The sequence below is a fragment of the Coturnix japonica genome, chromosome 2, assembly GCF_054131305.1.
Source record: "Coturnix japonica strain WE chromosome 2, WE-NBRP24, whole genome shotgun sequence".
Classification (NCBI taxonomy): domain Eukaryota; kingdom Metazoa; phylum Chordata; class Aves; order Galliformes; family Phasianidae; genus Coturnix; species Coturnix japonica.
The window spans coordinates 34,662,660-34,794,827 of NC_140664.1; the positions used below are offsets into that span (position 1 = coordinate 34,662,660).

Here is a 132,168-nt window from a genome sequence, read left to right on the forward strand (position 1 = left end):
CTCTTGTAATCTCTCAAGGGCTAAAGCAAAATGAAAAATCAAAGCCAATTTCTTGTTTCTAATATTATCTATATGCATAATTGAGTTCAAAAATGTTAAATTGTTAAAGGGATCAGAAAACAAATGACCAGAAACAAAAGCTGCTTTTGTTGCAGGGAAGAAAAACAGGATTGCTATCAGAGCAGATTTGTGAAGCAGGGATCTCCCTTGGCAAAGGACACAGCAAACCATCCAGGAAGCTGAGACGGGATGATGGCTTCTGTACTCGTATTTATTGAAGCTGCTTTATCAGAATGGAGCATCGAGTTTAAAACTGATCCTTTAGTAAGTGAGAGGCTATGAAGTGCAAGTGCAGGGGCTGTGACTGCACAGCAAGCCCACAACTGAGCATTGCAATGCAACATCAGCACACAAAAGCTGTCTAAGTCGCATGAAGCGTAAGGATCACGTGAAGACCCATGAAATGTTTGATAAGGGAAAACACAAATACATAAGGGCAGGGTGCCAGGTGAAACTAAGCTTAGATCAAGGTGCTAAGCTGTCTCTCTTCAATAACCACAATGATTACAGAAAAGACTGAGCAGCCGTGTGGGAAGCAGCAGCAAAACGCTTGCTTTGTGGCTGGCCGCTATCTGAGAGAGCAACAAGTGCTCTCAAGAGGAGATGCCAATAAACAGAACGAATTCACAGAATCACAGAATGACCTCAAGGGACCCCCCTGCCTAGCAGGGCCACCAAACATACACATTTACTAGATCAGGTTGCCCAGGGCCCCATCCAACCTGGTCTTGAACACCTCCAAGGACGGGGCATCCACAACCTCTCTGGGCAGCTTGTTCCAGAGCCTAACCACTCTCCTAGTGAAGAACTTCCCCCTAACATCCAACCTAAATCTTCCCTCTTTTAACTTAAAACCATTTCCCCATGTCCTGCTATTGTCAGCCCTTTTGAAGAGTTTACTCCCCTCCTGGGAGTAAGTTCCCTTCAGGTATTGAAAGGCTGCAATGAGGTCACCCCGCAACCTTCTTTTCTCCAGGCTGAACAAGCCCAACTCCCTCAGCCTGTCCTCATAGGGGAGGTGCTCCAGCCCCCTGATCATCTTTATGGCCCTCCTCTGGACCCTTTCCAAAATCTCTATGTCTTTTTTGTACTGAGGGCTCCACACCTGGACACAGTACTCCAGATGGGGCCTCACAAGAGCAGAGTAGAGAGGGACAATCACCTCCCTATCCCTGCTGACCACCCCTCTCCTGATGGAGCCCAGGATCCCATTTGCTTTCCGGGCTGCCAGAGCGCACTGCTGGCTCATGTTGAGTCTTTCGTCCATCAGGACCCCCAGGTCTTTCTCTGCCGAGCTGCTCTCAAGGGCCACTCCTCCCAGCCTGTACAGGTGCCTGGGGTTCTTCCAGCCCAAGCGCAAAACCTTGCACTTTGCCGTGTTGAGCCTCATTAGGTTCACCCGAGCCCAGCTTTCCAGCCTGTCAAGGTCCCTCTGAATGGCATAAATTCAAGTCCCTAAGCCCGGCCATGAACGAAAGAAACACTCCCGCATCGCCACTCATCCAGCAGCACCAACGAGCCTCCAGGCCGTGCTGCTACATCTCCCTCAACAACCCCACATAACACAGCAGACCAGCACATCCACCTCCGCCTCTTCCGGGCGTCGGCCCCGATGTGAAAGGTCCCGCAGCGCCCGGATGGAGGCGGTGCCTATACAACCTATATAACTCGCCCGCCGCCGCAGCTCCCTCCTCTCGCCGCCTCCTCCTGGCTCACCGCTGTTCGCTGGGCCTCGCGTCGCGCCCCGCCCGGGAATAAGTCGGCCAGGAAGGCCCCGCTGCCGCCATGGTGAGGCGGGGGGCGACGGAGAAGGGGGGGAACGGGTGGGGGGCAGCGCCGCGTGGATCCGCCGGGCCCTGCCGGCCGTGTGCCGCCCGCTGGGCCTGGGCCCGGGCCCGAAGCGCGGCGCTGGGGCGGGGCAAGGCCGCGTGTGGCCGCGGAGCGCTGCGGGGCGGCCGTGTGCGATCGGCCCCGTGGGCCGCCTTGGGGAGAGCTCGGGCTCTAGCGCCTGGCTTTAGTGTGGGCTCTTACCCGAGGGTCGGACGGAGAAACGCCGTGCTTCTTGTTGTTTCTTCCTTTTTTAATGCTTCTTTACTGTGTGTTTTCCCATCCTTTTATAGGTTCGCTTTAATACAGTCCCTCACAAACGTTTAATTACACTGATCTCTTCAGATCAGTGCCAGAAGTAGCACGGTCAGGCTTTCTGGTCAGATGTATCTCTGTGCTCAAAGTTGTGCCCGTTTAGCTGATATCCTCGTTAGGATTTATAGTGGGGCTGTTAGGGTGGTAGAATTTTACAGGCGTTTGGATACGAGTCACACAGGGGTTGGAAGGCACCTCTGGAGGCCATCTGGCCCTGCTCTCTTTAAAGCAGGTTCCCAAGAGTAGGTCACACAGGTGAGTTTTGAGTATCTGCAGAGATGGAGGCTCTGCAGCCCCACTGGGCAGCCTGTTCTGCTGCTCCATTGCTCTGACAGTAACAAACTTCTTCCTTAAGTTTGTATGAAACTTCCTGTGTTCTGGTTTTGGACCATAGCACTTTTTTCTGTTGCTGCATGCCACCATAGAGTCATCTTGCCCCATAAATTTATTTCCTGCACTTCAGATATTCATAAATAGCGATGAGATCCCCTCTCAGTCTTCCCAGGGATGAACAGTCCCAGGTCTCTCTGCATTTCCTCTTAAGGGAGGCACTTCAGGCCTCTAATCACCTTTGTATCCTCCCACTGGTCTCTCTTCAATAGTTCCCCGCATTTCTTCGAACTGAAGAGCCCACAGCTGGACACAGTATTCCAGATGCGGCCTCACCAGGGTAGACTAGTAGGGAAGGACAAGAATCAGTCATGATCCGTGCCTGGACAGGTTGCTTTATATGTAGGCAAATCAGGCAGAGGTGTTACCGAAGCTTTCCACCCTGCAAAGCAGTTACTCTTCACACTGCTTCTCACAGCAATGACTGCTCTCATCATCTTTTATTACCACTGTTTGGACCGTGCCGTTGTACCTGCCTGATCACGTCAAGCATATAACATAGTCCCAAAGCCAAATTGTACTTCACATTCCACAAACCCGTTTTCGGTTGTGTTAGTTGGTGCTGATTGTAGCGTTTGATCTCTTTCACGTTTCAGGCGTTTAAAGATACTGGCAAGGCACCTGTGGAACAAGAGGTAGCAATTCATCGCATCAGAATTACTTTGACCAGTCGCAATGTCAAATCACTTGAGAAGGGTGAGTGATACTTCATTTTCTTTTAAACTAAAGTAGCGCTAAGAGAGAGCTTCTGTCCCTCTGTTTTTCTGGGGATGTTACTGTTGGAGTGTTGAGAACCCAAAGGCATTGGTTTCTTCATTGATACTTTGTCATGCTTGTCATTAAGTAGTCAGTCAGCAGCTCAACGTTCAGTAAGGCATTAATAAATTCCATTTAGGAACTGTGTTGGCAGCATTTTAATTGAATATTATAAATGTAAAAGCAATATTTGTTGCCTGATTTTTGGGTTGCTGGCGGCTTAAATATGGGTTAAGTGGTACTAACAACTTTCTATTGCTGTTGTGATTTATTTTTTTCGGCTGTAAGTCTTTTTATGTTGATTCTGTTGGCTGTGAGGATAAACCTAAACCTGAACTGCAGTGATCGTTTAATACGCTATTCTGAGCCAACGTATCTTGTAAAAATCTCTGTTTAAAACAACAAACGAAAGATCCACAAGCCTAAAACCATTCTGTGTTTTCAGTCTGCGCTGACTTGATCAGAGGCGCTAAGGAGAAAAACCTGAAAGTGAAAGGACCTGTGCGCATGCCCACCAAGGTATTTAAACCTGATAAAAACCATGTTGTGTTTCTAAAATGTCTATAAAACAAAAAAAAAAAAAAAGCTGAGATAAAAAGCAATACTACTAAATGGAGGGTTGTTTTATAAAGACGTAATGGCATATCTGCGTTCTTTGATGCTTTGAGAACCATTGCGTGATAAAAGTAGAAAGGGCTTCATGTGTACATCAGCTTGATACCCTGTGTTTATGGTTTTGCTTCAGACTCTGCGCATCACTACCAGGAAGACACCTTGTGGTGAAGGCTCCAAGACCTGGGATCGTTTCCAAATGCGGATCCATAAGCGACTCATTGACTTGCACAGCCCTTCTGAGATCGTGAAGCAGATCACTTCCATCAGCATTGAGCCAGGCGTAGAAGTTGAAGTTACTATTGCTGATGCCTAAATCGTAGTCATCTACTTTGAATAAAGCTGGCTTACAAATTTTATTTGCTGTCTTTTTTTGTATTTATGCCAAGAGTCTGTTGTGGTTCTCTGATTTTCCTCAATAAGGACATAACCAAAATGCTAGATGGGAAGATCGCATTTTCCTGACATTATTTTTCAGGAAGGACACATGAATTGTAAGTGAGATGATGAAATTTGGGCATCGTAATTTGATTAGAGACTGGTGACTATATGGATGTGCAGCACTTAAACCCTTTATGGAAGCATTGTAACTTGGGGTTATCTGAGTTATCACAGAATCACAGAATTGTAGGGGTTGGAAGGGACCTCTAGAGATCGAGTCCAACCCCTCTGCCAAAGCAGGCTCCCTACACCACATCACACAGGTAGGTGTTCAGGCAGGTCTTGAATATCTCCAGAGATTATTACTATTAGTTCTCACACATTTAAGTTGATGTTGCCATTCTGGCTTCTCCAAGCACTGAGTTAACTGCAGTTAAAAAAGCAGGAACAAGGGCATATGCTTGTGTGGAGCTTGATGTTGTCTTCACCAAGATACAAACCAGTGTGATATCTTGATCCACCTTTGACGAGGGATTTGGGAATCCGTTGTCTGCATGCTTGTCCCAATGACATTAATTGTCAAGGTTTAGAAGGATCTATCTATGGGATGTTCTGTACTAACATGAGAGAAAACTTCCCTGTGAGAATGACAGCACTGAAACAAGCTGCACATGGAGGTGGTGGAGTCTCCTCTGGGGGTGTCCAAGACAGGTGCTTTCTGTGTGAGCTATTTTAGCTGGGGTTGGACTCGATGACCTATAGAGGTCTGTCCCAACTGCTCTGATTCTGTGATGAGCTGCCCTAGAACAGTCTGAAGAGCTGTAGGAGAGGTGAGAAACCTCGTCATATTAAACCTTGTTGCATTTGTGGACGGCCAATGCCTGCTTCTGCTGAGGAGCTGGTATGTCATCGCTCTCATCCATCTCATCCCTGCTTAGCCCAGCGAGCCTAAGGCTCTCACAGGGAATTAAGCGAGCTGTGACTCTCCCCTGCCTTCCTGATTGCTTTGATAATGCCTCACCAACATACCGCGTGGTGTCACAGAATCACAGAATTGTAGGGGTTGGAAGGGACCTCTAGAGATCATTTGAGTCCACCCCCTGCCAAAGCAGGCTCCCTACACCACATCACACAGGTAGGCGTCCAGGCGGGTCTTGAATATCTCCAGAGAAGGAGACTCCACCACCTCCCTGGGCAGCCTGTTCCAGTGCTCTGTCACCCTCACTGTAAAGAAGTTCTTGCACACATTTGTGCAGAACTTCCGATGCTGTACTTTCATCCCATTACCCCTAGTCCTGTCCCCATGCACTACTAAAAAGAGACCAGCCTCACCACTATGGCTCCCACACCTCAGGTATTTATAAACCTGGATCAAATCCCTTCTCAGCCTTCTTTTCTCAAGGCTAAACAGACCCAGTTCCCTAAGTCTCTCCTCATAGGGGGGATGCTCCAGGCCCTTCACCATCTTACTGGCCCTCTGCTGGACTCTTTCCAAGAGATCCCTGTCTTTTTTGTACTGGGGAGCCCAGAACTGGACACAATATTCCAGATGAGGCCTCACCAGTGCAGAGTAGAGGGGGAGGATCACCTCCCTTGACCTGCTGGACACGCTCTTTTTAATACACCCCAGTACGCCGCTGGCTTTTTTGGCTACAAGAGGACACTTGTGTGTCAAACACACAACAGCCGCACTAACTCCATATAACTTCTGATGGGGATATTTACATGCCCGTACCTCTACCCTCCCTCCAGCATCGCACTTTTCAGTCTCTCAGCCCCGCTCTCCGCCCATCCCGCCACATCCCTCTGAGGAGCGGCCCCTCAGCCGACGGCTCCATGCATTGAAGCCTTACGCTGTGTGACACCGCCCCCATCCGGACGGAGGGAGCAACGCAGGGCTGAGCCCGCCCAGCCTCCTGCCCGCCGGCCAATTAACGCCCGTTCTACCCCCGCCCAAAACGCTTTTAGTGCTGGGTGGAGGCTGGTGTCTGCTGGGGTGGGGGAGTACGGAGCTACTATTCTGTTGTGCTCCTTGTTCTTTTCTGTGTGCTTTCATTTGCTCTGTGAGAAAACCCTGTGCTTTCTTTTTTTCTCTCCTTACGAGTGCCTTCTCGCAGAGCAATGGATAGCGAGGGGAAAAGCTGCGTCTCTGTGGAGCTGTCCGACGTGTCGGAGTCAGATTCCTTCTCGGACCCGGTGGGTAAATCTTGACCCCAAGAGTCAGCAATTGACTGGCCGAAAGGAGCAGGAGATGCGGATCCGTTTTGTAATGCATCTCCTGTGTGAAGGGACAGTGGAAGGGCTCACTGTGGAACAGCAATTAGAAACTAAAGCTTGAATTCAATACTGAGGGAGACCAGAAGGTGGAAGCAGTGCAGTTTACACCTCCCATAGCTCTTGTAGTGGTAGACATCAGAGGTGACTTAGGATATCATGATATTACGATGTTCACTGGAACAGGCTGCCCAGGGAGGTGGTGGAGTCTCCTTCTCTGGAGATATTCAAGACCCGCCTGTATGCCTACCTGTGTGACGTGGTGTAGGGAGCCTGCTTTGGCAGGGGGGTTGGACTTGATGATCTCTAGAGGTCCCTTCCAACCCCTACAATTCTGTGATTCTGTGATCACCTGGGGGGTGCAATATGGAAAAAGCATCCATTATAACCACACATCTTTTCTTTGTTAATAGGCCTACCAGCCTTTGAGAGTTTTCTTGAGAGTGAGGCCCTTTTCTGTAGCAGAACTGGAAAGCCATGAAACTCAGGTTGGTTGTAGAGTTAAGAAATGTGTTTTTATTCCTTTCAGTAGGAAAAGTGGTTCTTTTTGGCTAGTATGCATTGCTACAGTATTTTATTCATCAGTCTGAGCTGACTGTAACAATACACTGATTTATGAAATCAAGCCATTTTATAAGATGTCTCTCATTCTCCTTTGGAATGGATTTGACTGTAAATGAAACTACTTGTGTGCTCTTACAAGCGGTGAGGAAAGAAAAAAGTAAATGCTGAGAATGTTTTAAATGCTGTGGGGCTGACTGGGGGAAATGATGGGGCAGATCTAACTACTTTGGGGCTTCTACTCACAAGCTTCTATGAGGCTGGAGGCAGCTGATGGATGTGCTGCTGATGTAGAATTCCCCTGTAGTTCATGAAGGGATTTTAGTATGTCTGGCCTGCATTCCTGATCCTGGCAATGTGAAGAGGATGCATAGGAGAGTATAGGTCAGAGCCTGGTGCAGTAACTGGTCTGAATTCTGTACCAAGCTTCTTAGTATGGTTAAGCCAGCTGACAAATGGAGATGTTAATTGAGACTCCTGGGAAAAGCAGCATGACCTAGGGGGTGTGTGTTACTTGTATGACCTATTTGTATGCCTAACCTCTGAACACAGATTCCAGGTTTAGCTACAACTGATCATCCTTACTGCTGATACTTGAAAACACTGGCAAGCTATATTGATGGTTGGGTATAAAATCAATTTTCCTGTGATGCTGCATTTTATATTTATCTCATTAAGTGAGTGCTGGCTAATTGTATCTTGCCTCTACTCAGCTGAATAAATGCAATCAAATCAGTTGTGATGCTAATTCACTTTGCTTCACTACTGATAACATCATCTATCAATCAAAGGATGTGATTCAAATTTAGTTTGTGTATGATATTTGTAGCTTGTTTCAAACTAAAAATGATTGGAGAGGGAAAAATGGTGCATTTCTTTATATCTTTGTTTCCATAGTTTTACAATGTACTGCAGGCTTTAATCACAAAATACCAGGGTTTGGAAAATGTAAGTTGGGGGGTGGAAGGGAAAAGGTGTGGTAGGGAGGAGAGGGAAGAGAGAAAGGGAAAGGAAAAGAGGCAAAGGAGAGGAGGAGGGAGGGAGATGGAGGAAAAGAAAGGAACAAGAGACTGAGAAAAGGGAAGCAAAAAGACTGTGGAGAGGAAAGAAGGAGAAAGGAAGAAAAAATGAAGAGTGGGAAAAGAAAGCAGAAAAGGAAAAGAGAAGAGAGAATATGAATGGATGAGGGGAGGTGGGAGAAAGGCAGGAAAGGTAGAAAGAAAAGGGAGGAGGGAGAGAGAAGGAGGAGGCAGGGAAGTAGAAAGAAATTGCTAGAAGGAACCCAAGTTAAAATGTAAACCTCTTAGAAGACTCCAAACAATTGCCTCAATTTTATCTATGTTCTGGCTTTCACGTGAAGCGAGTGTCTCCATAGTTGTTATGTATCTCAAGAGAGACTATCTGTAAACTTTGCAAGTGTTCATAGATTTTTTTTCTCTCTCTGGATGTTTGTTTTGTTTTTTTTTTTACCTGAACAACTTTGTGGGATGTTTTGGTTCATCTTTTCTTGTTTTTAAGGGTTGTGTAACTATTGAAGATCCCCAGTCAGTAATTCTTCATGCACCCAAAGAATCTCCTGCAATGAAAAACTGTGAAAGAGGAATCAGTCACTCTGTACATAAATTCACCTTTTCTCAGGTAAGCAGGTTTTCTCTTATTTTTAATTATATAGTTAGTTGTATTTCTTAATTGAAGATTCTCTGTGATATCGTATGATTTGATTTTTCTTCTTTGAAAAGCAAACTGCTTACATTTAGACCATTGTAACTGCTGATTTTCCAGTCAATTGCAGTTGGTACAGAGTAGGAGGGGTTCATTGTTGTGCATTGCTAGCAGAGCTGTTGAAAATATCCACTGAATGGTATGCTTAATGAGTAGTATTCAGAGCAGTTAATTTCAGAAGTAAGAACACATTAAAAGATAACAAAGTGCAGGTTTGAGTAACTCTTAGAATTAAGCAAGCATCCTGTAAGATCCAAACAGAAGATGCTGAATTCATTTCTAGGCAAGGCAGAAAACTAATTTGTTATCTCCTAGTTGCTACCATTCAGTGCTGTGATATCTGTGATATGTTGAACTTCTTTGTGTTTATTGTTAATGTTTTCCCCTCCATTCCTTTCTCCAAGGTCTTTGGGCCAGAAACTACTCAAAGCGAATTTTTTGAAGGCTCAACAAAAGAGATTGTGAGAGCATATGTTAATGGAGTAAATGGACTGGTATTTACTTATGGCGTTACAAATGCAGGCAAGACGTACACTATCCAAGGTATTACTTACATACCAAAAAGCAACTGTAATAACCAAGTCAGGACTCCGTGAGAAGCTTGTACAAATACCTACATTGTCTTTACTTATTTTAAGGAACTACAAAAGACTTTGGTATTTTACCTCGCTCGCTCGACATGATTTTTAACTACATAAGAGGCAGACAGTATCTGAAGATGAATTTTAAACCATATTTGAGTAACGATGTTAAGAAATTAGAAGAGGCACAAGTTAAACAAGAAGAATCCATAAAAGCCACTCTTCTGGCATCGCTGAAAGAGGTCAGTGACTATATACTTCCTAATTACTGAATGGAGTTTAAAAAATCCATAATAGAATAGTCTTGTGTTTTACTGTTGGGTCTTTTAGATTTATCTTAATTTACTGTATGGATTCCTTGTCAGCTCTGGAGCAGTAAAGCAGCTGACTGTGCTCAGAACTGAGGGTAAACTTTAAGAGCTTTCCACAGAGGGCAGCACCACACAGTTCAACACAAAAACTGTTGCAAAGCCTGGATTTCTGTAGAGGAGTGGCTGTAGCTGTTGGAAAATCTGTGAGGGGCCTGAGGCCACGCCAGGCTCATGTGGCCCTGATCAGCCTGGTCTGGTGGTTGGCAAACCTGCACATAGCAGGGGGGTTGAAACCAGATGATTATTGTGGTCCTTTTCAACCCAGACCATTCTATGATTCTACGATCTGACCTGCCAAAAAACTTCTTGTTGCAGAGCGGATCTTTTGGGTCATGTCTGCAGACTACAGAGCAATTCAAATTCCAATCCTAGTTCAGAAGTGATGATGGTAATTTCTTTGCAGGCACAGCAAAGAGGAGGAATCCTTTTTGGTGGGAGACTGTCTTAAGACAGATTAAAAGTTTGTAAACCTGTGATTTATGTAGCTTCATATAAAAGTAATTTTCTGATAACAGCAAGCAAAATGAGATGCCACAAAATCATTTTCCTAGAAGGATTACAGCCTACTTTAGGGGATTTTACCTGTCTTGCTTTATAACTGCGTTCCTCAAGTTGATTGTAGAATGCTATGGGATGGAGAAGACCCCCTAAAGATATTCAGTCTGGCACAGGTTTCTGCTATGGCAGCTATAGCGCGTGTATTCTATTATTTGCAGAGCAAGAAGCAGCTCTCAACTGAAAAATGGGCATCCTGGTATATTTGGTTGTTCTATACTCCTTATTCCAATCACCAGTTTTCACAGGATGACTGTTCTATTTTTTTTCTAATGCCCGATTGCTTCTGGTAAATCAGAAGTATAATTCCATGTATTTAATGCCAGAATTCAGTCATTTCAGCTGATTATGATTCAAAGCAAGTCTGAATGATTTTTGAGAGGTATAGAAGTAACAATTGCCTGGCTTTTCTTTTTTCAGTGGTTGTTAATACCAACATCCTTGTAACTCCAGTTATCTCTGAAAGAATATCCTTCTGTGACTTGCATTTGTATGTAAAATTCCACTTTAAAGTCTACGGTTTAGATTAAATTCTGCAAACTGAACTTGAGGCAGATTAGTTAACTTTTGAGATAAGACGTCAGATGACAAACCTAGAAGATGCTAGAGATTACGTATTCATTTCAAGAGTCTTAAAAGCTCACTCATATTCTATGTGTGTATGTACATATTTGGAGGGGGTGAGAGAAACTGACATTGTCAGGAGGATAGTGAGTAAATATTTTGAACATCTTTATGGAATCTACAAGCCTGCAAGAAGGAACAAGCAGGAACTTGAGGTTTAGAACAGGAAGTCAAATACTGCGTTATGGAAGAGAACGTGATACTTCACAGACATTCCTTTCTGTGAAATCACCTTGTGACTTTGCTAATAGTTGAGCTGCAGTAGATGATCTAGATGCTGATGCACTACAGGGAAAAACAAACTCCACCATCAAGAAAGAAAGGTAAAAACACATCTAGAAAATAATGCATGACGAGGACTTGTGTATGTGTTGTGATAGGTCAGTATTGATAGCTCAGCTGTGCTCCTGCTGAAGGCATGCTGCTTGTTAGCTTGTGAATAGCATAGCTGTTTGAATGCTCACTCAAGCTTGTAATCCGAGAGCAGATATGGTTTGGTGAGCTTGGTTTTGGTTTACATGGATTTCAATAGGCTTTTTTCCCAGGCTCAGTTTACGTGTCATGCAGAAAGAATCTGCTGGTGCTTTCATACTCTGTTGAAACTGCTCTGAATTACTGTAATACACTTGTATTTAATGTTCTCCTGTTTATGTTCATTACACGGTATTGGTGCAAAAACACACTTAGCATACTTCTCACTCTTTTTGCTTCCCCTTCCCTTTACTTGTTTTTCTTTTCCGCTGGATTAAATATTGCTTTTTTTATTGGATTAGAAGCTGCTTTACTTTCACTCCCATTCCCACCTGTCCTCTTACATGCTACTAAATGTTAGCTTCTGTCATAGGCAAGCAATATCAGTCCATGTTCCTGCTTGTTTTCAGATAGACTTCGTCTTCTTTTCAGTAGTCTTATGATCTGAAGAATAATATATAATACAGCGTGTAATTCACTTAAACTTGTTGAAATCTCATTACAAAAATTTATTCAACATTAAATGCATGTATACCCCTGTATTCTGATAGCTAGAATATTGTATTGCTTTTTTGTATTTGTACTTTTTTGTATTTGTACTCTTCTACTGTAAGGTGAACCTCTAGCAAGACTGGATTTTGGGAAGTCAATGTGAATGGTCTACGGAAAGCTTATACTGGTGTATAAGATATGGAGGAAGGAGGGTGAGGGGAGGGAAGGAGGAAGGGGAAATAGTACCCAAAGCTTTAGGAATCTGTAAGTAGTAGGGGCTGCTACATTGTTTTTAAGTGACCTCAGCTGTGTTAGTGTGTCCTCTGCCCCTTGAAGAGACTTGCTTCTCCAGTCTGGTTGGTTGACCGAAATATTGGTCAGACTTAAACAGCAGCTTGTAAAGGCATTCTGGGTTGTCAGCCCAGTATTTTTAGAGACATTTCATTTACAGCTTGGGTAAAGTTAGCTTAACAGTTTGTTACTTCAATATTTAAACCCTAAATACTAGAATTACTGTTGTGTTTCACTTCTGTTAGTCTCATGGTCTGTTCGTTTGGATGTAACCGTCTCTTATTTCCTCAAGGAGACTGAAAGCATCTCAAATACTGTTGCAAATACGTGTCACGTGGAACCGACTTCTTCCAAATGTATTTCAAGAAATCTGCCTTCAGATTCACCAGGTAAAATGGAAAATTGATTCAGGAAAAAAAAATAGTTAAAACATCTGGAACTTAAGAATATAAGCGAATAATTATAGGTAGATTTAAAAATCTTAATATTAGTTATATCTTTACCAAATTTAAATAGCTGAACTTGGGAGGAGGAATAACAGTGTAGCTTTGTACTTTCTATGGAAAGATAGCTTAAATCCTGTCCATGTTCTGGGTACAGGTGGCTGCTGTGAATGTCCTTAGAGTACAGTCAGTTATCCTGTACTGCATACCTTATTGTAAAACACATAAGTAAGAGCCACCTTGTTTTAGAGATTTATATGTGATACTTTGGCATAAGAGACCACTAAAATTATTAGAGGTTTATCAGTGTTGTTGTTTGACCACTAAGCTACTTTCCCTTTTTGGTTAGCAGAGAAGAATTTTGTTCCAACTGACACCTATTGGACCAATATACAGCAAAGAACGCAAGCATCTGTGTGGGTTTCTTTTTGTGAGATTTATAATGAATATGTGTATGACCTCTTAAGTGTGTTATCTACATTAAAAAATCAGAAGCGCAGAGTCTTAAGAATATGTGAAGATCAAAGAGGAAACTCTTATATTAAAGGTAACAATACTATTTTATCACCTTGGAAGTTGCATAGGATGTCTTTGATCAGAAATACATGTAAAAGGTCTCTCTTTGCAGACTTGAAGTGGATTAACATTCAGAGCACTGAAGAAGGCTGCAAAATACTAAAAATAGGAAACAAGAACCGAAGCTTTGCTTGTACTAGAATGAATGAGCAGTCAAGCAGGAGGTTTGTTCCTCTCATTTATGAGCGTGCTCTGTCTCTTTTCTGTTAAGGAGATGAGGAGGGAGGTGAAAACTTCAGAGTGCCTATTACTAAATGAGTCAATTTTCAACATTATCTTAAGACTTTCCTTGATTACTCTGGTTCTGTTGTAACATTCTGAAAGACAGCTCGGACAAGTATGGAGAGGATCCAGAACTGCAACAGTAGTAGTGGTTCAGTTGCTATTCAATGCCTTTAGAAAATCACATCATGTTTGTTTTGTGTCAACGTAACCATTCACTTTGGGAAGTGTTAACCACTCTGAGCGGGGATGGCTGTGTAAGGACTTCAAAGGGAAAAGATGGGTAACTCTTCTTACTGACAGTATAATTCCTGGAAACCTGGAGCCTGACAGTAGGGAATGTAAGAAGGAATGAGTCTTTCAGTGCCTTTTGGTGCTTCTAGATTATTTAGGTGCTGTCACGTTGCATTTTTGTGGCTGAGTTTACTTGATCTCTTAAGAATTAAGACATCAGCTGTTAGTCTCTGTGGGGCAGGGAGAATCTGGTTTAACTGAGTAGGAGGGAATACATGGAAAGAGTGGTTTACTTGCTGTTGAAACTGTCTTCCTACTTGTTTTTGAAGTCCTCTAAATAATTTGTTCTTTAACTGTGGAAGGGTATGCTGTATATTTAGTTTCTATGGTCATAGTGTTACTGAGACTGCTTCTTCTCTAAAAAGCCAATTATGCTGCTTTGTATTAAAGACTGCTTCCTTCAAATTTCAAGTGGTACTTCCAATATGACTTTCACTCAAGATAAAAGTAGTGCAGAAATGTGTGCTTGTCTGGCAGAGTTTTGTGCTTAGAATATTATTATTATTATTGCTCAAAGGAGCACCCCAACTTCCACTTGGCTTGTTCTCAAATTGATCTGTATGTTCTTCTGGTTTGTGTTGCTTTTTAAGAAACTTCTCTTGAGCTGTGGGTTGGTGATGTGGCGTAAAGCACAGCTTTAAATCTGTCCTGAAGAAGTTTGTCTTCTACAGTATGTGTTTCTTGATTTACTGGATAATCTGGGAGGCTTATAAGGTTCTGAAGCTTTCTCTTTGGTTTCACATAACAGGTCTATTATTTTGTCTCTGTATTTGATGTCTAAAACAGAATAACAACAGCTTTTCAATTATTAGAAATCCAGCCTTTCTGGAAAACAGGGAATAGTTTTGAAACTACATGAGTAACTATGGATGTTAAGAACTAGGCAGAATTACGGGACTGTTGAACCTTCACTTACTTTTCAACCTATTCATTTCTAAGAAGTTAATGCTTCAAATTTAATGAGTTCACATACTGTCTACATTTTGTATACTAAATGGCTATGTGAGTATTCTTTTTCTGATCGGTAAACTTCAGGGAATTAGCTGGTTCTTTTTCCAGGACAGCTTATAGGTTTGTTGTGATGTTTTTCCCCTCTCCTTTTATTGAAAGAAATGAAAAATCATAAAATACAACTTGTATTGCTGCTTTTTGCTGCTGGATGAATGCATTGCAAGGGTAACTAATATAAATTAGAGGGGTTGTTTTTGGCACAGAATTTTCTGTAGCATACAAACATTACTTCAGTGTCTGCCTTATTCTTGTAACTCTAGTTTATTAAAATGTCTTCTTTTACATTCCAGTCACAGTATATTTTCAATCCGGCTGCTGATTCTAACTGATGAGCACCAACCACATGTTCTTAGAGTTTCAGAGTAAGTAAGTGCTTCAGCTGACTGCCAGAACACAAGTGTTTTTTGAAAAGCTGATAAGGTGTAAGCATGCAAAACTGCAGAATATCCTTGGTTTTTATTTTTTTCATTTAAAAAGTGAAAAAATCATCTGAGAGCTGAGACAGAAATCCAGACTGCCTTGGTTTCATAAAACTGGCTTGAAACCTGATAGATACAAGAGTAGAAATATTTCTCTGCATCCTATTCTAAAGTTTAGCCGAAGGAACCTTTATTGGAAGAATGCCTATGCAGTTTTAAATGAAGCCTACAAGCAGACATCTTTGGATGTGCTGAATGGAGCAGCAGTCTTATTCAAGAATCTTTATATTCATTGGTAAGATAGTTTAGTGCTGTTGCGTTTAATAGTTTGCATAGTGCCTTCCAGAGGAGATATGTAAACATAACTCACTCTGTAATCTAGATAGGCTGAAATGTGTTACGCTTTCTCCTTCAGGTATCTGAGGTGTAAAAGAGACAATTCTATTTTTATACTGTTTAGAAACATGCTTGCTTACGTGTTCTGAATAATTCTTCCCTTCAGGTTGACTTTCTGTGACCTGGCTGGGTCAGAGAGGTGTAATAAGACACAAGCCTTTGGAGACAGACTAAAAGAAGCAGGAAACATTAATAATTCTCTTCATATCCTTGGAAAATGCATTGCAGCACTGAAACAGAATCAAAATGCAAAGTAGGTAACAAGCTGTAAGCAACGTGCTGTGTGTTAGGTTGAAAACCTCAGTATCTCTTTATGCTTCTATGAAGGATTCATGTGATAAGAAGAAAATGTGAATTTTCAAAGTCTTGAAAGCCTGCTTTATTCCAGAGATCACTGGAGTACCTGAAATTACCTCTTTCATTAAACTGCATGGAGGAAGAAGTAAAAAAAAAAAAGGCAATTAAGTGGAGGAAAAAAGCCAATTAGGAGCAAAACTACAGTGCTTTTTCCTTAGCATTTGCATATAAGCCATACGCTTAGTGTACAGAGCTTCTGTTTTGTTCTCAACCCTTCAACCTCCAAGTTATACAGATGGACTCATTAGATGATTGACAGATCTCTTGTAAAAAGAGACCGAAACAAGAAAAAAGCTGTTTTCTAACACTAAGTAACAGTGATGCTGACACTTTACATTTCTTACTTTTAAATAATCTAGCTTGCTGGAGAGCTTATTATATCTAGGAAAGACCTTGTTCTTTGAGGTGAACTAGTTTAGCTTCAAATCCAAGCATCGTACCTTTGCTACTTCCTTAAAGAGAAACTGAACTAAACCAAGCTACAGTATGGTACAGGCCTTTTCACGTATTCTATTTCACAACTTCACTGTTCTTTTTTTCCCTGAGGATGAAGCCAAGCTATGTTCCATTCAGAGAGAGCAAATTGACTCGCCTGTTTCAGCCATTCTTTTGTGGAAAAGGCAAAGTTTGTATGATTGTAAATATCAATCAACATGCTAATACATATGATGAAACACTGCATGTAATGAAATTTTCAGCTATAGCCAAGCAGGTAAGAGCACACCTAATTTCCCTGCTCTACAATTATAGAATATTCTGAGTTGGAAGGAATCCACAAGGATCATTGAGTCCAACTCTCAGTTCCACACAGGAACACCCAAAACATCAAACTCTGTGTGAGAGCATTGCCCAGACACTCCTGGAACTGTGGCAGCTTGGTGCCACAACCACTATCCTGGGTGTCCTGTTCCAGTGCCTGAATGACTTCTGGTAAAGAAGCTTTTCTAACACTGAGTGTTTTCTAGTAGATCTTTCCATGTCCATTTGCAGCATTACTGAAATTTTAACTTTAGTATTGATGTTTTTGTGTGCTTAAAGCCATGAGCAATTCTGTTAATGTTCTTGTAATCATTAAATATTGTAAACACAGCAATGCGTTTCTGCTACTTCTTCCTTCTATTCTGACATCTGCGGTATTGATGACATTGATAAGTCAATGTGTCCAACTCTGGGTTTTTCAGATTATCCAGACTGTCCTACCAAAAAGTTTAGGTGACTTACCACCGAAGTTAGTTGGAGGTGATGGCAAACCTATTGTACGCTTTGATGTGAACACATCTGTGGATGACTTTCCTGACAGTAATGAAACCTCTGCAGAAGAGGAAGTGGACATCACCATTCTGAGTCATGAGGTAGATACGCATGCACTAAAAATTGTACCTAAGGCCATTGGTATTAGCTCTCATATTAGAAATGTGCTCTAAGAAGTGTACTGGAAGCTGTATCAAATGAAAACTGTAGACTTTTGTGTTTAAAACACAGAGTTATTTACCTGCTCATGCTCTTCTGAGAACCACATCAACAAGATGAGATGTGGCATTTTAGAAACAAAGCTATGCATTTTAATGGCAGTAGACTACCAGCTGATATTTGAATGCCAAAATATGCCAACAATAATTTTATTTTGACAGCATAAACAGATAAGATGGATGGAGGTTGGCTTTGCAGTAGAAGAAATTCAAATTTGATAATGTTTAGTCCTTGATACAGTCTACCTGAGAAGAGGCACGTAGAAAGGCCCTTTGTAAATATCCTATCTGTATTAATATATGCATATGGGAATGCTAATCTGTCTTATTTTCTCAACTAAATTATGTTAAATTTAGGATCTCTTGAAAACTGCAGAGAACCTGAAAGAGAAGCTAGTTGCAGAAAGGCAAAGTAAACTCCTTCTGGAGGTGAACATACGTAGAGAGATGGCAGAAGCAATGTTCCGACAGCTGCTGGAAACAGAGGAAGCCTGGAGGCAAGTCATATTATAGTCCTATTCAAGACAAACAATTCCCCATTTATAAATACAGACACTTATGTATACATATGAGTGTGTGTGTGTGTATATGTAAGATATGCATGCTCGTGCTATTTTGAGAAACTAGGGCTGGCTGCTTTCAAAACTTCAGTTAAAAAGGAAAGAAGTAATGTTAAACTGTTTTACAGATCAACCTTTTCCTATGCACAATGAAGAGGTAATGTTGCTTTCTGTTTAAGTTCATTTAATTTGTAATTATGAAAGGTTGTCCTGTTATCCATACTTAGCAGGGTGCAGAAGACTCTTATTTGAACTCAAGGCATGTGATCCCTCTCAAACAGGCACTTGGTCACTGTATGCTAACATACATGAATGTGCTTCAGGTGGTTTGAATTGCATCTCCTTGTACTTTCCTTCTGGTTTCTTGCTCCTGGATGATTTATGAAGTTTTCTTACTTTAGCATCTTAGTAATGGAGGCAGCCACAGTAATTTGTCACTAACTTGGGGATTTTTTTTCAAGTGTATCCAGATTGCTCAAGCTGAATTCACTTCCTCTTAGCTCTTCTTGAAATCAGCTTCCTGCTGTTTAAGTAACTAACAGACACTTACTCAAAGTTAAGTTGCCAAACTGCATGCTCTATGGTTTAACACCTGCACTGTCTTCAAAATTACTGGGGTCTTTTGGCTAAACACACAAAACTATTAGTGACACTTTTTATCTGTTAAACTGATGTTCCGTCTCTGCTGGGCTGGCTTTTTAAACTGTGGCAAGACTAATGTGTGCCTTCTGTAACTTGAAATAGTAAAGCCCAGTGAATTTGTCATTTATCTTTAATGAAAGAACAAACCGTGAAATATATCTATCCCTCCTGCCCAGCTTCCCTGGAAAAATGCTTCAAATATCAGCCCTAATTGGGTGTAATGATATCTACCATTACATGCTGCTGGGTTTTTTAATTATAATTTGTTTCCCAGATCTTCCAAGACATGACCCAAAGCATCTAGTTTAAAATATTACGCAGACATCTGACTTTCTAGCAGTCATGGAAGCAGCAGGGACTTCCAGGAGTAACGTAGCTATGAGCATTTGTGCATCTCTCATATATCAACAGACTTTAACTGTTTGATTTCAGATTAAGGGTTTTTTTTAACCTTTTAAGGGATAGAATCACTTGAGCATTTTGTGATTGTAACTAATTGTAGTTTAGAAGAGGGGGGGAAAGGGGCATGGAGAAAGGGAGCTGTTGTCTATGTATATGAGATAAGGTGCTTGTGGCTTTTGTGTGGGCAAGTTAGTTGACAAAGGTGTCTTGTGACGATGAAACATCTTAATTCCTGTGTAGTCACAATTTCCACCTGAGTGCTTGCTTCCCACTGAAATGGGATATTAATACTTAATATGAGGTTACCAGTTTTTCAGCTGTGAAATTTAAAGTTCAGTGTTATTGGAGATTCATGCACCTGATTTTAGTGCTTAGGTACAACAGCATGGCAAACCATTTAAGAATCACAGATGCTTTTACTTTTAATCTGCTGCTATTATGACTTTCAGCTTCCAACAAGAGTGATGTAGTTTGTGTTGAGATCTGTGGCTGTGTTTAACAGGCATACTTCTGTTGACGCACTAAAGAGATCGGAGTAACCACATCAGGTCTGAGTTCTGGCATGCTTTTTTGTATACTCAAGCATTATGCTTTGATGCAAATCTGTAGTAACTTTGAGAATTAAAATGACAAAAGGCCAATAATAATAATACTTAGCCTCTTGTGTTCACTATTGATGTTTAGATGAATAACTGGTACTGCAATTTGGTCATGTGAAGTCAAGTTGTAGTAGCTGGGATGCTAGTATTTTAAATGACTGATGTTTCCTTCTCAGCAACCGCTTGGAAGATATGAAAGACAGTTATGAAGAAAAACTGGAGAGCAAGTTTGAAATGTACAAAGAAGCCATCAAGAAGCACGCGTACATGTGTGCAATGGAACAAATTGAAGATCATTATGTTCCTATAGAAGAATTTATAGCTGAACAAGAGAAAGTTGAGGTATGACTTGACTACTGCTAAAAACTCTGTGCTAATAAGCTAACTTCCTCACTATAGCTTTCCAGAATTGTTCAAGAGTTGTACATTAACACAGAATATTCAAGGTAGCTCTAGTGATTGAGCCTTGCTAATTCTTACCGTAGGGACAGAGATTTTGTCTAACATTACCTATAGTGGATATCTAAAGTTCCCAATCTTTGAGGGCAAAGTTTAAATAAATCCAAGTGGTATTTATCTCTGTAATGGAATGATTACAACACCTTGAGGGCTAGTGTGCACAATGGTTTGGCTATGTGAATATTCTTGGAAATGGAGGGTGTAGAGTAAAAAGCTGGCCTGAGAGGGCTGGTGGGCAATTTAGTACAGGGTAGCTATTTTATTTATAATGGTCTCTGGTCCAAAGTTCTAAAGGGAGTTTACGTGATAAGAAACAGTGGTGAGAAACAAATTTGGTGCAGGAGAGCACTTAACCTGAATATACTCACACCTAGGACTCTCCAGTAGCTGGTGTCAGTAAGTTGCTATTCCTTTGCACAGCATGAAGAGTGAGCAGATCCTCAGACCTAAGCGAGTATCCTGTGTAAATAATTTCCTCCTAGAAGTTCTTGTGATCAGAGCTATGTTCCTTAATGGTGATTTCTCAGCCACAGTCATCACAACTTCCAACCAAAATGATCTGTAAACTGCATATACGTATGTAGTATCATTAGAGGACTGGGTGCAGTGCTTAGGGTTGAGTGGAGATTAAGACCAATTTTGCCTTTTTTTCAGGAAAGAGAGAGAAAAATATTGCAATTGGAAAGGCAACTTCACGAGCAGTCAGGAAGGCTGTTGACTAAGGGAAGTCCACATTCAGATGTACTGACTACTGAAAATGGCATGGAAGCAGGTGGGAATCTAACCTGGCTATTTGTAATTCAAATTATTTTTTTCTTTTCTGCATGAAAATCAAACTACTTTTGCCTGTAAATCTTACAGACAAGGTGATGAAGAGAGACAATGAAGGACTGCAGAAACAGTGCATGGAGAAAGATGAGGTAGCTCTTGCTTACTGTTTAGCAGATCTGGGAGTAGGAGTCCTAAACTCTGGTGTGTTTTCAATACTTTAAGAACTGTGCCATAATGGGGGAAAAGGGGGGAAAAGAATGAAAATTCCTGTAAGTGGGTGTCAAGTTTACAGAAGAACCCTTATTTGATTGTGGATGATTCATGCCAGAGACTACCTGTGTTCAGACTATCGTTTGTTAAAGGTATCTACTACTATGCTAAGTCACGTGGCAATCATAATACAAGGTGGGAGGAGGGGAAGTTGGGGACTTATGCTGAAATGCATTGTTCTTGTTTTGGAAATGCTGCCTTCTCACACACAGGGGAACACTTGAAGAATCTGGTGGCAGTTTAGATCTAGAGCCAAAATACTGCCTTAAACGGGTATAGAATTCCACCAGCCACTTAAGTTTTGGTCATGAGCGAGGTTTCTCTTTAAACAAATAAGATCCCTCCAGTTCTGAAACAGCATGTAAATACTGAAGTTGTGGGCTTCAGTGTGTGTTATGGAAAACAATACTGTTTTCAGAAAGATACTTGTAGTCTACGTATCACACAAACGTCCTGCAAGGCTGTAGCTAGTTTCCCATGTTTAAAGAAGATGGACGGGAGGGATATGATAAGGCTTGCTTCTTTCACTAATAACAAATAGGAGTAGGGTTTGGAGAAACAGTTCCAGCTGGTTCTAATATACCACGTGAATGGCAAGTGAACTTAAATCCATTTCTATTGAAAAAGTATAGTCCAAAAATAAATCTCCTTACCAAATTTAATGTCTCATACAGCCCTGGCATTTATGTTCCACTCCTGGTCTTGATAGCTCTACAACATTTTCCATTTCCTGCGTCAATTTCAAATTTTGATGCCAGAATGCAAATCTGGCTTCAATGCTTGATAAGTGCACTCAATATTGATTCTTATTGGTTGCCTTGCCTGGCAATAACTGGAATGAGCACAGTTCAAAGCAGCTACTTTGATTAGTGCCCTTCCACTGCTTTGCCTCACAGTATCTGTATATGCGTGAATGATTGACTACTTTTCTTCCCTCCCACTCACTTTGGGCTGTGAAAACAGATTTTATTTAGCAATTTAGAAGTTCTTCCTACAACTGTGTTGATGTAAATCCTTATAATATTTCTGGTTTGGAAGGTTTTTTTCCCCCCTCTAAAGAGTTCTCTCTCTTAATTTGTCAATATTAAAATCCATCTTCCTATCAGAAAGTGAGGTCTTCTGTTGTAACTGTACTCCAGAATATGAGATGAGAGATAATTCTTCTAACTACCCTTACAGAAAAGGAGCAGATCGTTCTAGAAGTCTGTAGTGCTGTTTTGGTTGCCAGGTCTGTGCAATCCATTAGCTTTAGCACAATGGCCCTCGAATACTCTGGTTATGTGTCTTGCTAGAAATAATGTGTTTGGAAATTAGGATTTGGAAGAAGCAGTTTTCATCTTGGTTGCTTTGATCTTAGTTTGCAATATTTGGTATTAATCAGAAAGGCTTTCAGTGTATGTACCAGTTCTAGTCATGGACTAAGCTTGTTGTATCGAATATGGTGTCTTGAAATTTGAATGTGTATGGGTTCTATTTTCAGCTTATAAAATCTCTGAAGCTTAAAATACAGAAATTAAATGAAACACTGCTGGAAGCTAATGAAGGCTACAGAAAAATGGCAGACGAGAACAGCAGGCTGAAGCATACAATCATGCTTAAGGTTTGTCAGTCTTTTCCAAACAACCTTAATATGGCTTGTTTCTGTAGTTAGATTGAGCGGTTCTATGTTTGCACATATAATAACACTGTTCAGTCTTAGTAATTGTTTTTGAGCTTACAACCCTCAGGTTGCACACCTTGGCTTTGTGTCTTGTATTATAAGACTCCTTTCCTCTCCTTTGTTGTAAGACTCCTTTATTATTAAGTAATGGACTTAGTCAATAGGGAAACTCACTGTACTGACAATTCTTGCTGACCTAAAGATGCCCTAACCTGTTGTCAAGCGCACAACATACAACTCAGAACTCTTGCAGAATCCTCTCTAATAGTGAAGTGTTTTGCTGAAGGCAGGCAAATGGTTGGTACGCTAGTATTAATGCAACAAAACCTTTGGGTTTTGTCTTGAAACCTGTGTTACCCCTCCTGAAGAGGTGGCTGAGCTGGCTGAGCTTTAGACAGGTAAACTTCAAAAGCTTCATGAAGGTGACAGCACCTGACCTCTGGCAACTAATGGCTGCCAAAGTAAAAAATGAAAAATTGACCTCTTGATGTTTTGCATCTATGCCTCATTTAGAAACTGCGAATGAAACCATGTATAAGGTTTCTGTGTTTTTTTCCCTCTGTGAATAGTAAACTACATTCTGTATTAAGTCCCAAGTCTGAGATTGAAGATTAGTTATATTCAGCTTCCTACATCTTCAATCCTGTTTAAAAAAAAAATAAATGGTGTTGTCTTGTTAGCCATAAGGTCTAGAGAGTGTCTCTAAGTCTCTGTTCTACTCACTCGAAGAAAGTTATTCCATTCTAGTTAGCAGACTTGGTAACTATAATATGAATTTGGATTTGACTAGTTTTGTTTCAGTAGTAAGCTTGCAGCTGAACACTGGAAAGACTTCTTTATTTGGTTCCTAGAACAAATGAAATTGTTTGTGTGATGTGGCTGAGCGTTTTAGTGTCACTTTCTTCAGTCGGACCATAAGTAGATTTGTTGGCCTGATAGTTTGCCATTATCTTAATTATGTAAAAGTAATCTAGAAGAAATGGCTACTGAATAGCCGTTTGATATAGTAATCATAGGGTTGTTTGCTGAAAACAATAAAATTGTCTGAAATAGGAAGTCACTTGTATGAAAAAGACTTCAGAGTGTTCATGCAGCTAATGCAGCCTTATGCTCACAGGATCAAGAAATGAATAGTCTCCAGAACTGGGCTAAACGTGTCCTTGAGCTTGAAGAAACAGTGTCTTCCCTGCAAAAAGAACTTGATGAACACAAAAAGCATTTCTCTGTTGAGGACTCAAAACAGCAGAAACCCAGGAGAGGTTTGTTGGCTAACCTGAAATCCACAGTAGCAGGTACTGCTAGCACACCTCTTGGCAGAGGCTGGGGGAAGCATGAAGAGGCTTCAACCTCAAGAAAACACGTACTGTTTGCTCATAAAGCAAAGGAATAATAGTTAATTAACAAAATCAGCAATTACTGGACTGCTTTATCAATCTCATACTGTTGGTAGGTGCTTTTTCTGCTCTTAGATGCCCTCTTTGTTATTATGTTAAATCTTTTATTAAACATTTGTCAGTTATGTCATATTAGGTATAGAGCTATGTAAGTATGGGCCCAAACTTCTGCTTTTATGGTTGATATGGGGATATTATTTAAGATGGATCAATATTAAAAATCAGTGGATTTTACACATCTTAAACTCTTAAGTAACTGCTATCAGGGTCTCTTGTACTTATATGCAATTCACAGAGTGGAATATTCTTCATCTGTTGCTTGATACCTTTAGAAATCAAGAATTTTATTTTGTTATTGGCTCTAGAAATGTCCTGTAACAAGCAGCTAGAATAGCTTGCTTCTTCAAAACATTGTAACTTTGACCTGAGAACTACCCTCTTGGGACTAAGCTGATCAAATAAGACCTCATATAAGATCTCATTTTGTTTCTTATTTATCTTCTTGCTGGCTAACTTGCTTTATAGAAGAATTTGTTTTAATCTTTTAAATTTCCATTAAGCGTATATGTTAAACTTTGAAAAATTTATTTATAAATAAAACTTTCAATTATTTTATTAAGCTTTGTTCATTTTATAAAGGATGCATTCAGTAAAGCCACAGACTAGGAGAGATCATAAACCGAAGCTGAACTGCCACAGTGACTGACATGATGGCCTTGAGTTTAAAGAATCATCGCTCTGGTTGTAATTTACCTGTATCTACCAACTCAATGTAACAGCAAGACTGGAGCATAGTAAATCTGAAAATAGTTTTCTTACAGCTATTTCAGTCTGCGAGAGTGAAATTTTTTGTTTACTTTCCCAGTAGTTTAAGATAAAACAAACCCTGTACCTGTAAGAGTTGAAGAATTGCTCTGAAACAAAGCAGAGCTTTTAAATAAATTGGAATGCTCAGTTTGTGCTGTTTCTCATGATGAAAGGGAACCCAGATTGGAGTGAGAACCTTCCCTTCATGCTGGAGTCACTAGGTGGTGCAGTTTTCCTGCATGATGCTGCAACAGCTCTTTGCTGATGTGAAAGCTCCTCCAAGTGACTTAAGCTGGTGCTGGTATTGTGTGTTGAATGTGGGTTATGTGGCTCCAGTAGTTCTAAAATATGCTTCTTCCACACAAACTATTCCAACTACTGAACAACGTTTTGGTGTTGCACTATGATACATTGAGTGCTAATCCCTTGAATGAAAAGGTTAAGTACAAATTGCTCTAGGATCAGCAGTAGTCAAACAGTAAGCTGAAGCTATAATATTACAGATGATTTCACGTTGTGCTTTGACACAGTTGTCACTGGTCTGAGATTTTATGTGAGCAGATTTACATAAGGCTTGCAATAATCTTTTCTTCTCTGAGCAAAGGCTGTTTCTGTGCGTGCTCCGACTTCCCAGAGTACCTTTGACTTTAGGAAATGGTTTGAAAAACAAGGTTATGTCTATCTTTTTCTCTCTTAAATTAAAACAAGAATTGGTAAGAACTTCACTGTAGGTTTTATCTGTAATTTTTTTCGCAGTGTCGCAAAATGACTGTTAAATTAAAGGATGTTACCTTAAAGGATGTGGAGGAGGTGTTTTAAAGGACAGCTGAAGACTAAATCTCTTCCTCCCCTCCAAAAAGAAACACAGAGATGCAGAAATGACTGGCTGTTTCAATGGCTTCAGGAAGAACTGATGTAAGGCAAGCAGAATCCATTAATGTTTACCATTGTAAAATAAACTCATTAATGATAATGAACAGATGCTCCATGTGAAGCTACTGCCACAGATGGGTTATCAGGCTTTTCTTATTGTCCCAAATTACAGCTGTGCAACTTGTTTCAGACTAAGTGTTTATTAAAATTAAAAATCACCATATAATAGAAACAATATTTACATATTTAACTGATAGTCTGCTTAAACAGCACAGTTTGACTGAAGGAAGCCAATGGAGGAAAAAGCAGTGATTGTTGATGCTGCTGAGCTTTAGCTGCAGGCACACCAAAGCTTAATGAAAAGAGTCTGAAGCTGCTGCAAAGTACCGTTTGCCTGAATAACTGGGTAAGGTGAGAGGTGGCAAAGATGTCCTTGATTTTGGTGATGAGAGCCAGTGTCACCAAAAGAAACACAAATCTCTACCATAGGTGCGTTGTAATAGCACTAGCTCATCTGTTTGGTCATTTTGATAACAACAATTTAATATAAAGAGCATAGCAAACTGCATTTCCTTTCTAAGAACTACAGGTTTATATATGAGCAAACTTATAGTGTCTCTGCCATTTAACTTGCTTAATATCCCATTTCATCTTTCCACAAATTGGTTTGGGCTGTGCTTGAGCTAGTCGTAGTTTTAAAACAGCTTTAGGGTTAGTTGATTGAAGCAGCAAAAATTAAGAAATATTCTTGAATAATCACAGATGATTAAAAATTAATCTTAAAATATTTTCATGGGTAACAGTGACTGCAATGAATGTATGAACTTCCTTCACCATCCTGTGCTTTCCCATTGACTTCAGGTGATGACTTGGGCCTTGTGGGAAACTGGAGGTCAAATACAGAGCTGGGCATGCTACTGAGCCTGCCTTCGTGGGTCCTCTTCTGCATCTGAGATGGCTGTTGCATTGCTTTGCAAAGGATTTTAAAGTTCATGAATAACAGCAGTAAAACAATCATTTTCAGTATAAAGAATTAATTACATCCATAGCCCTTCCTTTAAAGAAATCATTGTGCCCTTTACAAAGTCTGACGAGATGATGGTATTGCAGCTACTAGTGTGAAACAACAAGGATACAGAAACGATTTTAATAATATGCTGCATTTGTCATGACTTTGTCATGAAGAACAACTTAAATGCATAAGACATGGGGTTGTTCCTTTTTCCTTTGAAAAAGCTGTTTGTGTGTGCCTTTCAGAAAGGGATCCTGGTAATATATTCCATGACCTTGGGCTTAAGAAGCCTGTGAAAAACTGCACAGGTGAATGATTGCTTTCCTTCTGTTTCTCCAAAGGGTCTGCACAGTTTGGGATGTTTCTGCAGTTGCAAAACACGAAGCATTTAAAGAGAACTTCTTTAACCACAAAAAAGCATGATTACTTGGCTGTAGAATTACTCTTTCCTTCAGCACTCCAGCTTCCACACTTGGTTAAGATGTCCAAACTCAAAGTAATTGGTTACAGCAGTCTGTCCAAGTAATAGTCTGTGCCAATGATCCATGTCAATAGGAAAAAAAGTGTTCTTTTTTGCTATGGCTGCTGTTGGTATTGCCCTTCTGTTGCTGTGTAGAAATCATCCAGTACACTCTGTAGGTAATCAAATGTTGGCCTTTCTTCCGCTTTGTCTTTCCAGCATGTTTTCATGATATCATAAAGCTCAGCTGGACAGGTTTCCATACGAGGCATTCGGTACCCACGCTGAAGAGCAACCATCACATCTGAATTGCTCATACCTATAAGAATTAAAAAACAAAGCTTTGAACTGCTCTCTTAGGTTCTTTAGGAGCTATTTCACTTCTCTTTTATTCACAACACTCTAAAGAAACATCTTAACCCATTTAACCCAATGAGCTAAGACTGCTCTATTCAACCAGGTAGGTACCTTTTAATAAGAAGTAGTACTGTATTTAGAGCTGTGTCTGACATGACTGCTGCTTTTTTCCTAGCACCAACTCCACCAACTCCATTTTGTTCCTCTGCTCCATGCTGCCACTGTTTTCACTGCTTTCAGAGGTGGTGAGATCCTCAGCCAGATGCCCTGGCCACCTATGTAATTATTCCCTTTGTGTCCTTAGGTGCAGAGGTTCTAACCTGCTTGCTCCATGCCAACAGCAAGCAGCATAACTGTCTCACCACAGAACCAGGCCCTCATGTAATGGCAGCTTTCTGTATTAAGTAGTTTCTAACTTTTTTTCCTATGCTCTCTTTTGTGTAACTTGCTGATTGCAAGATAATGGGCACAACTGATACTGTTACATGTAACAGGCAATTTCCTCTCCTCTCTTCCTCATACTATTTGTGCTGTGCAAAAACATCAGCTGTGATGAGTTTTGTTTAGTTTCCCAATTATTGTTCTCTTTCTGAGAAAAGGAATAAAGAACTACCAGCAGTGCAGCTTATGTCTCGTTTGCCTCTCAAGGACCAGTCCTGTGGGAGCAGCCTGCCCTCAACTATATCCTCCTCCTCTTGTTTCCTCCTTCTTTTCCTCACTTACTCTCAGAAGGCAGTTCTTCACATGCCTGGGCAAGCACAAGAACTGTTTCCTGCCTTTCAGCTGTCCCTTCTTCTGTACAGCTTGTGCAACTCAATGGAGTAACTATGCCAGGACCACCTTTTCCAAGACACATGCTTACACGCTTCTATGCTAGCAGAGGACCGACTCTAGATTTAGTATAGGTCTGTTTTAATTTACACTGTGGTACCTGCTAAACTTCATAGATAGAAACATACTTCCATATGATAGAGCTCAGAAAATGATGTGAACACACCAGCATGAAGGAAGAATCCCAGTGCATAGAAACTAGTGCATCTTGTGAAGAACAGCTGACATAACTGGAATGCAAACTTGCCTGCTTCCAACATTTGACATACTGTATAATGACCTGGAAGTTAATTTTTAACAGCCACTTCAACTTCCATGTCTACAGATCTGTGCCGTGTTTCAGAACCTATCGTCCCACTGTATCGTCCCACTAACTGCGTGAGTTTCCTTTGGAAGAGAAACAGCTGTTGGAATTTAGGAACAAGGATCACAAAAGCTCCACCTTTTTTGTCTGGTAAGGCTTCCTTCCCATTTGCCTGACTAGGGGTGTTCTTTGCTAGCATTAACTCATTAATTTGCTGGCTACAAATCACACCTGTTCAGATGCAGCTTTATGCTGAAAGCTTGCTAGTTGCTGGAAGTACTTCGAAATACTATTTTCAATTATTAAGTGTTCCCATTAGAACTGAAGAATTTTCAAGACATTCGGTAATAACCTTACGAAGCCACCTCAGCATAGGTCAGTGTCTGGGTACATAGGCATGTGCTAATAGAAAATAAAATATTCCAGCTGTAGGAAGAACCACACCTTACCCTGGTGAATGCAGCATCCACCTGATCTTTCCTTGGGGACTTGAGCATTTTTCTAGAGTAGGTTTAGGAGGACCTGCCACTTAGGCACATAATTTATAGCCCTTGCCTACAAAAATTACCTTGAGAATATGTTTAAACATTTAGTTGTGCCAGCAGCCCTATCACCTCCTGTAGCTGAAGGGGCTGCTCTTGAATTTAAGTGCTTCTCTGGACTGGAGCCTTGCAGAGCAATCAGATTATCTGTTTTGGCTCTACCTCTTGCACAGAAAGCTGATATGTTCTTCCCTCATGTAATGTAAAGTTTGCTGCCATCACCCTTCCCCATACTGCTTCAGTAGATACCTAGTTTAGCAGAAAGAAAAATGAATCAAAGCACTAAACTATTTCACAGCTACATAACGTAGCTGTTATCAATGTCCTCACTGTGGCCATGTATCTGAGCCATAGGGAACAAGTGTAACTACTCCTAGTGGTCAATCAACACATTGCTTTAGGCTCACTTCCCTTATGTGTTTTGATCAGCTAACACTGACAAAATATTTGAGCCTATCTGCTTGTGAAAACACACTTTCTTAGTACTTTCCAATATTACATTAAAAAAAAAAAAAAAGGAGACCAGCTTATGTAGCAGCTCAGTGGTAACTACTGAACGTATGAAAATGGTTCTTCATTCATGGTGCCATTAGTCCATTCACTAAATAGATGCATGTAGCCTACACATATGATGATTAATAGCTTTCAAAACATGAACTTTACCCGCTTGATGTTTTCCACATCACTGCTGCTTTTGCTGCTGTCAAATGTCAGCTCTTTCCCTGGGTATTTTGTCTTTTAACACTGAAGTGTAAATAGAGGGATACAGTATAAACATATGTCCATACCTGGATAAGGAATCTTTCCATATGTAACAATTTCGTACAGGAGAATCCCAAATGACCATACATCAGACTTAATAGTAAAAGATCCATAGTTAATCGCCTCTGGTGCTGTCCATTTAATTGGGAACTTTGCACCTAAAAACCAACACAATTTCAATCAATCAAAGGAAATTTATTTTCTTCCACATGGAGGAATTCAGTGACACTCAGTTGTTTTATCCACATTTCCCCATCATGTGCCATTTTGTCAGACCACCCTGCTGCTGCCATCTGTTTCACAACAAAATGTAATGCAACACTGGCTGGAAGGTTCAGCCTCTATTGCCATGCCACCAACATTCACCCCTGACATGGTAGGTGTATAGCTGGAATTACAGACCAAATAGCCAGAGGATATCTAAGAAAAGACTCACCAGTGCTGAGGCTTTCAGTTGAGATGGATGTTCTGCAATGCTGAGGCTCACCACAAAATCTCCAGAAAAAGATGCTACCTTTGTGGTGGTCAGCCCTTAAATGGGATCTAGGAGAGGCAGAGCCAAGCTCCACCCCTTCCGGGAGCACAGCTGAATTACCTTCACCTGTGCTCCCACAGCTGACTCTTTGCTTGCCTCAGATGGTTAATCAAAGGTTCAGGCTGTGATGAACAGTTTCCCTTATAGTAGGCCAACATAACGAAACAGGAAGCATTATTTTTGGATCAACCCTCATATATGGCACTGTGAATTTTTGCTGCAGTGGCAGTAAGCATGCTCCTTTCTGCCCAGTAAATTAAGCTTTCCACTAGCCTGGGAAGCACAGAAAGATTATTTGTTTCCTTATTCTTCTTAAAAGTTTAAAACGCTGCCTCTAGGAAGTTGTTATGGCATTTTCTGCCCTTGATGACTGTATTATTTTTAGATACGGTCCCACTGCCTCCCAGAGGCTGAAGTTTTAAGAGCAAACATAAAGCGACGTACCTTCTCTTGCTGTATATTCATTGTCTTCAATGACTCTAGCTAGTCCAAAATCAGCAATTTTGCACATCAGTAGGTCTGAAACCAGAACATTAGCCGCTCTCAAGTCTCGATGGATGTAATTTTTTCTTTCTATGTATGCCATCCCTTCTGCAATCTGTAACAAAAGGAACAAATATTCTAGTATTACAGCACCACATAATACCATTAGCATCCTGGCCCGTCTGTTCTTTCAATTACTCAGTGAAGTCTCACTCATTTATTCATTACCAGTAGAGAGACTGATGTCCTTTTAAAGTTTGACTAAGCAACAATGGAAATAGTTAAAACAATGAAAACAAACTTCCTAATCACCTGCTATCAGCCTGGGTAATTACAAAATAGTTACTAAGACAAGTCCAATAACTTAAGTTTATCTTCACCTGCAGCATCACCTACTTGCTCATACACGATCAGCATTTGGCATCAGCAAGCATTCAGATACTATCATAGGTAAATTTCATTGCGTTTCATCAACCCAAGTTATTTTCCAAATTAAATTAAAGGTGATTGATGACCTTGTAATATACATTGAGATGATTATTTCAGTGCTTGTCCAGACTGCTCTTTTTGAATCCACTGAAGAAAAATGCATTGCTTTTCAGAAAGAAAAGAAACTGAAACAAACAGTTTCTCAGTTCATAGGAGCGGATCTTACATGTGGTTAGTATGCTGCCCAAAAGATTAATAGGAAAAAAAAATAGTGTTTGGGAGCTGTTAATATTCCTCTTCCTTGTGAGATTGCTATTCCAGTGTCTCACCACCCTCACAGTGAAGCATTTCTCCCTAATATCTATTCTAAATTGACCCTCTTCTAGTTTAAAACCACTTTCCCTCATCCTAGATGATCTTGTAGGTCCTTTCCTGTTGCTATCTGCCCCAATAAAAAGTGTCTCTCCAGCTTTCCTGCAGGCCCCCTTCAAGTACTTCATTTGTTATTGAAGCAGTAGCAAAGCTAGAATCCTTGTACTGTCCTGGTCCCTACTGTACTCAAACATGAGCTCCTTCCTCTCCATCTCAGCAGTGTTCAGGTATGTGGGTGTCTCTCATTGCCAGAGCAGCAAGTTTCAGCTGTGCAGTAAAGCAGACACGAGCTCCTGACCAAATTTTAAGCAAACATGAAAACCACTTCTGCTTATGCATTTTTCAGAAGTCCCTGAGGGTACAACACACACACACACACACACACTACTATCACTTACAACACTGAATCCACACAGTCTTCATTCCTCTTTTTCCTTTGAAGCAGTGTAAAATACAGCCACTTTCCTTCCCACCTTCTACTGCAGTGGTTTTCTTACATGCCAACATACAGCCACTTCTGCAGGGCAGTCTTTAATTTCACTTACAGAACACAAAGGGGTGCTCACAGTAAACCAGGAAGAAACTGATGATGGAGAGAATGAAGTACATCTGTATTTCATATTTTCTAAATATAAGTAAAGGTATTATATAATGAAGGACGAAGCTACTTCTGAATAACTGCTGTAGTGTGTCCTTCTAGAGACTCAAAGACAGCTCACAAAATGGAAGAGTTCTGGTTCTCTCCCCCAGATACAATTACTTTGGTCTAGGGAGGAAGGAGATGTGAAAGTGAAGGCTTTGCTTTAAGATCTATGCTGCAATTGGACTGGCCAGCTTGGCAGGTAGAACTGCAAGGCAGACAGGTGCACCAATGTCAGTGTGAGAATACAGCAACCATCAAGAAGGAATTGACTTTCCTCATATTTCCATGCACGGATGCAACACTTGGACTGGCTGCTGACTGGGGAATAAAGAACCACTTTGTGAAAGAGACTGTGGTAGTGGTTTCCACACCCAGAATCATAGAATTACCCAGGTTGGAAAAGACCTCAAAGATCATCAAGTCCAACCTCAGCCTAACCATAGTACCCCAACTCTAACAACCCTCTGCTAAGTCATATCCCTGAGCACCACATACAAATGGCTCTTAAACACATCCACAAACAAACAACACAAAGGGCATGACCTACAGTTAGCAAACTACTACGAAATGCTAGCACAAAAACACTGTGACACTCTCCAGCTCTATTTCATCCATGCTTTTAGAGCAGAACTCATCTAGATTGCTCGGAGATGCCTTGGGTACACTTTTAAAAGGCTTCGCTTTGTATTGACAGATACTGCTTTTTATTCTTCTGAGGACCTGTACACATGACAGCCCAGGTGGAAGCACACCCAGTGGAAGCCAGGGAGCTGTGAATAAATGCTGCTTCAAAATACCTTCCATGTTGCTGCTGCCTGCCAGCAGAAATGAAATGTCCTTGAATTGAGAGACTGGGCTATTAAGGAATCCAGAAGTTCACCAGTTCGGTAGCAAAAAACAAACAAACAAACAAAACAACCAACAACAAAACAAAACGAAAAGGAGCAGAACATAACTAAGTTCAAAAGGTTCACTGAATTTACATCACTTTGTCTTATCTGACCTCATAAAGCAGAGGCCAGTGTGATTTCAATAACTGTGAAACAAAGAACTGGAAGTTCTGTGGGCAAGTTAGCTTTGGGACAAGACAGAAAATAGCTAGTAAAATCCAGTGTGGCAGTCCCTCTGGTGATGCAATAGCCTGGCTACTGCCTGTAAATGAGAGGAATAAGAGCAGTCTGCATGCTCTGGCTGCTGCATTAGCAAGATTTGGCCACGTAGCTTGTGGACGAAGTGATGAAATCCACTTCCACTCAAGCTCAGAACTGGGAAGTGGCAGCTAAAAGCCGCCCCATATTTCCTCAGGCCAGTTGCTGTGCTGAGAAGCAGAGGCAGCAGGAAGTAGAAGTGCCTGTGAGTTGTGTCAGCTCACGGCCATCCGGCAGAGTAAGTAGTGAGGGCAGCCCAGGAAGCCGCTGTGCTGCTCAGCTGCCCATAAGGGAGAGAGTCTCACATGTTGGTTCTTGGCTTTGGTTCTGGCATATACTGCAGATTTACAGTTCTGCTGAATTGTGCAGGTGATGCCACAGCCCTGTTCTGCATTAATGCAGGCAGTATGTGCTGAAGGTTTGCCAAACTCAGCTCCTTTTAAAACACTCATTACAGAGACTGCTAGCATTCATCTCTAGGGGCCAATTTTTGCCAGCGCACGGCCAACACTAGATTTCCCCAGCCCCTACTCACACACACTAATTAAAACACAAAAGAGAAATATCAGCTCTTTTAGGGGACAAACTTAGAAACCAAGCTGGATCACCTTCCTAGCAAGGACTTTGTTGCCATGTTTTCCACAGACCTGATTTCATAAGGTGTCTGCTTGCACAACAAAGAATAGAAATTAAAAAAATAATAATATTAAAAGAAAAATCCAATTCCACAGCCATACTCAAAGATAAGAACCAGATTTAAGTCTACCTCAGTACTCATCTGGTACCATTAAAAATGGCATCAATGCCCGTATATGGTCAGCAAACAAAACAGCAAAATCAGGGTAGTGGTGTAGCAGTATATTCATGGACTTGCTTGAAAAAGATGCTTACTATTCCCTGTGGGAGAATTCTTTGCTTTTTTGCAAAATCAGAATATTCTATCCCTTGCAAATGCAGATTTCTTTCAAGACTGCTCCAGGTAAAGGCTCTGCTCATTCAGGGAGTGGGGCACTGACCAGCTGCTTGGCAATGGAACACCAGCCCACTGCAGTTTTCAGCACAGTGACAAATCAGCTCCAGAACTGGGTTCACATTTAAGGGCACTACACTGTTCAGCTGTCTGTTAGTCACACAGCCACATCCTCCTCTTATCCTCAATCCTTCCTTTTCCAACAAGGCCACTGTAAGGTCACAAAGGCCATTCCTCTAGATAAAAAGGCAATGTATTAAGTGGAAACATATCCTGTCCCTTTTCATTCTGCTGACTCACAAGTCCAGTGCTAATCACAGAATCACAGAATGACCCGGGTTGGAAGGGACCTCAAGGATCATGTAGTTCCAACCCCCCTGCCTGGCAGGGCCACCAAACATACACATTTACTAGATCAGGTTGCCCAGGGCCCCGTCCAACCTGGCCTTGAACACCTCCAAGGACGGGGCATCCACAACCTCCCTGGGCAGCCTGTTCCAGCACCTCATCACTCTCCTAGTAAATAACTTCCCCCTAACATGCAACCTAAATCTATCCTCTTTCAACTTAAATCCATTTCCCCTTGTCCTGGTATTGTCAGCCCTTTCGAAGAGTTTACTCCCCTCCTGGATATAGGTTCCCTTCAGGTACTGGAAGGCTGCAATGAGGTCACCCCGCAACCTTCTTTTCTCCAGGCTGAACAAGCCCAACTCCCTCAGCCTGTCCTCATAGGGGAGGTGCTCCAGCCCCCTGATCATCTTCGTCACCCTCCTCTGGACCCACTCCAACAGCTCCATGTCTTTCTTGTACTGAGGGCTCCATACCTGGACACAGTACTCCAGATGGGGCCTCACAAGAGCAGAGTAAAGAGGGATAATCATTTCCCTGTCCCTGCTGGAACTGCCTCTCAATGAGTAACATTCTTTCAGAATTGTTTCTTGCAACAAGTCTCATGCACACATACGCGGATGCAAGCAAGCCAGCTGTGTGAGCAAGTCAGTCTTGTTCAACACCACAGACTCACAAGGGGAGTAAAGACAATCCTCTGCTACCTCTTGTTATGTTTTCAGTCTCTCCAAGAATTTGGGATAGGCTGGTAAACTTCCCTACTGGAAATGTGTGGTCAGAGAGGCATGCATGGCTCACGTGTGTGCCACCAAGGAAAAACATATTCCCAATCTCAGTTTAGTTAACAGTGGTTTCCTTCCATGCCTCTTCTGAAACACAGCTCACATTTTCTTTCCCCTTAGGCTGTTCAGAGAGGTTAACATCATTACTGTAAGAACATACTTGCAATCCTTTTAGACAAGCCAAAGCTCTACCAAAAGTAACCAAACACAGATTATGTTCTCATTTGTGTAATACAGCCTGCATTCTTGTAGTGCATGATCTATGAGTAGCCTGTAGTAAAATCACCATTATCTTAGCCAACAAAGGCCAACATAGTTTGCAAGTATGTTAGTCTGATTTTTGTCCTAAGGAACATCTGATTGAACAGCCAGAACTAGACAAGACTAATGGAACATCTCTGTTGTTCAAAGTGAAATCCCTGGTCTGAGAACCAAATGCAGCCTGAAAATCGATTCCATGCAGTCCTGTCTTAAGTTGGTGATGTTCAAAGCCTCTAACAAACATACTCAAAACACCCACAAATTCTTTCCATAGGAAAAATCTCTGTTCCAGTTGGATTTTGTTCCCTGTTCCAAAGTTTTGTTTGGGCTGCTGTTGGAAATCCTCAGAAACTGTTTCCTGAACATCCCTGTGAAAGAACTCTGCAACCCAGCATAGCTTGAACTCAAAAGTTCCTCTGAATAGTCTACATCTTATGTGAGGAGAGGGACTTTACATACCTGCTGTGCTGCCTAAGGTCCTGCCCTCTGAGGCCAAGTGCAAGAAGAGATTTTCAAACAGGTTATTGGCAGATCAGGATGACCAGACACCTCAATTTCAAATAACCCAACCTTCAAGTCTTTGTAAATTACAATCACTGATCCCTGTCACAGTGGAAATTATTTACCCAGGTTTTATGCAGTTGACCTTTCTTATTCTCCAATTCATTAAGCTTTTCTTTTTTTAATGTTATATTATGAAAATGCTAAATCCTTTTAAACAACACAGCATCTTGAGCTCTAATAAAAAGGTCTACTGCTCAACCACAAGTGCTGGCTGACCTTCAGTCTTTCTCCATATCACTCACTGACCACAGATGTTCTTCTCTCCCTTGAGTTTTGCCCACTATTTTCAAAGCTACCTAATATTTTTTCCCAATCTTTTACAGCCAGTGTTGCTCATCCCTTCAAACCATGACTTGGAATCAGATGGTTTTTTTCATATCCACAAAGCTTTTATCTCCGCTAAATCCTCAAGGATGAATTACCTATGTAGTTCAGAATACTTAACCTGTAGCTACATTGAACCAGTGATTTCAATGAAAACGGCTCCTGTTTTGAATCTGTTACATGAAATCTGTATTTGAGATATATAAAAATAATAAAAATGAGACATAATAGACATGTATTTAGCAGTTGTGCAGTGATCTCACATCAAATGTTTTTTTTATAAATCACTCATATTTTATTAAATCTTTTTAGGGCTTTCTCATCTTTCCCCATGACTCATAGTGTGTTAATATAACAGAGAATAACCGTCTGCACACTATAATGCATTAAAAAATGTTGGAGAAAGGAAAACCTACCAGAAATGCCTTCACTACATATTAATACCATACCACTAGCACTTGAAACACCATTTGATTAGATTTTATTAATTTCACAGTAATTTGCATAAGATTTGGAAACCAACAATACTTTGCAGAAGTTAACAGAGAGATCTGACTAATTGACCTGATTTAAGAAGACAACGTTCCTATTAACGAATCTCAAAAGTGCTGGCTCTGTAAAACTTGCACTTAAACATCCACCTCATAGCTGCTCTAAGTGAAAACAGCCTTTCCACAAAGGGAAGTGACTGTATCACTAAGCAGCTCACTGGCACTATTGAAGAAGGATTCCTACCTTCACATATTCCCTTTGGAACACTTTTTTCCTCTACTCACTTCCAAGGAACCCAATCTATTCAGACCAAGATATATTTGAAAACTACATTCTCTTTTCATGAAAAAAAGAAAAAATGGTTAAGTTTTCCATTGTGAATTTCAGTCTTGGAGAGAAATAGCGCCCCTCTATTTTTAGCATATCTCTTAAATCTTACCTGAGCAGAGAAGTCAATTAGCTTTGGAAGCATCAATTTACTTCCTTCATCACTCTTCAGAAAATCCAGCAAGCTTCCTGTTACAACAGAGAACGATTCAGTCAGTGTAGCTTCCTATCACAATATAGTTCCTAATGGGTACCCAATTTCTCAGGTCACAGGTTTTTTGTAGTGTATAGTTTTGATTTATTTTCAAGTTGACTGCGGTAAGATCATCTCCTTACATAATCTAATAACAGTAATGCTCAGGTCAGAACAAGTATCCAAGTTGTGCAGCTTTCCTGAGTGTTGAAAACTAATCAGAGTAAACCTTCGTTCAGTGGTGAATTTGATAATGATCCTCTTCTCCAGGCTATCAAGAAAGCTCTCTTGGAGAATCACACTTACTAATTCTTTCAAAGTCATAAATAATAAGTTCCCGAATCCTGAATTCTAGCTGGTTTTTCTGAAGTCAGCATCACTACTGCTTGAAAACAGAATGAAACAAATAAACTAAAAACTAAGACAATCTGAGAAGGAAATCTCACTAATCTTTTGTCATGATGATCTGCTACAGGTTGTCCTTTTCTAGTAGTGCAGCAATCCTCGCACACATCACTCACTTTATAATCTTATCAATTCAAGAGCTACAGAAGGCAAATTCTAACATTTTCATTATTGAGTGCCTCATTACAACACCAGACACAAAAATTACCTATTAGAACTCAGAGGAAGCAGACTTACTTGAGTGTTATATGCTTTGCATCTGAAACAATTCAAGAGTGATACATCTAGGAAATCTGTAGAAATAGCCATCTTAAAAGGGTAACAAGGAATCATACGTTTAAATATTTATCTCTCTTTGAACACAGATACCTTATACTGGAGCATACAAGAGAATATTGCTAAGATCCCAAGTTTTCCTTTTCTGTTCCTTGCTTCTTAAAGGAAGTGCACTGACTTATGGGAAACGTTTACTGAGACATCAATCTTACGTCATTCTCACCTTTTGCCATGAATTCTGTTATTATATAAATAGGTTCTTCTTTGGTCACTACAGCATAAAGCCTAACTAGCTTGTCATGCTGAAGCGTCTTCATGAGGTTGGCTTCCTCCAGAAAGGCTTGCGCAGACATCGTTCCAGGCTTCAGAGTCTTCACAGCCACTTTTGTACTATTATGATAATAACCTGAAAAGAGGAAACATGTTCAGTCACCCTTCTTAGCACAGCACCCTGACCTGTAGGAATACACAGTGTGGGTGAGGTTGGATTCCATTAACAGCTATGAGCCCAAGAGCTAGTGATTGGGTGTAGCACAAGTATTTGCATTAAAATTGCGTTTTGTTTTGCCATCACACTGCAGTAAAAACTAATTAATTTCCTACTTCTTTTTTGAATTACATGTCTCAAAAATACACCTAAAGAAAGTAACATAACTTGCTTTGTGCCAAACTTTCACTTATAAGTAGCCCACGAGAAATTACCAAAACAGTCAAGAGATGTTTCAATGAACGTTCACATAAATTGTCTCAAACTCTAACAGAGGCAATGGAGTGCTTACAGGAACACGGAACGTCTCTAAATACCATGGTTAGACCCATTTTATGCTTGCCTGCCTCATGCTTTTAATCTTTTCTTAAACCCTCAGTACTCAAAACAGAATGTTTCAGTAAACTGCAATAAAAAGGGTATCCTTGTGACCAACAAAGATATGCTGGCAGGACTGCAGCCCTGCACCGTCTGGAGCAAGATTTAAAACACGATAATTCCTTTCCAGCAAAGCACATGCCAAGAGCAGAAAGGATTGTGGCTGTTTCATTTCTCTGTTTAACATTCTGATGTAATGCCTTTTACTGTGCAAAATAAAAGAAGAAAAAAAAAAAAGAAACCAGAGAGACCAAGTAAGATATAAATACAACTCCTTCTTAATGTTCCAGATATACAGAACACTTCAGTAACAACACACCGCAGCCTTCTGTCCCCTACTATACACATTTCAACATTGCAGTAATGCATCCCAGAAGAGGCAAAGCTTCCATGACTTGACAATACACCATCACTTATTTATTCAGCAGCAATCTGGACAGTATTACTACAACGGATGTACATCTACATTTGAGCCCACCATTTCTTTACACTATATTTTGTTATATTCTTTATCGCCTAAGCAAAGCAAGGAATTAACTCCAAGACCCCAAGCCATTGCTCTAACCAATACATATTGTATCACCTTTGGAAAAGAGAGATCATTACCTGACAGAAGCAGCTGTATCTGTAACAAAACATTTACCTGCACGATTATTAAATGTATTTTTTCCAAGCATAGTAAGGTCAAGGCATAATACAGACATGCCTCCATATGATCTAATAACTAGAAATGACAGCAACAGGTCAAATTCTGCCATTGAAGCACAGATATCTAAGTATTGTGCACCAAAAAAGGAGTTACATCTCTTTCTGTTTACAAAGTATAAAGCATCTTTATATAGCTTGTAAGGGCATTAGAGACATTTGATCCTGATCTGTCTCTCATTCATTTATTTTGTCAGGTATCGGGACACACATATACACAAATTCCACAATGATAGGTAAGCAATTACATTCTTACCCACAGCTAAGAAAGCTGGCATGAAATTTAGGTCCTTTGCCAAGTAATATTCAGAGTCTGTGTGTACTGTAAAACACACTTGTGATGCTGATATGTACCTGCCAGTTTTCCCAGTTCATTTGATATGCCTTTGTGTTAATAACACTATTTCTGCAGTATGGTTTACTCTGATTACTGATATCTCAAAATTTTCATTACTTTTATTCTAATTTGGGTTTTAAAAAATGAAGGTTGTGCAACTGAGATGCAAGCAAAATGTGCCTCATTAATAAAATACAATATAATGGCTAGGTTTGTGTTGTTAACTTCTCTCTTACCCCTACTTGAGAATTCTATGCATGGATTATTAATGCCACAGAGCTTTATGGTTCACATCATATCAGTGTGCACTAGGAATAAAAATGCATAAAACATAGACTCTACTTTTACAGTGCTACTCTGGTTTGTCACTGCACTAAGGGAGCTGCCCAAATGCACTAACATCCACAGCTGAAAAGCCTTTCATTCTGTGGTAAGAAGCAAGTCTCTCAGTAGCTTAGGCTTTTTAAAAACACTGTATGTGATGCAAGCAATAACACACAAGTCCTAGACAACCAGGTTGTCTCTAGATTCTTGCATGAGTGTAATCAGACCAAGCTGTGATATGAATTCATATCAGACATTCATAAAGCATTTCTGACCACATCTCCAGGACTGAAGATGAACAGATCATCTAGTGAACAAGATGCAGCACTCTCCTCCTGCTTTCACAGTAATTCCTCATAAGGTTACACTGAGAACAACCTGAGCTACAGAAATATGACACTGTTAGAAGCCAGATAATGTCTCAGGATATCACAGCTACAAGAGGTACAGATTATCCAGGATGCTGGCTGAGAAACTGCAGTGTCTTCACATCCTATTGCAGTTTGGCTCATCACTCCTTCCCTACCTACAGGCACAGAATCAAAGTATCCTTTGTGTTGAAAAGGACTTGAAAGACCACCTAGTCCCAACCTGGTGCCATGGGCAGGGACACCTCCCACTATCTAAAGATGCTCAAAAGTTGCTCCCCATCCAACCTGGCCTTGAACACTTCCAGGGACATTCCAGTTCCATTCACAACTTCTCTGGGCAATCTCTTCCATTGTCTCATCATCCTTTGAGTAAAGAATTTCTTATCTCTAACCTCAGACTACTCTCTTTTACTTTAAAGCTTGACCTATCAATACAGGCCCTGGTAGAAAGCCTTTCTCCATCTTTCATATAAGGACCTATTAAATATTTTAAGGCCACAATAAGGTCCCCCTGAAGCCTCCTCCCAGGCTAAACAACCTCAGCTCTCACAATCTGTCTTCATAGGACAGTCATTTTGTAGTCCTACTCTAACAGTTCCACATCTCTCTTGTGCTGGAGAACCCAGAGCTATACTTAGGATGGGGTCTCAAAAGAGCAGAGTAGAGGGGGAGAAATTACATCCCTCAATCTGCTGATCACGTTTCTTTTGACACAGCCCTGGACATGATTGGCTTTCTGAGCTATAAGTGCTTGCTGCTGGCCTGCATCCAGTTTTTCATCTACTAAGATCTCCAAGTCCTCTGCAGGTCTGCTTTCAATCCATTCATCCCCAAGTCTGTACCGATACTGGTAATTACTCTGACTTGGCTGCAGGACCTTGCATTTGACCTTGCTGAACTTCATGAGATTTATATAGGCCCACCTCTCAAGCCTGTGAAAGTCACACTGAACTTGTAGAATATCAACTGCACCACTCAGTTTGGTGCAGATTTGCTGAGAGTGCATCCAATCCTGCTGTATTTTTAATAACAATATTAAACTGTTGAAGTTGGAAGGGCCATTACCAAATGTCTTTGGTAATTAAGCTATGGAGTAGCATTTGTCATTCATACTGTGGGCTAAAAATCATTTTGCTTCAGATGAAGTATATAACTGGGAGGGAGTAACAAGACTTATCTGTACCTCTACATAATGCCAAATGCCTCTATGTTGGTCATCATTGCAATAAGCCATTTGATGGCATCCTGCACAGATCACCCAGGCTTTTTTCATCTCAAACTTTACTCTTACTCCTGATTTGAAAGGGTCTGCACCAAGCAAACCAGCCTCTCTTGCTTCAGAAAGGAAGCAGAGAAGAGGAAACACAACGAATCGTTTCACAGTACATTAATTTTTCTCACAGCGCAGCAATTCAGATACAAGGGTTAGACCCAACTGAGATGTCAAAATAAGGACACAAACAAGGGGAAGCATCTTGAAACAGAAACACCCTTTTAAAGTTTAATGCCTTTGTGTGTGTATGCAGAAGTAGTCACTTCCCAGAATGATTTACATTTTCAAGGGGGTGTTAATGTTCGGCCATGAAGTTTTCCACAGCACTTCAGTGTCAGTTCATTATTTCTTGCCTTGATTTATTAAGCAAAGAAAAATGGCACAATGGCAAACATTTGTCTCAACTAGCACAAAAATTGTCATTCGAACTGGAGGCTTTCTTAAGCCTTTTCATATGAAGGCAGATAAAAGGCTGAATCTGGTTGTGTCACATCATAAAGATGTGTTGCAGGCATTTTTACATGATTTATATGAGAAGATTACACCTGCAATTGAATTAGACATTTCTGATTGACTGTAAACACGTGTGGAATTTACCACTCAAATAGCACCACTCTGTGTTTTACTTTTCCCAATGAAAGCATCTTCTCAAAACAATGAAATTTCGAGCGTGTTCCAGTTAGATAGCTGCAATCCTGTGGGTCAGCAAGGCACCCTGTGTATCTTCTAATAAGCTTTGGGATACGCTTCTAAGTTTCTTAGAAATTCCCCCTGATAGACTCTAGATAGCACTGATGTTGTATGAGTATTGAAACAGTTTTATTACTGTTTAAATATAACCTCCAAATAAAAAACCAAACCAAAAGGAAAACAAGTTTCATGGAAGTGTCAGGACAATGATTTGACCTGAAAAAGCATCTTAATTAAGATTTTGGAAGGTAGGTATAATTTATCTTGATTAAGTCAGGTAAGATAGTAACCTCTTAGCAGTGAGTAAGTACAGAACAGCACACAGAACATGTAATAAGAGACCAAAAGAATACTCAGATGCCAGAATAAGCAACATTTCAGAAGAAGAGAATTGAATCATGGTCAGACTGTGATTAGACAATGGTTGTACCTTTTTGCTGCAGGAAGTCAGCGAAGCTGAGAAAATGTTTTTAAACAACCAAAGCTAATTATGGTTATAACAGCAAACACTATCATGTTGTTAACATTGACTACTTGAAAATCTTGTGATGCTTTCATTATTGGAAATTTCATGATAGCCTCCATATAGATCTCTAATCTTCTACCTATGTAAGTCACCTACCTTCCTGAGCAACAAGCTCAGACAATAATCTTGGATTAAACAACCCACTTCTTCATGCAGTATGATAGCCCCATATACTATACTCGAGTCTTTTCCAATGGATGATAAAATCTAAACATACTTTACTAACAGACAATTTCTTTATATTTCAGATTTTCCACCACAATCTGATTGGACTTAAAGTTCTGAGATGCCAATAAATTTTGATAACTGGGAGTCAAACCTTAGTAAAACCCTTCTATTTTCTCCATAAAGCACAACAAAAAAACCCAAACCCAAAAGCAAAACCAAACAAAGCCGACTGCATTAGACACCCTAAATTACAGCGCTTGCCCCTAAGAATTTGTCTTTGTCTGATACCTTACCCTTCACAAATCCTCTCTCCTATTATTTTTCCTCATGGGAGGTGTATCCTGGGTCTGACAAGTATAATAAACCAAGTTTGTGTCTGCTGTTACTCAAATTAATTCTTAAACGCTACCTCTTTCAGCTGATGTACTCTTTTCAAAGCAATAAACTTACCCATCCAGACTTCTCCAAACTGACCAGCTCCGAGCTTCTTCACTAATTTAATTGATTCTCGTGGAATTTCCCATGCATCTTTATCCCATGGCTTTTGAGGCTTTGGGCTAATACAAGCTTTTTCCAATTTTCTGCATAAGCCGTCTGATTGTTCTGTTTTCCAAAAGAAACACAAACTATAAAATCCGCTACTCTTTTATGTCTTAACATTCTTTTAGACAAAGACCACTTAATTTAGGCATGCTTAAACCAGTTCAAAGCTGTTTCAAAGTAGTTCAGTTCCTTGATGAAAGCACAACCTTTTCACACTTAATAGAGAAGTGTCACATGCATCTGGTTACCATCATTGGTGTTTTCCTTTCTTTGTTTGCTTTCTATTAATTACAATTTGTAACAGATAAATTTAAGATTTTACTGGTAACAGTTCATAGATGAAGATGCACATTTGTGTAAGTCTTGAAACCTGTATTTGCAATTTGTCATCAGGTATTCCTACAGTACGTTTCAGATGTGCACACACATAGGAATGCAAGCATGTGTAGGTCACAACTATTTTTTTTCTCCTGCCACGTATCAGCTATAACTTTAGCACAAATGTAAAATAATTATCAGGTTTACAAGCTGTGCAGAAAAATTACCACACATATCTAACAGCTTAGAAAAATTGATATGATTTACATCTTTCTTCTTCTCAGTCTTCCCAATGGCACAACAAATATATATATATATATATATTTGAGCTACTCAGCAAAAGGTTGTGCAAAATAAAAAGTCACTTTTGTAGCTAAAATATAGGGGGAAACTTGATTGTACCCTCCTCTCTCTGTTTGTAAAGAAGTAAGTGAAATATATATTCAAAGACAGAATTTGTTGGCAATGCAGTCAGTCTTGACTATAGTCTCACACCATCATCACTACAGTGAGATGTTTTATAAAGCTGTCCTGTATTTTACAATTGTATGCAACTGAGCATGTATTAAGCCTGATCATAAAGCAGCCTCAGTAGGCTTCCAACCATTTTTTACTTTAATAACATGCATGCCCAAAAATTACATAGAAATAACAGATGAAAAGTTATGAAACAAAACAAGAAATTATTTATTTTCCTTCGCAGGAAATAATGACTGTATTCTATTCCGTAACGCACTAACACATTTAACTTACTTTGATAATGCTTGATCATATCACTGATGCTGGGAAAAGTTATTCTTGGAGAGATGTAAAATCCTCCATTGTCTAGACTTCTAATTTTGTAGTGCTTAATGACATCACCATGTTGGGGATCATAGTCTCTTATGGACAGAGAATAGCTGCCTGAGAATAAAAAAAGAATGATTATTAACAGATAGCAAGTCTAGGCTGCACACACAGTGGATCAACAAAGCCACCTACTTTATTTTTACTTCTCCCTCCAAAAAACCTATTGCAAGCAACATAAGGAATTCAGTCAGTAGCTAGCTCTGAACTGGTCACCTAAGTTCTTACAGTCAGACTTTCTCTTTCAATCTTATTCAGTAAATTTAAGAGTTACACAATCCAGTCATCCATAACTAATGTGCACTTCTGCATAAAGTCACACTGACTTGAGTAGAAACATCTGGGAAAGCAGCTCCAGGGTTGTCAGACCAGTGAGATAGAAACTAAAATTCGGAGATCAGCATATTAGAAAAGGAACAGGCCAGATGTCATGGCCAGATAGAAAAGGCATTGTTTGGAAATGGTCTGAGGCATGCAAGAGGGCAAGAAGATCTTTCAATATTTGGGATCCTGACCTCAGTTAGGAATTAAGATAAGGCAGCATATTATCAATCCTAAACTACAGAATTCTTTATTTCTTTCACTTACACAAATCTCATAATCCATTTTCAAAGGAGAAGAAACCACCTTGGTTCCTTCTCTTTCTCTCCACATGTACACCCAGAGGCAGGAGACAGAAAGAAAAACTTAGTGGATACTTTGCCTTACCTTCTACTAGCCTCTGTTGAATTTGGATCACTGTCTTCATTTGAGAACACAGAGACAGTGATGTGGGCTAGTTACAGAAAGTTTTCTAAGCAGCAAGCAGAATTAAGAATTTTAAGTTGGATCATCAGGTCCAACCATTAACCTAACCTACTGAGTCCCATCACATCCCTTAATGCCATGTCCACATGCCTCTTAAATACTTTCAGGAATGGTGGTTCCACCACTTCCCTAAGCAGCCAGTTCCAATATTTGGCCATCTGCAGTCAAAAAGCCCTACTCCTATGGAGAGGACAGAAATATGATCCACTGAAGGTATTAGCATGTTTTCCCTCTGTAGTATCCAATGCATCCAATTGGAGCATCCAATTAGGTCACTGTTAGAATTGAGATATTGGAGCAGAACCACCCAATGGTCTTCAGTTGAAACATCTGGAGAACTTACTAAACATTTTATTATAAAGAAAGTGTTTCATTGTTTCTCTTTTTAAGTGATGCTACAAGGCAGAAGAGTAGACTCTCTTTATGTATTAACTATACTTCAAAACTTGTAGTGATGGATACAGATACAAAAAATGGAAGACAATAAAATGCAGCTTCTACTATTTACAACTAAAATTGCCCCTTAACACATGAATCACGGACGCTATGAAGGAAAAAGATATTCTCATTCATTGCTGCTTCTTGTCAGTGTAATAAACCATATGTATACCCCCACTGTTTCAACTTAAGAATTTGTAGCTTTCACCTCTTTCCCTGATAATTTTCTTACCCTTCTTACTCCTAAGTAACTGCGTAACTTCAAAACACACATACTGGTATAATTCCATAGCACTCGATGCAAACATTTGTGAAGATGGATTGCATATTCTAACTGTAATATCAACTTCAAAATCACCCACCCCAAAGCCTACCTTTTAATGTTTCACTTTCTCTGATAAGGAATGCTCCAGGGCCATTTCCAGGAGCCAGGAGTTGCCTTTCAGCATCTTTTCGAGTTATGTCTTTGAAGAACCACCTGAAAAGTATTTCAGAGGGTTAAAACTTCTTTTCCCACCCACAAAAGATACAACACAAGGCTGAAAAAGAAGTCTGGCAGTAATTACAAGAACTTACTCTTCTGTTTCCAAGGTGTTTACTTTTGCTACGTAATTGCTGGGAATGAAGCCTTCTTTCTTTGTTGTGAGAGATTTAGCTTTCCACCATTCTCCCAGCCTGAAAAGAAGACACAACAGTAGTACGCACAGGAAAAGAAAGTCAGAAGTGGTTGTTCAGGTTCTGCTGTGCCAAGGAGAGAAAAAATGCCTTTTCTCTGCACTCGGGCTCCACTTAGAAGCCATTGGCTCCATGAGAGCCAAGTTTGGTTATCGTTACTCCTGTCAAGCTATACCCACATTCATATTTTTACATATAAGGGATCTTCCTTAACATTTGTACACTTGTGTTGCAAGTGGCACATAAAGAATTATAAAGGGATTTTAGAAGTTAAAAAAAAAATACCATACAATTTGAACTATCACTACTCACTCCTCAATAACTTTCAATTTCTCTCCCTTTTTGAAGGACAAGTCATCTTCATGAAGGCCATCATAAGGATACAGAGCTACTACAATGACTCCATGCTCTTCTGGTTCTACAGATACAGAAAGGCAAAGGAATATTCTCATTATTTCACAAGCTGATGAGGACATTAGCACATAGACAGCAAGATTGCTTAGGAAAACTTACCTTCATTGGCAAATATCTGTCCCGGTAGAAGGTGTGCATCTGTATTTGCCTACAATGAAATATGCCTTTAATTAAGCAGTTTCATATCTTTGAGACAACACTGCATTACAGTTACATATTATTCATTTACTTTGTTATTATCTTATGAAGCATTTTTCAGTCATCTTTGACCACTTATCAGAAGCAAATTACAACAAAGAAAATAGAGTGAAACTCAACTAGATTTTGAACTGAGCAGCTCAGACCCCAGGAAGCTGTTCAACATGGGAAAGTTCACAATTTGCAACTTCTGCTTTTACATTGGACCATTTAACTGGAGGGCTAGAATCACATTGCTGGTGTGAGGAACTGTCATGCTAAAGAACTACAAGCACAGCTATATTTCTAAGGATCTATGAGAGGAATAAAACTAATTAAAAACAATGCAAACAGTAATTGTGATTTGTGTACATTGACTCGGAGTACCATGTCAGCTGGTGACACACTACAGAAGGATGCAATTGCCATCCACAGAGAATATAGTTCCTTAGTATGGACAGTGAAGAAATACTCTTTCTTCAGTAAAAGGGGGAGTGGGGGAAAGAGGTATGAGTAAATCTGCAAAGTAGCAAACCTACTTAGTAACCAGTGGGATTTCCCTTCCCAGCACCCATTTCTTTCTTGCTAGATAGCACACAAGGAACTTCCCTTAGCTTGTTCCTCTTTCGCCACAGTACTGCCTGCTTCAGAACTGCACCCATTCTGCTCCCCTACATGCATACCTTGTGTAAGGTGAAATATTGGCCTTCAGAGAATAAAAGGAAGGTTGACTACAATTGGTAAAACTCTAACCTCAACCGTTTTAAACAGAAGTAATCACCACCTGGATCCCACAGCTATTAATATCCAGCACTGATGTCTTTAAAGTTACCTAGCGTTCTTCTACAGACATACCTACATTTAGGTATGTCAAGTCTCTCAAGGAGAGCCTTGGGAGTCTCCCAGTGTCTCATGCAGTAAACAATGTAAATTACAACACATAAAACAATGTAATTCATCAATCAAGGACTTTTTTCTTAACGTAAATATTCATAAGTGGGAACTGCACAACACTAACAGCCAAATTGCAGACTAATGATCGAATTGAATTTCTTCATGCATGTGTTTTGGATTGAAATTTAAGCTATGCCAGTCATGCTTTGATCTTGCTAGTGGAATTCTCCCCTGAGACTATCTACTTACTGGCCTTTGCTGTTTATTGGACGTTGGATCCCTCACATAAATAGTTCGTTCAGTTTTACGTACTGGTTGATTCTTCAAATCTAGCCCATCTCCATGCAGATTCTCTTTCCTTTTTGATTTTATACATCCCATATTTCCTGTTGGAATAAAAAAGGTATTAAACAAAACATTATGCCATAAACCAAGCAGTTTCCCATAGAGCCATCTGGTTTATGTAGCAAACATTTGCTTCCTTTTCATATACAATAGTTCACTGAAAGAACAACTTAATGTTAGGAACACACACTGTAAGATTTTTTCTGATGCAAAGGAAAAAAAAAAGAATGATTTATAGTCTCAATCCACAGATAAAGTATTTCAAAGCATTTATTTCCCATTCCAACACCTTTTCTCCTCAACCACCCCCTCTCCATCTTTCTGATTCTCTTGTGAGATTCAAAATAAATAGAAGAGCAAATATAATTACTGTAGGGAAAACCAGTTTCAGTGTTTTAGAGAAGGCTGCTCTGAAGCTGTAAGAAATATTGTAGAGGCTCTAGCAGATCTTCAGGAAACAAAGAAATAATCCACTCTGAATGATGAGAACTGCAGCTGGAGTTAGCCATGCCTGTATCTCCCCACTTTATTTTGCAGGGAGCTCAGCTGGATTCAAATCCCTGTCTCACACCAGGCTGATGATTTGTGCAGTCCCAGCTCCAGGGCAGATATGCTGCTATTGTGACCTTCAGCAATGAACCTCCTTGTTCACATAAACCTGTTACAGCAGTTTAAAACAGACAGTAGGTGTATCAGTGATGACAAACCACCACACAAGTATTTCTTCTCCAGCACAAATGAGAATGATAATCCTTCCTTCAGAATGTGCATCCATGTTCAGTCAGATGAGACACAGCTGCTAGCATCTGCATGGCTGGAACCTGACAGCTAATCCCATGATGTAATTACAGAGCACTTCAGCAAGCACATATACAATGTTATCTCTATATTCCTCCCTCAGAGGACTGCAGTTTTACTTACTCTTGAAAGAATCCACTAGAAATGCTTTTCAAACCTGTTCTTCCTTTCTCTCTCCCTCCTTTTAGGTCAGTGCTCTAATGCTAGGTTAATGGTCATATTTTCTCTTGCAGGCACATACTCTCACTCCCCCTGCCCTAATTAATCTTTAAAGCCAGTTCCTTGAAGAACAACCTGAAACAAAATTAGAGCTCAGAACACATGGAGGGCTCAAGTAAGCCAGCAGTTAACAAAACACAGCTGGAGAAGCTAGAGCAGATCATTGTGCCCTACACTACATCTTTCACCTCTGTCTCTTTGACGATGAGGTTCTCCATCTTCTGCACCAACATTTCCATGCCCCACTCCTGCCCAAAGGCACTGAGAGGCACCTTCAGCCAGGATCTTCCCTTAGAAGCTTACATCTATAATGCCTAATATTAGTTTTTGACAATGTTCAATGGAAGATCTTCCAAATGTTCACTTCTGCGTGGGTTATGTGCTAGTTGCTTTGGGGAAGGGGGAGGGAAGAAGAGGGGTTTTATTCCTTTTTAATAGTTGTGGATGTATGAATGATTCTTGTTCTATTGTAAAATGGTCTACAGGGAATTTTTGTACACCCGTAAGCAAGTTGCTGTTTGCAAGCTCACACTAGGCTACTGAAAGCCCAGTGTTTAATTACTTGCTGTATCTGCAAGATCAGGTATTTAGCCACCTAAGCGCTAACCTTTTTGCTCTTGAGTAATTCTGCTTCTACAGAACAAACTGCTGAAGTTGAGGACATAAGATAATTTGATCCAAACTGCCTTTGTCTACTGCTGTAAGAAACCTGAAGATACCTTTGGGGACCGCAGCTCACCCAGTGCCAACATAAAGTCACAGAAAAGTTTTATTACTAGGGTAGCTAATTTTGTTGTTTTCGGTTTTTTCTTGTGTGTGTGATGGCAGCTTAAAGCACATAAGCAGTGAGCCTGTCGTGAGGTCCTGCTGCAAGCTCAAGGTTAATATTTGTTTGTGACAATAACAACAATGGAACAGCAATACCAATGTGAAGGTGCTATGCAATCCCATAGAAGTATACTCAATGTCATGTAAAATTGCACAAATACGGTGAGTGTGATGGCACCAAAAAGATCCAGCACCTCATCACAAAAAACTGCTTTTTTCCCCCTGGCAGATGAAAACTCCTAGCCCTCAGTGAACTTAGCTACATCTACATTAGGAGGATGCTTTTTTTACTCAGAGGGTGGTGATGCACTGGAACAGGTTGCCCAAGGAGGCTGTGGATGCCCCATCCCTGGAGGCATTCAAGGCCAGGCTGGATGTGGCTCTGGGCAGCCTGGTCTGGTGGTTGGCAACCCTGCATATAGCAGGGGGATTGAAACTGGATGATCATTGTGGTCCTTTTCAACCCAGGCCATTCTATGATTCTATGAAAAGTGGAGTTGGGCTCCAATTACCAAATAGCCCCAAGCTGGTACTGATGACAATATGTACTTAAATGGGAAGTTACTATCCCCTTCACTCCAGTACTTTTGGTTTCAGAAGCCTCTGCTCAGTAACTGAGTGCAGTGTGTGCACTGAAGGGTATATACTCAGTACACTTCACCTGCATTGTCAGTATTACAGCCCATGGCATTATACATCTGTACTGAAATCTAAAGTTGTTTCCCAGGGTTTTGAGAGCATCAACACAAAGATTTGTAGAGCTAGTATAAATAGCAGGCAATGAAAGGAGAGCATCAATCAAAGCACATTAAATAATGAATTTCAAAATATAAAATGCTATATAATTACCAAGTTAATCATGAACTTTAAGTCCTTGCATATTACCCGTTCAACAAAACAGATCTAAAGGGTAAGAAGTGTATGCATCTTTTGTACTCTACAGAGTACTCATAAAGAAATTCTGAAGGGGGAAAGTTAATTCATGCATAAATAAAATATTTTACTTAGTATCAAGTGTTTATTTGCATAGCTCTCTCTTCCTGTATCACAATGAATATCAAGGAAGTGTTTTGAGAAGATAAAAAAAGGAAAGCAAAAAAAACAACGCAGGAGCACAGTATCATTACATACGACACTGCATTATTGTTCTTCAGAGATAAAAATAACATAGACACCAGAGGAAACACTGTCAGTCCCCACTCAGGCATTTCCCACCCCATAGTTTTTCAGTACAGAAAGTATCACTATTCATCCACACTTTTGACGCACTGTGCTGTCCACGCAGAGACTCTTCACTGTTGTTTTGATGTCTACAGAGACATTTGCCTTAAATTTTCCCACTGAATCCCTTGTTATCTTCTGTTTCATCTTGCTACGGCAGCACGTGGGTCTTAATTTCAAAGCAGATTTCCGGAGTATCAGAAAGCAGCACAATACTTGAAGGTCAAAAGCTGTTCTCTATCCTAGAAGTGCTGTTGTTCTATTTGCCTTTTGCTGCATCCAGCAGTTAGAGACTGTGTGACCACTGCCTGTCCATCTGCCACTGTTTGCATTTGAGGTTTCATTTCCCCCCATCGCATAAAAGCTGATCTTACTTTTCTCTTTGCTCAGGTCGCAACCTTCGGCATCCTTGTGATTCACACTGTATTCACAGTGCAATTTGGAAACCCTTTCCTGAAAAATCACCCTGATACATCTGGGCCTTTCTGGAGTTAAGTTAACGTGATTGTCAAATCCTCACCGATTTCTCAGTTCTTTAGAGCAGTTTTATTTTAATCTTTTCATACGATAATAATTTTCAGAAGCAACTCAAATAGATACTTTGTTGGGTTGGTTTTTCTTCTTCCAATAATTAAGTATTCTTTGAAGAACTTCAACTGTGATGGTGGGTGTATGCACTACTCAATTTTATTCAACAGATATTTATTTATCCAAAGAACAGCAATCAAGTATCTAAACACCAGTTTTGTGGGTAGCTTCAGCTCTTAACTCTTATATATATATGTGCTTAAATTGACACATAAATAAAGGTCTCCCTCTGTTTTTCCCTAGTTTAATTCCATTTTATCTTAGTGTAGCCTTTAATGCCTGCCTTTTTGACCCCTGCTATTTCACAAGTTTTAAAGTCAGAAAGTAAGACTGTGTTGCTCACATCACATCCGCTGAATAATAAAGCTTGTGAGACTGCTCTGCATTACATTCAAGGTCAAGGCCAAGGCAGAAGAGTCTTAAGAAACAAACTCACTCAGGGTCTAGAAAATAAACCTGGATCTAAAAGCACTCGGGAGGAAGAATTGTAAGCCAGCCCTGTCCAAGGACACCAACACCTGCTTTCTCAGTACCATCACCCAACTTTATTCTTCACTCCCTTCAACTGCTTCAGTTTCTCATTCTAGAAAATACAGAAATAAATGCAGTCTTCAAGTTTAAGGAATTAATTTATCTTAAACTTCATTGCTGACTTGTTGTTGTAAGCCTCGTCTGCCTGGTAACTTTCATTAAATTAGATTATTGAGAGCAGAGAAATCTTGGGTCAGCTTTTATCTTTGGGCCTGTTTCACTTCCTACATCTTGTTTTTGCAGCAGAGACTAGTGAGGGAACTTCAGCAGTTTGTTCTTCCCTCGCCTTTCTGCTGAAATGGCTCTGTACGTCTCAGTCGTGCCTCACCTCGTGGATTTTAATCTCTTTTTAATTCAGTACTTTTCTACTAGACCACATTACATCATCCGCATGTCTCTCAAACTGAATCAGTCACTTAGATGGCATGAATCATGACATGAGCCCTGAATGCTTATAAGAAGGAACAAGAACAGCCTCTGTCTACCCAGTGTTTACTATGAGAGATGTGCCCACGACTCTACCTGTAACTGTAGTGTAAGAAGCTGTACTCCAGTTGGTAGCATATCTAAAAATAACAGGGAAAAAAAATCAGGAAGTCCTTAAACTTCTTCCATGTCTGTCTGAGAAATGGTGAGACAAAGCTAAAATAATATTTTGCTATGCATGTATATAAAAAGGCAAGGACAACAAACAGTTTAACCAACAGGGTAACCTTCAAAGAACAAATATCACCATAGTGTATGGAGCAGGCTATGAGATATCCTCGAACGCATAAGTTGAGCCATAAAACCTTTCCAAGGGTTCACTTTTATAAGAGCTATCCATTTTATTACCACAATTAGAGTGTTGGGCTAACAACTACTTTCTGGAACAGGCAGTACAACTGCATTATATCATCTTTGAAGCAGGCTCTGTTTAATCAGAGGTTACTGCATGGTGGTGGGGAAGAACAAAATGCGAAAGGTTTCAGATCCTCACCACACTTGGCTTTGAAGCCATCTCATATCTCCCAGTCTTAAACACTCTCTGGGGCTGATAACGGCTTTGAGCCTAAATGGCTCTTCACCTTCTCAAGTAATCAGGGAGAAGTGGCATCCCTCACTCTCTTCTCTAGGTTTTAAGGATCATTTTCCATTTCTACCAGCCATCCCAGGAGCCCATCCCCACCTCTGCATCTGCTTGAACTCATCTCTCCTAAGGGCAGGAGGCCGGAGCTGGTCACGTGCTCCAAGATGACTTTCAGCAATGCCTTGCAACAAACAGCACTTCTGTTTCTTCCAAAGGTAGAAATACGTTCCCCAGTGAATTTATTGTTTTCAAACTTTCATCACACTGGCCTTTTGTAATCATCTTGTGATCAGTTAGAACAGCCAGGCTTGTCTCATTTATCATGACAAACTCTCATGAGAGCAGACTTTCATATCTCCAGTAGCATGTCCTCACACTCTGGTATTAAATTTCTCCATGTTATTTTGTCAGACTGTTCTTTCTGCACAGTATTTTTAGCTGCCTGTGTGTAATGCCTCCTAGCATCCCGATTGTTCTCCTACTTTTTCTATTGCTAACGAAAACATTAAAAAAGAAAGCCTCAGTGCAACAGGAACGTATAACTAGACAGGAGTTTGGGGAAGTGCAGCAGACAGGCATCACAATCCTGTTCAGAGTCTTTCACAATTCCTTCCTAAGCCACTATGAGAAAACTTGACTTTGTCCATGCTATCTCACTTTTATTTTCTATCATTTTCCTTTCTCATTATCAAGTATCACCCTCTCACCTTCATATTTCCCAACATTTGCATTCCTGTTACAGTTCCAGATCCATCACATTTACTTCTGCAACATTTGTTTTTTTTTCTGTCCCACACCAGTATTTCAGCTCCTCCCCTTCAGAACTCAATTCCCAACATGAGTTATCACGAATATCTCATTCTGACCACACCAGTCTGGTCCGACAAAACATTTTCTTGAACTCATTACATTTTTTGTATCCATTCTTCCACCCTTTGGCCTTGTTGTTTGGTTTTTGTTTTTCCTTTCCCATATCAGCCTGCATATTGATATCAGCTGAAGGACTATATAATGTTTCTAATTTAACTTCTTAAAGATGTTTTTAAATGAAAATTCAAGTTAGAATGGGGGAAAAAATAAACATGCTGCTATCTGACTACAGTGAAAGTGTACTGTGTATCAGACCATACAGAAAACTATCCCCCCGAGAGCTGATAAAAGAACAGGAAACCTCTGGTGTGATAAAATACCTGCAGTTGCTGTATTGATGTGTTTTGTTGCACACAGAGGAGAAATCTTTTCTTCTATTCCCCTCCCCCTTTCTTTATTTCATTTTTTAAATTTTACTTATTTTTAACTTCAAAAAATGGCATTCTAGCTATGTGGTGCCTAATATTAACTAAGGTACTAATTTAACAAACAGAAAGTAAGTGATGTGAAGTTACCACACCTCAAACTTCCAAGAATTAAATAGTCAAATATGGCTAAGTAGAAATTATGTGTGGTCAGACAAGGTTTGTGCTTCCCACCACAACTGCTGCTATAGCATTTATAGGGTGCTTTGGCAAAACTAACCATATCAGTTCATGTAAAGAGTTTCCTATATTCAGTTGTTACTAATCCAAAGTCCAGTCTTCTGTTGTTTAGCCTCTAAATTCCAGGGTTAAGATAAGTTTATTCAGTGCTCAACTCCTTGATCTTTGCGGGAACTCATGAATAACAGGGTAACAAATAAAATGGTTATCAGCATAACTGATGACATCAGAGCGGTAGCTCTAGCAGGGATAGCAGACGGGGAGTGGACTGAGCAATGACCAATAAAGAAGTGTTATCTCCTTTTTATGAATCAACCATAGATTTCTCCTAAATTTCTTTGCTTCATTTAAGAAATGTGCCCATTGCTAAAAATAAGCAAGAGAAATCAGGAAGAAACTGACAATATCTAGCGCCATCGTGGCAGCACAACAGTATTAAGACACTTGTAAAAAGGAGAAAAATGAAATGATGAACTCAAACGTCACTTTGAAATGATGTAGAATTCGATCATACAAACTACCAATTCTTTTCCTTGTTCACTCAATTGAATAAAAATGCCAACGCACAAGAAAGTTAATCCCCACTAGACTAGTTTTGTTAACACTACATAATAGACTTTGTGGATTATGAAAAAGTTCCAGGTTCATGTAGTCAGTATCTTTGGCACTGATTTTAACTTGAGTCTTATATTAAACTAACATCTGGTTTCTGACCTTATAACACTTGCTTCATTTTATTACGGTCATTTGCCTCAACTGCATCCTCGAGACTTTTGAATCAATATCAACAATGAATTAATTCATTTTGCCAGCCCTCAGGCAACCACATCTCCCATTTCCTCAACCTCTCATCCACTGTATTTACCTTTTGAAGACAGGGGAAAAGGTCATAATTTGTCACAGCAGAATAAATACTTTCATCACATTCTTCAGAAGGATCACATGAAATAGAACAGGGAAAGAAGCATGCCGACATGTTAAAGGGAAGGTTCCCAAGTACCTTACAAACTGAAGCGCTGAGCAAACTATACATAAAAATATCATTTTCTTCACTAGTAAATAGCCTCTACTAATGAGAAACAGCAACTTCATGTAAGCAAATCTCCATTTCCAAATGAAAATTTGGCCAAACCACTATACCAAAGAGAATAAACGATTTTCCTAAGTATTCTGAAGAATACAAAGCAAACTCAAAGGATCACATCCACATCGCAATCTGAGCATGTCTTTGGTTCACATATGTTTTGTGCATCTTTAAATTCACCGCTGTGGCCAATAATGTGAATGCGCCAAGGGTTCAGCAGTACAGTTTTTGCCCTGAGCTTTACAGATGTCGATGATTACACGTAGCAGTAGGATCCTTCTCCTCTCCATTGTAAATGACTGGTACAATCACCACCGCATGGGAAAACGGGACACCACCCACAAAAATGATAAGGTTCTGGGGCAAAGTCCAGGAGTAGCCTCTCTATAACAGCATAGAAATCTGAGGATACAGAGTTGAAAAACTGAAGGACAGAGGGACTTTTAATAATTTCTTTAAAGAACACTTTTTACTTCACACCTCTGCAGCTCTCTGTCACTGTTACCAGTCTCGCCAATGTACAAACCTACATTCTATCCCTCACACCAGCACTTCTTACCCACCTCCATGCTCTCTCCTCTCTCATATCTACACTTTGCCTCCCACACCAGGTGTAGTTTGAGGTGTACAACAAACATTTCTACATCAGTCCAGAATGCCTTGTTCATACACACAGTGGTTTTACTAAGATACTGCTGATTTGAACACACCTGTCAGCTTACTTGAAGACAAAGGTGTAGACACACAAATTGCAACGAGCAACCAGTTGCTCTGTATGAGCTATTTTGCAGTACCAAATGACTTCATTTACTATATAATACATGAAAGGGCAATTAATGAACTTTTCCCAGTTTCACCAAGTTTCAGAAGAACACACAGGACAAAGCAAGTAGCTTGTTTACATATGTAAAGTGCATCAAAATTTGGCTGTTTCTTAAATATCATCATCAGGCTGCGTCCCAGGCAGCAGCAATTCAGCTGAAATCTGTCAGTCTGCCTGCACTCCCCAGAAGCTGTATTGGAAGGTATACTTGCCTTCCTTCATCCCATCCAAATAAGGTAGTTCTTATTACTCAGCCTCAACATTCCTGACAAACATATAAACGAGGTATCGGTTAGGAAGTAACACCAATAGCTGCTATGACTAAGGGGAGATTGTGGTTACTAATAAACATGGCCTTCAACCAGTTAAAGATGTTGCTGGCAATAAAAAGCCCTTTGAAGAAACGATGCCTTGCTTTGAGATGTATTTGTAACACAAATCTGCTGCCATACCGTAAACAGAGGACTCAAGGACTATGAAATTATCACATTATGTCCTTGAAAACAGTAAAAAAAAAAAATCCATGGTGAAGCTTTTGAGGGTGGCCTCATAGAAAGAATACCACTTCTTTGAGATTATCTTCCGTTTTCAGTGTAATTTATTGAGGGAAAGGGAAGCAGATCATCAGCATGTATTTGCTTTTCTTCTCCCAAATTCAGGTAACTAACTCCATGGAATAAATCTTACAACTCATTTTCAGCACTAATTAAGTTAGTTGCAATTAAATTACTGATGAGGGATTTCTGTTTTAATGGACCTTAACTCTCTACTAGCCTGGTCATTTTCCATCCATGTTACTTTGCATCATGCTGCTTTTACCATCCTCCTCCATTGGTCAGAGGTCTTTATCTGCCACCACTTCCACATTTAAATGCTGACACATACTCACGAACACACTCGCCACTGAAACATGGCAATCTCATTACAATAGTATCACACTATGACTCGGGTGCCTCTCTGAAGCACAGATTTTCACAAAAAACTCACAAAACAGGTATTTTTTTCACCCCTTTTGTAAGCCAGCATATAATTCAGTTGCAAAAAAGATCTAGTTCTCCAGCAGACTATTTTGACTATCGTTAGCAGCACTGTCCTCAGCGTGTCATATACACAGAGGAACCCTTCCCAAACACAGACCACTGTACTCAGGTATGTAATTAAGTTTTAAGAGTGAACACTGAACTCAGAAGAAAACCTGTTGTTAAGTCATTTGTGCTGATGCATACTAACACTCTCACCCAGACTGCAGTTCCTCTTGGAACTTTGCAACTGGGCAAGTTCTCTTCAGTTGCAAAAGGAAGTTGCAATAGTTCTATAAAATTAGCATCTAATCCAGTATCAGTAAATTACAGTAGCAGAAACGCTGTCCTGAGCTATTCAACCTTTACAGTAATACCAGGAGAACATTTAGCGCTAACTGAGTAAGCACTCATGACAGGAACCACCCGATCTTCTCACTGGTGTAATTAGCAGAACAACCTTTAACTTCAAAGGTATAATCCACATTCTGTCAGTGGACCATTTATAATTCATCTGTTTAACTTAAACTCTATGTTAATTCTATTTCTCTGGGAGCACTGAATCTAAAAGGTGCACATTCTAGGTGACTTTTGTACCTTAGTGAACAGTTCCAAGCAAATGCTTTAATTTGGGGTGCACATGGATGTATCAGAAGATACTGGCTGAGCAACAGTTTGCTACAGATATTGATAATAAAACTGGGAGAGCTATTGAGTAAACAGTTCTTGGAGGTGTATTTTTTTTAGGTGACATCATTGAGATCAGGACTTTGTGAAGAGATACAGACAGACATAAATGTACCAAGCAGTCCTGAAGGAATGCAAAGTAGTCCAGGTCTGAAAGCCTGACACAGAAAGGCAGAAGAACACTTAACTAAAATCTTGTGAAACAACACACTCAAGCTCAAGTGACGGTAAAGAAGAATACATGTCACTGAACAAACATGGAGTGAGAACCAACATGCAAGTTTCAAAGCCTTCTTCTCACATTTGTTGCACGCATAAGTGCGAGTAAGTTGTTCCTCCAAAATTAACCAAAATTAAATACTGTACATTCTTCCAACTTTCAGAGAGGAATGAGAATGGAAATTTGGAAACTCTCAAGAAAGGATTGTGCAGCACCGGCACACCAGCTCAGTTGGCTGTCTCTAGTCAAACATTCTAAGGAATAACTATGCACCTTGGATTGTAAACATGTGTCTTTGCAAAGGACCTTTCTCAAGAGCAAGAATGAGAAAGGAGGAAAAAAAGAACTTCTCCAAATCTTGTAACAGCAGCTATACAAGAACGTTAACTTGATTTGAATCCTTTACTTCTGAGATCAGTTGTGCTACGCTAAGCAGAAGTTCTGAATGGAGGACAACATTTTCATTTTATTTAGACTTGAAGAATCACGCAGCTTAACGTTTCCATTTCTTTCATTTTCAGAAACTCTTTAATACTTTGACCACTGCTACTACTTTGGCTGTGCCTGGACGTTTTGTTTTCTCTCTGTAAAATCAACAGGTGTCCCCTCACAAAGTATCAAGACTTGGCTGCCTAGTATTTAATGTTTTCTGTTGTTTCTAGCCCTGCTTAATGCTCAGGAGCCCAGCAGTTGATCGCAGATGCCAACCTAGCAATTACGACCAGAGCCATTTCCACTGAATCATACTCTTATCCTATAATTGACACCTCAGAGAAGCTCAGGCCAGGACTTCTTAAACAAAGTGCAGGATGCAGATCTTAATGAGCACAAAAAAACCCACAACACCATAATTTTTGCAGATTTAGACTTGTGGTAAATGTGAGGTCCCTAAGAAGAATTATTTTCACATTTGTACTACAAAATGAAATAATTTTACAGCTCTCTTATTACAACTGTACTGGCTGCTCGTTAAAAATTATAACCTCGTAATTTCAAATATGAAATACAGAGCTCACAGGCAAGCTGCATGATTATACCTTAGTGAGCAAAACCCACAGGCAGTGCAAAAGCTCCGTTGTTTATATACAACTTTTGCAGCTGCAATGTCTTCCATATACATCTAACTTTCCAAGCAAGATCTAGGAATAAATCAGTATTTGTTCACAATTGTTATCTAAGACTTGCTCAGGAAAACTTTAATGACTCCACAATGAACTTACATTTGAATCTCATGGAATTAAGAACCATGCAATGAAGGCACTTTAATATTGTGGGGATGCACAGGAAGTTTTCAGGACTATACAAACCATATGAGAAAAGGTAAAGGTCAGAAATGGGGTTAATACTGGGAAATAAATGAGGAGGGAATTCTGGAGAAACAAAGAGATAAAAGGAGAAAAAAAAAAAATCAACAGCAAAGAATAATTAATAGAGTAGAGAACTTCAGGACCTAGAAAAGCACATTTTCTCCATGGATATGACAAGACACAGAGTGTATAATAAACAAAACAGTTGCATCACTGCTCAAAGGAGCAATGACTTTTCCGTGTCATACCATACAAAACATCTTGGTATTTTTAGTTTTGCCAATGAAGCAAGGAAATCATAGCAGGAAAAGACAAACTGCAAACAGTCAAATCCATTACAGAAAAGAGCAATATTCACATTTCCAATTCAAATAAGGTATTAATAAGCTGAATATTCCATTTTCTGACACGTGAATCCAGTACACTCAGACTTGTTTAAATGTTCCATCTAAAACAGAAATACTCCCCTTGAAGGACCTTTCTCCTCCACTTAACCACTCCTTCAGACAAACCACTTCCCTGCTGGTGCCTGCTCCACAAAAGTTGGTTTTTCAAAGCTTGCACTGCACTCTCAAGGCAAACTCCATTACATTTCACTATCCAAGGGGACAGGGTACCTGGGGCACATTGCCACCAGAGCACAGCCCAGAAGTCCCAGAGCTTGAGCTGTTGCTATAGCACCACACACTCAGTGTGAAGCCTTGGGTTCTTCCTCCAGGCCACCATGCATGTTGATAAATCCATGCTGCTGCTGTGAAACCAGGTAGGTTTATGAGGAAAGTGAACACTGGCTGCAAAACCTTTCATACACAGCACAGAAAATCTTCCTGCATACAGGAGAAACAAAACCTGATCCAAGAGAGCTAGAAACAGCATCACAAACAGATGACAGCAGACAAAAGGGCAGCAGTCAACTTACAGGTTACATTTAAGAAGGAAATTAGCCTCTTCCAAGTAAAGCTAAGAACGTTTTAAAATCAAACGTGACTAACAGCTGACTCTAAAGATAGACTGTATCTATACATAATACCAGTTCTAGATAGAGGACTCCTCTTGGCCATCTATAGAACAACAGAGCTGCCCTATAAGGAGGCATAGGTTTCGGAAAACATTGCAAAGACCATATCAGTACTGCTGAGCCAGGCACTCTGTGATTTCACAGCAAGAGGCTGGAGGTACGTATTTCTGGGTACTTATTCCCTAATAAGGCAGCACATGTAGATTACAAAAGACGACTAGATTATGCAAGGCACAGAGGCTTATAGTGTGACAGGGGAAAAAGAAAAAGTTACTGCACAAAGATCCAAATCAAGAGATGAAATAAATGACCTACACCACTGACAGTCTTGAAAACAAAGTAGGACAGAAACAGAATGACGCTGCTGAAATAAAACGATGTGGGAATTGAAAAGGAAACAGCAGTAGGAAGAGAGTATTGTTATAGCAGAATAAAAGATTGAAATATTGCTTTTTTTTCCAGGAAATAAGGGGAAAAGGTAAAAAAAAAAAAGCAGGAGGACAGCACATTTTTATTAACAGAATCATTCAAACCAGTGTAACTCTAATGCTTTTCTAACACTGCAGTAAGTGGTTGAGAGGTGGAAACTGCTACCAAGCAAATTAAGAGGGGGATTTTCAAAGGAAGTAAGCTCTCCTAGTCAGGCCCAGTTGCAGCACTACTGTCTGTTGCCTGCCCAGCAGAAGCAATCAACCAGGTCATCTACTTGCCAAGAGAAACAGGCTTACCATTCACCTTAATGTGGCACAGTGCTTCTTCGCTGACACCAGGGTAGCTGCTTCAGTATCTCACTCAGCCAGCGCAAGCACAGCTGGCAAGCAGTGACAGCACAGAGACCTTGCGGGACAGAGAAAGGAACACAAAGTGCCACGCTAGCAATAAAGCAAGAGAGTTGCTTAAAGGGCAAGTTCTTCTATACCCCTTCAGCCTTTGTACAGGTTAGCAGACCTTTGGCAATGCAAAAGTGCCCTTTAAGTCCCATTTGCATGCTTTGCTACCCCATAACTACATGTTCAAATGCCTCTTGCAAAGCCTTTTGAACAAACTGAACACAGAGCATCCAGCTTCGGATTTCCTCTTTCTCCTGCCCATCCCCTTCCTGTGTGTTTGCCAAAAACTTTCACTTCCTCAGTGACACTGACACCAGTACTGACCATCACTTCAATTGTGTTCTCCAGCTCCCATCTGTCCAGACCTAAAACATAGTCACGCTAGGGCAATCAGCACTGACTGAAGGGGTTCAGATATCACATCAAAACACATGGCATTGCCCCGGGGAAAAAGAGCTTCCGTCCACTGAATCTAATGAATAAAAGACTCATGATGCTGAAGCTGGCAATTTCAATAATCACAATAGCTATACTACTTAGAATATTTCCCATTCCAATGACAATACTTGGAAATATTTTCATTATCAAGATAGACAGAGTAAAACTTAGTCATAAGTCAGACCTACTAACTTACAAACACCTTAGCATAATGTAGGAATTGACTTCTAATATTAACACTGTTGCAAGAATATAGTATAGTCATAGATGGAAAGAACAAACCTTATCAGCCAAATATACTTAACACTGCACTAACTTCTGTAATAACATCTTGCTTTAGTTTATGCCCAAGAAGCAGCTTGAATATAACATGCCATCAAAAAGAAGACAAATAAACAAACTAACAAAGTCTCTATGTACTTATCTGTACAAACTAAAGAAGCAAGCATAAAGTAAGGCAGTATGTTATGGAAACCACATCAGTAAATCCACTTAACAGGCAATGATCTTGGTGACGAGCTTCCTGGAATGGCTTCCTGTTAAACCAACTAATGAACAGTTAGGAACCTACTTCAGACAGAGAAAACTGTGTAAGGAATGGACTCTGTTTCAGCAGCTGAGCTTGCTAAAACAAAGAAAACTCCAAAAACTATCATTCCAGAAGAAAAGATGTATATCCTGGACTTCCATCCAAATAGCAACCTGCCTAATTTTTTAGTTTAACATCTTGCAGTTTGCTATTATAGGATCTTTTATATGATTTTTATGTGGCTTGGCCAAATGAATGTGTAAAGTAAAAAACAAGCCTTTGCAAATCAAGTAAGAAATTCTTCAATGCATTAACCACAGTTTAGACAGGAAGAACTAGCCTCTCCTCATGCAGTGTGCAACAGAGACAAGAGAGGAAGAAGGTAACACTCTGCAGACTTTTCAGTACTTTGAACTGACCAAGTAAGATAGCGTTGTGCAAACATAGGATTCAACTGTAGATACTTAAGATGCCAACACTTTGAAACAGATAGGCAATGCTCTCCTAAGGTAAAAGAGATGTTGGCCTGTGTAGTGTTGGTTTTCCATTTTTCCCCAATAGAAATGAGATCTACTCATACTCTCTTCACCTCTCCTTCATGTCCTCTTGCTCTCTCCAGCAGTGCTTGTCAGGATATCTTCTCCCTTCTGAGGTTCAGCTGACAAAACAACTATTAAACTCACCTCAATGAGTAGCTCTTCAGGGTACAATATGAACACAAGTATTTCTTAAGCACTTGGAGCAAATACTTACAGCACAAGATGCAGTTCTGCCTTTACATTTTGTACCATGAGCCCACATCTACAGAAAAGACGCTGAACACCATGGTGGGTGATTCAGTCTCAGAAATTACACCATTCAATGACCACATCAACAGGAAACGTATTTGCATCACACAGAGATAAATAAGAAAGCACAGACCTTTACATCCTTCCCTGAAGGACAATTACCACTTAAATTTAAACTCGGAGCATACACAGCACGGCCAGTTACGTTGTATTTGCTTTCTGTTTGTAAAAGCTAAATTCTGTGGGAAGGCACTGTAGCTGTTTGTAGCAGGGCAGTCTCCTCCTACTTGTTTGCTTCACTACAGGCTGCTGGCCGTTTTCATTCCAATGTAATTTTATATTGCTTATCAACACAGTTTCCTGCGGCATGGCTTGGTAAGTCGGGAAGTCTTTCTCTCTTCAGCACTCCTACACTCATATGAAAAAGATAACACAAATAAATGAGAGAAATAAAGCAGCAGGTAACTAACAGAAGTGGGAATATGGCCTGCAAGAAAACCGGGGCAATGTTTATTCTACAGAATGAAGCTGTTTCTTATAGAGACAGAAATGCTCTAAGGATGAATTAACAGTCTGTCTAACAGATATTCATGATTTTATGCAATTATTTACAAACACAGCTCTACAGCTCCATGAGGAAGTATCAGCAGCTGCTCACCAAGCTCACACAGCCCCAAGGATTCGCAGTCAGTGGATTCTTCTCTCATCCCCAGCATTATCACATGACATCTTGCATTCTTTAGGGATCACTGGTGCTGTGGAAATGCAACTCTGTGCATAGAAGGGCTGCCACAAGCAGAGCTAAAGGAATCCTACACTACTGTCTGCTGTACCCTCACTTTTCTCTCTTTTTTTTTTTAAGCTTCATGCTGTTCCTCATCTGCTTGTTTTCTGTGTTCACCCAGTTTTGCAAAGAGCTGCTTTTACAAAGAAACTCTGTGAACCCCAAGAGTAAAAGTGGCTCTACACTTCCTTGAACACAAGAAATAAACTCACAGCTGCCCTTTGCTCAGAACATACATGTACAAAGAGGAAGAAAGACCTTGCTCCCACCTCAGATCTCCTGACCCATCAACAAAAACAAAATTGGCTCATGACCCCTAAGTGTCCTCTCAAAAAACTCAAATATGTTCATTAAGATTCCAAACAACATGCAAAATACAGATAGGAAAATGCCTCCTTTTCAAGACGGAAATCAAATCACATCTCAGTTGAAATGCTGTAGTTCTTAAACACTCCTGAATAGCTATAGAGAGGTCAAACAATTCACCCCAGTATGCAACACATGGAAGGCCCAGCATTGTATCTCTGGTCTTGTGAGTCATCACACAGCAGCTCCTAGGGCCTTGGACTATCTGCATTGCATGTTCTAGGAATCCCCTCCCACAACACCTGCTGCTTCCTGATGCTACCTTACAAAAACCAACCAAGTCAAAGGAAGGGAGCTCACTTCAATTAGATAGTTAAAATAGAGGAAAGCAGTGTATGAGAGAGCTGCTTATACATTCCCAAATACATACAAGAGAAAATATCATATTGATGGAAATACTCTTGGAAGGGTAACATTGAAAGCAAGGAATATTAAACATCTGAAAGGCAATAGGGTAAAATAGGGTTTTACTTCATACAAGTGCAAGTTTTGTAATTCATTGCACTGTCAGTAAAAGTCATTGCACAATTCTGCTGGTCAAAGGCACTTACAAGGCTTCAGCCTTTCCTTCATATAGAAACAAACAGGAAAACATATACGTAAGGACATATACATATATAAACAACCTTAACCTTATTTACTCAACAGACTACAGGAGAAAAGCAGAATAACTTCAAGTCAGCAAACTACTGTACTGACAAGAAAGTTAATTCCACACCATTATGGTTAAATATATATATGTCAACAGCACGCAATTAAAATAGAACTCCTTGTTATTAAATCAATTCATTTCTAGCTAGTCTATAGCTCACAAAGCTGAAAAGGAGAGAGAAAAACACCACAAATCTCTGAAGAGAGAAACAGAACGAGAAATCTGTTGATCACAGAATCCATTAATTTTTAATCCTTGCCTTTATAACATCCTATTAACAGCATCAAAGTGATTTTTGCCGCAGCCTGTTGCTGCTTTTTTGGAGAAAGCCAAGATTTTTCTCACTCACTTCCAGTGTTGGTGGCGGTACCTATCGTAAAGACATGAAGTCCTATAGCAAAACGTAAGCAACTTCTTCTCTGCATTCAGTACTGAGTTAGAAACAATTGCCACAATATGATTCTCATTGGTAAAACTGAGCTGCTTTACCAACATATCTCAGCCATTTCCCAGCAAAAACAAATACTTTTGAAAGAAGAAAAATAAGTCTTAAGTAGTACTACAATCAGCACACAATACCCATCCATTCATACCTGCAACTAACATTAAGCTATCTGGATTATAAAACTCTTTCAGGTTGTTTCCAGTTGGCATTAGGATGGACTAAGATGGGACTGGTCAGACTGGGCTTTTTTCAAAGGTGTGAATAAAGGGCAAGGGATGAGGTGCCGACTGGGGGTTAAGGTGAAACGACAGAATAAGAACCTTCGTGCTCCCTATACACAGGGTGGGAAGTCATATCCATATGTGGATAGACAGGATATCTCCTGTTTAGATGTGCATACATGTAGCTAAGCAAATTATAAGTGTTAATCTCTTCAGTTCCTCGTGCCAACAGAGGTCAGTGGAGCAGGAGGATGAGTTCTCGTGAACGCATTCACTGCCAACATGCAGAAGATGCAATTTCAACAGAAAGGCCAAACACAGAACTACACAGACCTAACCTGACACTCAGATCCAAAATCGAAACCAGGAGAAAGCCCCCAGCGACCACTCCTTGGGGACACAGTATCATCACGGTAACAGCCGGCAGGAAACACCACATAAGAAACACCACAGTGCCGTTTTCTTTTAAGCCAAAATATGTCTGAGCCCACAGCGAAGAAGCAGCAGCTTTAACCTGGGCGATGCTCCAGGAACTATTCCTCCTGGAAAAGGCAATTGAAGAGGGGGGCCACCTCCCCTCCTGAGGCTGCTGCTCTGCCTGCAGACACCCGGCTACTCCGAGCAGCCCGACACAAGCAGGGCACAGCGGCAAGATGCAAAGCGTTCAGAGGAGACCCCACCTTCCCCAAGACCCTCCGGGCTCCGCCGTCCTTTCGCTCTCCCCGCGTACACGGAGCACCCCGGGCAGGAGCTCCCTGGACCGGCCGTCTGCCCCCCTCCTTCTCCTCCTCCTCCAGCTCCGACCCCCGCCCTCAGAGTCACTTACTTTCCCTGGTGTGAAAGTTGGGAGGCAGCGAGGAAACTCCACGGTTCCCGGGTGCTGCCGGGGGAGAGCTGCGGAGCGCGGCGCTGCTGCCCCGCCGGCCGGGAGACGGGCGCAGCCGGCGGAGGAACTTCGCTCCGCTTCAGGCGGTTGGCTGGGAGGCTCTCAGCCTACTTCCTGGTGCGGGGCTGCTATTTGCATGAGGACGGGCTGGTAGAAAGCGCTTTCGGTAGGAAGGTGTTTGCCCCGGGTGCTTTGCGGTCGGACTCGCTGCCCCGTGTCAGCTTGGGGTGATGCCGAGCGGGAGACGTCGGGCGGGGGTACTAATATTGTGTCCAGGTCTGGGGCCCCCAACACAAGAAGGACATGGAGATGTTGGAGTGGGTCCGGAAGATAATCAGAGGGCTGGAGCCTGTGAAGAAATGCTGAGGGAGTTGGGCTTGTTTAGCTTGGAAAAGAGGGGACTATGGAGAGACCTCGTGGCAGACTTCCAGTTCTTGATTGATAGAAGCTTATAAGCAGGAGGGGGAGCCAACTTTTTACTTGGGCAGATAGTGGTAGGACAAGGGGAAATGGCTTTAAACTAAAAGAGGGGAGATTTAGGTTAGACATTAGGATAAAATTCTTTACTCAGAGGGTGGTGAGGCCCTGGTACAGGCTGCCCAGAGAAGCTCCATCACAGAGGCATTCAAAGCCAGGTTGGATGGGGCTCTGGGCAGCCCACTCTAGTGACTGGCCACCCTGCCCATGGCAAAGAGGTTGGAACTAGATGATCTTTAAGGTCCTTTCCAACCTAAGCCGTTCTGTGATTCCATGAAAACTGTAAAAGCTGGAAAGCTGGCTTGGAAGAAAACAAAGAACAAGTAAATAAAGTCATTTTCATTTGTATTTAAAGAATGGCTTACTAGACTGTTGAAAAGTGAAATAAAATCTCGTAGATCAACAAAGCTCCAAACAGGAAATAAGGGTGTGTAGACATACTGCCTAGAGGATGCAGCTGACCAGCACAACAAGAACTAGAATCAGAACATCATGTGCATGCTGCCAGGCCACCTGGGCAAGTTCAGTTCACGGGGATTTCAAAGGCAGAAATTCAAAAGAAAAGCGTTTAAGCTTTCCACATAAAGTGTTGAAGGCTGTGGAACGAGTTTGGAGAACAGTAAAAATGACAGTAGCCACAAGATGTTCTAAAGTATCTCTGCATCCTTTTTATTAAGGCCACCAATAAGGGCCAACTAGAAGTAGAGCTGGTGAGGCCTTCCATCAGAGCATCCCAGTGACTGAAAGTATCCCAATGCAGCTCATCCCCCATGAGTTTATGAGAAGAACCTAAATTGTACACAAGAAACCAAACTGATAGTGGAACATCAGTTCCAACCCCCCTGCCTGGCAGAGCCACCAAACTTCCACATTTACTAGATCAGGTTGCCCAGGGCCCCGTCCAACCTGGCCTTGAACACCTCCAAGGACGGGGCATCCACAACCTCCCTGGGCAGCCTGTTCCAGGACCTCACTACTCTCATAGTAAAGAACTTCCCCCTAACATCCAACCTAAATCTGCCCTCTTTCAACTTAAATCCATTTCCCCTTGTCCTGCTATTATCAGCCCTTTCAAAGAGTTTACTCCCCTCTTGGATATAGGTTCCCTTCAGGTACTGGAAGGCTGCAATGAGCCCAGCTCCCTCAGCCTGTCAAAAGCAGGAAAGGAATTCTCTCTAATTATATACTCATCAAGAGGGAAAAATAAGGACTTGGTTCAGCCTCCCTACATCTTTGTATCTACTGCTAGCCGCATATTTTAATATGTCTTTTGTGTTTAGATCAGGAAATTTGGTGGGAACGGGGAACGTAAAATGGAATGTGAAAGAAACTTCAAGCCTGTCACTGCAGTGAAAGTCCTCATAGAAAAGTCTTGAGTTGTGTTAGCCAGCTAGAGTTTATACTTAGCAATTTATTTTCTGCTTTGGGTAGGCTTGATTCCCAGACTGTGTTGTTACTACTGAATTAAATGTGGCTGCAAGACAATTCTGTGCCATGGCCAGCTGGCCCTGTAACAGCTTATGGTGTCCGCACTGTTAAACTCTCTTGGCATTTCAAATAAGGGGACTACATGCAAACTCCTGTTTGAATAGTCTCTGGCCCATGTTAACTTCCAGATCAGCTCTGGAAATTTTTGGAGAGTGATAATTGGCCTGGGCCAGGAATCAAGCTAGTCTGTATTCTTGAAGCTCTGGGGTCCAGGAATGTTTCCTCAGGCACTGTAAATTACTGTCATATACATAAGCCTATAGAGTCTGTAACAATCCCATTATTCACTCATGTAGGTGGCTACTGAGCCAGTCATTGTTTGGGTTGTGTCTGGGAGAGCGTGTTAGCACTAAATGTAGAGCACAATGTCTCTGACGGTAAATTAGACTTTATCAGAGGCAATGCAAACAGCAGGCTGCAAAAGAAACGTATCTCTCTGTGTTTTTGTATACTCCCTGCTTTCATAGCTTCTGATTACTTTCTATGCTGTGCTTGAACACAAAAGCAGAGTAGTGATGGAAGAATGCTAGTTAGTCATGAAACCATAATTGTAGCATCCAGAGCAGTCAGTTGAGAGAGATCTCAAGGAACGCTCAGGTTCAATCAATGCAAAAAAGCACAGAAAAGATCACTTTGTTCAAAAATAGGTTTACAGAGATTTAAATTCTTTGTAGAATGACAGGAAGAGAGATCAAAGATGCATGCAAAGCTAAAACAATAAATAATGTGGCTTTGTACACCAACGCAGCTTTGGAACGTTGCTTTCATTTCATTGACAGCATAATATATTTTCTCCAGAAATCCCAGCATTTACATGGTCACTGCTTGCATTGCTTTTCTATATTTCATTTCTTCCTCAAGTGATTATCAGTAAGAAGTTAGAGCCCAAATTGTTACCCCTCTTTCGAACAAAGCGGTGATTTTTAAAGAAGTAAATTATAAAAACAATGAGCTCCTAGTTGCACGCTTCTTTGCAAAGCTTCAGGGGATAAAACCCAAACAAAGTAAAAGCAATGTGTTTTGGTATTCATTTTGCAATGCCACCTTCCTTATTGTACGCTGCGTTTGGAGGGGAAGATACACCGAACACTGCAAGAAGAGTACTTTCAAAGTTTGTTCTAAGAAATGTGCTTCTCTTGATAAAGACTTTTCAAAGAAAGTTAATGCACTCATGTTTCTGGATATTATTCCACGAGTTCCTCTTCTTGTTTGTAGTTTGAAGCCTGGGGAAGGGTGGGAGGGGAAGAAAACAAACAAAAAACTTCCTAATTTCAATTTCAGTTCCACTGCGATTATTTGAAATGTGACCTGTCTTACTTGATGATCAGATTTGCATGCTGAATTTTCTGGATGGTTTAAAGGCACTTTAGGGGATAATGGGCAGATCCCTCTTTGGCTCGTCCTGCATTTGACCTGTCATTCAAGCTAACATGACACCTACTCAATGTCAAACTACTACACCTACCACCAAACTACACTTACTCAAAGAGATAAATCTTTCCTGTGTTTAACTCACAGCCAGCTATGTTTTATTGCACTGACATTTTCAGGTCATTAATCCTAAATTTGCCTTCTTAAATTTCATCTAGTTAATTCATATTCCCATGAATGATCCATACTAATACAGCATGTAGGAAAAGTTCTTACCTTGAGATACTCTAATTCTTGAAGTTAAGAAAAGGTTCCTACTTCTGTGCCTTTGCTGATCTTAGATATTTGATTCACCCGCCCTTACCTTTTTATTTAAACACACAGAAATCCTTCCCTTCCCCCCCCCCCCCCCCCCCCACTTGATTCATGGCTGTGAGCAGAAGCTCTGCTTGTTGGTGAATCAAAGCATATTCAGCAACTAGCAACTTTGAGAACTGGTTGCAATGAGCTAAGTTGTGTTTGTGGCACAGCACTCAAGAGTGTCTTGATAGAGACTGAAAATGGTCTGTGTGTATTTTGTGCACTGTCCAGATTGCCTTCCTCCAAGAAGTGACAGATCAAGTGAAAGGTCTTCACTCTCATGAATATCATCTTGTTCACAGAGCCAAGAAAAACAGCCAAACTTCACAGCTCATTCACCTGGGCAGCAATAAGGATGAGCTGGCAAAGAGGTGGTTCCATGAGACCTTCACTTTCAAAGATGTGCAGATTCCTTTATTGGTCTGAAGAGGCTGCCCACACTATTAAAGCATGAATTTTATTTAGCACACGGTTCTGTGTCACTAATATTTAATGACCCGAAGGAACATCTTTGAGCTAATTCAAGAGCAGGTGTGTGGTCATTTCAAATTAGAAAGGTTACACAGTACAGATATTTTTGTTAGAATGGATCCTTATTTGCAACCTTGAACAATGGGCCTTATGCCCGATCTCAGCAGCCTGATTAGGTGTACGGCCCGCATCTTCTTTGCCCTCTGTCACATGAGATGCTAGTGCAGAGGCAGTGTGGTTCTTCTGGAGGTGGCAATTCTGCTGTGCAAGAACAACACATTGTTTAAGCCACTCTTGAACAGCTGCAGTAGCAATAGCAGTCTTTTTTCCCAGCCACAGCCATGCAGTGATATGAGGCATCCCTTCACAGTGCAGCTTTTGTTTTTCTCTGGGGTAGCAGAGAGCATCAAGCAACATATGTGGACATGGAGTTAATGAAGTCAGTTGGTAGCACTGCTGAAAACATTTGGTACTGATCAAAATCATCGTCCCTGTCCCCTTGTTCCCCAGGGTCTGTGAGGGCAGCTCTTGTCTGGGAGAGAAGACAGAGTGCCACTGAGCATCAGGAAGATTGTTGTTTGAAACCTAAAAACACTAATATTTGCTGATTGCCAACTAGCCTTGGGCTTGGGAAGGTGACAGCTTCCTGTGTGAAAGGAAGGTCTCAGCCTGCACAGTCTGTGGCCAAAGAAGTCACGTGGGAAAGCTGTTCAGCCTGCAGTGGCAACACACTGTGGGGTGATTTCTTTATTCCTTGTCTCCTGATCTGGCAAATTTTTCATCAGGAGGGTGGATGAAATGAGTCATCATGACTTTACCGCCATCCATTTGAACTGGCTGATTTGGCAAATATGGCACTCACATCTTCCATATCTCCTGCTCATCTGATGGTGTGTAGCCATTTAGGGTACAAACCTGCTGCTAGGCCCGTTTAGAGCAATGGAGTTGCTCAATCACCCTAATACGGTATGAGTCCACTTCTTGCATTTAGCAGCAACCCAGCTGTTGCATTGCCACTTCAGGTCAGGGCTTCAGCAAGGCTGTGCAGTGTGACTAAGAGGAAGCTGGAGGGTTGCTAAGCTGCCCTTCCAAACCAGGCTCTGCTTTTCACGTTACTTCCTTCACAGAAGTGAGTCAAAAGAGCAGATGGTGACAGAGAAAGAGTGCAACAAGTGAAACTACAGCAAGTCCCCCCACCAGCTGCAGCTTGTTCCCATCCTGTGAAAACTGGGAGGGTCATGTTGTCAAGGACAACTTGACTAATTGTTTTCTGCTGAGTGGTTGACAGCTGTTTGCTATAACTTGAAATCATGAGTATGTTGGACATGAGCAGTAAATTATCTTTTCTCTGATTTTCCTGTTCCCAGTTGCAGTTTCCCCCCAAAGCCCTTTGTATCCCATTCTTGGAGCCAGGCCCTGCTGACTCTGAAATGACTCTGACAGCCATACTGTCACATCCACTGCATCTCTTTGCCACAGGGTTTCAAACTCTTGAGATGTTAACTCGTAATAACTCTGATGCCATCCATCCCTGCCGCAAAAGCCCCCAGATAAAGCTCTCAGCTGGAAACAAGAGTATGGGAAGCTACTGAAAAACAAATACAAAAATAAAACCAAATCTTGAGCAAAAGGGGACATGACAGCTATTTCCAGATGTACTTGAGTTGTAGATGTGGAAGATGGGCACTTCCCAAGTTCTTGGCCAGGATCAGCTGCCAGATCAGCACATGTTAAAGATGGCCAATGCATGTAAGACTGTAGGCTTGCAGATGACATATAAGGGTCTTTATCTTCAAATAGGATGAGCAGAGTGGAGGCAAGAGGGCAGTGGGGCTGACTCTTGGGATGGGTCTGATTGTGGGAGAGACACTGAACTTATGCTGTGTCAAAGCCAGCTTAAAATCTATTGATACAAAGTTAATCGATGAGAACTTTCTACTGTACATTTCAGGTCAGCACACTGTATTACAGGGCTAGTAGTATTTAAAATGAGATTTCCTTTGTGTTGAACTTTATGATAGTTTTAGAAGCCGCATCTACAACTCAGTTTCATACCTGCATGCACTCTGCTTTCACCAAGCCAGCTCTCCCCCACCTTTCTTGCTCACAAAGTGTTAAATTTATCAGCTTGTACACACAGGTAAGCCAAGTTTGTTTCCAGAAATAAACAGATGTACACTATGTGGTGCTCCAACAGACACAAATGCATACATTGCATTCGGTATGCAAATTGCATGATGGTAAGTGTGGCTAATTTGTTGCTTGCATCAGCATTTCTTCAGCTTGTGAAATGTGCCATCTCAGAAATAGAATAAATAAAACCATCTTTAACATTTTTAACCAAAATATGTAAAGTACATTCTATTATATTCTAATTCTAATCTGCTACCTAAATAACTGGACCAACATATTTTCCTGCCTTGCAGTTTGTGTTATATAATTCTGGTGAAAGCAGGTAGGAAAAAATGATATTGTTTTGTGCCTGAACATTCGTTGAATGCTGAGAAATTGAAAGGACAGTATCTCTTTTCCATGTCTTTTACCTCCTGCAAAGAACATTACTAAAAAGGCAGATACAAGGATAATGGAAGGTATCAGAACCATCCTGTACCTGGTGAGGAAGTACACGTACCTAGAATGTCCTTCACTGAAGTTACTCAACTGGATTCTGTTTCTTTCAGGCTCTTAAACAGTCTCAGGTGAGATACAGCTAACCAGATAAAGTGACTCTGTGTGTTCCCCATCTTCTCTTTTGACTTCTAATTTTCTCTTTTTTGGGGGGGATTTAGACTTAGGAGTACAGTGCTGTGAAGATTTTACCTCTTTCTGTAAATGTTTTGCTTTCTATTATTAACTCTGTTCTTTCAGTATAACTCTCAGGTTTTTTTTGTTAACAGGTAACGTTTGTTCATATGATTCAGGAGGCTGATATTTTAAAAGAAGACAACAAAAGTGAAAAAAGTCTACTTGTGGCAGAGAGGTATGTGCTTCATAATCTGCAGATGCAGATCAAAATGCAAAATATCTACTTGGCTGAGCAATATCTTGAATGGGAGAAGATCTGTAAGGCAATCCTTAAAACCATATAGCGGATTAGATTTATAGGTAAATGCACAAATGTTTTCCCTAAAAAGGCAAGTGTGTCTTTTCTAGAACGCACACTACTCAAGGTGGTAGCTGTTGTCCCATGGCTCAGTGACATTACTCAAAATGTCGCTCTGCTTTGCCATCACCTTTGCACGCATGCAGTGCCTTGTCAAGGACTGACATTACCAGGCCTCCAAAGTGGCTTCGTGCCCTGGTGTGTCAAGTCGATGTCTGCCAAGCATGGTGATGGGGTCATTGAGCAACAGCCAGTTGATCTGTCGAGCTCACAATCAGGACTATTCACAGCAGTCCCAATGCGGTAGAAGAATTCTCTTCCTACAAGTGACAGCTACCGCCCTGATAAACATTCCAAGCAAGAACTGCCAAATGACACCTATTCTGCTAAGCTGGAGAGTACCTTCCAGAAATTCAGAATGCTTCAGGACAAGCAGGGAAGTGGTGCACAGCAAGCTCACGGCCCTGCCTGCCACAATGAAGAAAATCAAGGAATCAGAGCAAAGATACCAGGAGCTGCCACCCCCACTTTGTGCCTCAGACTTACCTTAGATATCTGTGTTTGTAAGAGATCAAGTTGAATGCAAAACAAAAACAAAGAAACAAAATAACCACAACAGTATCACTGACTTTTTTTGAAACTATCTTATGTGTTTAACATCCCATTTAATACCCTCCTTAACTTATGCACACTACTGCAAAATTAATTAGTTTTGTAGTAAGCCAGTTTTGAAATAAATGCGTCTCGACATTCACCTTTAAAGTGAAGCAGTGGAACAAGAGATCTCTCAGATAAAAGCATTTTGAACCAGATTCTTGAGGTGCTGTAATAATACAGCTACTACAGGTCACAGCTGGAATGATATGTTCTGTTTCCTCATGCTGTTTTTCACCTTCCCATCTTTCTCTTTCTTTTGCATACACTGTTCTAGTTATTCTTGGCTTTACTTTTTTTGCAGGTTTTCTTCCGCATTTTCTTTTCTCCTATCTATTTTCCTATCTATTATCCTATCCTTTTCTCCTATCCAGTTATTTTTCACCTCTTCCTCACCAGGGATTGAGTTGCAAATTGGAGCAGGCACAGCAGAGTGCTACAAAGATGATTAAGAAACAGGACTGCATGATGTTTGAGGGGTAGCCGAGACCCACGTTCATAATGGAGAAGAGTTGGCTTGGTAGAGGTCTAATTATATTTTTCAACTACTTGAAAATGTGTTATTGAGGAGGAGGTGTCAGATTCTTGGAGGTGCAAAGTGAAATGACAAAAGGCAATGGACAAATGACAGCAGTAAAAACTCCAACTGGATCTAGGGAAAAGTATTCTTGCCATGAGAATGGCTAAACCTGGAACAGGTGCACAGAGAGCCTGCAAGATCTGCATCCTTTGAGATCTGCATCCTTTGAGAAACTACTTGATGAGGCCTTCAGCTACTTGCTCTGACTTAGTGAGCCATGATCTGAGTGAGCATTTGGAGTCTAACCTGCATTATTCTGTTTTTCTTCAGTTCTTTTAGGTGTGCTAGCCACAGTTTTCTTAAGACTTTCTTTCCAAATTAGCTTCCTTTTATCTTACTCCCGCTCAAACCATGTGCTATCTGGTCTTCAGCCAGCAACACCATCCTCTAAGTGAGATCATGCTTTTGGTTGATGCACACCCTTTTCTCTCTGCAGTTCTTCATCCCGCTCTCCCCAGTGCCTAGTTGTCAATGAATTGGAAGAAGTTACTTCAGCTTTTAGGTAGCATGACTTGCTGTGCAGCCAGCAGCAAGAAGATATCTACCAAACAGGAAAAAATCTGCTGAGAGTCAGAACCAGCTTCTTGTGTACAAGGTTCAGCCCCATCATCCAGCTTGTATCCAGATACTGTATCCAGTGTTCTCATAGGACACCACTATGTGCAGATATTTTACTGCTTAGTATTTGAAAGCTGGTTTTAGAAATAAGGTTCTTTACATTCAGTTTAGTAATATATCAAGAATAGCAAAATCGTGATTAAAACTAAACCATAAAAATATGACAAAGATGTTGAGATACATCTGTTATCATCATAATGGTCTTCCAATATTTAAAGGGAGTTTACAGACATGGGGGAATGATTTTAAACTAAAGGAAGGGAGTCTTAGATTACATGGAGGATTAGTGGGAAGTTCTTTTTATTGAGAGAGCGGTGAAGCCCTGGAACAGGTTGCTCAGAGAGGTTGTGAATGCCTGTCCTTAGAGGTGTCTAAGGGCAGGTTGGATGGGGCCCAATCTGCTACTTGATCCATTGGCTGGAAGCCCTGCCTGTGGCAGGGAGGTTGGAACTTGATGATCCTTTGGTGATCCTTGAGGTCCCTTCCAAGCCAAGCCATTCTATGGTTCTGTGGTCCTGTGGTTCATATAAGTATGCCACTAAGGCAAAGTGGATGAGAAAAACAAGGTTTCTATTAATGGCATAAAATGAAGCCTGCCACAAAATTTCTGCACTCCATTTAAAAGCTGAATGGCATCAAAGTAACAAACAGCAGAGAACAACATGGTAGCTATAGTCAGTATTAGACAGGCTCTCGAAAAGCAAGTTACAAATAGCTTTGGTGAGAGTCTGGTTTGGTCTGACAGCAATGGTATTAACTTGCTATTACAACACGTGGCAATGCTAAGGCTATTTGCTAACTGTAAACAGGCTGTGAAACCTAGCAATCTGATGCTTCCTTAAAGTGTTAGCTCTGAATGGGTAGTACTTACAGTGATAAAAATATTAAATCATTGCACTTAGAAACAATGTTGGCCAAGTTGAATACTCAGGCATGTCAGGTAAAATCTTAGTCAATGACTTCAAATCTTCAAAAGTACCCCACTTAGTTTTCTTGACTTTCCCCTCATCTACACAGTGGAGGATACGAATGAGGATGAACAGGAACCAGTGAGGGCTACTTTTTTAGGAAGAGATAGACTAAAAATCAATGAGAAGTAGTCCTATGGGACTTCCACTGCTCAAAGAAACCATCACGTTGAATGAGACAGCCAGAAGAAAGAGGGACTTGATGTAGAAGACTTCATGTAGTGACCTCTTCCAAACTCCTCATCAAGTGCACTTTGCTGGTGTGTGCCAGAATGTTGCTGACAGGAAGCTCCTGAGACTTTGAGGACCTTCAGATGGGGAGTGTGTGAATGAGATCTGAGGGCAAAGTATCAGTCCTGCTAGGACTGCATCTCCTGCTGCAGACAGCTTTGGCCAGCATCCCAGGCCTGGATCTCATACTTACTAGGGGAATGTGTCTACCACACTGTACTTGGCAGGACACAAGGGCAAAGAAATGCACAGGCAGATGTTCTTAAGGCACAAGGATATATACAGGACAGGCTACTGATTACTATTCATTTGGCTGGTCTGGTGAATGGGAGGCTGCACAGAGCTGGCTGTTTGTACAAAGAACTGTTACGCCCAGCTTCAGCTCTAAGGCCACCAGGAAACACCTGCACAAAACAGCCACAGTGCTCGCCTACTCTTGTCAACAGCTATCTAGAGATATCCAAGGCTGAAAGCATTGGCTGGGATCAAACTTCATTGCAATGAGGCATGTAGATCTGTCAGGGCTTTGTGCAACCAAAACCTGAGGCAGGAGTGGCACATGGCTGTTGGGAAGTGGCTCTATGTCAACTCCTGGGTATTGCAGCTCTGGGCTGTCCAATTGAGGCTGCCCAGCGCCAGGATGCAGGAATGAAGCCTAGCCATGAAGGGCCAGTTTCCTCAGCATAGCCTGTGAAGAGCAATGAGAACTGTGAGGATATGCTGTACTTCAAGAAGGGAATGGTGATGCCATCTCAACCAGTTTCAAACCTTTTCAACTGAAATACTTGGAGGAGGCACCTATTTTGTGAACTGGCTCAACTGTGTCAGTCATCAAATAGAAAAACAAGTAATATGCTGGTTTATTAGGTATGCTCTGAGGTCTAAAGAGATTACACCCAACTAGGTGACGAGAACATGACAGAAAAATGATATCACTGTCATCAACAGCAAACACTGAAAACAGCTTAGTAAGTAACGAGAGTTCCCAGCCATTGCACAAATAAAAATATCACCGGGAACAAAGCAACGCTTTCTTTCCTGTGACATTTTTCATTGCGTACTTTAGTGAGCCAACTAAGTCAAAAGGTTTAGAGAACAATTGCGTGAGAACAATCAGGAGAGGAAGGTGAGTTTCAAGTAACATTTGAAGAAAAGTGGGGAAAAACAAGTTGTTCTGGAAGGTTGTTTCAAATAAAAGGGAGGGAAAGAAAAGGCTTCACACTAATAGTATAGAACAACAGAGGCTGCAGAGCCCAAAGCTGGATTAAATTCATGGACTTCACCTTTTGGGCAAGGCTAGAAAATAGTGCTTTGAGCGGTTCCTGGAATTAAAAGGTTAAAGTTTTATCACCTACATCAGCATTACAGTAATAGGGCTTTGAGGTTTAGAGCTGGGGCTTTTTTGAGGATAAGTAAACATTCACACATAGATCCAAAGCCAGTGTCTGCCCCAGAGACTTCCCGGTCTACACTTAGGGCAAGAATCCAGAGGTGGAATGCAGACAGTGAGTGGCAGAAATTTTATTGACAAAATAAGTTGTGAAATAGATGGCACCAAGATAGGAGAACTGGTGATTGAAAAGTGGGGAAAAAATGTTTGCCAATATAAAGAACAAAATATTTTCTTCTCATGTACCTGTGACCAGATCAGGAACAGAGTAAAAAGAATAAGGGGGTGGAAGAAGTGCACATTAGATGTGTGTAAGAGAGCAATAGAGAGCTTCTGTTGGTGTAAATAGTGAGTGAAAGCAAAGAAAGAGACACATTGTTATTGTTCTGCCTACTGAGTTTGGGTATATATGGAAGAGGAATAACAGTGCCAGAATCAAACATATATAATAATAGTAGTTAGACTCTGGCTTGCCCTCATCTCACCATCGGTTCATAAAGTTGTGAGACAAATTTCTTGACAGATTTATTTTGAGGTCATTATTAGTGGGGTTTATTATGATTACAGCTGGCTACCACTGTGCTACACACTGTGTTAACAAAGGCATTTCCTGATACTAAGTAAAGAGATTATATAATGAGTGGAAAAAAATCCTCCGTGTGTCCGTGACACATCACCATTCCAGTTTCATCAGCTTCAGTTTCAGCAGAGATAAATCCTGGGAAGGGATTTCAAGGAGGAAGATGAATTTCAAGAGAGTGCAGTTATTTTAGGCATGGAGTCGTGCCTCCAAAGTTCTATCAGAAATATGGCAGAATGTCAGACTTTATTTATTTGTAATCTCCTCACTAATTCCCTTTCACTTAATCCATAGTTTAATGCTCAGTTTTTGGTGATTGTATATGTATATACAAACATGTACACACAAACCTCTCACTCCAAGATTACAGGCTATGTGTTTACCATCTACCTGATGGAAGATACCATTTTCCGAGGCCTTTGGGTAAGAACAGGCTGACATTTGGTGGATCTGAAGTTCAAAGCTCTGTTTGTACTTGCAGATAGAAAGGAATGAGGAAAACATCTTATTTATTTTCTTTTCTACCAGTGTATTTCTTCTCTCTGTTGATTTTAAATAAATCAAGTGTATGTCCAGAATTATGTTTCATTATGCTGGGAGAAGAATTTGACTTCAGTCCTAGCATTCTTACTGGTATCCTGATCTGCTGTATCCCTTTATCAGCTTCCAAAAGAAAGAATGGAAATCTCCTAGAAATTCTTCTAGTGCCATGTAAGAGCTGAACAAGTGTCTGGGGGGAGGTGAGAGAAAAGTCTTCTGGCACAAACACTTCAGCTCTTTTACAGGAAAGCTCCAGTGAAGGCTCAGAGCTGTTCTTTGCCTCTGATGCTGGTAATACCTGAAACTCCTCAGGAGACAAAAACCTCAGAAAAATAGCACCGGCTTCTCTAGCCTCTCTCAGGAGGCTTTACTCTTGAAGTCCCTGCTGCTTGTCCCATAAGAGACCATAGTCCATCTCTGTATTTTCACACCCAGGTGGGTAATTGCCCCAGGAATTCCCCTTCATGTCATGGGAGAGAATCCAAATGCAGGGGAGAGTACAGCTGCTTGGACAGGACTTCACTGCACTTTCTTCCCTACTTCACAATTTATGTCATAGGGAAAAAAATAGAAGTTGAAGTAACTGCACAACGGCTACAGGATGTCCTGTTGCATTTATCTAGCTATGCAGGCAAATGACTCACTCAAAATATTTGATGATCGGAAACTATTATGTTTTTCTTTCTTTTTCACATTTCTTCCTGAGGCAAGCATTTCAACCCTGCAACATGCCTAATGGTAGATGTTTTAAAGCTGTGTGAATACAAAGAAAGACTAAGGAAACTAAGTCTGTCTTTGAAAGCTTGATGGAGGCCAGAAAAAATATCATGAGACAAAAATGCATCTGCCCACATTTGAAAACTATGTGATGCAGCAGCAAACAGCATCTTCCAGATCGCTGGGAAAAATCTTGCCCAAACCATATCCTTTGGCATGGATTATATACTGCATTTATTATCCTGATATATATATATATATATATATATATATATATATATATATATGTATGTTTAAATAAGGAGCTGTCCATCAGTGGCAACTCATTCCAACCGCAGGTCACAGCATCCCTATCACTGCAGCATTAACAGCTGTGGGCTGCACCCCAGCCAGTGCTGTGCGGAAGCCATGCAAGGCTTCCATCTCGCAGCAGACAGGCTGCGGGTAGCCAGCATGTGGCCAACACATGGTTGTAGGGATGTCTGCAGCCTGATTCCTCCTTTACCATATTTCTTTCTAACCTGTCTGGGAGAGGGGGGAGCCTGAGCCCCATTCCCTGCTCTCACGGCCATATCCAATGAATAAAGATCAGCTATGAAGTCTGTGGTTGTGTTATGGCCTTGTATTTGCTGTGCTGAGAAACAATCTCTATCTAAAAGAGCGGAGACTGTTTCACTATAAACCATGTTTTGTGTGGTCATGCATAAGAAGCAGCAAAATAACCCAAAACAAACAAACAACAAACAACAACAACAAAACCATAAGGCATTTTAACCCACGAGGAGTGAACAAAGGGTCGGAATGACCGTGAGATGATTCTATTTACCTTAAGGATTTAAGATTTCTTCCATCATGTTTTCTCAGCAAACACAGATCTTGAAATTCACAAGTGGTTTTTTCTTTAAGTTTGTTAAGGAAATCAAGATTTTCATGTGGTTCCTTGATTGTTATCGGCCAGAGAGTGAAGAAAACATTGCATCCCATGACATTCATGAGATTGTGAGTTTTGATAGGGCTGACTCAAAGCACACAGAATTATCTTGACATGCTAATGCTTATTTTTGTCAGAGAGTGGCCAGCTGTTTCTGGGTAAACTCTCTCCCTCTCTTTTTGGTTGTAAGAAGTTTTTCAGTGTTATGCAATAGGGAAATAGATTGGAAATGGTAGTTCCTGCCCTAAGGACAAGGCTGAAAGAAGGTGGGAGGCAGAGGAGCTATTTAAACAGCTCAGTGGCTTGGCCAGACACCCAGCTCTGTTTTGTCTTTCATTCAGAACTTTGGGCCTCAACAGCATTTGCACAGAAGTCTGCTGGGTTCTGCAGAGCAAGGTATAACTAACGGCTGTGTGAGGATATCATATGTAAGATACATATAGCCCAAATTTTAGAAAGCCATTAATGGGCCCTTTCCAAAATAATAGCTCCCTCAGGCTCAAATGCCTCACATCCAAATAAAGATTTGGTTTAATTCATGGAGAGACTGATTTGTCTGCTAGATTGTTTCCCATGGATCAGTCCATTCGCGAGCACAATAAATACAGGCATCCAGCTGGATGTTACTGCTGCTTATTTCAAGGCAATAAACAGCTTAGTACACTAAAAAATTCACAACTTTTATTCCATAGACCAATGAAAGCAGGAGATTTTGCCTACTGGTTCACTGCCCAAGTAAATAGTACCTACTGTATGTATGTGCTCCCATTCAGAGATTTCGTCAGATCAAAGTACAACCACTGATATTATCAAGCTTCATACTGCATTTAAGAAGGGTTCATGAATGCCTGAAAAACATTTTAATTTCATTTTCAAACACATTACTCATCGCATCTTAATGAGGTGCAATCTCTCTTAACAGCGGTGTACAAGGGGGCTGGTACACTTCTTCTGAATGCTGGGGTTTGATCTGGGATAAAGCCTTCATTGGAAGACAGAGATGGCATCTGTGGAACCTCTGGCATCCCAAAACAGGTGTCCCTAGCACATAAAGAACAAGTGAATACTGCTCTCAGACATAGGCTTCAGTTTTTGAATGGTCCTGCCCATGCAGGAGGTGGGTGTTGAATCCAATGATCCTTGTGCATCCTTCCAGCTCAGGATGTTCTGTGATCTTATGATTCAGGATGCTCCATAGAGCAGTTATCTACAGTGCCCCATCTCAGGGTGGTGGGACCTGTACCACTGTAGGAAACTCAACAGTGGCCCACAAGAGGCTAACGCAGAAGCTATTCACTGGAGCCAGTGAGAGCAAATGTGCTCCGCAACAACTTGCCAAGAGATGGTAATTGCTTAGGAATGGCTTTTTTATTTCAGTTATTAAGAAAAAAGCAAAAGAGAAAAGATTAAGCAAACCTGCACCATTCCTTTTCAAGACATATAATTTGTCGGGAGAGAAACTAAAGGAATGACAGGAATGGGGAACAGAAAACATGGAGGTAGGAAGGAGGGATCTCTGGGACATCGGGAGTTAAAATGAGGAGGTTGTAATCTATTTATAGAAAATGTGGTAACCAGCCCCAGCTCTTGAAGCAATTGAGGTGGCAGAATCAAGCTCAGAATGTTAATTACTGTAACTAACGAATGAGTATACTTATCATCTGATATAAAGCAATTTCAGAAACACCCACATTTTTTAAATAATAGTAATAACAGTAATTGGAAACATGAACTGACAAGTCACTTCCAGCCCATTATATCACAGCAGAGTGGAAGAGCTCATACCTTTACAAAGTGCCCTTCTATCAACCCAGAGCCCCAACAAATACACACACCCAAAGGAGGTCTAAAGAGTTACTGCACAGAAGATGTAGGATGTACCACAGACATGGAACACAAACCACAGTGCTTCTTCTAGGTGGCTTTTCTGGGATAGGGTAGAACTCAAAGCCCATACCAGTAGCTGGCTTCAGAAACACTGGTTTGTCCAAACAGCTGTGTCCTTTGGTGTAAGTCCAGCCAGCTGTTCTGAGCTACCTGCTTTCACTTGGATTTGCTAGAAGCTGAGGAAGACTTCATCAGGTAAGACAAAGAGGCTTTTATCTGCCTCAGTTCCAGGAGTGCTCCCAGTCTTGTGGCAGTACTCTAAGTAGTTGCCAGTCAGTGTCTTAATGTTGGATTATTTAACGTTAATTTCACTTTGGATATTAGAAAAGAAATATTCTCAGACAGAATGCTGAGATGTTGGAACAGGCTACCCAGGGAGGTGCTGGAGTCACTGTCCCTGGACATTTTCAAGTAACATGGAGATGTGGCACTGAGGAACATGATTTAGTGGGCATGGTGATGATGGATTGAAGGTTGGACTAGAAAGTCTCAGAGGTATTTACTTTGATGATTCCATGACTCTATGTACCTTGAAAATGGACATCCAGGCCCCTCAGACCTCTCTTATTTGGGCTCATACGGGTTAGGAATAAAACTTTAAGACACCAGAGAGGAGAATACTGTCCTTATGTGCTACACAGAAGAGTGTGCCACAATCCTTGAGCCCTAAGTGACAGGAGAACAGCTTCTGCCTTGCTTATCCTTGCCCTTTTGTATTCTGAGCAAAGGCAGATGAGAACACAGAAGTCCTCCTCACACTTCCTGATATTGGAATTCCCATCCAGTATAATTTACAGGATGATCCAGTGCCTTGTTAGCTCCAGAGCTGATGAGCAGCAGGAGCAGTGTGAAGTTTGTTCCGACATCCCTCATCCCTCCTGTGTGCCCTACACAGCCAGCAGCTCAGCCATGTTGAGGCCTGCAGTTTCCTCTGGCTTTGTGCACCATGGATGAGATCCATCTGGACCTTCGCCTCAATCTTTCAGTCGCTCAGAGGAGGCTCAGGAATTCAGTTCTGACTTTGTCAGAGTTTTCCTGTGAGCTCACACTGGGTCTGTGATTTGCAGATTCCCATCTGTGGCCAGGCTCAGCCCACTGATTTCCATGCACAATGTGGTTACGCTTTGCTCTCTCCTTGTGTCTTTCCGGATGTCTGCCATCTGGCTGGCCCTACTCCCATTTGCAGTCCTCTCCAACGATGGTGACGGATTTGCTTGCCACCAGCCACACAAACACACACATTGTGTGCCTGTGTGCCTTTGGCTGCACGCCTGGCTTCTCCCAGCTATAGCATAGCCCACCCATTCTGTACATCTCAACCCTGATGCATAATCAACTTGATATACAATAATAACTCCTTCCTATTTCAAAACAATCTTGCCCTTCTTTTCTACCACTTCATTAACTTATTTGGCTGAATTGCACAATGGCTTCTCCGAGCTGCACGCAGCAGCACTATTCTCCCTGGGTATCTCTAAACTGGTGATTCAATTAGATTCAATAATGAATACTTTTTTTTTTTTTTTTAACATATTTTATACTGCCAGGTGATGCTTACCAAGAGGATCCCCACAGCCACCTATACACACTTGGCCCATGGGAGCAGATAATTGGCACTGGTTCCTGATAAAGCCACAGAGATGGGTGCTCCATAGGGCCACTGACCTCCTCTTACACTCTTCCTATGGCTCTGCAATGCTTGTCCATACAGCAACCTCTCCTGCATGTACTGATTTGGTGGTTTGAATCTGGCTTGTTGTGGTAGGAATGCAACACAACAGAAAGAAAACTAGGAATCTCTCCTTGGTGATGAGGAAGAGATCTGAGGCTCACTCCAACCACAGTATGAAGCAAATGCTCCACCAGAATTAAGAGGGATCAGCAAGAAGCTATGGGTTATTACCAGAAACTTCAAAACTTTCTTTTCTTAATAACACTTCTTGTAAGTCACTAAAAGCTGCCACGGATATCGCTCCATCATTGCTCACTGTGGTGGTGTTGTACAAGGCTGCAGCTTCTTCAGCACCAGAAGATCCATGGCTGCTGCCAGCCATACCACCAAACACAGGGCTGGGCACCACGTTCTCCCCTCTTCAGACTATCTGAAAGACCAGGCACCTATAAACTGTGCTCAACAAATTCTGGCTTCTTTTGTTTCTCTCCCAAGCTGAGTCCCTTCTCACTGTTAAGCTATTGTCTGTTGTTCCTTGGAATTCCTTCTCAAGGCATTTTTGCACTTTCCCTAATTCCCCACCACAATTAACACAATTCCCCTGGTGTAACTTAAGTTCATTCTCTCTCCTACCGCTGTTACTTGGGAGAAGAGTCTGACACTCACCTCTCCACAGCTTCCTATCAGGGAGCTGTGGAGAGCAATAAGGTCGACCCTGAGCCTCCTCTTCTCCAGACTGAACAATCCCAGATCCCTCAGCCACTCCCCAAAAGATCTGTGCTCCAGACCCTTCATGGCTTCATTGCCCTTCTCTGGACACACTCCAAGGCCTCAATGTCTTTATTGTAGTGAAGGGCCCAAAACTGAACACAGTATTCAAGGTGTGGCCTCACTAGTGCTGAGTACAGAGAAAAGATCATCTCCCTGCTCCTGCTGGCTGCACTGTTTATGACACAAGCAAAGACTGAAGCTGAAGAAACCCCAACCCAGAAGGAAACTCGGTGGCTTTAGGTCAGCCATCAGGCCGAGCTTCTTTGTGCTCTTGGGCTGTAGCTTTATGTGCTCAGCCCTCCTATGCTGCCTTTCAGATTAAGCTCCCGTATGCCAGTCAAGCAGAGTGTACAATTTGCTCCTATTCAGCATAATCATAGGCTGTCCCCATGCCTGGAACAATTTAATGAATACCTTGGGACCCGTGCTGCTGTCAGATCACAATACCACCTTTCACAAAAGCTCTCACCACTGTTGCCATCGCTAGTTTTGACACTGTGGAGAACCTCCTGAGCTCCAGACAGGTATGGTATCAGGTGTCTTGATATCATAAATGTATTTATTCAAGCTGCACCAACCCGCAATAACCACACAGAGAAATATCCTCTCTGATAGTGTTATTCCTCAGATGCATTTTTAGGTTAAAAGACCGGGAAAAGGCATTTTGTTATTTTCTGAACTACCAAGGGTGAGCCTTTTCTTGTGTTTGTGTGGTGTTAAGGCTCTGGTGAAGCCACTGCACTGCCCTACCAAGCCACAGCAGTTTCACAAGAAGGTTGCAGTGCAGTTTTGTGAAGGAGGAAGAAAATAGCTGGAGCCATACAGAGACAGGAAGGACTGCGCTGTCATCAAGGCAGACTGCCTTCAGCAGCACTTCTCCTAAGTCTGAGGAACCTCAAAACCAGAGCAACTTCAGCGGGTTTTCAATGAAGCATGTGCTGCTGGGAAGTGCATTGAGACTGGTTTTGGAACAAGGCAGGCAATGGGGCAAAACCCACAGGGAGACTTCAGATAAGTCATTTTCATGAGACTTGGGGAAGGGCACAGGAATGGACAGCGTCAATACTACACCCCAAAACCCTGAGGTGCTCTTCCAAGGTCATATCCTAAAGGGACGGTGGCCCTTGGCACTTCCTATGCAGAAATCCAGGGTTTGGCAGGACCAGCCTCAGTAAATGATGAATCTGTGCTGTAGGTTACAAGGATGTACTGCACAGCTTTGTTCACAGCTCTGACGGGGAATTCCCCACACAGGGAAACCCTTCTGCAGCACCCAGATGCTGCTTATATTGCCAGGTACTAACACATCTCAGGTACCTTCAGGGGACACCATGAGTCCAGACTGTACACTAAGAGGCTGTGCTGACTGGAGATAGAAACCAAGCCCTGTTTGCAGAGTCAGTTCTTCCTCCTGCTTGCTCCCCACCTGCCTGTAGTGAGGGTGCTCACTGCTTGGGTTTATCTCCAGCACACTGCATTTAACAGCCCTTCTGGTTCTGGTCATTCCTCTAGCTTCTTTCCAGCCAGCAGTCCTTTCTGCAGCCTCCCGAGTAACAAACCTTGTATTACTGTCTTCTTATCCTTGTGGTAGTGGTTGATGTTGTTATGGTTTGATATGACTCTGGGGGCATTTTGGGCACTTCAATGAATGGAACCAGCAAAGCACCTCCACAAGCAGGTGCCTGGGAGACACTCCTCATTGACCCAGTGGGCTGGAGTGCTCAGCAGCTTCCCCTTCTGGCAGCTGTAACGGGAAAGTTCTGCATCAGTTTCAAGTCCAGTTTTGCATTTATTCCTCTGCTGCTTCCTCCTCCCCACCTTCTTTTTGGCAATGAAATAAAAAAAACCAAACAAGCAAGCAAAACCAACGTGCCATAGGCTTTCCTTGCTTGAATACACTTGCCCAAATAGCTTTGTTCTGGTTTCATACAGCAACCCGTAACTTCCTTGACACTGAAAATCAACTTTTAGCGCCCTGAACCCCAACAAGATATTCCAGGGACAGGGATGCTGTTTCCAGTGCTGGAAAGGCTGAACCAGCACCAATCAATCAACCTATATGCTGGGTCAGGACTGCCCTCCTTATTCAGGCTGGGCAGATTCAGGTGCAGAGAACCAAGTGAATATGACACAGTTTTTACTGATTTGCTCTGAGTTACTGCAACTAAGTTTTCCTTGCACTATTTATGGGGTTTCCCTCTTCTAAATGTTACCAAGGTGGTGTAACACTAATTTGTTTGTGTAACCCCTGAGCAGCACATACAGAACCAGATGTTATTTCAGAAACTACGTTTGGGGAAGGTCTTCTAAAACCCGTACGTTAAAATGTCACGGCACAGTGATTCTTGCCACAACACTAACACGGCTGCCTCAGTGGCGCTGAGCTTCCTGCCATCAAGGGAGGGTTGGGCTGCCCCAATGCCCTGCTCCCATCCCGTTGGATCCGACACTGCTCTGCACCTTGCGGTCTGATTGCTGGAGCTGTGTTTTTCATCACTCCCTGCCAGCAGAAACAAAGGAACCAGTAGGCTTGGTTTAATACCTGATTTAATTAAGATAAAATTGAGAAATCAGAACCTTGGGAGCATGGCAGAAAGTGAAAGAGTACACATTTATGGTAGTCAGTACAAACAGCCTCCAAAAAAATACTCTGCATTTTTCTCATGGCTTCTTTGGCAGAATAAAAACAGTACAAAACTAAATCTCTACGAATATTTACTTTGCACTGGCAATGTAACTTCTTAGTGGCCTAACACTTGTTGCATGTGACATGCAAAATACTACTGGACTCAACACAGTATTAAAACTCCGGAAATTTAACTCTGCTTCAGCACATTACATTTTTGTTCCAAAATACAAAGCAACACCTTACAGTAACTCATGTGATGACTGACGCTGCTATGAAGAGTTTGTTGCTTGAAACTACTGACACCCATGAAGTGAAAGTTCTTAGAGCTATGTGAGGTTTAAAGTTTTATTAGGGTCAGTCCATTAGGGTTTAATTGAGACTCTCCAGAACCTGGAAATCACAGAATCACAGAATGACCCGGGTTGGAAGGGACCTCAAGGATCATGTAGTTCCAACCCCCCTGCCTGGCAGGGCCACCAAACATACACATTTACTAGATCAGGTTGCCCAGGGCCCCGTCCAACCTGGTCTTGAACACCTCCAAGGACGGGGCATCCACAACCTCCCTGGGCAGCCTGTTCCAGGGCCTAACCACTCTCCTAGTGGACACCAAGCATGAAACTGGCAACAACCACTTATCACAACCCAGTAGAATTCATTCTGACTTCAAGTGGTATTCAATACAAATCAGCCAGTCAACTAACCCACCTCTTTTGCACTTGTTGGTTACACAGAAGAACAGACTTGAACGAGGTTTTCTTCCATTTTTGACTCAACACACTTGCCAGGCTCAGTAAAGGACTTAAACTAAGTCTTTCATTTTTAACACTAACTTCACTAAATTGGAAGCAAACGCTGGAACAGTAAATGTTGTACTTTGTATGTCATGCTTCAGCTTCTACTTCCTGGGAACTGGGCGCTGAACAAAATCAGACCACCCTCTGATTATACCTCATGCGAAGGTAGGAAACGTTCATTTAACCCCTCAGCAGTTGCCTGGTATTGGAAGGACAACAAATTTAGGAAAACTCATTCCTAGGTGTTTCTTTACTGCACTTTGACACTGAGTCAAGTTACATGTGTGTTTTTAACAACCCACATACACAAACCTTAACTGATTTAAAGTCACTTACTGATCAAATCTTTATTTGATTTGATCAAATCTTTAAATATATCTTTATTATCTTTAAAGATAATTCTTCTCATTTGGTTGTTCCACACTGTTATTCTACAAAGCTTTGTTCGTCAGCACAGATCCATGGATCAGTGCTTAGACATTGCTTCCTTCAACATCATGATTTGCTGCACTCCAAGTGGAGGAGAATCAACACTTCTCATCTTCGACATTGTATTCCTACGCTCTTACCTCAAAAGCACTGTCAACACTAATCTTGCATACTTTCTACAAGTGTGTTTCAGTGAGAATTCCATGTCTGTGCCCTACAGACACTTCTCTTCTTGCCTGCCTCCTTTTCTGCTCGGAGAAATGTCTGAAGGCAACAGTTCTCCCTCAAAACCCAGACTGGGAGTGGATTACTCTCACTGCAGATTAGTGCTCCCCCTGCTGCTCCATGCTGCCTGCACGAGGAGAGGGTGCCCAAAAGGGGACGCAAACCTGTGTGTAATAAATAAAGCTCCTGGGACCAACCTCCAGTCAGGTTTGTCCTGAATATCTGTAAGAGGGGGAAAAAAAACCAAACAAGAATAAATAGCAAAGCAGAGGGTACAGCCCTGCTGCCAGCCACAAACACACCCTATTCTCTCTGCAAGCTGCAGCAAGCTGCAGAACTCACTACAGCATATGTATGGGCCTTCATGCTATGAAGAAAACTGAAAAGGTTCCAGGTGAGCAGGGAGCCTGAGAAGCCAGAAGACAGCTGCATCTGGCAGCATGTATCACACCAGCTAGATCCATGTTATGTTTAGGAGCTCATGTTTTGTAAGCACAGACAGCAGTTCTTTACACTTAGTGTCTTTGAAACTATTAAAACACCCTGAATATCCACAATGGAGTGAGTACCGCAGCAGCACACATCAGAGCTGCAAAGAACTCCTCAAGTCCCCTTCAACTGGCTGGAATTGAAACTTGCAAGACTGTGTTTAGAAAGTTTCTTCTACGTTCACAGCTACCCTAGTTTTAGAAATTTGCCAGAATTCTTATAAAACATTTATTTTCAGCAGCAATGAACAAAACATGGTTCAGAATAGAAATTAAAGCAGAAAACAGCTTTACGTCATTTTGGACAAGCCAGTTGTACAAAGGTTTACGCAGTGAAATAGTCAAGGAGGTTGCGCCTGGAAGAACACACGTGAAATTCAGGAGAGGTCAGGCCTTATTAGATCCCCAAAATAAGCTGTTATTGTCTTCAGTTTGTTATTGAGAAAATTTTGTTCTATTTCAACTTTTCCTCCTGGCCCTGCCAAGGAAGCGATCTGAAAAACAAAAGAACAAGAAGCAGCTCAATCAATGTGCAGGTAAAGAGAAAAAACAAACAAACTTTTGTTCTGTAAAACATCTTTGCTCAGTTATCGCTAGTGCCTAATGACTCCGGTCCTCTGCGTGCCTCCTGTTTTATCACTGAAGTGAGTCTGTGTCTTTCTTGGGACCTGGAATTTGTCCCTGTCCAGTCAGCCAAGAAAGCAGGAGAATTTGAGAACTAAAGATAAAGAACCACTGCTTCTCACACTGTGCTGATACATACTACAGCCTGCTTTGCAGAGCACCAGGCATGCAAGATATACCCTGCTGCTTGCCTGGTAATAATGACAGCAAAAAACAAGCCAAAATCCTGAGTGTCAAAATGCAAAGTTTTGTGGGCAGAGTAAAAACAAATCCTGGAACTGGGAAGCATAAAGGTTGCACTGAAGAGCTGGGGAAGGAAAAAAAACACAGCCAACCAACACAAAAACATCACAACAAAAAGATATTCAGCCCCCAAACCGAACAGCTTTCAGAAATACTAGCATTTCTTTTTTACCCTGTTGCAACAACAAAAGAAAAACTGCTGCTGTGTGCAGGTGAATCTCAGCCAGTGTTGACAGTAGGGCAGCCAGCAGCTGAGCAACCGCTGAAGGATGAAGTGGGCAGACAGGCTGAGGGGCAGCGCAGGCCCTGTCTGCAGCCACCTGAGTGAGAATGTCACCGTTCACGCTCCGCTGATCGAGCCCAGTGAGAGACTTCGGTGCTTAATGATTGCAACAGACAACTGCAAGGGAAACACTGTTGTGGACTTTGCCTTTTGGACTGAAGCACACAACCCTCTGTCCCCTTCCGCTCACCATTACCGTGCCCAGCAGTGCTCTGGCAGATGGCAGATGGAAGGCAGCTGCTGTAGTGCGCTGCTCCCAAGCGGGCCTGCTCCCCTCAGCGCTCCTCCAGCCTGATACTGCAAAGCCATCTCTGCAGTCCCCTATGCTGGAAAACTTTGCGCACCAACAAAATAAAAAACAAAAGGTCTGCAGGCCAGCAGGCTTGTGCTGATCTTTAAAACAAGATGTCCGTGACATTGCCAGCTAAAATGTGAAGTTTGGCTTGTGTTATTGCCACTTCTGAACTCCTCCAAGACTTCGCTCTGTAGCATGGGTTTAAATATAAACATGCTGAGCTTCCTCTATTTTACTGCAAGTAAAAAAGCAGCTTACCATCAAGAGGAAATAACAAATTAATCTAAATTATACCTTGAACCTTTACTGACTTATCCAGAAAATTCACACTTATCTAAAACAGGCATTTACTTTCCTTTCACCCCCCCAACCTTTTATTTTTCCTTTCTTTATCATGCAGATACAAACAACAGTATGAGCAGTTTGCTCATCCTTCAGTACCATGTTCTCGTCAAAGAGGAACCTGCCACTCAAGTAAAAAAGCAGAAGCAGCCCGATTTATAAATAGCACCAGAGTCTGAACTGGCAAGTGATCAAAAATGTTAATTTTATGACTTATCTTTTTCCTTCTTGAAATTCTAAAAGCAGTTAACACTGCAAGGCAACCCATTTAATTCTTTTTTCCCCCTAGGAAGATGTTAATTTTGTCCTATTTTACTGTAAATGACTCTCGCAAAAAGTGGTAGAGAATGCCTCTAGTAGCTATAGTTTCTTGACTTTTCAGAAATATTGAATGGATCAGTCAACTTAATATACAAACACTGAAATTACCTGGGATGATCCAGTCCCAAGTTTGGAACACAATTTATATAACTAAGCACATATAAGTATGAACGAGCAAATCATATCTAACTGAAGTCTTCACTACATATTTCTCTTAGAAAACCAACCGGGATACTTTTTCAGTAGCGCAAGTAAACGTCACTCCTCTGCTAACAGGTGGCATTTGCTGAAGGATACCTGAGAGCACAATATCCACATGCTATGTGTAGCTATATATAACTTGATTGCTCAGATAGGACCACCAACATTCAGAAGAGGAGAACGCAAATACTCCACCACCATGCTTTAATTTAAACTGCTGGAGGTTGCAAATTTAATTATGTGCTAGCTGCTAGCTGCAAGCTTTCCTTGGAAGGGCTCAGTGAAGCCTGGTGGATTAACAAGGACAAACTGCCACTCAAAAAGCTTCTAAAATGTATTATTATGGAATCAAAGAATGGCTTGGGTTGGAAGGACCTTGTAAAGTCCACACAGTTCCAGGTCGTCTTTCAAAATGTGAAGCACAACAAACATCTCATCATCCAGGCACAAGATTTGCAGACAAAAATCAAAGTTTCATTTTCAATCTTGATCTTCCAAAAACGGAGAATGACCATATTGAGGAAACAAAGGCAAGAAAAGAAAAAGGATCTGCATGACACACATTCTTTTCTTCACTGTCGAAGTCATGAGCATTTTGCTTGGTATCAGCATATCAGTCATGCCAGTTTTTCAGAAGGCAACATAGAGCCTGATCCCATCCTGACAACCAGTAGCAGGACAAACACCTCAGCAGCAGCACCCAAATCATGCAGAACAGTCTGCAGCATCACTGCATTAGTGTGTGAACACCTAGGAAAATTCTATAAGTTTCAGTGTCCTACATAACAAAAGCACATCTTTGCTAATAAGGTGAAATCACTGTGAAGAACCTCCTACAATAAACTTCAGTGTCTTCCCTCTTTGCTGCAAATATTAAGATACAAAAGAGAAGAAAACAGGCTGTGCAACAAATCAGGATACTTAGGATAAATGCCAGTCCCTAAGGTGAATACGCAATGAGGCTTAGCACAGCTTGCTGAACATTATTTAATCAATCTCAACCCAGCTTGCTGCTCCAATCACTCACGCAGGTCTTGATTAGGCTTAGCTGAAGTTTTAAGATCCAAACATAGCATCTCCTACAGGTATCTCCTTTCTTTCCCTTGATTTGATGGAAATGATCCAGCTGATGACAAAGATGTTGGGAAAGGTTGAACATTCCCCGACTTCAGGTTCCTTGCTGTTCACAAAGTCTATTAGCAGCAGCGCAAGAGCAGGAAATGTATTTTCATCTGAATTTTGTCAAGGCGCAGATATCTTCATTTATTTATTTTTTCAACTAACAGCTTAAGTTAGTATCATTAATTCTTCTCGCAGAAGGCAAGAACAGCTTTCAACTACCCAAATGTTTTTACGTTTGCTAAAGCATTATTTTGATTTGAATCTACATGTCTATTTGAGACAGTGATTTCAAGTTCTTTCCTACCTTGAAAGAATTCTTAGTTTCTATTCTGATTTTCAAAAATACTGTTGGCAGCCAAATAAAAGCTTAGTCCCACCCAGAAGTGAAGTAGTATTAAAACATTCCTGACTGGTAGTATCCACCAATCTCACAATTCTGCCCCTCAACCCAATCCACCCCCCCAACTTCTTCTATTTTATTGTCTTTTTTAAAGCAATACAAAGAAAGTTAAAGAAAAGACTTGGAGGTAAAGATGCTGCAAAGATACAGTGAGACAGGTATCAACAAGAATGAGCTGCAAATATGAACTATGTTTTCATGTACACACGCATATATAACGACTCCTGAATATTCCCTAACCAGAAAGAACATTTTTGAAAGATTGATTCAACCTAAAAATGGACCTACGCATTATACATTTTGAATTAAGCACATACTTATAAATCAGAAGACTGGATGCCACAAAGAGAAATGTTTCCTATTTCTTGCCAATACACCAAGTATGTTTTACTGGTTCAATGCTCCCTCTTGAGGCAGAAGTACAGAAGTTTGTTTTTCCCCCTAAATTCACAGAAATTTCTAAGTGGATTCAGCCAAAGGAAAAACCTCTCTCCTCTCTACAAGACCAACTTGATTCAGAAAAGTCATAGGACTATGCAGGCATAGTACTCACCACTTTTGGAATAAAGCCATACAGAACAAGGTTGCAAGTCTGATTTACCAAGAAGGCAATGAATGCAGAGCACTCAGAAACAGTCCTGTTGAGGTCTACAACCACCTGCTTTCACAGCAAGAAATCACATTATCCTACATATCTAACACCAAAAAGAGGTGTGTATGTTTTCCAGTACATCTGCACCCTCACAGCCAAAGGATAAGCATGATTTTAGCTCTAAGGTTGATTCCAATTGCTTGGCATCTATTTCTACGAACCTGTGATCTGCTATCAGACAAGCCAATTTGCACTGCTACACTGGCTTACAGTCAGTATAAACAGCTGCATGGAAGTTTGCAACAGAAATTAAATCAGCTTCTAAATTAATTTCATCTGACCAAACACACCCTGCTTGTAGATTCAGGCCAGTCAGTAAAGGACAAGAGGCAAAGTACTGAAGATTTAACAACTGCCACCTTCCTTGCCAAACATGCCAGACTGCCTCTTCTAGGAGCTCAGGGATGCATGAAAGCCTCAAGTATGTGCATGTATACAAAGAGAGAACTTTTAAGGACACTGAAGAGGCAAATCTGATAAGCCCGTGCAATGCTATCACAAATAAAACTTAAGAATCCTGCAAGTTTCAAATCTAAGGCATCAGGTAATCTCTCAGTAAATGCTGCCTTATCAAAGTTATTTAGATTTCAGGTTTTAATCTCCTGCAAAAAAATGTTAAATATTTTCTTCATCAAAGTTTTCTAGGCCCCTGGTAGTAGCTTTCTTTCCATGAGAACAGCCTATAGATAGGAAACCTGAGCTAAGCCCAAGCCCACAGCTACCTGCTTTTAGAACTAAGCCATGGCCAAATAGCCACAACTTTGAGCGACAGCACTTTTCAGCAATTTGTGTAAAGGAGAACCTGAGGATGTACATCAAGGAATATTCAGAGCTGACTGGACCAAGAGGTAGGAGCAGCAAAACATCTAATGCATCCATATACAGGTGCTAGACAGGTAGAGCTTGCTAATAGCTAGGTCATGAGAATTTCAGCCCATTTCTCACGCTGTCCATTTGTCATTAACCACATCTGCAGGCAGTGGCTGGAGACCTCATCTGCTCCACATCAGACAAAGCTTTTGGAAAAGCTGGAAATAAACTTGTTAACTTCTGTGGCATAAGGCACTGCTCCGTCTTAACTATAAATCTACAAGACATAATTAGCATAGAAAATATACAGAGGAAACTAAACCAGACACCCACGGGAAGTGCTACAGTCATCTAATTACTTCCGAAATAAAGAAGTATTTGACTGACGCATTCAATTTCAATCACTGAAGAAGAAGATGTATTTGACATTCTGCCTCAACAACCAAATAGGTACAGTACTTACAGTGATCTCCTACAACTCCTTTGTGAATGGAAAACCAGGAAGGTTTAGGACTCAGCCATTTATGAGATGGCATGAGCTGGTTAAAATACCTTCCTTCTTTTAAATGAATGTATCCATCTGATACCCAAATATACTACATTTGGATTATCTGTAAGTATCTTCAGTCTGCTGCTCTATGAAAGAATAATATCAAGATAATGGCAATCATCTACTTCTCCAATTTCTATATGCCAGAAGTTCTAGAAACACAGACACCACTTAATATAAGGTTCAAATTTTAAACAAAACAACCAAACACGTTCAACTGAATAGACTTAAAAATCTTAACTTTGTGCTTATACTATCTATGTTTTAAGCCAGTTGATGTTTTGGTAGTTACCAAGCCGTTATCCAGTAACATACCTGGTTAATGTCAGCGTTCCGAGGTAGAAAATACACAATGTTGTTTGTGATCTTCTTGGAGAGCCTGAAAATTTCAAATGTAGAAGCCAGTAAAGGAAAAAAAAAGGTAGTGCATGGATGGAGAAACTATTATATATTAATTCATTTTGAAAGCTTAATACGCAATAATGGAATGTCTGTGTAATTAGATACTGCTCTAGAATGCAGAAGTTAGCACTAAATGCAGAAAGTCAATTATTTCACCATTATTGACCTTTTTTAAATAGCAACAACAAGAAATCATAGAATCACAAAGTTGGAAAGGACGTACGGGATCATCTAGTCCAACTGTTCTCATATCACCATTACTAGCACTAAGTTACTAAACCGTATCTTGTAGCACCTCATCCAGACACAGTCACTTTCAGTCAACCAGCTGGATATGGCAAAGCCTACCTCAAGAGAAACAGGGAAGAAAAGAAATAAAGGACTGAAAATCACATCCATGGTAACACAGAGCTTTGAAAGGATATCCATCTGGGCAAATCATAGTTTGGATGTCAAAGATTTCAGCAGTGGCATAGTCAGGCCCACCCCAAGGAGGGCTGAGGAACACAACGTCTGCTTTCAGGTCAGCAGCCAGCACCATGAAGTCTCCGCACACAAATTCGATCTGGTTGGCCACGCCGTACACCTCGGCGTTGCTGCGTGCAAGGCTGAGTTTCTCAGGATCGATATCAACAGCAATCACTGCAAGTGAACGAGAGAGGAAGTGCACAGGTAACGTGGGCTGCAACGTGCACAAAACATCCGATCACCACACAGATGCCACCCAGTTACCAAACAAAAGTTTCACAACATTCTCTTGTAGCAACCAGATACACATCACATCCGTAATTTCATTTCATGTGCTAAGCACTTCATTTTCTGCATGGCAGTAGACATGAAACTCCAGCTCCTCAAAGGGAAAAGAGGGTCCTTTACTTTACAGTAGAAGCTCCATGCATTCACACCAAAGTGACAGCAATACCATAGCCAAGACTGTGGGAAGACTTAGCGCGCTGTTTAAGTTTTGGGAATCACACATCTACTACAACACTCCTCAGCACAAGCATAGGACAGGCAAGGCTGTCTGCCTAAGGGAGGAAGGCTTCCCATCTTCTCTCTGGGCAGGAGCCCAACAACTTACAGAGTCAACTGGAAACCCATTCTTCTCTCTTGTCAAAGATGAATGTTTGCCTTGTGGCTGATCGCATTACACTGAAAACTGAGTTGGAAAAACACGCAGTGTAGTACAAAAATTAGGATACAATGGCAGTATATAATTATATAAAGTATGTGAAATTTAGGAAATATTTATAGAATGCATCATAGCCTACCAATTTAATGCAGCACGAACTACCATTTTTCTTGCTCAGAAATTACTGGGAAGTGTTAGATGAGCTGGTATTTTACCAGTGTTTCATGAATAGGGGAGGATTAAGTAGTTAATGTCTTTACAGAAAGCTTCATGATTCACTGCAATTTCATTACCTGGAAACAAGAAATTACACTAATATCAAGTTATCATTGCTTTTCTGTATTAGGTCCTGCCGCACTGACAGAGGTGATCCCATTCTGATGTTTTAAGTACAGTTCACATGAAACATGCTTTTGAGTACATAGCCTTAATGCACTATTGAGAAAAGCAGCAGCTTTCTGGTGTACTGCAGGTTGGCACTGCAAGCAGAACTCAACTTTTAACAGCAATTTCCAGCGCATCCAATGGACTAGCTACTACGTCAATTAAAACTAACATTTATTACGTTCAATGTAAATCCAACTTTGACTTTAAATTGGAAAGCAGTTCTACAGGTCAACTTTAAAAAAAGAAACCTCGTATTGTGATTCTGATGAAGGAAGAAACCTCCCATTGCTTCAGAAGCACTGAAGAAAAATGCATCTGTGAAAAAAGCCCAACTCCAATTTTCATAGAGTAATAGAATGGCCTGCGTTGAAATGGACCTCAAAGATCAACTAGTTTCAACTCCCCTGCCATGTGCAAGGTTGTGAACCACTAGACCAGGCTGCCCAGAGCCACATCCAGCCTGGCGTTGAATGCCTCCAGGGATGGGGCATCCACAACCTCCTCGGGCAACCTGTTTGAGTGCATCACCACCCTGTGTGAAAAACTTCCTCCTAAAAAACTTCTTCCTAATTTCCTACCCTAATTTTAGGGAAAAAAAGGTTGAAGAAATGAAACAATGTGCTGCACACAATGCCTACTTACCTCTTTTTGAGGTCAAAGCAAACTGAATAGCATTTCCTCCAACCCCACAGAAGGCATCCACTATTGTATTGCAGTTGAATGACTGAGCGACACGGACTGCAATATGCTCTGCTATCTTCTCAGGAGTAACAGAAAACCAGCCCTCTGCAAAGGGAAGAGAAGTATTTTTGCCACTTATTTCAATGTTATCTAAATTAAAAACAAACAACTGAAGGTTTAGCATTAACCCCAGCAATTTTGGCTTAACATGTTTGACCAGGAAATACAGGCTTTCAAGATTATAAACTCTGTTGAGTCCAGTGATTTGCTAAGCAAACAAAGTCTCACCAAAGTGAATAGATATCCCTGATTCTCACTGAAGGCTTTGTTGAACTTGGTGCTTATCAAGGACAAATACATAAATACAATTGCACAAAACCTTATACATGTCATAACTATGCTCTGCCACAAGTAAAAACAGAAATATATCCTCTCACATCCTACACATTATTTTCATTACAGTCATGCCTGGCCTGCCAAACAAACTATGTGTTTATATGGAAAAATACTAGAAATGAAAGCCTAACAAAAATCTTACCAAAAACGGTGGTAATACTAACTCCTTATTTACCTATGAACTGATAATTTAGAAGCAGTTTCCACATAACATGGAAAAATGCAACCTTGAAAATGACTGCTGAAAAACCGTGAATGTTAAGAGAACAAAATTACATTCACCACTGCACTTCAAAGTTAAAAATGATAATAATAATAATAATAATAATAAATTATAGAGAAAAAATGTCATTGAGTTTCTGAGAAAGTCCTGACCAAGCATTGCTTGGGTACACTATGACCTTCAGCAAGCATCACAACCAGCACAAAGAAGGGCATACCATGCTAGAAAACGGGAGACAGAAGTCCCAAAGCTGTGCACTTAGTATTGCTCCTTCCATCAAAAGAATTAGTAATAAATAAGCTGTAAGAAAGGTCACAGGCCTGGGTACCCCTTATGCCACCAAAGTCAGCACCCTGTGCACTAGACACACTTACCTCTATCTAGTTTAATCCCCTCATCAAAGCGAGAGAACAGCCTGTAGCGTTGTGCCCAGTACTTGATCAGCTCAGGATCCGCAGCAATCTCAGGAGGTATCTCTCCCAATGCCATCTTATGCTTTCTCCTCCTTTTTCTATCCTTCTTCTTTGCAGTATTTTTTTCATCTACAACTGGAAGACATTGCAAAAGTTAACTAACCGTCTTCATAGTCTATGTATATAACTGACAGGTAGATAAGAGCCAAGATATGAAATACTTGAGTTCGGCAACACTGCTAAATGACCTTTAATGCTGCCTGCCAGATTATGGAGATTAGCCATTTAAGTTAAAAAAGAGCATTCTATATAACAAAGGAATAAAGTAATCTATCAGACATCTGTCACAGTTATAAAATGATACGTTTTTACCCATTATATAGGAGTCTTAGCAGGCTAGACATGACTTTCTGCTGATAGCAATAAGCTCTAAATAGTGAGCAGACGTGGATCGGACACCAATTTAATGCCCATATACTAAACAGGAATAAGAATCAATCTAGATGAGGATTTTACATAACTATAGCATAACTGGATTACTGTGGGAAGGATTAAACTATGCAGAAAGCTGAATAATCCTATTTTCTGTTTTTCAGAAGGTTAAATTATCAAGGTTGCAACATAACTGCTTTTCTTTCTAGAAATTCTTTTTTAACCTAAATCTATGTGTATATGTGAATCCAAAAGTGGACATTCGTTGCCTCTGCCTGACATTAATAGCTCTCACAGAGGAAATAGGCATGAACCAGAGACATAACCTGTTAGGTCACACATCAGATCTATGGTCATTGTTCATCTATACAGAACGCTGTCTAAAATAAAGATAAGGTCTGGGATTTTGGTGGCCCTGGAAGACCAGTACAGCTATAAATTACTCAAAGAGACCTTCTTGGTCCAAGTGGTAAACCATAGATAAATGCCACACAACACTGTAATTTGGGAAAGGAGCAGCAGCCCCACTACCAAGTCATGTCCAGTTTGTAGGAAACAGGAGTACCTGGGCTCACATCCTCCATTCCTGTCTGGAGATAATCAGGTATGTCCAGAGGGACCAGCACTCTTCCAGAGCCACCCTTGGGCTTTTCCATGCCCTGGCATCCAGTGCTGTTTGCTACTGCATCCATTGCCCCCTCTTCCAGCTTAGTCGACCCAGGTTCACCACCAACCACACTGGAAGGCAGCAGCTCAGACGTTTCCATACTGAATCTCACATTCTGTGCAGTTGCGACACTTTCCTGATCCTCTGAGTCACTGCTTGTTGAGGAATCCTCAACTTTACCAGGAGGAGAGGCTTTCTGGTACGTGGTTTCCTCCACAGGTTCATTAACCTGCTTCAGGAATGCTTCCACCTGGAATGGAAATATATCACAGACTGTTAGATGCACTGGTAACCAGGTACAAATAAGACAGTTTTAAATCCTTGCAGTTCCAAAGCACCTACCATGGATACACTCTCCACCACTTGTATTTTGAAAAAAAGTAAAATATCCACAAATAAGCATACAAAAAATTATCCAACTACAATGTATGAGTCCTTAGCTCTGCTCCCTTTGCACATTTTCCCAAAGTAAGTTGTCTTGGTAACCAGATATCAGCTAGGTGCAAAGCAGAGATTGAGTTGCCTGACCTCCAGGATGTACCAAATGGTACATACATTGAATCTGCTGCACAGTAGGTAACTCCACACTGCATCCCAACCAGTGGACAGATGTCAGTTTAAACTCCTCAAAGGTATATGCAGATGCCTGGTTTTAACATTACAGTTACCCTGAGTAGCACTAGGCCTAAGGCAGTTGCTTACCAAAAAGACTGAGGAAATTTGTAACTTCTTTTCACCTTCACATAATTACAGCTCTCCTTGTTGGCTTCAGGCACAAGAAAGCAACAGCCAAGTTTTTGATCCCAAATTATAGCAATGAGGCAGGAGTTCAATACAACATTCATCACCGCCACCAGAAAACAGTGCTTTATAGTGAGGTATTAGGGAATGCCAGGTATCCCAATGTATGTTGATTATATACACTATTTTTTCCTCCCTTCCCACTGAAATTCCTGCACTAACAAATGTCCTCATACCTATTTTAAGACCAGAGATACTCTTGGTAAGTACAGAAACCTACACACAACTCTAAAGGAATGATGCACCTATACGGTACGTGGTTCCATGTAACTTCACCGTTAAGCTCACATTTCTTTTACTAGACTGCTAAGTGTCTACCAGTGCCTTCTTATACCCACCCCAACAATAACTATTCTTCACCTGAACAGGAGGAGGAGGAAAGGGGGAAAAAAGAATATTAGCATCAGACTGAAAATGAAATCACCTACTCTGTGCAATATTTCTTTCACATAATAAAACAAGAGCTAAGGGAACAGAGATGTTCATGCAGTTCACCAACACTAACAAGTATGCTCACCTTCTTCAGAGTTTTATTTGTTTGGCAAGATGTTTCAGGCTCTTCTGTAAAGAAGATGTGCGTGTTTTTGCTCTTCCTTGCTTTACGCATGTCCAAAAATTTGGACTTGAGTTTTGCTTTTTTCTCCAGGTACTGAACACTTCGATGAGTGAAATCTGGAATCCCACCATACCTGAAATAAAAGAAAGTAAAAAATTTAGTTGGTAAATTTACAATTTTGAAGGTTTATTAACATACATGAAGCAACAGAATCAACTACAAGGCATATTCCTTTTTGAATCTTACATATATGTGTGTGTATATATGAATGTGTCACCAGAGCCCAATACCAAAGCTATAGTCCACCTGTGCTCTGTGATGTTACTTCTAAGGCATTGATAACCAGATCTTTAAGTTATGCTACTGAAAATGGAAATTCCACCAAACAATAATCCAGAAGTACTTTATTAACACAGTTAATGTAAAACACCCACAGTTCAACATGAAACATCTACAAATTAGGATCTAAACTCACAGCACTTTAGCATTCCAAATTTAACTAGTTGACTGGGCATTGCAGTTCAATACTCACACAGAATCACAGAATGACCCGGGTTGGAAGGGTCCTCAAGGATCATGTAGTTCCAACCCCCCTGCCTAGCAGGGCCACCTCAGTGGTTGGTACTCAGTAGTTTGCAGTTATATAACTGCAAGTACACTACGATTTATGCTTATCTTTCAAAGCACTTTTCTTGCTGTCTAACTGCATTTCTACTGCTAAAGCTTACAGCACAAAGATTACTTCACCAATTATCTTCCAATAGTTCAACAAAACTGGAATGCAAATGAATGGCATACTACAATAATATCAATAGAGCTGACTTGCTGTGAAGAAACCCATAAGCAATTACTTTTGTCCTGCACCACACTTGAAGCCCAAAATAGAACAGGTTTCCTCAGGATCTTCCACTGGATTCTCATCCACATCCAGTTCGTGGCTAGGAGAAAACATAGATGACGACAAGTTAAGTTGCAGGTTATTTTTCCCCCCCAATCAATCAAATAACAGATTAAAAAAAAAAAACAAAAACAAACAAAACCACAAAACCTATGCACTCTTATAGAAATGCCATTAAAACTCCTGCACTGAAGCCATTTAGAAGTAAAATTCAATAATTCCCCCACACACTGCTGATATCGAACAAGGCAGATAACACCAACTTATTTATATGCATGAGCAGATACTTCTTCTTACCCACCTCAGTATGTCCTCCCATAGGAGTTATGATATTCCAAATATTTGTAATGATTTCTCAAAACGTTTAATACCAAGCCTGATGTGGAACTGATGAAGACAAAATGTCTGTTCACCCTATTTCAAAATCACCTTCAATACCTATGATGCTATCTACGTCATCCATCATTAGTTCTACAAAAACATCAAAATGTTACAACAAAAGCTGCACCAGTACCTGAAAGGTTCTTACAGTGAGAGTGGGGCAGGTCTCTTCTCACTAGTGACAAGTGACAGGACGAGGGGAAATGGCCTCAAGTTGCGCCAGGGCAAGTTTAGGTTGGATATTAGGAAGAACTTCTTTACAGAAAGGGTAGTTATGTACTGGAATAGGCTCCCCAGGGAGGTGGTTGAATCGCCATCCCTGGTTTGTGTTTAAGAGACGTTTGGATGAGGTACTCAGGGATATGATTTAGCGTAGGGTTTTTAGAGTTAGGGTTCTGGTTAGGCTGCGGTTAGACTTGATGATCTTCAAGGTCTTTTCCAACCTGGGTAATTCTATGAATAGTAGATAATTCCATTCATCCCTTCATCTACGTGTTTTTATATTTATTAGAGAGGGAACGAAAAGCTTCCCATCTTCTTTGTGGTTACAGATTTACTAAAGAATAAATAAAAAGACTGTGATGAGGCAGAGATTAACTATTCTTTGAACGTCACAGTACTGAGCACTTCATTAGCAACACATTAGCTAAGCAATACAAATTATTAAGTAATATCTCATACCTTTTACACTAACTAAACCTGAATAAATGAGTCATCATATCCAATTTAATAGTCTCATATACTTCAGTGACACAGGACATTGTTACCTTGCACAACTTGGCATCCAGGCCATATATTCTTTATAAAGGAAAGAGATACTCTTCACTTGCTGCCAGGTAAAGTGATAGGCAGTGATGGAAGACTGTCATAGAATCAGAGAATGGCCTGGGTTGAGAAGGACCACAATGATCATCTAGTTTCAACCCCCCCTGCTATGTGCAGGGTCGCCAACCACCAGACCAGGCTGCCCAGTGTCACACCCAGCCTGGCCTTGAATGCCTCCAGGGATGGGGCATCCACAACCTCCTTGGGCAACCTGTTCAAATGTGACACCATCCTCTGTGTGAAAAACCGTTACCTCAGTCAAAAAGATGTTATAAGTAATAATCTGAGAAATTAAAAAAAAGATTTAATTGCTTACCTTCTCTTGACTTTGGCACTTCTGTTTTCAGGAGGCTCTTCTCCTTCTTCATCTTCATCTTGATCACAAAGCGGCAATTGTTCTTTGTCATTTGAGCTACATGAGTTACCGGACTCCTGGGAACCTAAAAAGATAGAACTTCTTTTAAGCCTTTTAGCACATTAAATTTCAGAACCTACCATCCTTAAAGTGCATCTGCAGCAACACTTACATTGTTTCACATATCCTTACCTGACAAATATGGCACAAGTGTCAAACTATGTGTATCTTTACCTGTCTTTGGGGGACAACATGCCTATGCAAGCTTCCAGTATTAGTTACGCTACAGTGTTAATATCTTAAGCAGGACTAATTTCAAGATAACTCAGCTCTCCAAGAAAAATAAAAAGCTTGCGGGGTACAAATTCCAAGCAGTTTCTTCTCTCTTTGTCTCCAGGAAGATTTTCCTCTCATCTTTCTCCTTTCAGTTCTACTGTAGGATCAAGATGGGGGCAAACCTGCTTTTCCTTCTTTAGGAGGTAGCAAGCAATGGACTCGGGTTTCCTCATCAAACTGAATTTGCGAGCTGCTGACTCTTCATTCATGTAGTTAATCTCATACATCTGCCAGGGAAGCTGTCACACTGCTAATTATTGGCAGTTCTGGCAGGAAAAAACCATGGTCAAACAGGATAGTCACCTCCTTTTCTGTACACAGAAATGGTGGAGAAAAACGTCCAACCTTTTATCTCCCTCGTAGAAACCCTTCCAGCAATGTAAGGCACAGCCACTGCCTCTCGCCATACTCCTTTGTGAACTGCTATTTTCACATGATGCGGGCACACGAATTTGGGGTTGTAAAGATGACTGCAGCTCACTGCCTAATTCACCTTTGGAAGTCCATAGTAACAGCAGGACAAGAGTTTAATTTCAAGTATGGCATTATTAAACAGAAGAGCAAAACAAAACTAGCAAGAACAAACAAAACCAAACTGTGAAAATGCTTTTTTGGGAATATTTCTCAAACTACCAGTGAAAAAAGAAGCACAAGCTGAATAAGCTGCTAATAAACCAGTAAAGCACAAACTCTGCTCTCTTATCACTTTTAGTGATACATTTGGGAGTGTATATTGAGTTAAAATCAGTTGCGGCTGAAGAATACATTCAATATACAGCCTAGAGAGGCGTTCCAGGGAATCAGAGGGGAAAAAAAGGAATTAATTATGCAGTATTTCCACAAAATACTCAGTCTATGTTGTAAAACAGAGTGATAAAGATAGGCTCTTGGTTTTTATGTATAACCACTGAAGAGTTATAGCAGTAGAATTGATGTTAGCTGATTGTGTATTACCTGACTGGTTAATACTTCTATTTTCACAAGATGCCCTCCTTTTCCTGGTTCCTCCATCACATGGTTCCTTCTGGCTTGAAACACAGGGACACTGGCTTTCACTGTTACATGAACTGTGCTCATGAAGATCTTCATTGATTTCTTTTAGAGGTGCACTTCTCTGCTCCAATGTGTCCAAGTTTAGGTTTAAATTACAAATCCCAGAGATTATCTCATGATGGGGCTCAGCACTCAAAGTGAGTTTTTCCTCACTTCTGGAGTGAGGAGGAGACAGCTCCAAGATCACCACTTTGCTGCCTTCAACCTCTGGGCTGACCAGGTCCATTTCTTGCGAAAGATCAGTCTCCTGCATAACCCCATTCAGCTGGGCACTGTCAGTGTGTGAGCTCTCTGTAGTCCACCCCTGATTTGTCCAGTACTGAAACTGTTCCCAGTAATACCAGTACAGTTCACTATAATGCTGCTCCCACTCCTCCTTGGTGTCTGGACTGTTCCAAGGCTCAGATGCTGCCATGGCTTCAGGTGACGAGACATCTTTATGCTTCTCCAGCCAGCTTTGCCAAAGAAGGCCCTCTCCATACTCGTTCCAGTACTTCTCCCATTTCTGTTCAGTGGGTAACGCCTCATTAACAAGACTCTCTGAACTTTCACAGTTCCCTTCACCTGCAATCTGAGATTTGCTGTTTTCTGCACTTTGCTCTGTAGCTGAGGCTGGCTCATCTGAGATGGGCTGCTTATGATCACCACAAGTGTGATCCTGGCATCCCTTCTCCATTTTATCCTGGTGTTTTTGCTGTAATTCTTTTCTCTTCTTCTTTTTCTTTTTCATAAACTTCATGTTAGTTCTCTTTCTGTATTTTTCTTTTGCCTACAATATAAAGGATAAACATATTCAGAAGTTCACAACACACATGCAGTCCTTTACTTCCCTCCCTGTAAGCACATTTCTGCTTGTTGTGACTTCCTCACTATGTAAATCAACTGTTAGCTTTCTCCCCTCAGAAGAGGAATAGGATTATACAGGTCTGATAGGACCCTGTCATTTTGCCCGAGATTTCTAAGAAACAGCTGTGAGCATACCTGCAAAAAGGATCACGAAAAGGTAGAATTCCAGATAGAAGTTGGGAGGGAAGTTGTTCATAATTATTCAGTGATTTAAGAGGAAAGACATCAGTGTGAAAGACCATGAAGTGCTATGGGGAGATTAGTAGGGTGTGTAGTGTCACTGTGGGGTAACTGAGTTTAGCTCAAGAGTATCGCTCAGTAACACCAAGGACTTCTTTGGAGTGCCACAGAGGCCAACACTTACCATTGCCTGACACCTGCCTTGCTTACAGAACCAATTTATGCCCAGCTAAAGATGACTGATGAAATATTCCTTCCATCCCACAATGATCATTGCTCGTAAGCAAAACACCCCGAGCAACAAAATGTTATATAAGATAAATCTGCCAAGTTTCTGAATAAACTGTCCAATTAAATTTGACAGGTAAAAGCGTGGTGGTGGTGGTGAGGGAAAACAACTCACATGGCCAACAGACTGCAAGTATAAGGACATTACCCCAAATGCCTCATTAGCTGTAACCCCAGGTTTTGTTGCATTAACAAATGCATAATGCAGCCTGTCAAGGAGCTGGCTTAAGAGAATGGACATTAAACTTTCATTCACACTTCTCACAACGTCACGTTAATGTATATGGTGAAAAGCACAACACTTAGCAGTAATCTAGAAAAACGCATTATCTTCTCACTTGACTTATTTACACTACTGTTATATAGCTGCACAAATCATACATGCATATTGTGAGCTTGAACTCAGATGTCTGGAAGGTCTATTTATGTGTCATCACGTAAAACAATTTACAAGCTCCTCCTATTTATTGAGAAATTAATCAGCCCAGAATCGCAGAGTGCTCCGCACAAAGGCACTCTCACTTCTAGAGAGGTTTGTAACTCTATGAAGCAGGTACTAAATATCTCACTACCCTTTTCCCACTGACGCACAACTTTAGCCTACCCATAAAGCCCAGCTGCTCACTGCAGGAAGCAGAGGACCCAAGTTCAAGCTCTGTCCTTTGGAACAGCTTGGTTTGACCAGCTACAAGGGGAACGCACAGAACTTTTTCTATTATTACCTACAGCCAGATGGTTAATCAGACAGCTTGCAGTATATTAGTTGTCCTGCAGTATGACATGAGCATTACTGCCTTAAATCAGCTCCTCATAGCAGCATGAGCAATACAGACATGGAAGCACAAAGCACAGCCTGACCCTGCCAAGCCCAAAAGGCAAGTGACTTTTCTAGGCTGCACAGACCATGACATCCCACACTGCTAGAAAACCTGAGTGAAGCAACTCAGATACATTGCCACAAACTGCAGTCTCAAAAGCAACTAAGGAGTAGGCACGCACCTACGTTCTGGAACATGAAGTAAACAGAAACAATAAAGCACGGTGATTTTTACCACAAAGTCCCTGTGAGCTGAGTGCCCACCAAAGTGAAGAGGTAACCCCATGCTCTTCATAAGCTCGGCCTCCGAGTCTAGTTCAGCTTCTTCCAGGTCCAGAGCACAGTCAGTGTCCACTCCCAGCATCACAGTGGGACAACCGTTTTCCTGCTCAGATGCTTGTTCTTCTCCTGTGAACAAATAACAAATGACATTGACTGAATACAACCTTCCAGGTTCTGCAATCAGAGACTTTTAAAAGTCATCTAGTCCAATTCCCCTGTGATGAACAGGGCCACTACAGCTACATCAGGTTGCTCAGAGCCCCCTCCAGCCTGACCCTGAATGTCCCAAGTATGGGGCACCCACCACACCTCTGGGCAACCTGTTCCAGTGCCTCAGCACCCCCACTGTGAAAGACTTTTTCCTTGTAGCCAACTTAATTCTCCTCTCTTTCAGTCTGAAACCATTTCCCCTTATCCTATCACCTGACAGAGCCTGTCCCTTTCATTCTTGTAGCACCCCGATAACTCAGTGCATCAGCAAATCCTGTAACAAACACCAGCACTACCTCTTCAGCTTCCTGTTTCATTTAAAGAATACCTGAAAGCACCTGAAAGCTATTAACAGATTGAGCATTTTTCATCTTTTGCACTAGTTCACTGAAACAACGTTAACATCAATACAAAGTTTTATACATTATATATATATACACACTTGTAAAATTAGCGCTTCCATGAATTGTAAACTTTTCATCTGCGTCAATATTTCAGCTGTCTTAGTTGATCTTTTTCAGGACCACACTGCATTTGCCACCCTACAAAAGCAGCAGGGGTGTATTATCACATCAGGCCTCAGTTGCTTCTTACAGCTCTACTCTCAAGGCTCTTTTTACACACGTACTTCTTCAGCAAAAAGAGGGAGTAAAAACAAGCGGAGAACAAGAGCGCAAGACAACAGCAGAAATCAAAATAAGGCTTCAACAGCCCAAACGTCAGACTGGGGCTGAGCTGGTCGCAGTTAACTCCCTTCTCAGCAGCCCATACAGCACTGTGTTTGGACTGGTGGCTATGCTGATAACACAGCTGTGTTTTGGCTGTAGCTGAGCAGCAGAGCCCAAAGCTCCCTCCCTTCCCCACTCGGTGCCCCCCAGCCATCTCTCCAGCTGTGGAATCCCTGCCTGCACAGCTAGCAATTATTTGATCAACACCAGACGTGCACATCATGACAAAGGCCACAGGAAAACAAGAAGCACAGGTGAAAACGATATAGTCGTACCGCACCTCAATAACCCACACACAGCTCACTCCACGCGTTACCACACCGTACCGTACAACCAACGCTATCATCTCACCCGTACTCTCGTCGTCATCTCTGATATAAAATCCTTTTAATCCCATCTTATATAACTTCCGATCCCTGCAAACACAAACAGCGATGCTGACGGTCAGCGGACAAAGAATGGCAGCACTATAAACCCCGTTGGAGAGACTCTTAACCTCCCCACCCCCGGCCGCCCCGCTCCACTCACTCCACGAAGGCTCGGGAGCAGAGACACACGATGCCACCCGCCGCTCCGGCCCGCAGCAGCAGCTCGGCCACCCGCTGTCCCCGCGCGTCCTGCACCATCCCGAACCCACGCCACAACACGGTACCGCCCCGCCGTCCTTCTTCCGCCGGAACTGCCTCCAGCGCCGGGCCCGCCCCGAGCTCCGAGCCGTGCCGGGTCTGGCTGCCTTCGGTCTCCGTGCGGGGGCGCCGCTGTCCCCTCAGGGCTGCCCGTGTGAGGCCCGGGGCTGGCCCCGCCTGGCGGCCGGTTGTGGTGGCTGTGGTTGGGTTGCTGTGTTTCAGTTTTTACTCATTGCTGCTTGTTCTGTTGCTCACAGAATCACAGAATTATCAAGGTTGGAAAAGACCTAGAAGATCACCTAGTCCAACCATTACCAATACTTCCCGGCTAAATCATATTCCTCAACACAACATCCAGACGTTTCTTGAACACTCCCATGGTCGGTGACTCCACCACCTCCCTGGGCAGTGCATTCCGGTACCTGACCACCCTTCCTGAGAAGTAATACTTCCTAATGTCCACCTTGAGTCTCCCCTGCTGCAGCTTGAAACCATTCCCTCTGGTCCTATCCCTAATGACACAAGAGAAGAGGCCAACCCCCAGCTCACTACAACCTCCCTTCAGGAAGTTATAGAGAGCTATAAGGTCTCCCCTCACCACCCAAAAGAGTCCATCCCCACCCATTTGACTGCTGCCTTTCAGTTATTTAGAAACAATTGATGAGAGCCTCTCTCAGACATCTTTTCTATAGGATGAGCCTTATCCATAAAACCCATGAAATTCAGTCTTAATGCTATCTGTATCCTCAGTCCTGCACAAATCCTGTGTCCTAGCAGAGTTATTCCCTTTGGACCAGCACTGCAGTAATAGGTGTGAGCCTGGCAGGGCAATGCACTCAGTATGATTTTTAGCAGACAGGTTTTTGCTTTAACTAGCAAAAAAATCCCCTGATGATACAGATCTCAAACTGGTGTCTGTAATGAATCTGGTTTAAGTTTGTGTTTGACCTTGGTGACCCACCTTTTCCTGCCTTCTCTCTTCTAAGTGTAGGACATCATGATTTGGACCATTCCCTTGTCTGGTTCACTGACTCTCGCTCCCTTTCTCTGCTCTTGCATATCATGTTTGGCCTCAGCATCAAAGCCCTTCATGGATCTTACTGTTCTTATTTTCTTGTGATAGTGAAGATCTTCACTTGCTGGTGACCCTGGCTTGGTCGCTTTTATCTGTGCTTCTCAGATCATGACCTTGCCTCCTGGCTGGCTTTAAAGCTGTTCATTTTTCCCCCCCTTCATTTGAAATCCCATATCAAGACTGACTTCCATGAGAGCTACTGACCAAATAATGATAAGAACAGTGCTCTCAGCACTCCTCAGCTATTGAAAACAAAAGCAAATATATGCACTGTGTGTAAAACAGAAGATGTTCCCAGAGTAACTCTTATCTGCTCCTGAAATTCTGAGCTGGACCCCTACAAGCTTCCCACACTTTCCATGTGCTGCAGAAATAAAGCAATTATATTGGAATCAGGCTGAAGTTTATTATATGTTGTAACAGAACTCATAGAAAAAAAAGAACCTTGTTTCTTCTCATGGAGGAAATTATCAGATTATATACATAGCAGAGTATAACCAAACCCTAGGTCACTTGTCAAAGGCTTGGTTTATAAACAGACCTAAGCAGAGCAAAGTCTTCTAAGTCATGAATCACAAAAGAAAAGGTCATTCTATCACCTTTCTGTAATGCATAAGCTCGGAGAAATGTCTGTGAGCATTTGATTTAATGTGCTGTATTCTCTTTTTACAGGAAGTGAGAATGTAGCACAAATCCCTTACATGAGAAACACTATTCTGTTTATATGTGGGAAGAATGGATTCAGTAGTATCCGATTGAGGGAGTATCTGTAAGACTTGCTGCACTGTGTTTACTGCTTGGTCTAAATTCCAGTTATAAGTCTGTATCTTATGTTTTTCTGCCTGGTGTTCTCTGTGCAAATACCAATGATTGTGTTGATGTGGGTTTTGGTGGGTAAGTGGCATTTTTTTCTTTACAAGCATTGACTCTTTTGTTCCTTATTTATTTGCTTTTTTCTCCAGAATAAACTGTGCCAAATGACCTTGTGTAACATTCACCAGAGAGGAGAAATTCCCAGAGGATAACTGGTTTGTTGCAGCACCAGGAAGTCCCATCAGTTATTGGTAGCAGCTTTAATTCCTACATAAAGAATCCTTTATCTCCTGCTGGGAGACTAAAGCAGAAGGGCTAGAGAGATAACAGATAACTTTGGTAATGCCTGAATCATGGTTTTGATTGTTCCATCATTCCCTATGTCTTCACAGGGCCAGAACGAATAATGTCTGTGCCTGCTGTCTTCAAAGCAAACCTGAATCCTGACTGAACGTTAATTAATTAGAGCAGTACCTGCTTGGTCTTGTGAACTGCCAGACTCTGTTAGCCTTATACTTCTGTTACCAGTTTTAGTCTCTGGTTTAATGCAGTTACATCACATTCAGTCCCATCATCCTAAATAATGAACCAGACAATTTCTTTTACAAGTGGCCACTGTTCATTTGCACTTTTGAGAGTGCTGCTGATTGAAGCCAGAGGAGACCATATCCCGAGTCTGTGAACACTATGGGGACACCTCAAAAAATTAAAGATGTGTTGCTTTAATTCTTCTTTCCTGTAAAAAATGCATTTTTCTTTGAAATTGGATGGTCCTCATAGCCTTCTGTGACTGTGCCTATACAGAAGTTTTATAACGGTTCTGTTCTCCAGGGTAGCTCTGAAAAGAATAGCTTTATTTTTCTCTGCTCCTTATTATTGCAGGTTCAGGCACTTTCTGGCATTGTGTGTGAGCCCCAGACAGAGACCACTATGCTAAATACTGTGTGTGTACTGAGCGCTTCTAACCTAAAAAACAGAGCAACTTTGTGTAAAGAATGCATGGTTTTTGTAGAGGTTTATTACGCTTTAAAACAAGCCAAAAATGGGTGTCAAAGAGACAGATCAAAGGATGTGGCTGTAGGCAAGGAGCTACAGAAGCAATTAATTTTTCACCTCAACAACTACTACTGACCACAAAACAAGATGATACTGGTTGTAATCACTGCCAGGTAACAAAATGAATCTGGAGGATCCAATCTCCCAAGAAACTGGGCAGCAAATTAAGGACATGCCCTCTCCTATGTGCAGTTAAGCAACTTAATGTTAGAGATTCAATAATAAAAAGGAGATATTCCGTGTGGTCAACACACTTGTTCCTGCTGAGGTCCTGACTTGCAAATGCAAGGATGCCCTTATGTGCAATGTAATGCCTGAAGCCTGGCAAGATTTAGCTGTACTGGGCTGGCCACTTGCTACAGCTTCTTCTTATATTAGGAAGCTGAATGACCAGCAATTTTTGTACTTTATTTCTGAATATGTGCATTTCTATCATGTTATGTTTGTATTATATAAATTTAAACTGCTGTTTTTAACTACTAGCATTTTCAGGAAGGCTTTGGGGATACATTCCCTTGACTGAGTCACTGAACCATCTTTCTTCTCATTTCAGAGGGCCCAAAAGCTTTATCTATGTTTTTCCTTTTTCACCCAAGTGAAACCCTTCTGCACTCTCATAGCCCATCAAGTACTTTTAATTTCCCTAGTTTCTCATAGTCTTACGTTTTGACTGTAGAAGATCTAATCATTTGGGAAACAGCTCCCAAAAATCAGCAGTTTGGTTTCAGATAGTGCCAAAATATTTGAGGAGAGTCCACATGTTGAAATACTATTTCCAAATATGAATTTCTCTATTTCAAGTTCAGGGAAGATTTGCTCAGCTCTCACAATTTGACTCAAATCAGGATCAAAGTGGTTTATTGATTTACCGATGACAAGTTATTTGGCAATCGGTGAACTTCACACAGCGAATCAATGTCAGCAGTCCAGCAGACAAACCAGACCACGAGACACTTGCAGAATGCTGACAAGTACAAGTACAGCTTTCTGAAATCCTTTCTATAGCCAGCCAGGTGGGGATTGGCTTCTTCTCCCTCTTAATAGCAATAGGAGGAGAAGTAATTTCCTAATGTTGCACCAGCAGAAGTTCAGGTTGGATATTAGGAAAAATATCTTCTCAGAAAGAGGGGTGAGGCACTGGAATAGGCTGCCCATGGAGGTGGTGGAGTCACCATCCTAGTGGTATTCAAGAATTGTGTAGATGTGGCACTAAGGCATATAAGAGAGTGGGCATGACAGGAATGAGTTGGCAGTAGGACAGGCTGATCTTGGTGGTCTTTTCCAACCTCAGTGGTTCTATGATTCTATGATCACTGGCAGATATGTCCAGGTGACGATCAGATCAGGATCCAGGACATGCTTTCTTGTAGCTGGGAGGTCTGCATAAAGCCTGAAGGTCTCCCCAATGGCTATCCATTATATCTGAGCATTTATCCTTCTTTATTGTCATCTGAAACAGCACAGCCTGCAAATCCATCTTCTACTCATCCATTAGCAAATGCCTGTGTAACCAGCATGAGTTAACCAGTGAGCTAGAGAGCTCCAAGGGGTTTGCTGGGAGCTTGTGGGGAGGAACAGTGTGGGGCAGGACAACATAAGCAACGCTTCACACGAATGCTTTACGACTCCTATACAAGCATTGGATCACTGCATGTGGACTTGTGAAATGGATGTAATTTTGCAGCCATTTCACAAGCACAAACTGAAAAACAGTAGCTAAGATACGGTTGCAGGTGATTAGAAGAGAGCCAGTGTCATTAAGAACATTAATACTCTTATGACAGAGTGTGTAACATCATATTCCACTTGATCCTTGACTAACATTAGAAAACTATTGCTATCCTATTATAAGCTGTTTGCTTGACGTGCAGTACGTCTGAGATTAGCTTGGTTAGCCATGACACAACAGAACATCAACATCACCACTGACATTTATCTCTACTGACAGTCTCAGGCACAGGGAAAACAAATAGGATGGGGAAGGGCCAGGAACTAGCACACAGTTGTCATTTTTGCCTAAACAATGACATGCTCCCTGGAATAGCTTTGGCCCAAGACTCTCCTTGGGAACAGCCTTTGCCAGCCACTGTTCCCAACAGAAGGAGTGGTGAGGGAAGAGAGGCTCTGCGGGAGAGGGGGAGCAATGGTCTTATGGACAAAGGAACTTGCAGCTTGAGAAAAGGGAAAAAAAGGTTCGATTTTCAGGATATCTATCTGTATCCTAACCCCACACATAATGATGAACATGTAGATGCTTTATTGAAATAGATATAGAAATTCCGTATGTGTGTGAGTTTTACGTATATATATATACATGCACGTATATATATTTGTGAAGTTCATGGATACTGGCATTGATTTTCAAAAGGAAACAGCACAAGCTGGAAGTATGGATTACTTTTTCCCCTACAAGGTGAAACCTTTGTTTGCTAAAACAATTTTGTCATCAGAGTACCTAAGAAAGAAGGATAAATAAGACTGATAAATAATAATCAGAAGTAGCACAGTTAGTGCAGATAAAAGAATCTGCAGTCTAATGTTAATATCATTCATGATAATAAAATATAAATATAGGAGAACAAAGTACTTTAATGCTTGAAATTAAGCAGTTGTATTAGATAGCATTTGGAGGTGACAGTCACAGATCAGAGAAGACATATCTGAAACATCTTCCTTTCTTCATGCTTGGGAAGAAATATCAGAAGAAAGCTCTGGAAGAAAACTCATTAAAGAAGAAAGCAGAACATAAATCAATTTAGTGATGGTTTACAATGACAATGTAAACAAATCAGTTTTGTACCTCTGATGTGCTAAATACACAGAAAGTAGCATAACCGTGAATAATGTAGATTCAACCTGCCTCTGCCGTCGTACTGATACCTCTGTGGGTAGCAGGTGTGGATACCAGCCACCCAATTAAATAAGACCTAAGCCTAACTACAGAGATTTTATCTTATCTATATTAAATCTCTTTTGCAGCTTGAAGTCCAGGGCTCCAAGATGATGTGTGCTGCATTCTGATAGGGGCTCCTGGATGGTGCACAGTGAGCTCTGGACATTCCACTTGGTCCTCACCTTTAGAAGAACTTAATGCCACCGCTGCCATGGGGCTCCTTGCTGGCTGGGGGGTAGTTGGTGGGGTGTAATACAGAATACAGAATCTAGACATCAGGATGTTTAGAAAACAGAAAAGAACAGAACTAAGAAAGAATGACAGTCCTTTTCAGAGAAATTTCAAGTGATTTTTGAAGAGACTGGGAGAGCTTATGAGTAGGAGATAATACAGAGATATGAAACTAAGCCAGGAACTAAAGGACTTTTAAACCAATTTGTCAACAACATCTTAAAGAAATCAGTTTAAAAATGTGTATTCCTCTCTTTCAGGGAAGATGATTTTGGAAAACAAAAGCATCAGTGGATGGTACATTTTTAGGTAATCAGAGCATTCCCCATCAGGGCACTGGAAATGAAAGGAAATCCATTGTTTGCACTGTTGTTTCAGTTCACAGCTGGGAAGGAAACAAAATAGTGTAGAGTTGAATTTAGAAGATGGGTCAGTATAATATAACAGCTGGGCTTGCTGAGCATACGAACTGCTCAATCTCTCCTTTCTAAAGCTTGATTTGAGAGGATGAGGCAGCTCTAACATGGTGATGAGCATGAAGGAATTTTCTGTTGGTTTTGTAGTAAAGGAGTAGTATGTGGAAAAAGAGGGTCCGTGGCACTTGTTCACACACCAGACTGTTTTAAAGGAATAAATAAGGGACTGCAGAGAAAAGGAAAGATCTGAAATGAAAGCAGGACCTTTACACAGTGTGCAAGTGTGATGGGAAGCTTTGGGCAAGCTATCATCTGTGGTATCAGATTAAAAGAGTGGCATCTTTATGAACTTGGGAAATGTCAGCTGTAGCATTAGCTAATATAAAAGCCTGAAAGTGACATACTGCTGATCTTCAGGGATTCCTATGTAAGTGATGAGAGATTAGGCTAGCAAACTGACTTAATTTAAGTTGAAAATAAATCAGACATGAGCAGACTATTCAGCTATACCCTCCTTATGGCATTCCAACAGACTTTATAGGAAATCATGTAGACTCCTGGCCAGAATACGAGGAACTATAATGCCAGAACAGCATAGCAGTTCACAGATTTATTTTTCCCTTTAGAGCTTCCCTGTGCATGCAGGTTCTTCCTCTTCTTCACTTCATAAAAACTCCCATTATGGTTTTATTTCTGCCAGTACCCCCATGCCAGCCTCTGGAGCAGCAGGGGTGCCTTATGAACCCCTCCTAGTACAGGACATTCTGTCAGTGACTTTCAATGACCTTTGCTGTTAGCAACATAATACTGGTTTTTACTGCAGTGTTAACAGGAAATTATTATAGTTTCTACTGCTTATCAGTTCCCAGTAGGATTCATCTATCTCAACTTCTTTTACCTGTCAAAGCCTTAACTTCTTAAGGTTAAGGTGATCTCTTTTACTATCACTTCCCTAGTCAGCCTCTTCTAGTGCCTGACCACTTGTTCAGAGAAGCTTTTCCTAATATCCAGCGTGAATCTCCTTTGAAACCTCTCCTCTCATTTCAATTCAATTCATTTCTATTTCTGTTTCATGTATTTTATATGTTTTCTTTCTTGTAGTGTGAGGACAAATATTTTAAAAGTACAGTCTTTTACTGAAGGAGAAGTAGGGTATGTCTCTTCTAGTCCAACCATCCTCCCATCACCATTGCTACCAGAAGCCACTAAACCATATCTCGTAGCTCCTCATCCAGATGCCTCTTAAACACTGCCAGGGATGGCAACTCCACCACCTCCCTGGGCAGCCATTCCAGTTCCTGACCACTCTCTGAGAGAAAAAGTTTTCCCAAAAGTTTTGGGATGATTACCTTCTCTGCTCCTGCTGGCCACACTATTTCTAACACGGGCTAGAATGGCATTGGCCCTCTTGGCCACCTGGGCACACTGTTGGCTCACATGCAGCCAAGCATCAACCAACACCCCCAAGTCCCTTTCCTCTTCACAGTCAAGCAACTTCTTTTGAATCAGTTTTGATAATTCAAAATTAAAAATATTTTCAGATCCTCACTCTGTGTTACTCACAGTAAACCATGATCTATGTGTGAAGAGATAGATGTTATCTGGCAGTAGAAGTTTTCATACAAAAGGAACTGTCCAGTACCACCTAGTTGTCATATGTTCTTCCAAGGGACACATAGCCCTCTAGAGACGATATTTCTTTGAGCTGGAAGAAGTTTACACATCTGCTGAGTTCTGCTAAAATGCTGCCAAATATAAGAGAATGTAAAGCCTGTATCTCTTCAGATTTCTTCCCTGTACATTTCAAAAGGTACCATAAGCACGAGGGACTGTGCAGATGTCTACAACACCAGGAAAACTTCCATATAATCAAAGATTTAAAAGGTTATGCTTTGGATCCAGCAGGGACTCCTTATGGGTGGTGTGACTGGCAGAAGGGCCTGCAGCAAGGAATACTGTGGAGAAGACAAACTATGTGTTTCTCTCAGTCTGCTTAGTAGAAGGCTTTTGAGACTATGTACTCAAAGCTGAAAAATAACACACCTATGTCTGGTTTAAGAACTTGTTGTGACATACTTAGTTCCTTAGTAGAAGTAACTAATGATGTGTTGCTAAGAAACATCACTGAAAAAATAATATTGAAATAAAGCTAAAATTTATTTACTGTTTATTTAAAATTTATATTAATATTCTTTAAATGCAATATATTTACAGTACTTACTACTTTAATCAAATACTTCCAGTTACATTAGTTTGAATGTACTGAGAGGATGTTCAGGGTAGAAGGCAACTCTGACATCCTCAGCAAGAGGATTCTCATTCTCTAACAGGCGGACACAAAGCATCTCCTAAGGCTGGCTGCTAACACAGGACACTGCTGGCCTCTGCTAAGTGACAAGTATAATCTCAGGGGAGGATTTCTTAAGCAGCTTCTTTGAAAAGTCTAATAAAATGTATGATCATAAAAAAGGTTTAGATTTTGTTCTTAGAACAATCTCCTGTGATTAATCATGACAATTTAATGATTGTCAGTTTTCTAACTTCAGAATTATTTTAACTTCCTTCAAGTAATCATTTATTTTGGAGTTATTTTTATGTCTAAGTTTACATTCCAAATGATAACGTTCATTCATACACTCAAAAGTTATACAGGCTGGTGCTAAAAAGTTGTTTTTAAGGTGGTTTGTAGTAACTACAGAAATGCGGCAGAAGTAATATCAACCAATTTTAGATCTTGTGTGCCCTGGTGGCGCAGTGGTAGGAATGCCACGTTGCAACACCAGAGGCCCGGGTTCGAATCCCCCGTGGCGCAAGTGGTAGAAGTGCCGCTCTGCTACACAGGGGCTCGTATCCTGGGGGTTGGACTCGATGATCTCTAAGGTCCCTTCCAACCCGCACGAGACTGTGATACTGTTATACTGTGATCTCTGCCTTACAATGAATGAAACATAAGCAAAACATGCCATACGCTACGCTCTTGGTTTGTCTTCCCACCATGTTGACCACACTGGCATTTTGAAATACTTGATTGCCAAGACTCAGTGATCAGTGCTGAAATATTTAGTTCGTGGTTGCCCACTGAATACTGACTTGTGTACTTTCATTTTATTACTCCTCCTCAGCATGTTGTAAGGAGCTAAATTGTAGGGTGACTTTCATGAAGCCAGTATTGGACGTATTACATTTTGAGCACCTGCCTGTTTGTGAACAGAGCAATTCAGAAAATGCACTGGAAGGACCTAGGCTTATTGTTTATTACCACAGTGCTGTTCTTACAGATCACAGCTGATTTCTGTATTAACACAAGCTGGCTCTGCTACTCAGCAACTAATCACTTTACCAGCAGGATACCTGGTAAATACCTCTGTGGTAAATCAAATGTTTGGAATGGAAATGCGTAATCTAAATTCAGACACAGCCCTCCATACCACAATATGCAGAATGGATTTTCCATTCTTCTTTTCAGTATTTCCTTAATACTTGCTTCAGTCACAGCTACTGTAAGCCTGGAGTATTAATTCCTTAATTATTTTTATTATCATTGATGACAGAGCGGCAAGAAAAGGTAGGAACCAGATGTAATAGCATGTTACATCAACTTAGCAATTAGATTTCATATACAGGAATTAAATTATGCCACGTTACTCTGTAGCCAAGCCAAAAAGACAAACAGAATGTTTACTGAGGTGGTAACTTAGCAACTGAAAGAGAAACAACATCAAGAAAAAACAAGCAATATGAGGAAGTTGATGCTTGACTTAGTAGCATATTAATCCTGGTTATCTATTCTTTGTATTAACCAACAAATAATGCCTGCCTCCGTGTTCTTCTTTGGCAGCAATTTTTTTTTTAATCTTGATTTAAACCCATTAGTTTCACATAATGTAGCTTCATTCTATCTCTGTAAGATTTGACAGATATTCTCCTTTAGCCTTTTCTGATGCCTTCATAACACGATAAACCCCAACAATATTCCTCTCAGCCTTTTCCTCTTGAAACAGAGGAGCTCTAGGCTCAGTGTGTCTCCTCAGAAGATACCTATTTCTCTCTCTGGATCATGTTGGCTGCCATTCTCTATACCCCTTCTAACTTGAGGATGCCCTTTTGAGAAGTGGCTTTCAAGATTACACAATTTACTCAAGACGTGGATGCACCAGATTTCTGTGTGATGATAGATTGTTCTGTGCTTTGACTGACACTAAATACTCAACTAGTGTTCCAAACTACTGATAACTCCAGGACCTCTTTTATTAGGGATGTAACTTAAATGTCACTTTTGTCGAAAACCTCTTTTCAACTCAACACACACATGCAGCTTTCCATCATTGCAATTTATCATTAAAATGAGCTGTGTGGTTAATTGGGCTCTGGGAATTATTCAGAGGACCAGCTCTGGAACTGATTTTGAAATACTTTTATTGAAAATATTGATCACAATAGAGAGAAGAAACGAAAAGTTGACAAATGATGCATGGAAGAAATATATTTCTGTAATTATGTTTCAAAATAGGAATCTTAATATTGAAACTTTAGACAGTGTTTTATTATGAAATGTTTACAGGAGGTCAGTGTCCAATGCCTAAGTTCAAGACATTGGTGCAAAGAGAAGATCTCGTTGAAACTCCATGTGGTAAACAGGGTAAATACATACTAAGCACCGGACTGTAGTGCCTCAGAGATACACCCCTCCTTTATAATCTCACTACTGAGACCAAACTGTGTTAAAAGCAAAGGAGGTAGATATAGCTAAGACTTCACATTCTACCTTGGTGATCAGATCCAACCTGAATTTATTCTTACAACACTGTGCGTACCTAAGCCGGTGTAATGTTACACCCGCTACTCAGTTCTAGCAGCCACAGTTGAGAAGTTCACAACATCCACATTACTTCTTCACAGCTGCTTCCTTTGGCTTTCTTCCTTTAATGTTGCTTTTTGGCCCAACTTAGGAAATTAATATATAATATGTAATTGCTAACAAGATCTCTCACTGTTATTACACCCCCTATTGCTTCCTCTGTGGAGTAGGTGAAGACCATTTTGCATTTACCTAGTGCTCTGCATAACCGGATTCTCAGACCCATGATTTTATCTACTACTGAGGTTTTTATGAGGGGTTAAAACAGCCTCTGAAAAAGAGGGAGGACACACAATTGTCAAATAGGATTTTGCATGCACTTGAGGTGTTGCTGGGAAGGGATCAGATGAGATTTAATTCTGCTTTCAAGAAAAGTATTCTAGCAAAACACAGAACAAGCTGTGCCAACAATCTGCCCCAAGTTATACAGACAGAGTGACAATAAGAATATATAGTGGCATACAGGATGAAGGGGATGTTGCAACCAGTTGCAATATGTTGGTTGTTACCAGAGATGCTGAGATCAAAAAAAGAAGGAGGGGGTAAGGAACCAAATTTAATCTGCATGAAGAACGTCCTTTTTGAACTAAATGGTAGATCAAATAAGCGAGGGGAAAGCGGAACAGGGAACCAGCCACAACTGCAGGCAGAGTAAAATGTGAAGCATTGTAAAAAGACAGTACTGGCACAATTTCAACTGGTTATCTTGGTAATAAACAGAAGTGAACTAGAAAGCATATCTGAACACCAAGATCTGAAATAATGTTTTAAGTATATTACTGAGTGTGAAAAACAAAAGGTTTTAAAACTGACTTTAAATTTATTTTTTTTTTTTTTGCATGATCACAGTGAAAATCCTTACAGAGAAAAGTAAGTTCTTGCATATTGCAATGTTATTACCTCCAACAGTACCTCACCTTTATTTATATTTGTATAATATAATCCAAGCATTACATTGATTCCACATGTTAGTGCTTCTGATGTTTATCTTTAGATGAGGACAGGAGGCTTTTTTCCAACTTCTTTCCTAAGCCTGGGTTTGCAGGACAAAAGATCTTCATGTTTCTATTGACATTAATATTGCCAAGATGTATTTATGGTGTGTCCTGCTTATGTGCTCATAATGTGTGCCAGATTCATAGTCAGTAGTGACCTTTTCCCTAAGTCAGTTTTGCAGGGACAACAGGTTTTTCCCACCTGCTCATAGCACTGGGCAGGGATTATGTTATCATCTGGGAGTTTTCTGTAGCAAATTCTTCTTGTTGCAAATGTCTCTGTCATTGACAACTCCCTTAATCTGTCCTGTTTTCCATCTGTGACACTTAATTACTATGGCTCTTGACCTCTTATTAAAATTCTTATCATTGGTGATGTGGAAGCACTGTGTGTCATTGCAAGTGGAATAAATATTCTGTGGGCTTCTCCAGTAGCCACCTGGCTATACCTTTAGCTTCCAGAAGCTTGGTTTCTCCCCACTTATTCTTTTCAGTTTGGTGTTTTTATATCACAAACAGGAGTTCAGTAGCTTGCTGCTCTTAGGTTTTTGTGGTTTTTTTCTTATCATTGAAACTTCACTTATTTTTCCTAGGAAGTACAAATTTCAGCTCTGTTGAACACAGCAGGGATGAAACAAGAAGACATAAATGTTTTTCTCACTTAATTTCATGTTTAGATTTGTTTGATCCAGCTCTCCTTGACAAAACAGCCTGAAGGAAATTAACCATTGCAAGGGTTTGAGAAAAAGTTGTTGCGCCAGATCAAGACTAATTTGGACATGCAGGCTTTGTTTTGAACATCTTGTTTTTCTTGAGGTGTCACCTTGTGAGCCACCTGGGGTTGGTTACTTACCTGTGTCCTGTATCTCCTGTGTTGGGGTACTATGTTGTCTTTGTAAGGATTTATGAGTGCATACAGTAGTTCTGAGTAGATGGAGCGTTCTAGAATAGCTGAGCTAGGCCTGTAGGTTAAGAGTTAGTGGGCGGGGATTTAGGTAGATGTGTGTACAGGTTCTCTTGCGTGCATCGGGTTTTGCGTAGCAGGTGTACGCGTCTGTGCGGGATTTAGGATGGTATATAAGGAGTGTGATGCAGCAATAAAGTGAGAGAAGACATCATGGCATCCATGTTTGTGTCTCTCTCTCGTACAGTCAAGGTCCCAGGATAAGTCAAGTTAATTGGCGGATACATCACTCCTGCTTGAATTAGCTACTGGAATCCAAAAGGTTGTGAACCATTATTCCATTTTTTCTTTTTTGTTCAAGACTATGACGTGGTCCTTTCATCTGGCCAAGTGTCTCCTATCTGTACTCAGTAAGTTATCAGTGATAGCTTTTACTGAGCAAATAATTTTTCGTGTCGTTCTCTGGGAAGAAAAAAAAAAGACAATACCAACTATTTCTATTCGTTATATTACAAAGAAGAGAGAATTTACAGACTGAATCAGCGGTCAGTCAGAAGAAACAAAATAAAGTGGAGCTGTGTTTGAACCTCACGTTGCAACAGTATTGTTCTAAAGTTATGATTGCAGAACTTAAAACAACTGAATACAATTCTTTTTCCTGACCATAATTACTCCAGAAAAATCATAGTATAAACAGCAAGGGTGTGAATTTGTAGATTAAAAGAAAGTTCTGGGCTCACATTTCATCAAAAAACAGTAAAGAGTGCAATTTAGATTAAGTAAATGAAAATCGAAGGAACAGAGTTTTCGTACTTCCACCAACAAACGATGCATTGCAGAATTGCGCCAGGGCAAGTTTAGGTTGGATATTAGGAAGAACTTCTTTACAGAAAGGGTAGTTAGGTACTGGAATAGACTCCCCAGGGAGGTGGTTGAATCGCCATCCCTGGTTGTGTTTAAGAGCCGTTTGGATGTGGTCCTCAGGGATATGATTTAGTGTAGGGTTTTTAGAGTCAGGGTACTGGTTAGGCTGCGGTTGGATTTGATGATCTTCAAGGTCTTTTCCAACCTGGGTAATTCTATGATTCTATGATTAATAAATGTCTGTGTACAATACAGCCTTTCAGTTGGATTTTTAGCAGAGCTGTAAGATGAGCTCAGTGGTTGCTCTTTATCAAGAACCTTAACTGAGAAATTGATGTGATCTCAGGATGACAAAAAAATGTAATCATAGTCATTTCAAAATACATTTGGAGATCTCTACTCTTCACAGGTGTAGGATGTCTCTTTTCTAGAGGGTAATGCCACTGATCTTCCAAAGCAATTATTACTTTCCAGGAATGCAAAGACTGAGACCAGTGTCCTGCCTCTTAACGCAGCTGCCTGAAGGCCTGTTCCTGCTCTACCACACATATCAAGAACTGAATACTGTCTGTATGAAGCACTGTGACTGAGAGTTGCAGAACACGGTGATGCACTGAGAACAAGTATGACACATCACCAATCAGAACAAGACACGGCAAGTTACGTGGTGTAACCCACGTCCCAAACACCAAAATCCATCTGCAAATACTGCATTGAAAATGGATAATTAGTGACATTCCAGGCAAATGAAAACTGGGAATATGCATCTGGGGTTCTTTATTAAAGTAAAAAAAAAGTAAATGTTTCTTATGCATGTACATGTAACCAGAGGAACTGATTTAATGTACAAAGAGAAGGAAGTAAAACCTCTTTGTATAATGCCCAAAAGTGGCTTTGCAATTAATCAGGAAATTAAAGACATATTGAAATACAATTATCAGAAAAAACTGTAAACCTATCACAGAAGTGGAGGCTGAAGAACAATTGTAGAGGTGCACTTTTTACTGTTACAAGCCTAAATACATTTAGGCAGGTAAGGTTTTGCCAAAGAAGATGTGGAAGTTGCCTGAAGAACTAAAAAAGTGATATATCCGTCAAGGATCAGCAGAAGTAGCTGAACTTTCTTTAGAGCTGAGACGGACAAGATAACCTGTCAGGGTCTCTGCACTGTAATTTGATGATTCTACCCTGTATTTCAATTTGGCATTGTACATTCCAAACCTGAGACTATTTATTTATTTATTTATTTTTGCATATCTGGGAAAAGCCTGAGGCACTTCGTTACTCTTTACCCAGTTATAACAGCATATCAACAGGACAGGAACAGTCAATCTACCTGCTCAGTTTGTTTACCTTAATTATTTTTTTCTTTTCAGAAACTTATCTCTTACCTCCCACAAAGTCTCCATTTATGCTGGGAACAATCATCTTGCTTTCAGCAGCTTTAAACATAAGGCAGGCTACCAGTTTTACATGTCAGACCTTTAACACAAGGTAATTATTGTCCCTTTCAAATGACTGGGAATAATTTTATGTAATATAAGGAAAAGAAAATATTCATTACCCTGTTGGTGGAGTGAAATGTCAAGTGGTTACCTTGCAATAAAATAAATCTAGTCTTATGGAATATCAACAGATTACTCCAATGGATGATGCAACTCCCACTATTACATGGAGGGAAATACATTGGTCATGTGACTCTCCAGATGATATATGTTAATAATTAAGGTATCAAAGGATGTCACACATGCATAACTTACATGCTCTAAAAATCTCCTCAGTAAGAAACAGGAGATTTTGTCCTATTATGTTTTTTCAGAAGTCTCTTTATATATTACTCATGTAAAATTCTTACGACCTTTGTTTCTTATCTTTTACAAGTATTTCATACAAAGAAGCATTAAGTAGAAATGACATTAAGATTTGCTAAAGCAAAGTCACAAACAAGCAACCTGAGTCCAGCTATTGCAAAATTAGCTGTTCTCTTTCATAAACAAACACCATGAAATTTTCCCTCTCTTGGCCACACACAAATCAGTTGGCGCAAATGGGTACAGATACACTACATAAGGCACATATTCATTATTTATCTTGTTATTCATGGCTTTATTTTTTTACTCTGCAGGACCCACCTCAATAAATATTTCTTTCCTTTTCAACCGAACTTGAGCTTTTCAGATCCTCATGTGAGAGGGAGTGAAATCCAGAATGAGAAAACGTGCTGAACTTTAAAGCAAGAGGCTTTTAAATAAATAAGAATTTATGCTGAACTAACATTGAAACACAAAGTGTTAAGAGATCTTCAGTTCAAGAACTCAAAGACGCACAATAAACCACATAGTATACATCTATATCTAAGTTTACTTTAAACAAGCCAAACAATTGAAGCATCCACCAAACAAGGAAAATCAATAAAAATATACATAGTCCAGATACACTGTCCCTATACGATTTGTTTATTTATTCAAACCAGTGAAAAAAATAAATTCAACATTGATGTTACTATCCCAAAACTTTGTTGTGAAGTAGGACGATTTATGGAACTCATTTTAGAAAAGGAACAAAACCCAAAAGTTCAGTCTGGAACTAGATATACTTAACTACATTTAAAAAAAGAAAAATATTGATGAAAAAAGGCTCTACTCTACGGTAACTGTTATGCAATATTATTTACAGGCATTGCTCTCACCCTGATGATTAATAAGATTATTTCCACACCTGGGTGGTGTTAATAGAGGAGTTATATAACTCCTATAACTTTGATTAAGCTGTTTACAAAGCATGACTTTATCATCAGCTCTACAACTTAGAGCACTTGGGTAAATGGCAGTTCTATTAGTGTCAAAGTTGGTCTCGACCCACAGATGTGAAATCAATTAATGGTTTGTTCTCTCACTTTTACTTTAATGACCCAAGTAATTTCTGACCAGGCTACAAAAAGAGCTTGAATCTTGAGGAAGTCTGTGATTTAAAGCAACTGGCCACGTTTGTGATGGTCAGCAAGTGCTTTTTCATTGAGGCATCATGTCACTGAACCACATAACTGAAGCAAGAAAAATAAAAAATAAAAATCTACTCTTTTATTTTTTTTTTCTTATTGACTACTCAGTGCCGTAAATGTAGCAGAATGATCCATAATGTTTGATGAATAAATCAGAAAAAAAATATTGTTTTGACAACCCCAGAGGGTATAACGTTCAAAAAGATATTTTTATATGGTCTATATTACTATAAAGCAGAACTTCTGAAACTTATGTTAACTAAGTAGTCCATCTATCTATCAGTCTGTCTACATCTCAGGATGTTGTAGTGAATTGTAATGACTGCTTTACTTAAATGTAGATGCTTGTCAGTAAATACCCTGCATTTTTAAGAGTATTCTCCAAAATGCATTTCAGGAATAGGAAAAAAATGAGTAAGAACATAAGAAGAGGCATTTTAATGTATTTATCTTGAGTTGGGATATTAAAAAGGACGTCTTTTTTTTTTTTCATGCATTTTTTCACTCATTGGTTTGTTGTATATAATATACATGATATAAGTGGTAAAATCTGTAAGTGTTAAAACTGTAATTTGCTTCCTACCTGAATTGTAGGATTGCTTGGGTTGGAAGAGACCTCAAAGATCATATAGTTCTGACCCCCATGCTGTTGGCAGGGTTGCCAGCCACTGAGTCAGGCACTAGATCAGGTTGCTTTCAACTTGATTTCAACCCCATTCAACTTGGCCTTCTACACCTTTGGGAATGGGGCATCCTGAGGACGATGGTTTGCAGTTATGTGGAGGAACAGTATCAGATGGCTGAAAATAAGAATGATCTCTGCTGTGGGACTGAGTCACAGGAGAGACAGGCAGTTACAAGGCCTAGGGAAGCAACTGAAAGAGGACGTTAATTCAAGATGAAATCTGTAATAATGTGACCAAATCACCAGGGAGTGCACTATTTAGGATTCTTTCTTTACCTAACAATTACAGGTAATAATAGAGCTTACAGGAACATATAGGTATTTCTGTAATATTCACCTAGAATTATTTCACTCTCTGCCTGTTTTAGATGAGAAAACTAGGACCGTTGCTGACATGGGATTTTCAGCCTTACAGTAAGGAGGTAGGTCAGACACCTAAATACACAGGACAAAAAACTGACAGCAGTCAGACCCTTGTCCAATGTTGGAATCGCAGAATTTGTATTTGTAGTAGATTCTGAAGGAGACAGGAGGAATAGCAAGAAGCAAACTTTCACTAAGTCCATCATTTCACAGGACTCCACTTTGGGGAATTCATGTTCTTTTTGACTGTCAAATGTCTGCTTATAATCTTGTTAACTTTATGGGTGACCCTAAAGAGCTGTTCTGACCCAAACTTGACAGTCTTTACAACCAGTGGAATTCTCCCTAGGGCCTCAGTAGTGACACAGTGGTTGGGAGTAGTATGATAGGATAGGCATAGAATGGGACACAGGCAGAAGAAAGGCTTCTTATAGAGGTCACAAATGGAGTCTGAACTGCCATGAACTGTGACGACAGAGGATACAGCTCCATCCACTTCAGCAGTGTCATAATAAGTCTTTCGACAGTCTGTTCTGTAGTTACACTTCCTTGATTTGGAGATGGCTATACCTCTGTATTTCTTGGCTGCTAGTCAGCTTACCAGATCATCTGTAAAAAAACCCAAAAACACAGTGCGGTGGAGGCGAAAAGAGATGGCACTCTTGATATCTGCCTCAGAGTTGTGAGGTTGAGGAAGCAGAATTGTTAATTTAATCCACAGATTAAACTTTGGCAATGCTTCTGGGAATCAGTTGTGTCAGAAGTACTCAACCAAAAGAGTATTACATTTGAAGAAGCCACATTGTTCTTGATTTTTTCCCACTTTGTAGTGTTGAAGAAACACCTTTCTGAATGTATGTAATGATAAATACATTTCTAGGGGCTTGAAAGGTAGATTCAGGAAGTTTATGAACATCAAAATCAGACCTTACTAAATGTTGTGATTCTACAGATAGCAACAAATTGCGCAGTGCCTTAAACAAGTTGTATACACCTAGGTACGGAAATATCAAAAGATTGAAATATATATATATTTGCAGGCATAATGAAAAACTGAAGTGCCACACAGTGGCCTAAGTTAGCTACCATATGAGCTACCAGATTATTAAATTCTTGATTGAACTAAAAAATAAAAATGATAGACTCCTTCAGTCCTAATAGAGAGTTCAGGATGGCTAAAAAAGCTAAGCAGATGGAAAGGTTTAACAACTTATCATGATCTGGTGCACTTTGTCAAATGAACTTTGCAGACACTAAATGATTTACTTAATTATACTTCCTGTTTAATCAAGAATAAGATTTTGGGGAATATGCATGTTAATTTACCAAATATGATTTTACCTATAATGTACAAGAATATATTGGATTGGCCAAGATCCCATAACTTTATCAAAGGCAAAGCTGGAAATTAGTGATGAAAATACCCCAGGCCAGTGGTTTTTACCTCCTATATATCTTCCTGTGACAAGAGAGACAGAATGACATCAAAGACTGGAAACGCCACTTTAGCTCATTCTGGTTGATGACTTCTCTGTGGCCCAGACACCTTATCCATGAATATCTTACTGGAAATCACTGCACGACTGTCTGGATAAAAACTCTCTAGACATCCAGACGGGGAAAGGAAATTGATTCAAAAGTCAAACAGGTGGAAGCAATCCTTACTACAAAATATCCCCCAAAATATCTACTAAATTCAGGCTCTATTCTGAAACATTGCTGTGCAAGAAAATGGTACCTCTTTCATGGGAAGCCCTTGTTTTACAAACACATTAAGTTAATTTTTAATTGTTAAATATTTTTTATTAGTAGATATTACAGCCATAAATATAATCTGAGTTACCAGAAAATCTCAGCAGGAATAAGATCACAATAATGTAAATCAGCAACTTAATGTGAGGACTTGAAAATCCTGGCTTTGCTTAGGTATAAAGTGTGGCTTATCACTGAAAATCTAAAGATTAACATGAAAGAAGTGCAACACCTAAATTCAAGGAGCACTTCAGCACTTTTAAAGGAAGCAGGGACTGAAAGACACGCAGGACAGAAAAATGGTTTAAAATCAGTCTAATTAAGGAAGTATGATGGTTTGGATTCACTTTTTTACTCAAATATATACTTAATTTTTCCCTGTTTCTCAGACTTTTTTCAGGTGATAATCAGCACTGCTCTTCAGAAATTATTTGAAAGTGTGTTTTATTATTATTTTATTGCAAAGATTATTTCATTTTACATACTCCTGAAAAGCTCACATATATATTATTTCACATGGCATGAACTAAACATCTGAAATTTCAGTGAGGAAAATGCATATGCATCTGTGATTGCCCCTAATTTTAATGCATTGCTGAGACGCTTTAACTCATCATCTTTCAGGTCCCTCCCAAAGGACTTCCCAAACTCTCCATCTTTTGAGACACCTGTTTGCTTCACAGAAGAGTCATAACAAAATAACAACCAGCTTGTAGTGTTGAGGGGTAATATTCACCACTGGATTATTTTTAGACTGAGGTAGACAAACGTCTGTGAAGACACATAATCAGTGCCTGGGGCAAAGGGATGAACCTGATCACCTATTGAGATCCCTGTTAGTCCTTCCCTTGTGATTCC

The 132,168-nt window shown here is 40.8% G+C and overlaps 4 protein-coding genes and 1 non-coding gene across 16 annotated transcripts; 3 read left to right on the top strand and 2 right to left on the bottom strand.

Moving 5' to 3' along the window:
- Positions 1-1,750: 1,750 nt before the first annotated feature.
- RPS20 (ribosomal protein S20) lies at positions 1,751-4,319 on the top strand. Its single transcript, XM_015855656.2, has 4 exons — positions 1,751-1,848; positions 3,189-3,288; positions 3,794-3,867; positions 4,094-4,319. The coding sequence occupies exons 1-4, from the start codon at positions 1,846-1,848 to the stop codon at positions 4,274-4,276; spliced, it is 360 nt and encodes a 119-aa protein (XP_015711142.1). The 5' UTR covers positions 1,751-1,845; the 3' UTR covers positions 4,277-4,319.
- Positions 3,657-3,721, top strand: LOC116653059 (small nucleolar RNA U54). The gene has a single exon (XR_004306467.2). It is a non-coding gene; the product is annotated as a small nucleolar RNA U54 (small nucleolar RNA).
- Positions 4,320-6,307: 1,988 nt separating the features above from the next.
- On the top strand, positions 6,308-25,354 carry LOC107310193 (kinesin-like protein KIF20A). 2 transcript variants are annotated; one of them, XM_015855619.3, is made up of 18 exons: positions 6,308-6,537; positions 7,029-7,103; positions 8,695-8,814; positions 9,303-9,441; positions 9,537-9,721; positions 12,576-12,672; positions 13,076-13,273; positions 13,355-13,466; positions 15,120-15,191; positions 15,751-15,897; positions 16,548-16,713; positions 17,183-17,353; positions 17,828-17,967; positions 19,850-20,015; positions 20,787-20,904; positions 20,994-21,052; positions 22,654-22,773; positions 23,951-24,844. In XM_015855619.3, the coding sequence occupies exons 1-18, from the start codon at positions 6,463-6,465 to the stop codon at positions 24,221-24,223; spliced, it is 2,433 nt and encodes an 810-aa protein (XP_015711105.2). In that variant the 5' UTR covers positions 6,308-6,462; the 3' UTR covers positions 24,224-24,844. The 2 variants fall into 2 exon arrangements, with proteins under 2 accessions (XP_015711105.2, XP_015711106.2); XM_015855620.3 differs by having other exon boundaries at positions 6,332-6,537; positions 13,079-13,273; positions 23,951-25,354.
- Positions 25,355-26,091: 737 nt separating this feature from the next.
- Positions 26,092-68,373, bottom strand: LYN (LYN proto-oncogene, Src family tyrosine kinase). 9 transcript variants are annotated; one of them, XM_085539544.1, is made up of 14 exons: positions 68,210-68,373; positions 63,066-63,167; positions 49,411-49,484; positions 48,127-48,175; positions 47,926-48,031; positions 47,515-47,613; positions 47,313-47,416; positions 45,601-45,750; positions 44,437-44,589; positions 38,951-39,133; positions 37,966-38,042; positions 31,155-31,308; positions 30,202-30,333; positions 26,092-27,698 (listed from the first exon to the last, which is right to left on the bottom strand). In XM_085539544.1, the coding sequence occupies exons 3-14, from the start codon at positions 49,477-49,479 to the stop codon at positions 27,496-27,498; spliced, it is 1,479 nt and encodes a 492-aa protein (XP_085395670.1). In that variant the 5' UTR covers positions 49,480-49,484; positions 63,066-63,167; positions 68,210-68,373; the 3' UTR covers positions 26,092-27,495. The 9 variants fall into 9 exon arrangements, with proteins under 9 accessions (XP_085395670.1, XP_085395666.1, XP_085395665.1 ...); XM_085539540.1 differs by having other exon boundaries at positions 49,348-49,484; XM_085539539.1 differs by having other exon boundaries at positions 49,348-49,484; positions 63,059-63,167.
- Positions 68,374-89,608: 21,235 nt separating this feature from the next.
- TGS1 (trimethylguanosine synthase 1) lies at positions 89,609-111,446 on the bottom strand. Of its 3 annotated transcripts, XM_085537372.1 has the most exons (13): positions 111,307-111,446; positions 111,130-111,194; positions 109,794-109,966; positions 107,329-108,196; positions 106,000-106,123; positions 104,431-104,517; positions 103,541-103,712; positions 102,121-102,472; positions 101,085-101,258; positions 100,053-100,196; positions 98,315-98,533; positions 97,805-97,881; positions 89,609-92,140 (listed from the first exon to the last, which is right to left on the bottom strand). In XM_085537372.1, exons 1-13 carry the CDS (start codon positions 111,402-111,404, stop codon positions 92,024-92,026), a joined length of 2,670 nt encoding a protein of 889 aa, XP_085393498.1. In that variant the 5' UTR covers positions 111,405-111,446; the 3' UTR covers positions 89,609-92,023. The 3 variants fall into 3 exon arrangements, 2 of the variants coding, with proteins under 2 accessions (XP_085393498.1, XP_085393499.1); XM_085537373.1 differs by lacking the exons at positions 89,609-92,140; positions 97,805-97,881 and adding an exon at positions 98,973-99,050 and having other exon boundaries at positions 98,396-98,533; XR_014942533.1 differs by lacking the exons at positions 89,609-92,140; positions 97,805-97,881; positions 98,315-98,533; positions 100,053-100,196 and having other exon boundaries at positions 101,228-101,258; positions 104,327-104,517.
- Positions 111,447-132,168: the final 20,722 nt, after the last annotated feature.

Coding starts and splice junctions, on each gene's coding strand:
- RPS20 (XM_015855656.2), top strand. Junction 3,289..3,793: donor TGTCAAATCACTTGAGAAGG/GTGAGTGATACT, acceptor CTGTGTTTTCAG/TCTGCGCTGACTTGATCAGA. Junction 3,868..4,093: donor CTGTGCGCATGCCCACCAAG/GTATTTAAACCT, acceptor GTTTTGCTTCAG/ACTCTGCGCATCACTACCAG.
- LYN (XM_015855621.3), bottom strand. CDS start 49,479: ATGGGATGTATAAAATCAAAAAGGAAAGAGAATCTGCATGGAGATGGG. Junction 48,176..49,347: donor CCAATAAACAGCAAAGGCCA/GTAAGTAGATAG, acceptor ATTTCATTGTAG/GCAAATACAGATGCACACCT. Junction 48,032..48,126: donor ACAGATATTTGCCAATGAAG/GTAAGTTTTCCT, acceptor CTGTATCTGTAG/AACCAGAAGAGCATGGAGTC.
- TGS1 (XM_085537372.1), bottom strand. CDS start 111,404: ATGGTGCAGGACGCGCGGGGACAGCGGGTGGCCGAGCTGCTGCTGCGG. Junction 106,124..107,328: donor TAGAAGTATTAACCAGTCAG/GTAATACACAAT, acceptor CTATCTTTTTAG/GTTCCCAGGAGTCCGGTAAC. Junction 97,882..98,314: donor TATGATTTGCCCAGATGGAT/ATCCTTTCAAAG, acceptor TGGCTTCTACAT/TTGAAATTTTCAGGCTCTCC.
- LOC107310193 (XM_015855619.3), top strand. CDS start 6,463: ATGGATAGCGAGGGGAAAAGCTGCGTCTCTGTGGAGCTGTCCGACGTG. Junction 20,016..20,786: donor CTGAACAAGAGAAAGTTGAG/GTATGACTTGAC, acceptor CCTTTTTTTCAG/GAAAGAGAGAGAAAAATATT. Junction 21,053..22,653: donor AGTGCATGGAGAAAGATGAG/GTAGCTCTTGCT, acceptor TTCTATTTTCAG/CTTATAAAATCTCTGAAGCT.